This window comes from Papio anubis, chromosome 14, assembly GCF_008728515.1.
Source record: "Papio anubis isolate 15944 chromosome 14, Panubis1.0, whole genome shotgun sequence".
NCBI classification, from domain to species: domain Eukaryota; kingdom Metazoa; phylum Chordata; class Mammalia; order Primates; family Cercopithecidae; genus Papio; species Papio anubis.
In genome coordinates, this window is record NC_044989.1 from 10,545,998 (window position 1) to 10,688,118 (window position 142,121).

General features: G+C 48.3%; 2 protein-coding genes, 1 long non-coding RNA gene and 2 other non-coding genes across 9 annotated transcripts; 2 read left to right on the plus strand and 3 right to left on the minus strand.

Annotated features, from left to right (window-relative positions):
• Positions 1 to 2,111: 2,111 nt before the first annotated feature.
• ATP6V1C2 (ATPase H+ transporting V1 subunit C2) lies at positions 2,112 to 66,864 on the plus strand. Of its 4 annotated transcripts, none has more exons than XM_031654930.1 (14): positions 2,113 to 2,243; positions 3,358 to 3,516; positions 7,211 to 7,278; positions 35,150 to 35,235; positions 44,504 to 44,598; positions 49,260 to 49,351; positions 52,393 to 52,491; positions 53,129 to 53,197; positions 55,441 to 55,533; positions 55,631 to 55,724; positions 58,228 to 58,365; positions 59,213 to 59,310; positions 63,990 to 64,122; positions 64,945 to 66,864. In XM_031654930.1, the coding sequence occupies exons 2-14, from the start codon at positions 3,388 to 3,390 to the stop codon at positions 65,032 to 65,034; spliced, it is 1,284 nt and encodes a 427-aa protein (XP_031510790.1). In that variant the 5' UTR covers positions 2,113 to 2,243; positions 3,358 to 3,387; the 3' UTR covers positions 65,035 to 66,864. The 4 variants fall into 4 exon arrangements, 3 of the variants coding, with proteins under 3 accessions (XP_031510790.1, XP_031510791.1, XP_031510792.1); XM_031654931.1 differs by having other exon boundaries at positions 58,228 to 58,287; positions 64,945 to 65,689; XR_004178182.1 differs by having other exon boundaries at positions 2,112 to 2,243; positions 58,228 to 59,310; positions 64,945 to 65,689.
• On the plus strand, positions 24,946 to 25,010 carry LOC116270409. The gene has a single exon (XR_004178447.1). It is a non-coding gene; the product is annotated as a U7 small nuclear RNA (small nuclear RNA).
• Positions 65,144 to 93,447, minus strand: PDIA6 (protein disulfide isomerase family A member 6). Of its 2 annotated transcripts, XM_021924571.2 has the most exons (14): positions 93,286 to 93,447; positions 90,829 to 91,006; positions 85,026 to 85,167; positions 80,232 to 80,289; positions 79,608 to 79,734; positions 75,441 to 75,547; positions 74,077 to 74,207; positions 72,695 to 72,809; positions 71,718 to 71,858; positions 70,892 to 70,976; positions 70,693 to 70,765; positions 69,337 to 69,495; positions 66,688 to 66,784; positions 65,144 to 66,084 (listed from the first exon to the last, which is right to left on the minus strand). In XM_021924571.2, the coding sequence occupies exons 2-14, from the start codon at positions 90,836 to 90,838 to the stop codon at positions 66,016 to 66,018; spliced, it is 1,314 nt and encodes a 437-aa protein (XP_021780263.1). In that variant the 5' UTR covers positions 90,839 to 91,006; positions 93,286 to 93,447; the 3' UTR covers positions 65,144 to 66,015. The 2 variants fall into 2 exon arrangements, with proteins under 2 accessions (XP_021780263.1, XP_003908325.1); XM_003908276.4 differs by lacking the exon at positions 90,829 to 91,006 and having other exon boundaries at positions 93,286 to 93,446.
• Positions 93,448 to 96,196: 2,749 nt separating this feature from the next.
• Positions 96,197 to 96,257, minus strand: LOC116270410. Its single transcript, XR_004178448.1, has one exon. It is a non-coding gene; the product is annotated as a U7 small nuclear RNA (small nuclear RNA).
• Positions 96,258 to 107,661: 11,404 nt separating this feature from the next.
• LOC108581558 lies at positions 107,662 to 115,995 on the minus strand. The gene is made up of 2 exons (XR_001893868.3): positions 115,368 to 115,995; positions 107,662 to 109,987 (listed from the first exon to the last, which is right to left on the minus strand). It is a non-coding gene; the product is annotated as an uncharacterized LOC108581558 (long non-coding RNA).
• Between the last annotated feature and the right edge of the window lie 26,126 nt (positions 115,996 to 142,121).

The window sequence follows — 142,121 nt, forward strand, 5'->3', positions numbered from 1 at the left end:
CTCGATCTCCTGACCTTGTGATCCGCCTGCCTCGGCCTCCCAAAGTACTGGGATTACAGGCGTGAGCCACCGCGCCCGGCCAGTTTTTGTATTTTTAGTAGAGATGGGGTTTCACCATGTTGGCCAGGCTGGTCTCGAACTCCTGACCTCAAGTGATCCACCTGCCTGAGCCTCCCAAAGTGCTGGGATTACAGGCATGAGCCACCGTGCCTGGCCTATCCAGGAGTTATTTGTGTCTGACTCTTTTATTTCACAGAACAAAGCTTTTTTTGTTTGTTTTTATTTTGTTTTGTTTTTGTTTTTGTTTTCTTTTTTGAGATGGAGTTTCACTCTTGTTGCCCAGGCTGGAGTGCAATGGTGCGATATCGGCTCAACGCAACCTCTGCCTCTGGGTTCAAGCGATTCTCCTGCCACAGCCTCCTGAGGAGCTGGGATTACAGGCATGCAACACCACGCCCAGCTAATTTTTTATTTTTAATAGAGACAAAGTATTTACAGGTAACCAGTATTTACAGGTAACCAGATTTATAGAAAGAGTAGTGCCATGAGCAAAATCACAGACACTTCTAAATGTGTTGCCCAGTCTCTGAGAAGCCAGGTCCATGGCTTTGAACCTTGCAGATAGGAAAATGTGGACTAAAATAGAAAGCATGTGTTCTTCCTCACCCTGATTATCTAGTCCTGCAGGCTTGCTGGGAGCAGTAGAAAGGACATAGTCACAGGCCCAAGTTCCAACTGTAGCTCTGACATAACCAGCTGTGTGACACTGGACAATTCATGCAACTTCTGTGGGCATCTCCACCCTTGTTTGCAGATGAGATCTGCTGCAGCTCTAGGATGTTTTCCCTGGCTAGATAAAATGGCGTGCCTGGATAAAGTCCAAGATTGGAGACCACCCTACTCTAATGTCTAACTGAGCCACTCCTTCTCTGGAATAGCCACTTAATGTCCTCAAACATACCAGGGTTTCCTCATCCCTTGGTTTCAGGTATCCTCCCTTAGGAAGATGTTGCAAGGACTGACTAATGCACTTTAGTGTCCCAATAACAATGATGCCTGCTGCAGGTGCTGGGACTTCCAAGTCTACCCTAGGTTCGCAGTACGACCCCACTGTGATCTCAAAGTCAGCTTTCTGTCCTGTCTCTGGGGCTTCCCATCCCATCTTAAGTCTCAGATGATGTCAAATCCTTCTCCCAAAGACCCCGATGCATTCACAAGAATGGGTTGATAGATATGGCTAGTTTACATAGGAGGGGGAGTCCACGTTTAAGGAAGCAAGAATACCTTCTCCAATGCCCCCTCAAGGACACTCCTGAGATCTTTATCCTTCCCAGAAACTACTGAAAACATCGCCTACATGGAAGGATGCTTTAAAGTTTTCTCCTTCAAAGAGTCCAGAGAAAATGAATTCTCCGAGTTTTCCTTTGGTTTTGTCTTGTTTTTAACTTTCACACATTAATTTCTAGGGTTTCCCCCTCCTGGTTCCAGATAGCACCAATCACGAACTCACCTCTGATCGTCGCACCCCCCTCCCCCACCATCCACAGAGCAATTCGGAAGGTGGAGAGGGTGAGGTGGGAGTTTCCTGGGTAACCGGGCGCTCACCCGCGCCCACACGGACAGGAAAAGCTTCGCTGTCTACCCAGGTGTGTCCTGAGCACCTGCGCACCTGTTGCGTGGTTCCCCACAGATCGGCCCTGTCTCGTGCACTGGCCTGGAGACACCTGGGAGTAGGTGATTCCCCTGAGATCCGCGCCTGTCGCTGTGAGGCGAGAGCCGGTGACCAGGCGGGGCTGCGGCGGCCGCAGCGGGAGGGCGGGGTGGTTCCGAGCTCGGAGCCCTTTCCCGACTCCCGCTCGGCTCAGCCGTCCACGCGTCCGGGACGGGGCAGCGCAGTCTTACGGCTGGAGACCCTGTGGGACGCGCCGCAGAAGCCCCCAGGGACCCAGCCCGCGCGCTTGGGGGACCGGAGACCCCGCGCGGCCCCTCCGCGCCTTCCCGCCGGGCGCCTGCACCTGCTCCCCGGGTCTCCGGCCCCCGGCTGGAGCGAGGCGAGAGGCGGGCGGCCCGTATGCAAATATCCGGCGGGGCCGGGGCCGCCCCCGCGCCTGGGATAAAAGGCGGGGCGGGGCGCGGGGCAGCGAAGCCGCTGCCTCCCGGGAGCCGGCAGTGCGCTGCGGCCTCGCACCTGCCGCCGGTCGCCTGCAGCCCCTACCGCGCGGTCCGCGCCCCTCCTGCTCCCGGTAAGGACGCACCGCAGAGCTGCGACCCGAGGCGGGGGCGGGGTGGGGACACAGGCACGGGGTCCGGCTGCGCCACGGCCTGCGCTTTCCCATTGGGAACGTGGGCAGCGGGCACCTCCCCGCGCTCCCCCGCGGCCGGATAGGTGGCATCTTCGCAGGTGCTGCGGGGGACCAGTTCGTCCCCAGGCCATGGGCAGTCAAGGCGGAAAGGAGCTGGGTTGGGTCTGCGCGGGGTTGGGAGAGAACAAAACGCCCTCGGATTGGAGCGGGACCGGGAGTCCGAAAGGAAGAGGTTCCACCAGGTGTCTCTGGCTCCTCAGAGCTTATCCTGCTTTCCCCCAGCCGTCCGGAGACGCGGCGGAGAGGCAGCGGAAAGGGGGAACCCGGCCGAGGGGGAAAGGTGCGGGTGTGGACACCTGTGAAGGAGCAGCACGAATCGAATCAACCGTAGAGGCCGCAGACGCGGCCGCAAAACCACCCGCCAGGCCGGACAAGGGATCCAGCTCTGCTGAGCGGGCACCTCGCCTAGTGGAAAAAAGACTTCAGTAGTTCCCCTCACCCACTACTACTTTTTTTTCTTGTATATATGTATATATTTTTAAAAAATCCTTCTGAAGTCTATTTTTAAAGCTAATAGCAATCACAAGGTTGGCCAGTTTGACCTGCGGTTTGACCTGGTAGCCTGTTGTGAAAATCCCTCCCTCATCCCACGCCTTCCTCCACCCCATCCTGCATCCCAGAAGATGCGGTATGGAAGGAAGACAAATATTCCCCCAGAAGGTGTCCGCCTCCAGCTTACTGTCCTCCCGTTTTATGATGCCTGATAGGGGTTGCTCACCCAGGTGGAGAGAAAGAAAGGAACCTCTCCCTCCTCCTCTGCTCCTGAAAACCAGCCAGAACCACTGCAGGGACCAAGGAGCTTTGGAGTTTCTTGAACACCTGAGGGCTGCCTAGGTGGAGATAAGCGCTTTGCTTTTGCAAATAGATGTTCTTGGAGCTCACAGATCCTAGAAAGGATGAATTGGAGGGTAGGGAGTGGTGAGGCAGGGATACATCTCTCCTCTGACACATCTCTCCTCCTGTTTCTGTTTGTGTATGTTTGTGCTGGTTCTAGGCAGTCACTGGGTAAGAGAAGACTGGAAGCATGTCGGAGTTTTGGTTAATTTCCGCCCCTGGAGATAAGGAAAATGTGCAAGCTCTGGAGAGGATGAATACTGTAACCTCCAAGTCCAACCTGTCTTATAATACCAAATTCGCTATTCCTGACTTCAAGGTAAAATTCCTGGGGAGGAGTGAAAAGAGGATGGATTGGTCAGGGGGAGAGGGGAGAGGAAGACAGAGGTTGCTACTTCAGGAACCCAAGGAGAAAGTATCAAGGCAAATGCGGGGGCTGAGGACAAGCTGAGGTTTGAGGATGGACAGGGAAGTGATGGGCTAGGTGGGATATCGTGCCATAGTCCCAAATTAATTGTGTTACCTATGTAGGTGCAGCCACAGGAAGGAATGAACAGGGGGACAAGGTTGTGGGTAGCAGTGTCTAATGCTTCAAAAAGTGGGAAGTGTGTTAAATGCACACTCAAGTCCTCTCCGGTGTTCCTCTGGCTCCTCCTGGTTTGTCTGCAACATCTCAGAAGACAACCATATAGTTTAGATGAGCAGGCTTGAGGGGGCTTCAGCCTTGATTGTACTCGACCTGGGGGCAGGGGAGGAAATCTAGGATCCCTTTGGTCCTGCGGGGCGGGGGAAGGGAGGGGATTTGGTGGCAGAAGGGAGTTTGGGTCGTGCCCAGGCATCTAATGGCTCTTGGAGTGGAGGGCAAGGTTCAAAACTAACATTAAAGAAGAATGAGACATGTGCAATTTTTTTTTTTTTTTTTTTTTTTTTGGAGATAGAGTTCACTCTTATCACCCAGGGTGGAATGCAGTGGCATGATCTCGGCTCACTGCAACCTCCGCCTCCCGAGTTCAAGTGATTCTCCTGCCTCAGCCTCCTGAGTAGCTAGGATTATAGGTGCATGCCACCATGCCCAGCTAATTTTTGTATTATTAGTAGAGATGAGGTTTTGCCGTGTTGGGCAGGCTAGTCTTGAACTCCTGACCTCGGGTGAGGCCACCCACCTTGGCCTCCCAAAGTGCTGGGATTATAGGTGTGAGCCACTGTGCCCAGCCGAAATGCACAATTCTTTTTTTTTTTTTTTTTTTCTTTTTTTTTATTTGAGACAGAGTTTTGCTCTTATTGCATAGGCTGGAGTGCAATGGCACAATCTTGGCTCACTGCAACCTCTGCCTTCCAGGTTCAAGCAATTCTCCTGCCTCAGCCTCCCAAGTAGCTGGGATTACAGACACCTGCCACCATGCCCAGCTAACTTTTGTGTTTTTAGTAGAGATGGTGGTTTCACCATGTTGGTCAGGCTGGTCTTGAACTCCTGACCTCATGATCTGCCTGCCCCAGCCTCCCAAAGTGCTGTAGGTTTCCACAGGGAAGACACTACAACTTTCTCCCAGACCACATGGCACATGATGAGATGGTGCTGATGACACAGGTGCTGGTGAGATGGCACTGACTGCCCAGCATCTGCTTTTGTAGAAAACTGCCACATAGTCCCCTTTCAAACCTCACTTTGCCCCTCTGCCAAAACAGCTGCACCATCAGCTCCCAGGGTTGTGATGCCACCCCGTTTGTTAACATTTGCTGAGCAAGGTGCTGATGGCTAGGTACTTTAAATGCATCACCGGGAAGCTTTTCCTCCTCCCTCTTTACAAGTCAGCTTGTCCCCGCTGACTCTCGGGACAGGCTGGGAGAGGCTAAGTGATTACGAGGATTGTCAGGATGGTAAGTGGCAGCAGTGGGTTCTGAACCCACATCTTGCTACCTTTTTAAGCCTTCCCCTGCTTGTCCAGCAACGGACACTGTACGGGTTAGTAAATTCTGCATCCACTCATCGATACTGTGTGTGAGGCACTGTGCTGGACTCTGGAAGGTAAAAAGATTAAAAAAAAAAAAGAAGAAGACACAGCCCCTGCAGAAGTTGCTTAAAATTAAGTTGCTTGAAAAGAAGCGACTTGACTTGGTAGAGATACTCAGGTTTCATCATTTCCTAATTACCTTTTTTTTGAATGGAGTCTTGCTCTGTCACCCAGGCTGGAATGCAGTGGTGCAATCTAGGCTCACTGCAACCTCCGCCTCCTGGGTTCAAGTGATTCTCCTGCCTCAGCCTCCCCAGTAGCTGTGATTATAGGCACATGACCATGCCTGGCTAGTTTTTGTATTTTTAGTAGAGACAGTGTGTCACCAGGTTGACCAGTCTGGTCTCAAACTCTCAGCCTCCCAAAGTGTTGAGATTACAGGTGTGAGCCACTGTGCCCGGCCTCCTAATTACTTTTTTTAATTTTTTTTTTCTTGAAATTCTGCCAAGTCTCAGAACCTAATTACTTTTTAACATCTAGTTGGTGGTGGTACCACATGATAGCAACCCTTTTCTTTCTAATTCTGTGAAAATACCTTTAAATACAATTTTGGACATTGTAGTAATTTCTACACTAAGAAATAGATCATGGTCAGGCACTGTGGCTTACTCCTTGGCCAAAATCCCAGCATTTTGGGAGGTCGAGGCAGGAGGATCACTTGAGGTCAGGAGTTCGAGACCAGCCTGGACAACATGACCAAACCCCATCTCTACTAAAAATACAAAAAACATTAGCCACGCATGGGGCACATGCCTGTAATACCAGCTATCCGGGAGGCTGAGGCAGAAGAATCACTTGAACCTGGGAGGCAGAGGTTGCAGTGAGCCGAGATCTCAAACAACAACAACAACAACAACAACAAAAACCAGATCATAAGTACTCTGAAAAGGACCTAGGTGAATGATGAAGTGGGAGGAAAAGCTGCCTCCTTCCCCAGCAAGATTTTTTTTTTTTTTTTTTGAGATGCAGTCTCACTCTGTTGCCCAGGCTGGAGTGCAGTGGTGCAATCTCAGCTGACTGCAACCTCCACCTCCCGGGTTCAAGTGATTTTCCTGCCTCAGACTCTCAAGTAGCTGGGATTACGGGTGCATGCCACCATGCCCAGCTAATTTTTGTATTTTTAGTAGAGGCAGGGTTTTGCCATATTGGCCAGGCTGGTCTCAAACTCCTGACCTCAGGTGATCTGCCCACCTCGGCCTCAAGATCATGGTTAATAACAGCAAAGAACAGAGAAAAAGACTGGTGGGGCTGGGCGCAGTGGCTCATGCCTGCAATTCCAGCACTTTGGGAGGCCAAGGCAGGTGGATCACCTGAAGTCGGGAGTTCAAGACCAGCCTGACCAACATGGAGAAACCCCATCTCTACTAAAAATAAAAAATTAGCCAGGCATGGTGGTGCATGCCTGTAATCCCAGCTACCCAGGAAGGCTGAGGCAGGAGAATCGCTTGAATCCAGGAGGCAGAGGTTGAGGTGAGCTGAGATCGTGCCATTTCACTACAGCCTGGGCAACAAGAGCGAAACTCTGTCTCAAAAAATAAATGAATGAATGAATGAATGAATGAATGAATGAATGAATAAATAAATAAATAAATAAATAAATAAATACTGGTGGGACTGCCTCAGAGCAGAAAAGCTTTTAAGAATGGAAACTTCTTTAACTTGCTTTCTGGTGTATCTCTTCCTTAGCTATGGGGATTAACAACATGACTGACTAGCAAGCTGCCATTCTAAGAGGAAAATGAGCTAAGGTCAGATGGTGACATCATAGTCACTCCTTCCTATGGCAGGCACGACAGTTTATCCTGTTGGTCAAAAATAAGTAAATGAAGACACCCCCAAATCCACTGGTTTCTATTAAGAGTTCTTTCTACTTTCCACTTTGGCCATTAACCAGAGGTGACAAATTCAAGATGAAGTGACAGAGTCCCTGCCCTGTTGTTGAGATGGCATCATGCTTGGCCAGAAACCTGTGAGCCTCTGACGTTTTTATGATCTGTCTAGGTGGGGACCTTGGATTCCCTGGTTGGCCTCTCTGATGAGTTGGGGAAACTCGACACCTTTGCTGAAAGGTAAAATATTCCTTATTTACTACATACAAGTGAGAATTTGACATTGTTATCAGAGGACACAGTGTTCTTGCTCTGGCTGAACCGGAGTATGGATTTGTCTAGACCTGGTTCCAGAAGTCAGCAGAGAAAACCGATCAGTTCCCCTGCGGGTGCTGGGTCTGCAGGAGCCTGCCTGGCCCCTCCCGGTGTTGTGTCTGCTGGAGGCAGCACTTGTTAAGGGGTTGCCTCCGACCTGAAGATCATGCATAGCTGCCGAGACACTTAGAAAACTCACTGGTGTAGTTTCCCAACAAACCTTTTTAAGTTTGTTTATTTTTTAGTAATAAATGATCATAGTACAAAATTTCAAGTACAAAAAAAGTCCTGGTGCAGTGGCTCATGCCTGTAATCCTAGCTACTCCAGAGGTTAAGTCAGGAGACTCACTTGAGCCCAGGAGTTCAACACCAGCCTGGACAATATAGAGAGCCTGCCTTCCTTCCTTCCTTCCTTCCTTCCTTCCTTCCTTCCTTCCTTCCTTCCCTCCTCCCTCCCTTCCTTCCCTCTTCCTTCCTCCCTTCCTTCTTTCCTTCCCTCCCCTTCTCCTTCCTTCCTTCCTTCCTTCCTTCCTTCCTTCCTTCCCTTCCCTTCTTCCTTCCTTCCTTCCTTCCTTCCTTCCTCCCTCCCTCCCTCCCTCTCTCTCTCTCTCTCTCTTTCTTTCTTTTGACAGTCTCACTCTGTCACCCAGGCTGGAATACAATGGTCCAATCATGGCTCACTGCAACCTCCACCTCCCAGGTTCAAGTGATTCTCCTGCCTCAGCATCCTGAGTAGCTGGGACTACAGGCACCTGCCACCACGCCCAGCTAATTTTTGTATTTTTAGTAGAGACAGGGTTTCACCATGTGGTCCAGGCTAGTCTTGAACTCCTGACCTCAGGTAATCCACCCGCCTCGACCTCCCAAAGTGTTACGATTACCGACATGAGCCACTGTGCCCGGCTGAGAGACCTCTTCCTTCCTTCCTTCCTTCCTTCCTTCCTTCCTTCCTTCCTTCCTTCCTTCCTTCCTTCCTTCCTTCCTTTCTTCTCTCTTTCTCTCTCTCTCTCTCTCTTTCTCTCTCTCTCTCTCTCTTTCTTTCTGAGATGGAATCTCGCTCTGTTGCCCAGGCTGGAGTGCAGTGGCGCCATCTCAGCTCACTGCAAGCTCTGCCTCCCAGGTTCACGCCATTCTCTCACCTTAGCCTCCCGAGTAGCTGGGACTACAGTGCCCCATGCCTGGCTAATTTTTTGTATTTTTAGTAGAGACGGGGTTTCACCATATTGGCCAGGCTGGTCTTGAACTCCTGAGCTTGTGATCCACTCGCCTCAGCCTCCCAAAGTGCTGGGATTACAGGCGTGAGCCACCGCACCTGACCGAGAGACGCTGTTTCCAAGAAAGAAAAACAAAAAGCTAGATGTGGTGATGGTGCCTGTAGTCCTAGCTACTGGGGAGGCTGTGGTGAGAAGAATGCTTGAACCCAGGAGCTTGAGGCTGCAGTGAGCTCTGGTTGTGCTACTGCACTCCAGTCTGGACAACAGAGTGAGACCCCATCTCAAGCAAACAAATAAACAAAAACCCAAAGTACTAAAAGGATATATATAGTGAAAGTTAAGGTTTCCGGCCAAGAGTGGTGGCTCACGCCTATAATCCCAGCATTTTGGGAGGCTGGGGTGGGTGGATCACCTTATGTCAGGAGTTCGAGACCAGCCTGGCCAACATGACAAAACCCCGTCTCTACTAAAAATACAAAAATCAGCTGGGTGTGATGGCGGGTGCCCATAATCCTAGCTACTTGGGAGGCTGAGGTGGGAGAATCGCTTGGGTGGGGGAGGCAGGGTGGAGGTTGCAGTGAGCCAAGATCGTGCCACTTCACTCCACCCTGGGTGACAGAGCGAGACTTCTGTCTCAAAAAGAAAAAGAAAATTAAGTTTTCCTCTCATCTGTTTTTCTCTTTCCTTTCCCCTAGTCCTCCATTGCCCCTCTTTCAAGGCAATTTTACTATAACTTTCTAGGTGAGCCTTCCAGAGATAGCCAATACATGCACAAATAAATATGTCTTAAAATTAATATTATTCATTCATGTATTTGTTTGCTTATTTGTGTTTTTTGCAGACAGGGTCTGGCTCTGTTGCCTAGGCTGGAGTGCAGTGGAAAAAATCATAGCTCAGTGCAGCCTTGAACTCCTGGGCTCAAGCGATCTTCCTACCTTAGCCTCCCAATTATCTGAGACTATAGTCACATGCCACCATGCCCAGCTAATTTTTGTATTTTTTGGTAAAGACAGGGTCTCACTATGTTGCCCAGGCTGGTCTTGAACTCCTGGCCTCAAGTGATCCTCTTGCCTCGGCCTCCCAAAGTGTTGGGATTACAGATGTGAGTCACCACATTCAGTCTTAAAATTAATTTTGTACAAATGATAGCATATATTCTGCATCTTGCAGTTTAGTTAAATAACATGTCTCAGAGATAGTTTCATATCGGTCCATAACTGCATGTTCGTTCTTTTAATGGCTGTGTTACTGTGAATAGATGTACCCTCATTTATTTGAATAGACTGGTGGATTGCTTGACTCCAGGAGTTCAAGACCAGCCTAGACAACATAGCAAAACCCCATCTCTATTGAAAATACAAAACATTAGCCGAGCATGGTGGTATGTGCCTGTAGTGCCAACTATGCAGGAGGCTGAGATGGAAGAATCACCTGAGCCTGGGAGTTTGAGGTTACAGTGAGCCGAGATCATGCCACGGCACTCCAGCCTGGGCAAAAGAGTGACACTCTGTCTAAAAAAAAAAAAAAAAAAAAAAAATTATATGAGGATGTTGTGGAGTCTTAAAATTATATATCTTTGTTTAAATTATTACAAATCTGGGCCAGGTGTGGTAGCTCACACCTGTAATCTCAGTACTTTGGGAGGCCGAGGCGGGCGGATCACGAGGTCAAGAGAGCGAGACCATCCTGGCCAACATGAAAATACAAAAAAAAAAAAAAAAAAAAAGTTGGTGGTGGCTGGCGCCTGTAATCCCAGCTACTCGGGAGGGTGAGGCACAAGAATTGCTTGAACCCGGCAGGCAGAGGTTGTAGTGAGCTGAGATCGCGCCACTGCACTCCAGCCCTTGGGACAGAATTTTGTCTTTAAAAAAAAAAAAATTATTACAAATCTGGTATATAATCATTGGAAAACTTTTTTTTTTTTTTTTTGAGATAGATTCTCCTCTGTCACCCAGGCTGGAGTGCAGTAGCACGATCTGGGCTCACTACAGCCTCTGCCTCCCAAGTTCAAGCAATCTCCTGCCTCAACCTCGCAAGTAGCTGGGATTACAGGTACATGTCAACAAGCCCAGCTAATTTTTGTGTTTTTAGTAGAGATGGTGTTTCACCATGTTGGCCAGGCTGGTCTCAAACTCCTGACCTCAAGTGATTCATTGGAAAGCATTTATAGATCATAGAATGGCATGAAAAAGAAAATATAAATCACCCATTATTATGCCATCCAAATATAACTATTATTATATTGTGCTTACAGTGTGTACATCTAATTTTCTTAACACATAAATATAATTTCTGGATAATGTAGTAATAGCAGTAAGATCAGGCCAAGCACAATGGCTCACGCTTGTAATCCCAGCACTTTGGGAGGCCAAGGCAGGAGGAACACTTGAGCCCAAGAGTTTGAGAAGAACTTGGGCAACCTAGTGAGACCCTGTCTCTACAAAAAGTAAAAAATACTAGCTGGGTGTGGTGGTGCACCTGTAGTCCCAGCTACTTGGGAGGCTGAGGTGGGAGGATTGCTTGAGCCCAGGAGGTCGAGGCTGAACTGAGCTGTGATCGTGCCACCCCCCTCCAGCCTGGGTGACAGATCGAGACCCTGGCTGTCGGGTAGATGAAGGCGGCATTCCCCAAGGGCTGGGTGGTGGCCTTCTGGGCTGCAGTGCTGGGACACAGCGCTCTGACTGCTTCCTTAAAGGGTTTCAGGGATTTCTTTTCTTTTTCTTCTAACCCTTAACATTTGTGAAACTTTCAGGTTTTTAGGGCCCATGGACTTGATCTTTTCTTCTTAGTGGAATGGTGAGATGGCTGCTACTGCCTTGTTTGATGAACTGTATGGAATTAGGAATTCTAGTGAACATACTTTGAGGATTTCTTTTTTCTTAAGATAGAGTCTTGCTCTGTCGCCCCAGCTGGAGTACAGTGGCACAATCTTAGCTCACTGCAACCTCTGATTCCTGGGCTCAAGCGATTCTCCTGCCTCAGCCTTCCAAGTAGCTGAGATTACAGGCGCGTGCCACCAGGCCTGGCTAATTTTTATATTTTTAGTAGAGGTGGAGTTTCACCATGTTGGGCAGGCTGGTCTCTTAACTCGTGACTTCAAGTGATCCTCCAGCCTCAGCCTCCCAAAGTTTTGGGATTACAGGCATGAACCACTGTGCCCAGCCACTTTGAGGATTTCTAGTCTGCAGATTAGTGCCATGGGCCAAAAATTGGGTTCTCTGTGTCCTGTTGCTCTTTGCCTTCTAATTGCCTAAGAATAATAGGATGCCTTTGTTAGTGACATTTTGCTTTGTATGGGATGTTGGACTAACTTACACACAGGTCACCAAGCAGTTTGCTGTTCACAGTGTTTTTTGTTCTTTTTTTTTTTGAAACAAGATAATACATAGGTGTAAACCTTCTTTTTTTCTTTTTTTGAGATGGAGTTTCGCTCATGTTGCCCAGGCTGGAGTGCAATGGCACGATCTTGGCTTATTGCAAACTCCACCTCTTGACTTAAAGTGATTCTCCTGCCTCAGCCTCCCGAGTAGCTGGGATTACAGGCATGCACCACCATGCCCGGCTAATGTTGTATTTTTTAGTAGAGACGGGATCTCTCCACATTGGTCAGGCTGGTCTCGAACTCCCGACCTCAGGTGGCCCGCCCACCTTGGCCTCCCAAAGTGCTGGGATTACAGGCGTGAGCCATTGCGCCCTGCTAACAATTTTTTTTTTTTCCATGAGACAGGATGTTGCTCTGTCACCCAGCCTGGAGTGTAGTAGCACCATCAAGGTTCACTGCAGCCTCCACCTCTCAGGCTTAAGCGATCCTCCCGCCTCAGCCTCTCAAGTAGCTGTGACCACAGGTGCACAACACCATGCCCAGCTAATTTTTAAATTTTTTGTAGAGACAAGGTCTCACTATATCTCCCAGGCTGGTCTCGAACTCCTGGGCTCCAGCAATCCTCCCACCTTGGCCTCCCAAAGTGCTGGAATTACAAGCATGAGTCACCACACCTAGCCACCATTCACAGTCTTTGAGAAAGAAAACTAACCTTTGGCTGTCTCATTCATAGAATCTGTCTGCTCTCAGACGAATGAAGGGAAGTAAAATCATACTAAATCAAGTATTATCAAATCCCAGGGCCTGTCCGATAAAAGTTAATATTCCAGAAAAAGTGACTTGATCTGGAAATGTTGACTGCCTTCTTAGGCTTCTCGGTACTACAGGGAGGTATGACCGGCCTTGTACAACTTATGGCCTAGCTGAGAAGACACATATTAATAAAATAATCACATCACATAATCAAATAATGCTAAACCTAAGAAAGGCCTGTAACAGATGCCATCGAGAGCAGCCCGCTGCCCTAGGCTGGTGAATGTCTTAGGTTTTCTTGGGCAGCAGGGACAAACTACAGCAGGAGACTGGTCACATGCAGGAAGGTTGGCTTAAGAAGTGTGAATTGGGCCAGCCGCGGTAGCTCATGCCCGTAATCCCAGCACTTTGGGAGGCTGAGATGGGTGGATCACTTGAGCCCAGGAGTTCAAGACCAGCCTGGGCAACATGGTGAAACTCCATCTCTACAAAAAATACAGAATTTAGCCAGGCGTGGTGATGCGTGCCTATAGCCCCTGCACTTGGGACGTTGAGGTGGGAGAATCGCTTGAGCCCAGGAGGTCGAGGCTGCAGTGAGCAGGGACCACACCACTGCGCTCCAGCCTGGGCAACAGAGTGAGAACCTGTCTCCAGAAGAAAAGAAAAAAAAAAGTGTGACTAGTTCCCTGCCTGCTGCAGCAGTTCTAGAGCTGTCTTTGCTACCAATTTTCTGCCCTAGTGCGAGTCTTTTAACCTCTTATTCACTAAAACCCCTTTAGCTCTGAAATTCTGTGAGCCTGGATTGTTATTGTTTCCCTTTTAGTTTCTTGCTTTTTTGCTTTTTTTGCTTTCTTTCGCTTTCCCTCCCTCCCTCCTTCTCTCCCTCCCTTCCCCCTCCCTCTCTCCCTCTCTCTCTTTGTCTCTTTCTCTCTCTTTCTTTCTTTTTGACAGAGTCTCGCTCTATTGCCCAGGCTGGAGTGCAGTGGCGTGATCTTGGCTCACTGCAACCTCCGCCTCCTGGGTTCAAATGATTCTCCTGCCTCAGCCTCCCAAATAGCTGGGATTATAGGCACCCGCTACCAAGCCCAGATAATTTTTGTATTTTGTTAGTAGAGACAGGGTTTCGCCATGTTGGCCAGGCTGGTCTCTAACTCCTGACCTCAGGTGATCCGCCCGCCTTGGCCTCCCAAAGTGCTGGGATTACAGGCGTGAGCCACCATGCCCAGCCCCACTTTAGTTTCTTTTTTGTCTGTTTGCTCTGTTTTCCCAGTAAGTATATTAGTGTTTTGTTCTGTACATACTTGTTGCACAAATTGCTTTTAATGGTAGTGTAGCATATGTTTAAGAAAAAGAAACGAAGGCTGGGCATGGTGGCTCATGCCTGTAATCCCAGCACTTTGGGAGGCCGAGGCTGGCGGATCACCTGAGGTCAAGAGTTCAAGACCATCCTGGTCAACATGGTGAAACCCCATCTCTACTAAAAATACAAAAATTAGCTGGGCCTGGTGGTGGGCGCCTGTAGTCCCAGCTACTGGGGAGGCTGAGGCAGGAGAATCACTTGAACCCAGGAGGTGGAGGTTGCAGTGAGCCGAGATCGAGCCACTTCATTCCAGTCTGGGCGACAGAGCAAGACTGTCTCCAAAAAAAAAAAAAGAAAAGAAAAGACAAAAAGAAATGAAAATACGTAAACAGGCAAGACTATGGCTATAATCGTGAAACAGATAGAACCTGTGCAAATTTAAGTGTTTTCCGAACAATAAGGACTAGGTGTGGCAAAAATGAAAACTCACTGTGCATTGTTTTCGTTTTCCTTGTGGGTATTCTTAAGAGCCTTCCTCTCAGGGGGAAGGAAAATGGTGTGGTCTGAGCACGTCAAAATTTGAATCTTAGCTTTTTTCTAGTCCAGGGGTCAGGGTGTCCTTGTTGGGAGTTGGTACTAGAGCTTGGGGTAAAAAAAAAATGGGATATATATACTAATAAATCTAGAGAAATGGCGTCAGTTCTTTGAAATGTCCTCTCTGGTTCTTTGAAAAGTGTTATTGGGTAAATACATGCTAGCTGGGTCTGTAACCTCGGTAGCACAAACCTGTCAGCGCTGCTTCTGCCCAGGAGAACAGAGAAGGCACAAGCGTTTTCAGGGTGTATTGTTTCCATATCCTTTTATTATTTATTTACTTAGGGCACTGGAGTGTTTTTCCATGTAGCTGGAAGGCAGCTTTTGCTTACGAGAGCTTTCTCTTTTTTTTTTTTATTCCTTCATACTGCCTTTGTTAATGTATTCTCTATTTGCCCTATCATTCATGAATATTTGAAAAACCAAATGCTATTATCTTTAAAAAAAAAAAAAACAAAACCTGTCTTCCTGTTTTAAAAAAATGTTTGAGTGCTTCACAGTATCTGAGCCTGTTTTGCGGTGTTGATTGACAGTGCATTTCCCAGGCGCTGCGGTGGTCAGCGGGACCTCCTGGGTGCTGTGGTGCTTGGTGACCATCGCTTGCCCCCGAGTGCTTCCCCTGTCTATGGAATAGCTGCTGGCTTTTTCTTTACCCACGTGGTTCCATGGAGCTGACCGAGGGTTGGCTGATCAAAGATTGCATAGCTGAGTGTGGATGTCTGCTTAGTGATACGTGTGAGTCAGTTCTTGTAAGGGCATTCTAAAGAGAAGTAAACTAGAATTGTAAAAAGCATCTAGTCTTCTTCTCTGCTGATGGAAGAATGTCAGATTGAAATGACCTATGTGGCATTTCGCGGGATTCAGTGAATAGACCGTGGTTGCATGTCTCTGTATGCTGCGTGCATGGTGGGTTGCTCTAAGCTGCTGGGCAGCCCTACTGTGTGTGTCTGCTGGACTCCCACTTTCCATGGCGGCTGTTCCAAGCCTTTTCCACCCCCCCCCCCCCCATCTGCCCCTGCTGAGCCCTCTTCCTCCTCCCCAACTCCCAGAGACTCTCTTCTCCACCTCTTCCCACACCCTCTGTCATCATGCCCACAGAATTACCCTGTCCTAACACACCTGGTGCTCCCCTCCTTCATGGCACTTGCCACAGTGGATTTTGACGTCCTCTTGTGGGATTATTTGGTCATATTTTTCTTCCCTGTCTTTTGCTTACGATTAGATCCCTAGCACTTGTAACACGGAGGCCCTGGGGACTGACAGTGTGAATAGAGGGAAGCATCCTGGGTTGTAAGAGCTGGGCAGCCCGTTAGAGATCTTATCTAACCTGTAGAGTTCCAAATGAGAAAACAGGCCCAGAGAGAAGCTCCTAGAAATACAAAGGTGGGCGGGGGTGGCAGAGGAGGGAATACACTCCAGATCCATCAACTTGCCATTATTGGTCTGCCTGTCTGGGCCTGTCTGCCCTGGGGGACTCTGTGCCCTGAGCTTTCCACAGTGCTTCCAGATGCTTCCAACTCGAGTCATCGGCAGAACTAACCAGAAAATGGCCTTTTTCTCTTCCATTCCACCCTCCTCCCAGATTGTACTATTAATCATTGCTACTTACGAAAACACTTAATAGTATTTATAAATCTAGACATTTAAAGATGGCTTACTGAGCCTGGGTAAAATAGCAAGACCTCGTCTCTACAAATAATAAAAAAAATTAGCCAGGTGTGGTGGGGTGCGACTGTACTCCCCACTACTCAGGAGGCTGTGGTGGGAGGATACCCTGAGCCCAAGTGGTTAAGGCTGCAGTGAGCCGTGATCGAGCCATTGCACTCCAGCCTGGGCAACAGAGTGAGACCCTGTTTAAAAAAAAGAAAAAATATGTATTTTGACTTAAATAAAATCTCTTATTAAAGTTAATTTAACCTGTTTTTACTTTTGTAAATGTGGTGAGTAGACCTTTTTTTTTTCTTTTTTTGAGACGGAGTCTCGGTCTGTCACTCAGGCTGGAGTGCAGTGGCATGATCTCGGCTGACTGCTACCTTCACCTCCTGGGTTCAAACGAATCTCCTGCCTCAGCCTCCCAAGTAGCTGGGATGACAGGTGTGCGCCACCAGGCCCAGCTAATTTTTGTATTTTTAGTAGAGATGAGGTTTCACCATGTTGGCCAGGCTGGTCTTGAACCCCTGTCCTCATGTGATCTGCCCCCCTCGGCCTCCCAAAGTGCTGGGATTACAGGTGTGAACTGCTGCGCCCAGCCCTAGACATTTTTTAATTACCCATGTGGCTTGAATTATATTCCTATTGCACAGCTTTGGGCTAGAGCTCTAGAGAAGGATCATCAAATTTGGACAGATCTCCTGGTCTTTTTTGGTTTGGTTTTGGGTTTTTTTCTCTTTTTTTTTTGAGAAAGGATCTTGCTCTGTCACCCATGCTGGAGTCAGTGGCATGATCACAGCTCACTGCAGCCTTGAACTCCTGGGCTCAAGCCATCCTCCTGCCTCAGCCTCCCAAGTAGCTGAGACTACAGGAGTGTGCCACTATGCCTGTTTCTGGAAGGTTTAAAATATGTCGTTATCACATGTTTGGACCAGGTACGTTTTTAGGAGTAGTTCTTTAATAATATTCACAAAATTTTTTAGTACTATTGCTCTGTTGGTTTTCTCTTTGGAGGAGGAGTAAATTGGCAAATTGCATTTTGCTAGAAAATCATTAGTTTCATGAACTCTTTCAAGTTATTTGAATAGAGTCTACCTATATATATTGTATTTATGCATCCCCCATTTTTTAGTGTTTGCATTTTCTTTGATTAGGCTACCCAGTAGTTTACCTATTTTGCTTTTAAGAGAAACACCTTTTTAATACATTGATCAATTTTATAATTTTTCCGATTTCTGATAGTTTAACTTCTATATCTTATTTTCCCTCCTCTTACTTTATTTGGGTTTATTTTCTTGCCCTTTTCTGTAAAACATGCTTAGTTACATGCTTAGTTCATTTATTTTTTTTTTGTTTAGTTCTGTAATGCTAACAGCAATGACGTTTTCTCTGAGTGTTTTATAATTTAAATTTTGATATGTCATGTTTTCATTTTTTTTTCCTAGATTTTGTGCTTTTTTAATTTTTATTTTTTATTATCATTTTTTCTTTTGACAAGCTCGAACTCCTGGGCTCAAGCCATCCTCCTGCCTCAACCTCCTGAGTAGCTGGGATTACAGGTGAACACCACCATGTACAACTAATATTTTATATTTTTTGTAGAGATGAGGGTTTCAGTATGTTGCCCAGACTAGTCTTGAACTACTGGGCTCAAGGAATCCTCCCACCTTGGCCTCCCAAAGTGCTGGGTTTACAGGCATGAACCACCATCCTCAGTCAATTCTGCAATTTTTAAATTCTTTTATTTGCTTTTGTTTTTCATTTCTAATTCTGTTGCCTTGTTAGAAAATGAATTAGGTTGGCCAGCCGTGGTGGCTCATGCCTGTAATCCCAGCACTTTGGGAGTCCGAGGTGGGAGGATCACTTGAGGCCAGGAGTTCAAGACCAGCCTGGCCAACAGGGCAAAACCCCGTCTCTACTAAAATTACCAACAAAACAAAACAAAACAAAAAAATTAACCAGGTGTGGTGGTGGGTGCCTGTAATCCCAGCTACTAGGGAGGCTGAGGCTGGAGCATCACTTGAACCTGGGAGGTGTAGTGAGCAGAGATTGTGCCACTGTACTCCAGCCTGGACAAGTGAGACTCTGTCTCAAAAAAAAAAAAAAGAAAAAGAAAAAAAAAAGAAAGAAAATGAATTAGGTGCTATTTTGACCTTTGGGAATTTGCAATTTTCTTTGTGACCTAATCTATTGCCTATTTTTCTAAGTGTTTCATGGGTATCTGAAATGGGTGTGTTCTCTTGTTTTCATTGCACAGCATTGATAAATGTCTATTGGAGCAACACTATCAGTGAATGTCATATTTGCTATTTCATGTTTTTATACTTTAGGCGCTTTGCTGCCCTTACGGGATGCAGAAAGATCTACGACAGTTTCTTTGTTTGTTTTTGGAGACACAGTCTCACTCTGTCGCCCAGGCTGGAGTGAAGTGGCGCAATCTCTCTCGGCTCACTGCAACCTTTGCCTTCCGGGTTCAAGCGATTCTCCTGCCTCAGCCTCCTGAGTAGCTGGGACTACAGGCACCCGCCACCAGGCCCAGCTATTTTTTGTATTTTTAGTAGAGGTAGGGTTTTGCCACATTGGCCAGGCTGGTCTCGAACTTCTGACCTCAAGTGATCCTGCCTTGGCCTCCCAAAATGCCGAGATTACAGGCGTGGGCCCCCACGCCTTGCCATCTATGACAGTTACAACTCCTCGAAGGCTGCCCCTTTGTTCCTCTCTAGCACGTCTGTGTGCAGTATATTGTCTTGAATTCCATGCTGCCTGATGGTTTGTCACGTCTCTATTTTGGTAACTGCCATTGATTGATAAATGAGAATATTGTTGTTTGAAGAGTTAAGTCATTTGTGTTAGATCATGTAGCTGCCTAGTGTTGGGCCTTCGCCTGGTCATCCTGACTCCCTAGTCTGCCCTTGCTCTGTCGTAGGCCCCTCACAGGTGGCAGGAGCTCTCCTTTGCCTCCCCCGCCTTGATTTTCAGTTTAGGCCCAGCTGGGATAGTCTCCAGTATCTACCAGGCTTCCCCCAGCTCCCAGCAGCTCTTATCAAACCAGAAGTCCAGCCAGCAGGGGAGGAAGGAATGTTGGCTGGCCACTTTAGGTACAACATGTGGGAGTAAGGGTCAGCTCGAGGCAATGTTGTGAAATTCCGAAATCGTTCTTTGGAGGTTAAATTTAATGTAAGGCATTTCCATCTTGGACCCTGCCCCAGTCCTTCAGGGACCCATGGCTCCATTGTTCCCCAGATCTCAGCAAGGCTTTTTTCACTTAACACCGTGTTGGTGCTCATCACAGCCCCGGTAAATGGCAGCCATTTGGACGTTCCTTATTTTCACGAGCTTCAGGGGCAACCTTCCATGGTCCTTTTTGGATGTTCTTTTTCCATTAGCTTCATGTCCAAAGTTGGTATAATTCTCAACAGATAGCTTCCATTTGTGCAGCCTTCTGCCTAGGGTTCATTCCCATCTCAGTCAAAGGCTCCAGAAACTTAAGCTCCTGGTGCTCAAGCAGACAGTCTGGGCACCACCTCCCTGTCCAACCCTCCACAGGAGACGCCAGTAAGGACCGAGTCCTGTGGGCTCCACCTCCAAAATCTGTCCGGTATGCACCCACTTCTCAGCATGTCCATCGAAGCCACCTTCATTGCGTTCCTCTGCTTTTGCAACAGACTCAGTTGTCTCCCGGTTTCCCTTTCATTCATTCACCCCACAGCAACCAGAGTGATCTTTTTAAAAGTACCGTATCACAGATCACCTGAGGTTGGAAGTTGGAGACCAGCCTGACCAACATGGAGAAACCCCATCTCTACTAAAAACAGAAAAAATTAGCCGGGTGTGATGGCACTTACCTGTAATCGCAGCTACTCGGGAGGCTGAGGCAGGAGAATCGCTTGAACCTGGGAGACAGAGTTGCAGTGAGCTGAGATCGCGCCATGGCACTCTAGCCTGGGCAATAAGAGCAAAGCTCCGTCTCAAAAATAAATAAATAACTAAAGGCACTGTATCACATGGCTCTCCTGCATGAAACCCTCCGTGACTTTTCTGTGCCCTCAATGTAAAATTCTTACTTGCGACCCTTGCTTCCAGACCCCTAGCAGGTCAGGCGCCAGGGTACTCCTCTCCAGCCACTCTGGCTCCATCCTGCCTTGGTCCTATGCCTGAAAGACCCCCCACCCACCACCCCAGCTTAGCAGGGCAGGCTTCTTCTTATTGACCCAATCCCAGAAGACTGCTCACCCAGAAGACTTCTCCAGACTGCCAGCCAGCCCAGTCCCTCTAGGTGACCCCGTTTTAATTCTCTGCATTCCACAGCCCACTATTAAAGCCCACTGTATAAGTTATCTTTGCCTTTTTGGGGTATTAATTTTGTAATTAATATCCTTGCATAACTCTTTGTGTAAATTTTTGATTATTTTAAAGTTGCATGAAGATGTTTAAATAAAACCTTACCAATGGCCGGGCACAGTGGCTCATACCTGTAATCCCAGCAGTTTAGGAGGCCGAGGCGGGCGGATCACTTGAGGTTAGGAGTTCAAGACCATCCTGGCCAACATGGTGAAACCTCATCTGTGCTAAAAATACAAAACATTAGCCGGGCGTGGTGGTAGGCACCTGTAATCGAAGCTACTTGGGAGGCTGAGGCAGGAGAATCACTTAAATCCAGGAGGCAGAGGCTGCAGTGAGCCGAGATCACACCTCTGCACTCTAGCCTGAGCGACAGAGCGAGACTCCATCTCAAAAAAAAAAAAAAAAGTTGCATGCCCAAATGTGGAATTACTGGTATAATGGACATAGGCATATTGAAAGCTGTTTGTACATACTACTAACTTGTTTTCCAATAAAGTTACAAGAAGTGCCCTTTTATCATACCCCATCTATTAAGTGCCCGGCAGGATGATGTGTGATTGTTTTAATGTGCATTTCTTGGATTTCCAGTGAGAGTAAACATATTTTCAAGAGCTCTAGACATTGTACTCCTATTTGTGTGACTGGGCTGTTCCTGGCCTTGGCTCCTGCATCCTCTGGGCTGGGCTGCAGCTTGCACAACTCCAGGGGAAGCCCTTCACATTGTGTGTGCTGGAACTATGCTCCACCAGCACGGGACCTGCAATTGTTCTCAGTGACTGAGCAGCTTGGTGGATTGACTTTTTGGCATAGTCTCCAGAACTTCAATGTGTGATGTTTCTTTCTATCCCACATGCTTGGGGGATTGCCCAGTGATTCCTAAAAGACTGTAGGCCCCAGGGGATTTCAGCGACACTTCTCTGGGAGCTGAGTTTGGGTCCTCCTTGCCTGTTCCTTCCAATGGGAAAACTTTCTTTTTCATTTTTTGAGACCAAATCTCACTCTGTCGCCCAGGCTGGAGTGCAGTGGCGCTATGTCGGCTCACTGCAAACTCTGCCTCCCGGGTTCAAGTGATTCTACTGCCTCAGCCTCCCAAGTAGCTGGGATTATGGTATTGCGCCACCAGGCCCGGCTAATTTTTGTATTTTTAGTAGAGATGGGGTTTCACCATGTTGGCCAGGATGGTCTCGAACTCCCAACCTCAGGTGATCCGCCCGCCTCGGCCTCCCAAAGTGCTGGGATTACAGGCGTGAGCCACCGCACCCAGCTGAAATTGGCTTTTTGAAGAGGGTAGAGCATTACTATCTGGGCCGCATGTGGGTAAATCACTCTGTGATGCCAGCTTGACCAACGAGAATTCTGTTCTTAGTGACAAGAGTAACGTTGCTGGGTGGCTCTACAAACTGTATGCGGAGGGGAGTCCTTCTGAAGAGCTAAAGATGGGCTCCTGATTTAAACCTCCAGTTTCTGTGAAGCCAGGTTGGAATTTAAAGCATGGTGTGTCTGTGGCCAGAGTCCCCAAGGGGAGCCTCCTAGTGAGCCTCACTGGACCTTTGTTTTTGTGAAAAGAAAATCACTTAATTGCTGTGGAGTCACATTTTCCTGGTGACTTTGCTGCAGGGCATGTCGATTTCATTGTCCCTTGGTGGAGGAGGAAGTAGAGAGACAAAGGATGGGGTGAGGTGCCCAGGGGCTCCTGAGTCACCAGGGTAGGCAGGGAACAGGCTCCCCCTGGAAGCTTCTGGGCCTCCCCTCTCAGGTGTGTGGGGCACCCCCTGTGTGGCTGCAGGGGAGAGGCCAGGGCAGGTGGCCCGTCTCATCAAGGTACCCTGACAATGGCTGGGCACTGGCAGGCCTGGGGTTTTGGGTTATCCGGAGCGGGCATGCTAGTACCTGCTTTCACGGATAGAGACTGGCTTTAGGGGAAGGCTGGGGGTCAGGACCAGCTGACATTGTGGCCACCAGTGAAGTGATCTGGGGCAAGCTTCTGGGTCTCTGTGCACTCCATTTCCTCAGCTCTAGGGGCTTTGGCTTTGTGTGTGGAGCATTCAGATATAAATCCTTAGTGCTTTTCTGAGGGCAAAGAGAAGCTCCCAGATGCCCTCCCTCCGACCCTGCCCTGTAACCTGGTTGCACTCTTCCCGGGCATCTGTGTTCCTCCCTCCCTCCTTCCCTCCTTCCTTCCCTCTCTCCTTCCTTCCTTCCTTCCTTCCGTGGAGTCTCGCCCTGTGGCTTAGGCTGGAGTGAAGTGGCGCGTTCTCGGCTCACTGCAACCTCCGCCTCCCGGGCTCAAGCGGTTCTCCTGCCTCAGCCTCCCGAGTAGCTGGGATTACAGGCACACACCACCACACCCAGCTAATTTTTGTATTTTTAGTAGAGACAGGGTTTGGCCATGTTGGCCAGTCTAGTCTCCAACTCCTGACCTCAGGTGATCAGCCCACCTCGGCCTCCCAAAGTGCTGGGATTACAGGCGTGAGCCACCACGCCAGCCTTTCTGGGTAATTTCTGACAACCAAACAACTCTATCCTGCGTTTGCCAGAATTATTCCAGAAAATCCAGGGAGGCAGAAAGCTTTCTCTTTGGTGTTGCATAGACTTGCCCTCAGGATCCTCAGAACCTGTATCCACTGCTCCTCAGCGGGAGAGCTGGAGGTGGGAGACCCAACCCTTCTTTCTACAAAGAAGGGAGCGGCCTGTGCAGTTTGCAGGGCAGAACCCCTGGAGACACTGTGTCTTAAGGCCACTTAAGAATCTCCTCTGCTGGGCCCTGTGATCTGTGGCCTCAAGTATTCACCCTGATTCCAGCCCTCCTGCTGGGGTGCAAGGCTTCTGGGCACCCGCCGGCTGCTCCTCTCCCCATACCCCCGGACTGGAAGAGTCCCGGGGGCCCTGCATGGCAGGAATGTCCTGGCTGTGGGTGCAGAAGAAGAGGAGACAGATCTCAGGAGCCCCGCTCACCGTTGGGATCGAAGCCCTTCAGCCATCCTCTACCCCAGGGCCATTCTACCGCCCCTGAACGCCTTGGGGCCCAGGGTTTAGAAATCAGCAGGGCTAAGAGGTGCCCCTGTAGTCTTTGTGGAAAGGAAGGAAAGGGCATGTTCAGTACAGACCTGCCACAGGCAGATTTGTGAAACTCCCGGGCGGCCTCTTCTCACCTGATTCCCCACCACAGCTTGCCTGTATCTAGAGACTGCCTGCCCAGCACCCAAAGGCCTGCAGTCCCTACCTGCCCTGCCTCACACCTGGGCAATGCCCCCCACTCCTCCCACCCCCAGCTTACCCAATTTCTTCCCTTGGGGATTCCCCAGATGACTATCAAGGTAAGGGGCTGGGCCTGAGTAGCATGCCCTTGTCTTCCTCCTTTATTTACTCATTGCTTTTCTATTTGAATTACCATGATTGACTTTTTGTTTTTTGAAACAGGGTCTTGCTCTGTTGCCCAGACTGGAGTGCAGTGATTCAATCACTCCTCACTGCAACCTGCCTCACCCTCCTGAGTTGCTGGGACTACAGGCACACCCCACTACCCATGGCTAATATTTATTTATTTATTTATTGTAGATACAGGGTCTCACTATGTTGCTCAAGCTGATCTTGAACTCCTGGGCTCAAGTGATCCTCCTGTCTTGGCCTCCCAAAGTGCTGAGATTACAGGCGTGAGCCACCACACCTGATCGCATTCTTTTTTAGAGACTTCTTGGTGGTTCATTATATCAGATGGGTCCCTTATTGATAAATATTGAAATGGCTTCCTGTCTTTTGTAATTACAAACTATTCTGCCACAAAATATGGTGTTTGTAGCACATGAGCCAGTATGGCAGAAGAATAAATTTCTAGAAGTTCAATGGCTCACACCTGTAATCCCAGCACTAGGGAGGCCGAGGCAGAAGGATGGCTTGAGTCCAGTAGTTGGAAACTAGCTTAGGCACCATAGGGATGCCCTGTCTGTACAAATAATAATAAATTAGGCCGGGCATGGTGGCTCATGCCTTAATCCCAGCAGTTTGGGAGGCCGAGGCGGGTGGATCACTGGAGGTCAGGAGTTCAAGACCAGCCTGGCTAACATGGTGAAACCCCATCTCTACTAAAAATACAAAAATTAGCCAGGCATGATGGCAGGCACCTATCTCGGGAGGCTGAGGCAGGAGAATACCTGGAACCCAGGAGGTGGAGGTTGCAGTGAGCCAAGATTGCACCACTGCACCCTAGCCTGGGCAACAGAGCAAGATTCTGTCTCTAAATAAATAAATAAATAAATAAATAAAATTTAGCCAGGCATGGTGGTGTGTGCCTGTAGTCCCAGCTACCTGGGAGGCTAAGGTAGGAGGATCCCTCGAGCACAGGAATTTGAGGCTGCAGTGGGCCGTGTAACACCATTGCACTGCAGCCTGGGTGACAGTGCAACCCTGTCTTGAAGAAAAGAATACGGCTTTTTTAGAATTTGTCTAGGAGGTTTTCTGGTTTTCACCAGAACCAACCCTTGCCTCTAATGTTTGACAGATACTCTAAAATTACTCTCTAGTAGGGCGGTACCAATCAATACCTCATCTCAACAGTGCATTGATGCTCCTGTTTCCCCAAGGACTGCCAATGCTGTATTAGGAGTTTTCTTAATACACTGAACTAATTGGTGTAAATGATATTCCTGTGCAGTGAGGTTGAGCTTTCTTCCTCACGCTTGTGGGCTATTTGTTGATGTTCTTCTATGAACCTATAGGCAAGCATTTGGCCAGGCCTCCTCACCTTTAATGCTTCAGATGTTTAACTTGGGGAAATTCTAGTATCTGACACTTGAACTACATAAACGGGTCTCCCTGTTACAATAATTGTCACCATGCTTGATGGTTTTTTTTTTAGACGGAGTCTCTCTCTGTCGCCAGGCTGGAGTGCAGTGACATGATCTCATCTCACTGCAACCTCCGCCTCCTGGGTTCAAGCGATTCTCCTGCCTCAGCCTCCAGAGTAGCTGGGACTACAGGTGTGCGCCACCATGCCCAGCTAGTTTTTTTGTATTTTTAGTAGAGAGAGGGTTTCACCATGTTGGCCAGGATGGTCTCGATCTCTTGACCTCGTGATCTGCCCGCCTCAGCCTCCCAAAGTGCTGGGATTACAAGCATGAGCCATCGCACCTGGCCAATTTTTAAGAATATGGGTTTATTACTTTAAAATGTATTTTTATCATTTATTACCATTTGTTTATTTCTTTCTATTTTTTTTTTTCTGAGACAGAATTTCATTCTTGTTGCCCAGGCTAGAGTGCAATGGCACAATCTCAGTTCATTGCAACCTCGCCTCCCGGGTTCAAGCGATTCTCCTGCCTCAGCCTCCTGAGTATCTGGGTGCCTGCCACCACACCCAGCTAATTTTTTTTGTATTTTTAGGAGAGATGGGGTTTCACCATGTTGGCCTGGCTGGTCTCGAACTCCTGACCTCAGGTGATCCACCCACCTCAACTTCCCAAAGTGCAGGGATTATAGGCATGAGCCACTGTGCCCAGCCTATTTGTTAGCTTTTTAATCTTTTTTTTTTCAGAGTCTCACTCTGTCACCCAGGCTGGAGTGCAGTGACACGATCTCAGCTCACTGCAACCTCCACCTCCCTGATTCAAGCGATTCTCCTGCCTCAGCCTCCCAAGTAGCTGGGGCTACAGGCTTGCACCACAACACCCTGGTAATTTTTGTATTTTAAGTAGAGATGGAGTTTCACCATGTTGGCCAGGCTGGTCTCGAACTCCTGACCTCAAGTGATCCACCTACCTCTGCCTCCCAAAGTGCTGGGATTACAGGCATGAGCCACCACACCCGGCCAACCATTTTTAAGTGTACAGTTCAGTGGCGTTAAGTACGTTCACACTGCTGTTACAACCGTCACCACCCTCCACTCGCAGGACTTTTTCCATCTTGAAGAACTGAAACTGTATTCATTAAACAGTGACTCCTCATTTCCTCCTCCACTAGGCCCTGGCATACTTTCCCTCTGTATGAATTAGACTATTTTAGGTACCGCCTATGAATGAAATCATATAATGTTTGCCTTTTTCTGGCTGGCTTATTTTACTCAGCATAATGTCTTCAATGTCGTACAACATGTGTCAGAATTCCCTTCCTTTTAAGGCTGGCCAGTGCCGCATTGTGTGGACACACCACATTTTCTGTATCCACTCAGCCATTGATGGATGCTTAGGTCGCTCCCACCTTTTAGCTATTATTTTTTTGTTTGTTTTTGAGATGGAGTTTGCGACCTCCCCGAGTAGCTGGAACGACAGGTGTGTGCCACCACACCTGGCTAATTTTTGTATTTTTAGTAGAGATGAGGTTTCACCATCTGGACCAGGCTGGTCTCAAACTCCTGACCTCAAGTGATCTGCTCACCTTGGCCTCCCAAAGTGCTGGGATTACAGGTGTGAGTCACTGAGCCCGGCCTTGACTATTGTTAATAATGCTGCTATGTTTATTTTTATTATTTATTGTTTATTTTGTTATCATTTACTACTTTATTTTCAGCTTCTCTTATTTCCTTTTTTTTTTCTTTGTTTTTGAGACAGTCTCCCTCTGTCACCCATCCTGGAGTGCAGTGGTCCAATCTTAGTCCACTGTAACTTCCGCCTCCTGGGTTCAAGTGATTCTCGTGCCTCAGCCTCCCAAATACCTGGGATTACAGGTGCCCACTGGCATGCCAGGCTAGTTTTTGTATCTTTAATGGAGATGGGGTTTCACCATGTTGGCCAGGCTGGATTGGAACTCCTTGGACCTCAAGCGATCGCCCACCGTGGCTTTCCAAAGTGCTGGGGTTACAGATATGAGTGACTGCACCCAACCGTAGTTTCTTTTATTTTCTATTTGCAAAAGTAATATGTTTTTAACAAATTAAAACATAGCATTACATAAATTCATGGAAATTGCAGGTCTCCATTCTTGTATCCATGAAGATAATAGGCAGTGTTAACAGTTCGGTTTCTTTTCTTTTAGGATTCTTATTTAGGTATATGCTGACATAAATTTTTATTTTTATTTTTATTTTTATTTTTTGAGACGGAGTCTCGCTGTATCGCCCAGGCTGGGGTGCAGTGGTGTGATCTCAGCTCACTGCAAGCTCCACCTCCTGGGTTCACGCCATTCTCCCGCCTCAGCCTCCGAGTAGCTGGGACTACAGGCACCTGCCACCACGCCCGGCTAGTTTTTTGTATTTTTAGTAGAGATGGGGTTTCACCATGTTAGCCAGGGATGGTCTCGATCTCCTGACCTCGTGATCCACCCGCCTCGGCCTCCCAAAGTGCTGGGATTACAGGCTTGAGCCACCGCGCCCGGCCCTGACATAATTTTTTAAGTGGGGTTATATGCTTTACATGCTTAAATGCTTTATTTTGACCCAATTTCAAATTTCCAGAAAGTATGAAAGACAATAAAAAGAATTGTCAGCCAGGTGCGGTGGCTCACGCCTGTAATCCCAGCGCTTTGGGAGGCCAGGGCAGGCGGATCACCTGAGGTTGTGAGTTCCAGACCAGCCTGACCAACATGGAGAAACTCCATCTCTACTAAAAATACAAAATTAGCCGGGCATGGTGGTGCATGCCTGTAGTCCCAGCTACTCGGGAGGCTGAGGCAGGAGAATTGCTTGAACCCAGGAGGTGGAGGTTGTGATGAGCCGAGATCGCGCCATTGCACTCCAGCCTGGGCAACAAAAGTGAAATTCAGTCTCAAAAAAAAGAGAGAAAAGAAAATAATTTTCATATACTTTTACCACATCTGCTTTCTCTCTGTTTCTATCTCTGCTTCTGTCTTTTCTGTCTCTCTTTCTGAACTCTGAACTCTTCAACAGTAAGTTGCAGACATGATGTTCATTTACCTCTAAGAACTTCAGGGTGTATTTCCTAAAAACAAGGACATCCTCTTATGTACCTTAGTATGATGATCAAAATCAGGAATGCAATACTGGTACTCGGTCTACAGATTTCACTTGGATATCACCGTTTGTCTCAATAGTGTGCTTTCGAAGCTGGGGACAGTGGCACATTTCTGTAGTCTCAGCTACTCAGAAGGCTGAGGTGGGAGGATCACTTGAGGCCAGGAGTTTGAGACCAGTCTGGACCACACAGCAAGACACCATCTTTTTAAAAAAGAAAAAAGCACACTTTCTACCAAAATAAAATGGCATATTTTCTCAGATAATAGTACAAACTGAGATGACTTCCTGTCTTCTGTAATAAATTGTCATGTCTCTTTGGCCTTATTTAAACGGGAACACTTACACAGACTTTTTGACTTTCTTTCTTTCTTTTTTTTCTTTTTTTTTTTGAGACAGGGTCTCGCTGTGTTACCCAGGCTGGAGTGCAGTGGCACAATCTCGGCTCACTGCAACCTCTGCCTCCCAGGCTCAAGCAATTGTCCTGCCTCAGCCTCAAACCTTTCCGGCCTAAACCTGGAAGGGTTTAGGGTTACAGTAGCTGGGATTACAGGCATGCACCACCACACCCGGCTAATTTTTGTGTCTTTAGTAGAGACGGGGTTTAGCCATGTTGGCCTGGGTGGTCTCGAACTCCTGACCTTGTGATCCACCTGCCTTGGCCTCCCGAAGTACTGGGATTACAGGCGTGAGCCACTGCGCCCGGCCTTTTTGACTTTGATGGCTTTGAGTTTTTTAAGTGTTTAGGTCAGATATTTTGTAAAATGCTCCTTAATTTGAACTCGTGCTGCTTCCTCATGGCTAGACTGAGGTTATGCAGTTTTGGCAAAACGCTGCAGAGGTGATGTTTTCCTCAGTGCATCGCAGGAGGCACAGAGCATTGGTCTTTTCCATGTGTATGATGTTAACTTTGGTCACTTGACTAAGGCAGTATCTGCTTAAATTTTTTCTTTTTTTTTTAACGAGGTAAAAGATATGTACAGTGAAATGTACACATCTTAAGTGAACAGGCTGGAGAGTTTTGACAAATAAGTCCTATCCATCAGTGTAACCAACATCCCAATCGAGGTCTTTATATATTGTTTACAGTGGCTTTTTTAATTAAAAATATGGTTTGTCCATCTTTTATGGGTAAATATAAATTTCTTTTCCTGGCATTTCACATAAAGCTGCCAGAGTTTACTTTAGACTAACATGGAAGAGCTAATTTCCATGGGCCTTGGAATAGTGTAGATTTATGATCAATTTATGCTTCGACACTAGCTTACCGTGTAGGGTGACCTTTAGCTCTCTAAGTCTTAATTTTTTTCATCTCTAAAATGGGGATGTCACTTAGCTCAAAACATTGTCTCAAGAATGGAATCTTCTGGCCGGATATGGTGGCTCACGCCTGTAATCCCAGTACTTTTGGAGGCCTAGGTGGGTGGATCGCCTGAGGTCAGGAGTTCGACACCATCCTGGCCAACATGGTGAAACCCCATCTCTACTAAAAATACAAAAAATTAGCTGAGCGTGTTGGCAGCTACCAGGGAGGCTGAGGCAGGAGAATCGCTTGAACGTGGGAGACGGAGGTTGCAGTGAGCCAAGATCGCGCCATTGTACTCCAGCCTGGACAACAAGAGTGAAACTCCGTCTCAAAAAAAAAAAAATGGCCGGGCGCGGTGGCTCAAGCCTGTAATCCCAGCACTTTGGGAGGCCGAGACGGGCGGATCACGAGGTCAGGAGATCGAGACCATCCTGGCTAACACGGTGAAACCCCGTCTCTACTAAAAATACAAAAAACTAGCCGGGCGAGGTGGCGGGCGCCTGTAGTCCCAGCTACTCGGGAGGCTGAGGCAGGAGAATGGCACAAACCCGGGAGGCGGAGCTTGCAGTGAGCTGAGATCTGGCCACTGCACTCCAGCCCGGGCTACAGAGCAAAGACTCCGTCTCAAAAAAAAAAAAAAAAAAAAAGAATGGACTCTTCAAAACACCTAAAAAAATCATATATATCAATAAATAAAAAAATTTTTTTAAAGAGGCTGGGTATGGTGGCTCAATGCCTGTAATCTCAGCACTTTGGGAAGCTGAGGTGGGAGAATCACTTGAGGCCAGGAGTTCAAGACCAGCCTGGGCAACATAGCAAGACCCTGGCCCTACCAAAAAAAACCTTTTTTTAAATGAACAAGCCAGGAAAAAACCAGCAAAATATATGAATATGCTATTCACAGAAGAAGAAAATAGGCTTTTATAGACCCAAACATGAGAAAAGATGTTCTAGCCTCACTGATGATCAAAGAAATGCAAATAAAAGCAACAATGAGATATAATTTTTCAGATATCAGATTGGCAGAGATTACAAAGATTCATAATACCTATGTTGGCAAGGGTTTAGGGAAGCAGGCAGTCTCATACGCTGGGGTGTGAGTGTACACTAGCTTTGTACATGTGTAGGGTAGTTTAGTCTTGCTTGTTAAAACTCTAAATGTTCATACTCTTAATTCCAGAAGTTCCTTTCTTAGCAACTTGTTTTTTCTTTTTAAATGCATTTTTTTTAATGCATTTTTCTTTTTAAAAATACATTTATTTATTTTTTAACAAAGTTCAGCTTTCTGATCCGGACAACTTATTTTTTATATATACCTGCACAAGTGAGCAAAATGTATGTATTATTGTGATACCATATCAAAGTGGCAACAACTCCAATGTCCAATCGTAGAGAATTTGTTATGATACAGCTGTGAAGTGAAATACAGTACAGTAAATGAAAGGAATGAGGAATGAGTCTTCTCCTGTGAAAAAGTGTTCACAACGAACTGTAGACTGAAAAAAAGTACATTTAACACAGAATCTAGACTCTTAGTTCCCTTTCAATGAGAAAAATTTTCCGAGTCAGTAATACTGCAATTCACTGATGACCATCGTTAATGATCATAGCTAGGTCAGGACTGTTTGTGGTATGTGGAACAAGGGTTTTTTCTAGCAGTAGAGCTTCATCAGACCATGTTATTTGGAGACGTTTCTGGTGTCATGTATATGGCTACGGGCCACACTTCTATGTAGTTAAAGACTTCACAGAAGGGCAGGTGTAGTAGCTCATGCCTGTAATCTCAGCACTTTGGGAGGCCGAGGCAGGTGGATTGCTTGAACTCAGGGGTTTGAGACCAGGCTGGGCAACATGGTGAAATCCCATCTCTACCAAAAATACAAAAATTAGCGGGGCTTGGTGACAGATGCCTGTAGTCCAGCTACTCAGGAGGCTGAGGCAGAAGGATCGCTTGAACCTGGAAGGTGGAGGTTGCAGGGAGCCGAGATAGCACCACTGCACTCCAGCCTGGGCGACAGGGTGAGACCCTGTCTCAAAAATGAAAAGCAAACAAAACAAAACAAACAAAAACTTCATAGAGGCGAGGACAAGGAGCACTAAAGAGTCATTAGCAAAATGATGAGTGAGTTCTCAGGTCTGTTAGGACAGAAAAAAGTAGGGGTGCCAGAATTCATTGATTCATTCATCAAACGTTGCTGAGCAGCTGCTGTGAGTCAGGCACTGTGGTAGGTGCTGGATGTATGTAAACGAATAACTACTCAAAATATTATAGGGGATGTGGTGATAGGAGACAGCAACTCCCACAGGCCGCCGTAAGGATAAAGGAGGAACCATTGGCAGCACTAAAATAGGAGCTCCAAAAGAGCGGGGACTTTGTTTTGTCCGTGACATTTTAGAACAGTGCTTGGCACATAGTAGTTGTTTGATGCATGAAATTTGCTAAACAAATGAACGAATGAATTTATGGAGTCAGGGTCCCAACAGATAACAGAAGATCCACTTGCAAATTATGCCCGGGATAATTTGAGGAGGAGCTCCTTATAGGGAGACAGAGTTATGTGTGGGCTACAGGAGAATCACAGGAACCATGCAGGAACCCAGGCTGGTGGAGAGACATTGTCACAACCTCTAGGCTGGCAGGGACGAGAGGATTGAGGTCACTGGAACTGGGAGGGAACCAGACTCTCCCTCCCTCTGATCTCCTGCCAAATCTACCCAGGAATCATGGGGCAGAGAACCCAAAACAGTCCACCCAGGTTGCCTAGAGCGTATCTTAGGGTGTCTCTCACAGACTCTGATACCTTACAATGGTATCGGGCACCAAACTCCATGAAGAATCCTGTGAGATAAGGAGTGTCATCCCCATTTTACAGCTGAAAACTGTAAAAATGTGAAAACATTTTGCAGACGAAACTGAGATTAGTTAGGTAACCTACCCGAGGTTATAATCAGTAAGACGCTATTAGCTACTGTTCTAAGAAATGCCATCATACTGGTGGAGATTTAATCCCAGGATGGGACACAGTGATGGTAAAGATAGCAGTGTGGCCTGATGGCTGAGAGCCTCATTTTTGGAGTCCACATAATGACTGGATGGTTGGAAGGGATGGGGCAAACTACTTCTCTGGGTCTCAGTTTCTCCATCAGTAAAATGAGATGATACCCAACTTTTGGGAATTTTTGTGAGGATTAAATGAGGCAATGATTATAGAATGTCTGATACTTGGTCGACTCTACTAAATAATAGGTGATATCAGAAGATGACCTTAACTCTGGCTGGCTGGGCTCAGTGATTCATGCCTGTAATCTCAGCAATTTGGGAGGCTGAGGCCTGAGGATCACTTTAGTCCAGGAGTTTGAGACCAGCTTGGGCAATATAGTAAGACCTCGTCTATACAAAAAAATTTAAAAATTAGGTGGAGGATCACTTGAGTTTGGGAGGTCAAGGCTGCAATGAGTCGTGATCACACCACTGTATTCCCATCCTACCTGGGTGACAGAGCGACATCCTGCCTCAAAAAAAAAAAAAAAAAGACCTTAACTTACGTAAACCATGCAAGTGTTAAGCCTTTGGAAATATGCCAGAATGTGAAATATGTTCCCTCTTGGGTGGGGCAGTATGGTTGTTCAATTTTTGTTAACTACTTTATACTTGTATTTTTCCATTTTTGACCATGAACACGTGACTTTGAGAGTCAGGAAAGCAAGGTGCTACCTCGCCTTCTTCCTTTCCTTTTATCAGGGCATCCCATGTCCCTGCCTCTGTTTTCTGTGTTGGGCCCTAGGCTTCTGGGCTCCGGTCCGAGTGGCCAGGGTGGCCAGCGTCTGCAGCAGTGGAAGATCTTGTACTCCATGTAGGATTCAGTGACTTGAGTCCGCTCTTCCTGCAAACACCACCTCCCCTCTTAGGGTGGGGAGAATGTGGAGAGAGCCTGAGGCAACAATTTGGATCCTCATAACTTTCAGACTTTGCTCCTAGTTTGACTTGTTTTCCAACTGGAGTTCTAATGGCTCAGGCTCCTGGAGCAGACTCTCCTTGCTATGAGATGATTGGTTATGTCAATATTCATGATGATCCTGTAAAATGAGTATCATCCACATTTTATAGGTAAGAGAACCGAGGCTCAAAGTAATTACATCAGTTTGGCTAAAATTGGCAGGGCACGATGACTCACACCTGTAATCCCAGCACTTCGGGAGGCTGAGGCAGGTGGATCACTTGAGGTCAGGAGTTCGAGACCAACCTGGCCAACATAGCAAAACCCCGTCTCTGCTAAAAACACAAAAATTAGCTGGGTGTGGTGGTGAGCCCCTGTAATCCCAGCTACATGGGAGGCTGAGGAAGGAGAATCACTTGAACCCGGGAGGCAGAGCTTGCAGTGTGTCGAGATTGTGCCACTGCACTCCAGCCTGGGCGACAGAGCAAGACTCTGTCTCCAAAAAAAAAAAAAAAAAAATTGGCTAAAATCCTACATTTGGTAATTGACAGAGCTGTGGTGAATTTGAGTCCTTTTGCCTTCAAATGCTGTAATTTCTGAAGCCTTCAGTATGTTTTTCAGAGACAAAAAGTTTTAATGTTCTAATTATAAAAGCAATACCTGATTATAATTGGACAATATGTAAAGTAGGAAAATCACTTTCATGTCATCGTAGCCAGTGTCCCTACTGCCTGCAGGAGTTTGTATCTTGGTATTTTTCCAACATTATAATGCAAGCTTTGTTCCACAGTATCAGGAATTCTTTGAAGCTTTATATTCAATGGCTCCCTAATAATCCCTCAACTGGATGCGCCATCATTTACTTAAACAATTCCCTATTGTAGGACCTTCCAGTTGTCTCCAGTTCTTTACTGTCAGCAGCGTGCTGCAAAGAACATCGTTTTATTCAGAAAGCTTTTTCTGTTTGTCCCGTTTCCTTAAGATAGCTTCCCAGAAGTGGAATTACTGGTTCAAAGGTTATTAGCTTTTTTTTTTTTTTTTTTTTTTTGAGATGAAGTCTAGCTCTGTCACCCAGGCTGGAGTGCAATGGTGCGATCTCTGCTCACTGCAAGCTCCGCCTCCCGGGTTCAAGCGATTCTCCTGCCTCAGCCTCCCGAGTAGCTGGGACTACAGGTGCCTGCCACCACACCCGGCTAGTTTTTGTATTTTTAGTAGAGACGGGGTTTCACCATGTTGGCCAAGATGGTCTCTATCTCTTGATCTAGTGATTTGCCTGCCTCAGCCTCCCAAAGTGCTGGGATTACAGGTGTGAGCCATGGTGCCTGGCCGCTATTGGCATTTTAACCCTCTTCATACATCTTGCCAAATTATTCCCCCAAAGGGTGTCACCGGCTACTTTTCCTGCCAGCAGCATGTGACAGTATTTTGAGGACAGCTTCCTACTCTGACCAGCTCTTTTTCTTCTCTCTCCAAAGCCTCATAAGAAGAATGGCTCAGAGCGTGGTGGAAGTCATGGAGGACTCAAAGGGGAAGGCCCAGGAGCACCTCCTGGCAAACGGAGGTAGGTGGGGCAGCCCTCTGACGTGGAGCGCAATCTCCCAGCTCCGTCTAGACCAGAGTCGCCCTCGCTGTGGCCACACAGCAATCACCAAGACGGCCCAGGCCTCAGTGGACGCTCTGGATTGACAGGCTGGGCAGAGGCTCTGCACTCACTTTTATTTATTTATATCATTATTATTTTGAGACAGTCTCCCTCTGTTGCCCAGGCTAGAGTGTGGTGCAATCTTGGCTCACTGCAACCTCCGCGCCCCGGGTTCGAGTGATTCTCCTGTCTCAGCCTCTTGAGTAGCTGGGACTACAGGCACCCGCTGCCACGCCCGGCTAATTTTTGTATTTGTAGTAGAGACAGAGTTTCACCATGTTGGCCAGGCTGGTCTCAAATTCCCAACCTCAAGTGATCTGCCCACCTTGGCCTCCCAAAGTACTGTGATTACAGGCATGAACTACCATGCCCGGCCAATTTTTATTATGATTATTTTCTGAGACTTGGTCTTGCCCAGGCTGGAGTGCAGTGGTGTGATCATAGCTCAATGCAGCCTCAACCTCTGAGGCTCAAGGGGTCCTCCCACCTCAGCCTCTTGCTCACCACCACGCCTGGCTAATATATATATATATATATATTTTTTTTTTTTTGAGATGGAGTTTCGCTCTTGTTGCCCAGGCTGGAGTGCAATGGCATGATCTTGGCTCACAGCAACCTCCACCTCCCGGGTTCAAGCGATTCTCCCACATTCAAGCGATTCTCCTGCCTCAGCCTCCTGAGTAGGTGGGATTACAGGCATACGCCACCATGTCTGGCTAGTTTTGTATTTTTAGTAGAGACAGGTTTTCTCCATGTTGGTCAGGCTGGTCTCGAACTCCCGACCTGAGGTGATCCGCCTGCTCCAGTCTCCCAAAGTGCTGGGATGACAGGAGTGAGCCACCGTGCCCAGCCACGCCTGGCTAATATTTTTTATTTTTTGTAGAGATGGGGTCTCGCAATGTTGCCCACGCCAGTCTTAAACTCCTGGGCTCAAGCGATCCTCCTGCCTTGGCCTCCCAAAGTGCTGGGATTCCAGGTGTGAGCCACTGTTCCTGGCTGGTGCACTGCTTTTAGCTCATCAGCACTGCTAGGTTTGGAAGTTATGCCCCTTCCTAAGTTCACGGCTCTGCAGTTCCGCCTCTACGCTCACCGGCTGGTGAACTCCTCAGAGTGTTGCAAATGAACACAGGGTCAGGGGGCTCAGCCCGGCGCCTACTGTTTGCCCCTCCACCCTCTCCAGAGCCACCACTCTCCCCACCTGGGCAATTCTGCCCCCTCACCTCACCCTCACCGATTTATCCCTTTGCCCAAACCAGGTATGAAAAATGCCTTCCTGTGCTGAGGAAGGCCTCCAGCCAGTCTTCAATTGCCATCCAGTAAATAAGAACAGAGGCTGCGCCCTGAAGGCTCCCTGCAGTGTAGTCACGTTGGGAATGTCTGCCTCCCCCGTGCTGATAGGAGGAACCTTTAGATTCCAATGATATTTTGGTTCATTAACTATGTGCATGCTATTTCAGTGCATTTAAAGTGTGCAAGGCAAAACCTTTGAGACTTTGGAAACTTTAGAATTAAATATTTAAATATCTGTAGAAATGATTAAACTTACGTGATTCTATGCATGTATATTGAAGATGAGAGCAGAGAGAATACTGGGCCAGTGTGGTGGCTTACGCCTGTAATCCCAGCATTTCGGGAGACCGAGGCGGGTGGATCACCTGAGGTCAGGAGTTCAAAACCAGCCCAGCCAACATGGTGAAAACCCTATCTCTACTGAAATACAGAAAAAATTAGCTGGGCGTAGTGGTGCACACCTGTAATCCCAGCTACTTGGGAGGCTGGGAGAGGATAACTGCTTGAAGCAGGGAGGCAGAGATTGCTGTGAGCCAAGATCGCACCATTGCATTCCAGCCTGGGTAACAGAGTGAGACTCTGTCTCAAAACAAACAAACAAAAAATAACAGCAATAGATAATACTGTATGTTTACTGTACCTTTTCCATGTTTAGAAATATTTAGGTATACATATGCCATGTGTTACAGTTGCCTGCAGTGTTCAGTACAGTCACATGCTCTACAGGTGTGTAGCCCAGGTGCAGTAGGTTCTGCGAGATAGCCTAGGTGTGTCACAGGCGATACCACCTAGGTTTTCGTAAGTGCCCTCTGTGATGTTCACACAATGACAAAAATCTCCTAATGACACATTTCTCAGAATGTATCCCTGTCATGAAGCAATGCATGACTGTATATACTATATGTTTATAATAAAATTTATATCCTTTGTTATAAATATAACATATATTCATACTTTTCCCTTCTGAAAACATGAGGAGACTTTTTTTTGAGACAGAGTCTCACACTGTCACCCAGGCTGGAGTGCAGTGGTACGATCTCGGCTCACTGCAACCTCTGCCTCCTGGGTTCAAGCGATTCTCCTGCCTCAGCCTCCCGAGTAGCTGGGACTACAGGCGCCAGCCACCACGCATGGCTAATTTTTGTATTTTTAGTACAGACCGGGTTTCTCCATGTTGGCCAGGCTGGTCTTGAACTCTTGACCTCAGGTGATCTGCCAGTCTCGGCCTCCCAAATCCCAAAGGATTATGGGCGTGAGCCACCGCGCCTGGCCAGAGGAGACTTTATTTGGCTGTTTAAGTTGACAAATTGAAATGTTCCTACCCCACCTGTGATCTTGGCTTTGTGTGTCTATGTGGCTTAATAACTCCACCTTATTATATTGCAGGCTTGAAAGAAAAAATGAAATGTTTAAAGAGTAGGTTATGCATTGTTTGCTGTGTCTGTGCTCGGCGTGATGCCCGCATGTCCCAGGAAGGTGGAATCTCGGTCTGGTTGTAGGGGTGCAGTGATCAAGTTACCACGATTTCTCAAGTAACAACCTTGTAACTTGGCCACAATATCCATATGACACAGATAACCACCGTCTCGTCCCCTCCTCTTTGTCCTATCACCCCTGCCTCTCCTGAGCAGCACTGCATGCCACTGGAAGCTGGGAACGCTTTGACCTTGTGGAGTTCAAGATGAACTGTCTCTTTCTGCATGTGGTCTGCTTCTTGCTTTGATGCCGCGCGGTGTCCCAACTGCCTGCTCTTTGAGCCTGTCTGTTTTATGGCCACTGGAAGCTTAAACTCCAGGCTTCACTTTGGGTGGCCTTGATGGGGTTCAGACATACAAGGAGCCTCCGGGCAGTCCCGGTGCCCAAACAGGTCTTTCCTTGTGTGAATGTTAGAGGGAGTCATTTGCTTTGGATTTTCTCCAACCCGCTCAAACTGGTGGAATCAAAAATAGCAAATCATTTTAGGTTGAATACAAATCTTTAGAGATTGGCAGTTATCAAATGCCTTCCCAAATGTAGTCTGTTTGTTACACTGAAATTTTTTGCTGATGCTAAGAAAAAAATCACCTTGTCAAGTTAACCAAATGGGTCTGATTTCCCAGAAGGTCACTCCTCGGGTCCAGGACTGCAAGGCTGACTTCAGGTAGAGAGCTACTTTTCTACATAAACAACGGAGGAACTTTAGCTTATATTAAAATAGCGATCAAAATGCTTATATTTTATGCAAAATTAATATAACCTTAAGTTAGATGTTATTATTATGCAGTATCCATCCCCAGTCCTGATGGTACCAGCAGTGGCCTGGAGAAAATTCAGCTTCGTTTGTTGAATGGGCTTTATGACCTCTGTGCCTCCTGTGAGTCGGGTCTCAACTTCCTAAGACTAGAATTAGTGAAGCACATTCTGAAGCCTGGAGGCTGTAGGGAGGCTGAGGTGGGAGGATTGCCTGGGGCTGGGAATTCAAAGCTGTAGTGCACTGTGATTGTGCCTGTGAATAGCCACCACACTCCAGCCTGGACAACATAGCAAGACCTTCTCTCTTAAAAACAAACAAACCAACAAGCAAACAAGCAAACAAAAAATACAGCATGTGCCACAGCCTCCTGAGTAGCTGGGACGACAGGCGTGCACCACCATGCCCGGCTAATTTTTGTATTGTTAGTAGAGACAGGGTTTCACCATGTTGGCCAGGATGGTCTTGATTTCTTGACCTTGTGATTCACCTGCCTCAGCCTCCCAAAGTGCTGGGATTATAGGCGTGAGCCATTGTGCGAACCGAGGGGCCTTTTTAAACTTAGTTTGACTTGGGCTTTCCCAGTGTTACCTGAATGAGGAAATCTTTCTCTTCTGCAGGGCACCCATGAACTAGTGATTGACAGGATGAACCAGAGGCGTGCATTGTTGCATTTTAATCCTATTTCCTCCGGGGACAATTAGGGCACCACTGCTCGCAGCCGGTCAGACCTGGTCCAAAAGTCACTTCTGGATTTTCCTTTTCTCACCTGTAAATGGACTGAATAGCTTCACAGGCTCTTGGCTTCACCGGGACCTGTTGTTTCTGCTTGTTCCTTGCCTCTAGTTGAGCTGGGAGCAGGGAAGGACACAGCTTTGATTGCAGCGAGGGCTGGCAAACACCTTGCCCAGCCTGGGCCCCAGAATGTCCACAGAAGACAGAAACCCTCGAGGCTTGTCTGGCTTGCTGGGCGATGGGCCACAGCCTGGTTGGTCACCATCCCTCATGCTGCTGCCTGCCAGGCAGGCCTTGGTTTGGTTCTCGGACAAGACCGTCATGGCTCAAGAGTTGCCAGCCTGTGCAAAGCGTGTTTTGATGAGGGGTAAGCCTGCCTGGGTCGTGGTCTGACCTCATGGGCCCTCAGCCCAGGTCCGCGTTACCCCCTCTGAGGCCCAGGCTTTAGTGACTACAGCTCAGGCAGGGGAGGCAAGGCCTGTGTGTTCCAAGCTGCCGAGGGCAAGCTGTGGTACTGTGAGTAGAGAAGGCCAGAGGGGCTGGGCACGGTGGCTCACACCTGTAATCCCAGCACTAAATGGGTGTCTCAGCCTCATTCTGACAACGAGAAGTCTAAATCTGTCAACCAGAGACATTTAATCAAAGGAGACTCCTCTATTATCTCACAATAATTCTGGGTCACTTTGCTCAGAGAGGTCAAGGAGCTTATATCAGGTCACACAGCCAGTAAAAGTCAGAACTGGCATTTAAATGTGGGCCTTACTGGTTCGAAAGCCCTAGTTCCTACCACTGTTTTACTGGCTCCCAAATATCTCTCAGCAATTTTTCATTGGCTTGTGGTGAAATCAGAAAAATAAAGACATGCAGTATTTTTTTTTCTTTTTGAAAAAAATACATAAATCTTATTTTAAAAAGCAAGATCTGGCTGGTCACGGCGGCTCATGCCTGTAATCCAGCAATTTGGGAGGCCAAGGCGGGCAGTTCACCTGAGGTCAGGAGTTTGAGACCAGCCTGGCCAACGTGGTGAAACCCTGCCTCTACTAAAAATACAAAAATTGGCCGGGTGTGATGGTGTGTGCCTGTAATCCCAGCTATTTGGGAGGCCAAGGCAGGGGAACTGCTTGAACCCTGGAGGCAGAGGTTGCAGTGAGTCGAGATGGTGCCACTGCATTCCAGCCTGGGCGACAGAATGAGATCCATTAAAAAAAAAAAAACATAAAGACCAGCGGGATGGCAAAGGGCCATCCTCAGACAACATTCTTTCCAAAGGCAAGGTGCATGGACAGGGAAGGGCTTGGATGCCTGACCCAGGGCAAGGCTCAGTGTACACGGCTGGAGCTGGTGTTCAAGACATGTGAGAGATGAGGAGGAAGTCACAGTCACACACCCAGAAGCTTCTGGAGGCCCCTGCAGGGAGACATCATCTCAGACTTCCCTGGCATCTGTCAGTACCAAGCACATGCTGGGCACGCAGTGGTGATGCACGGCCTTTACCTTCTGGAGGCCACAGCCTTGCCGGAGACAGACTCTTAGTGCCACATGCGCTGTGATGGAAACAAAGACCAAGCTGCAAGAAGCGGGTTCAGTCTTGGAGGAGTTATAGGGCAGGGATGCTTCAGATGGAAAGGGAGACCTCAGCCCTTTGGTCTGAATGCCATGAAGGCCTTGGACTTGGTGCAAATGGCCAGAGATACAAGCTTGATCTGAAATGTATCTCTTCCAAGCCACATAGATAGTGCAAGCTGATATCACAGTCATGGTTGCCAGGAGGAGTCTGTTAGTATTTTGAGCATGTTTATGGAGCACTTGCTCTGTGCAGGGCACTGTGACAGGCTCTGGGAACACAGAGACCAGTGAGTCACAGTCACTGTCCTTGAGGAACCTGAGACAGCACAAGGAGTGGAGTTCAGGCCAGCAGGAGCAGGGACAGTTGGGCCACCCCTGGAAGGAGCTGGTCTTTCCCTGTCCTACATGTTGAAGGACAGAGGCAGCCGTGAGAGGAGAGTGGGGAGTTGTGGGGACTTGCCTGGGGTGTCAGAGGGGATGAGGTAGGAGGTGGAGGGAAGAGATGGATGGGATGGCACACACCGCCTTGCCATCTCCCATCCTGTGCTGCCGCTTGGTGCCTTGAGACTGGTTCCTGGCTTGTGGGATGGCTCTGGGCCCATGGTGGGAGATGAACTTGCCTGTGTTTGTGCAGTGGGGTCCTGGAGGTGAGTTTTGCTGCTGTTCCTGCCGCAGGAGGAGTCCTCCCAATCCTCCTGGTTACCCTCTGACCGCTCCCTGCTCTCACTTCCTCCCCAGCCTGCACCCTTGCTACAAGGTCATTCCCACTGTGTGTGGCAATACCAAAACCTGTATTAATACCCAAACTAATACCAATGTCTGAGTCAGCCTGGACTGCTGTCACAAAATACCACTGACTTGGCAGCTTAAACCATAGACTAAGATCAGACAACCTGGTTTCTCCTGAGGGCTCTCTGCCTGGCTTGTAGATGGCCACCTTCTTGCTGTGTCATCCCATGGCCTTTCCTTGGTGCCTGCATGAGGAGAGAGAGAGAGCACGGATCCAACTCTTTGCTGTCCCTTCTCATATGGCCTCGAATTCCATTGGATCAGGGCCCCACCCTTAGTGCCTCAGAGGTACTCTTGTCAACAGGCCAGGACTCGCCATGTTAACTCCAACACCAGCGTCCTAAAGTCTGTAAAACAAATTCTCCCAAGGACCTTCTTCGAGTCTCGGTGGTCTAGAAGCTGTCTGAGTGTGGTTCCTGGGCAGGTTCCACCTGCTGCATGGCTGTGTCCACTTAGTGGATGTGGCAGGGAAGGGAGTCGTGGCCCTGCCATGGGCCAAGCAGGGCGTTAGGTGCTTCACGCATTGTCTCCCTTTATCCTGGAGTTTCCATAGCTTGCTCTGTGCCAGTTTCCTCATCTGTAAAATCAAGATCATCATAGGGTTTTAATAGGGTTGAAGAATAAATTAAATGGAATAATTCATGTGTCTTGGCCCAAGGTCAGCAGCAGTAAGTGCCAGCTGCTTTAATGGTCATTGTCACCATCGTCGTCCTGTTATCTTCAGACCTTTCCTATATCTCACATGCTGGCATTTCTTCCCCAGCCCGGTTTCCTCCTCCGTGTCCCATTTCATTCCCATCTGCTTCTTGGGGACCTATCCACCCACATGTCAAACTCAAGCTTGTCCCAGGCGGAACTTGCCTCCTCTCCTCCGTCCCCATCCCTCCCACCTCCATGGCTGCCCAGCTTAGTGTACTTCTCTCCCTCCACCCAGCCACCCAATGGGAAAGCTGGTGTCACCAGGCCTGCGTCATTGCCTTGCACCCTGTCCAGTCGGTCCTCCCCTGTCCTCCTCTCCCCTCCCAGGGCCCCTCCCACTCCTCTTGGCACCACCCTCTCCCTCCCACGTTCCTGCTGGCTTCTCGCCTGGAGCCTCCTCCACGCCAGCCTCAGAGGACTCCCCCAGAGTGTGTGAGTGTCCCCAGCCTGCTCCCCTTGGTCGGCTGGAGTCTTATTTGGTGACCCCACTGGCCGCCACTGTCGGAGTTGGAGGAATCTCAGTCCAATTCCTGTGCTAGGGGCTGAGTGGGTGGGATCTAGTGTTGTTTTTGGCACTCGGTGAAGTGCAGACATGACCCTTGGTGACCGATCCTACCCCTTTCTGTTCAGTGCCCATCCACACTCCCTCTTCTCTGACTCACAGTGCCCTGAGCACATAACGCTGCCAGCCCTCCTTGCCTGACACCCAACGCCCTCCATCACCGGCCACATGGCCGCCTCCTCTTCCCCTTGGCCTCCTCGTGAATAACATGTCTGTGTCCCAGTGGAGGGTCTCCATCCTCCCTAGCGGGAGCCGGCGCCAGCTCTTCGTCCTCCCTCAGCACTCCAGGAGGTTATCGCTGGGCCCCCAGCTCTCTGTGGAGTGTCTGCCTAGGGGTCTCCCTGTGGACCTTGGGCAGGGCGTGGTGTCTAGTGTGTGTCCCCAGCAGGGTGATGGGTGTGGAGTGAGCGTGACAGTCCCCTTTCATGCACCAGGATAGACCGGGAAGTGCCGGTGCACAGGGAGCCTGGTCTGGGACATCCGCCATAGGAAGGGCCCTCTGCCAGGGGCTCAGGAATTCCAGGGGCCACTGTGGCACTGCAGCTTCCGGGGAATTTCCCGCTTTCCCATAGACCGGCGTATTAAAAGAGGTCAGGTCCTGGGGCGGCTGGCCCAGGTAGCTCTGTTTAAGCGTGTGGCGAACTAATCTGAAGAGAGCAGGCAAGGTGCCACTCCGCTGTGTCTCAGGGAGGGAAATGGATTCTCTCCTAGCCTAAGGGTTGAGTCAGCTGAGGTTTATTTAGTGTTGCTTCTTTCTGACTTCAATTCCGGGGCTCTCTCCACCCCACACCTGGTTAGAATGAGCCAGAGACATTCTGAAGGCAGTGGGTTTGGTGGAAAGAAAAGAAAAAAAGGAAATGTGTGAAAACACTGGTGTGGTCTGTTCACCAGAGACTTTTCTCTAAATAGCATATACTGAAAAATGCACCTCCCTGCCGTTTAATATAAACCACAGTCACAAAGTCCAGCATTTCGCTAATGTGGAAAATACCTTCTTTGAAATGGACAGTGAGGGTTGAAACTGCCTAGTGCTTGGGCTGACAGCTCCCACGGGCTCACATTCCCACAGGGAACAGCTCCCATGGGCTGACAGCTCCCACAGGGAACAGCTCCCACGGGCTCACAGCTCCCACGGGCTGACAGCTCCCTGCTCCCACAGGGAACGTTTGCTTTGCCAGAGCCCTGTGCCTGCCCACCGGCGTTGCCCGTGATGGCTGCCTTCATGTCCACGGTGATGCTTGACTTGGGATTCCGAAGTCTCGCTCGTGGACGCGGAGCGCAGGCTCATGTGTTGAAATGTGTTTGTATTCTTCCAGTTGACTTAACATCCTTTGTGACCCACTTTGAATGGGACATGGCCAAATACCCTGCCAAGCAGCCGCTCGTGAGCGTGGTGGACACAATAGCCAAGGTGAGAAAAGGGACTGCTCTGGGGGACAGCTGACTGGTGGGTCAGGCGGGCAAGAGCCTGGGGTCTGAGCCTGGGTAGGGCCCCCTGTCAACAGCCTCAGCCTGCCCTGACTGGGCCTCTGGGTTTCTGAGGTGTGGCCTCCTTCCATGCACCGGGCAGGTTTGGGGTTTTAGGGCAGCCCTGGACAGAGAAAGAGTCAGTCCCCTGGCCTCCCCTCGAGGGCCCAGCACCCATTCACTTGCTGCTCCACTTCTTTTTTCAAAAGTTACTGATGGTGGCCAGGCACGGTGGCTCACGCCTGTAATCCCAGCACTTTGGGAAGCCAAGGTGGGTGGATCACAAGGTCGGGAGTTCGAGACCAGTCTGTCCAATATGGTGAAACCCTGTCTCTACTAAAAAATACAAAAATTAGCCGGGCGTGGTGGCACGCACCTGTAGTCCCAGCTAGTCGGGAGGCTGAGGCAGGAGAATCGCTTGAATCCGGGAGGTGGAGGTTACACTGCTCTCCAGCTTGGGCAACAGAATGAGATTCCATCCCCCCACCAAAAAAAAAAAAAGTTACTAATGGTGAAGGCAGCTCCCCCATCATCTACTCCTACGAACCTGACACCTCTAGCCCCCAGGGGATTGTTCACCTGCAAAACTATTTGCTTTAAGTGGAGAGTTTGGCTTGGGAGCCCTAACCTCTTGAGATACTGCACCAGCTCTTCGCTCTCCACTTGTGACAATGGAGAGGCAGTAAGTGTCCCAACAGTCCTCTGTCCTGTTCAGCAATAGCCTCCACTCCACTTGATAAAATGAACACCCTGTGACTCGAGTCCCAGGGGATGCTGTGGGCACCTGGAGCTGGGTGACTTCTCTGTATCATCACTGAGGGCGAGAGTGATGAGGACTGTGAGACTGAGGCTGATGGTTTCTGAGGCCTGGCTCTCCCTTCTGCCACAAAACACTGAGCCCCTAATGTGTCCCGTCTCCTGCTGGCCCCCATGGCTGTGGGAGAGTCTCAGCCTGGGCCAGGAACAAAGGCGCCCAGTTCTCTACTGTGACTGTGGCCAAGGGTCAGGGTGGAGCTGGGCCTCTGACCTGTCCTCTGGCAACTCCTGCAGGTCTCCTGGAAAGTAGGGTGGGGCCAGAAAGCTCGGGAATCTGGGTGGGGCACCTCAGGGGCTGCTAACATCAAAGGGGCCCAGGCCCCTGCTGGAACCATCAGGCAGTGATTCTGGAAGGCCCTTCAAGGAGGGGCTGCCCAGAGCACCTGTGCCAGGCGTTCCCTTCAGAGGGCGCCGTGCATGTCCACCAAGGAACTGGAAGCACACGGTGGCTGGTGGGGCTGGCCCTTCTCTGCCTCACCATGGGCCAGTTTGGGATTCTCTGAGTCCCAGGGATGCCAGACTCAGTGTGGAGGGCCCCTGGAGCACATGGAGGGGGCAGAGGGGCTGTAGGGAGACCTGGCTTCTCCCGTCCAGAGCACCCTAAGAGTGCCTTTGGCAGGAAGGAAGGAGGGCACTGGTTTTGGTGGCATTCCAGATGTGCCCGAGACTGTGCTGGGCTCTCTTACTATCCACCTCATGCCATGGGGTGGACATCGCTTTCCTCTGAGTGCAGAAGAGGAAGCTGAGGAGTTGAGTGCGCGATCCAGGGCCTGCCACAGTTGGAGTGTTATGCCGGGATGGGGATACAGGTCTTGGGGACCAGAGCCTGCGGGTTGACTGTGTGCATGGTACCACTTCCCAAGGAAGCCCTGGACTGGCCCCAGCGCAGGGAAGCAGCTCCTGGCGGGAGCAGGGGCAGAGGCTCCGGGGTGTTGGCTCCCTCGGTCCTTCCTACACCAGGAACACAGTGTGACACCCCCTGCCTCAGCCTCGTTCTGCCAACGAGAGGTCTCAATCTGTCAACTAGAGACATTTAGTCAAAGGAGATTCCTCTATTATCTCACAGTAATTCTGGGTCACTTTGCTCAGAGAGGTCAAGGAGCTTATATCAGGTCACACAGCCAGTAAAAGTCAGAACTGGCATTTAAATGTGGGCCTTACTGGTTCCAAAACTCTAGTTCCCACCATTGTTTTACTTGCTCCCAAATACCTCTCAGCAATTTTTCATTGGCTTGTGATGAAATCAGAAAAATAAAGACAAGCAGTATTTTATTTTTTGCTTTTTTTCCCCAAAAAATATACAAATCTTATTTTAAAAAGCAAGATCTGTGGATTGTACCCATGTCAGTTTCCTGGTTATGATACAGAACTAGGATGGTGTGGTGCAGAATAGTATAGTATAGTATAGTTGTATAGGACAGTACAGTATAGTAATAGAGCTGTATAGTGCAGAATAGTAATCATATAGTTATATAGTTGCATAATGCTGTATACTATACAGTTGCACAGTATACTTCTATAGTGCAGAAGAGTTTAATATAGTTGTATAGTCGTACAATATAGTTGCACAGTACAGTATAGTATGCAGTTGTATAGTGCCGAATAGTATAGTTGTATGGTGAGGTGTGGGAAATCACTGTGGAAACTGCGAGTACTTAGGATCTCTATGTACTATTTTTGCAACATCCTGTGAATCTATAATCGTTTCAAACTTGAAAGTTTTAAAAAATTATTATAAAAAGATGAATTTTATAAAAAAACAAACATGGCAAAATGTAAAGAGAAAAACATTTAGTTTTTCTCTACTAAAAATACAAAAATTGGCTGGGCATGGTGGTGGACGCCTGTAATCCCAGCTAAAATCATCACTTTAAATCTTTTTCTTTAATTATCATTTTTATCATTTTATTATTATTATTTTTTTGAGACAGAGTCTCACTGTGTTGCCCAGGCTGGAGTGCAGTGGTGAGATCTCGGCTCACTGCAGCCTCCACCTCCCAGGTTCAAGCAATTCTCCTGCCTCAGCCTCCTGAGTAGGTAGGATTATAGGCACACATCGCCATGCCCAGCTAACTTTTTTGTATTTTGAGTAGAGACAGGGTTTCACCATGTTGCCCAGGCTGGTCTCAAACTCCTGAGCTCAGGCAATCTGCCCACCTCGGCTTCCCAAAGTGCTAGGATTTCAGGCATGAGCCACCGTGCCTGGCCCATTTTATTATATATATTTTTTGAGACAAAGTCTCACTCTGTCACCCAAGCTGGAGTACAGTGGCGTGATCTCAGTTCACTGCAACTTCCGCCTCACGGATTCAAGCAATTCTCCTGCCTGAGCCTCCTGAGTAGCTGGGATTACAGGCGTCCACCACCATGCCCAGCCAATTTTTGTATTTTTAGTAGAGACAGGGTTTTACCATGTTGGCCAGGCAGGTCTCAAACTCCTGACCTCAGGTGATCCTCTCACCTTGGCCTCTCAAATTGCTGGGATTATAGGCATGAGCTACCTTGCCCAGCCTACCATTTGAATATAATCATTTAATTTAATCATTTTTATCATTTTAATTATATTTAATTATTTTATCTTTAAAATTATTTTATGATTTTATCTTTAAAATAATAAAATCATTCGAGCTGTGATCATCACCCCCATTCCCTTTATTCTCCCAAAAGGTAACCAATGTTTAAAAGTTTACAATGGGCCGGGCGCAGTGGCTCAAGCCTGTAATCCCAGCACTTTGGGAGGCCGAGACGGGCGGATCACGAGGTCAAGAGATTGAGACCATCCTGGCTAACACGGTGAAACCCCGTCTCTACTAAAAAATACAAAAAAAAAACTAGCCGGGCGAGGTGGCGGGCGCCTGTAGTCCCAGCTGCTCGGGAGGCTGAGGCAGGAGAATGGCATAAACCCGGGAGGCGGAGCTTGCAGTGAGCTGAGATCCGGCCACTGCACTCTAGCCTGGGCGACAGAGCGAGACTCCGTCTCAAAAAAAAAAAAAAAAAAAGTTTACAATAGATTCATCCATGTATAAAAATGTATATATTTAGACTAAAGCTGTTGGCATTCTGTGGAGCACCCATTTTCTTCATCTATTAACTCTTGAGATTCTCCCGTCAGCAGCCGTGTGCTGGCCTGTAGCATTTGTTGATGGCCGTGGTGTAAATGCTCCTGCCATGGCCGGTTACCTAAGCTGGTGGGGTGTTACTGCATGGGGCTGCGAGGAGGGAATGGGAAGGAGCCTGGCACAGTCGGCTCTTAGCACTGGCATTATCCGCCCTCTGGAACAAATGGGGAACCTGAGCCAGTCGGCCAGAAAGCAGGAGGGCGTGGATTGAGCCTGGGCCTGTCTTGTTTCTGTCCACTGCACTTCCTTGCCCCTGCCAACACATGCGAGGGATATTGGCACAGCCGAGCCAGGAGACGGGGCATTTGTGAGGGCCAGGCAATGTCGGGTCCTCCTGGAAGCAACGATTGGGGGTCAGCCTGAGCTGCCCTCCAGCAGAGCCCGAGAGGGTAGGTGTGGGTGTGGATGTCCCGACTGTTCAGGATGGGCTTGAAATCAGGAAAGGTTGGGCTCATTGAGTCATCCTAGAAAAGCCATCATGGCTTGGCGCCTGGGTGCCACACAGGGGCTCCTTGGAAGGGCCAAATGCTGGTAAACGGAAGCCATCCTGGCAAATGGCCAGGGCAGTTCTTTTTCTTGAACGCACCATGAGCTTTTGTGGCCATTTCCAAAAGTTCAGCCAAGTCCTTCAGTGCCCAAGGTCACCAGGAGCTTTTGCTTTCCCAAACAGCAACTGGCGCAGATCGAGATGGACCTGAAGTCCCGAACGGCCGCTTACAACACTCTGAAGACAAACCTGGAGAACCTGGAAAAGAAATCCATGTGTGTATTCACCAGCCTCCACATCTGGCGAGGGCGAGTCCTGGCGGGGGCGTAGCGTTTGCCTGTCCTGCCACTGGGCCACCTGGGAGTCTGTGCCCGTGCATGACAGTGAGACAAACAGACAGGTGGAGGCACTCTCACCTCTCCAAGAGCCGCGTGCTGGGAGAGGAGGAAAGGGCCAGGCGAGGGTGATCACGCCCCGTGCATATGCCCAGGGAAGAGGATGCGGCCGTGCTGCTTCTCACCACACGCTTCCGTCTCCCAGCTTCTCCAGGGCGCCTGGGTGCTGCACCCAGTCCTCCCCTGTGGAGGCTGCACAGAGGGCCCCCGGGGCTGACAGGAGGCCAGGATATCAGAGCACGGCCCGTTGCAGAGCGCAGCAGGGTAGTGGGCTCTGTGGACAAGAGCAGAGCAGCCTCAGGGACTCAGGTGCCTTCTCCACCCACCTGAAGAACCACTGTGTGGGAGAGGGAGCAGGCTCCGCTGGCAGAACAGTCGCCACGATGGTAGAGACGCCAGAGAAAAGTGTTAACTCAGCAACGCAGTGGCAGGGACTGTCTTGTGAGGTAGTGAGTGTCCTGTTGTTGGAGGTGTGTAAGAGAAGCCATGTAGCCAGACATGGTGGCTCACGCCTGTAATCCCAACACTTCAGGAGGCTGAGGCGGGTGGATCACGTGAGGCTAAGAGTTTGACCTGGCCAACATGGTGAAACCCCGTCTCTACTAAAAATACAAAAATTAGCTGGGCATGGTGGTGTGCACCTGTAATTCCAGCTACTTGGGAGGCTGAGGCACGAGGATCACTTGACCCTGGGAGACAGAGGTTGCAGTGAGCTGAGATCACCACTGCACTCCAGCCTGGGCATAGAGTGAGACTCTGTCTCCAAAAAAAAAAAAAAAAGAGAGAGAGAGAAGCCAGGTGAGCTCCTGCTGGGGAGGCTGCTCCTGAACAGGGTGAGGTGGGGTTGGCTGGCATGGAGGAGCAGCCCAGTCCCCCCAGACTCTGGATCTGATGCTGTTGGTTGTTCTCCGAGAACCCTGGTCAGTTGTAGAGTTTTCAATATGATACCTACACTTGGCCCCTAACTCCAGAGAAGGGAAGTGACGCAGGGAGCCCCGAACCAACTGCCCTCCCCCTGATTGGCCCACTGCTGTAAGCAAACAGAATGTTACCTGGGAGGTACCCCCACTTCTGCAGTCCACTTCGGAGGGTCACTGGGCCAGCTGTCTTCTTGTGAAAACAGCAAATGGTACATTAGTGGAAAGAAAATTAAAATCCATAGATGGTTTTTAGGCCAGGCACAGTGGCTCATGCCTGTAGTCCCAGCATTTTGGGAGGCTGAGGCAGGTAGATCACCTGAGGCCAGGAGTTTGAGACCAGCCTGACCAACATGGAGGAACCTCGTCTCTACTAAAAATACAAAATTAGCTGGGCGTAGTGGTGCGCACCTGTAATCCCAGCTACTCAGGAGGCTGAGGCAGGAGAATTGCTTGAACCTGGGAGGAGGAGGTTGCAGTGAGCCGAGATCACGCCACTGCACTCCAGCCTGGGCAACAAGAGTGAAACTCTGTCTTAAAAAAAAAAAAAAAAAGCCCACTTCAACTGGAGACCCTTGCTGTTGGATGCCTGGCTTTGTGTCAAAAGTAAGTGGGCATGAGCTCTGGAGTATGGGACAGAGGCCAGGCGCCAGCACAGAGAGCCCTAAGTGGGGATGGGTCATCCGTCCATTCTAGCTTGGAGCCCGCATACCATGGGGCCATCCACTCACACAGCATCACCCTGTGATGGATTTCCTCAGGACTGGTTGGGACTTGAGCAAACACCTGGTCCAGCCTCTTCACTCAACTGGTGAGGTTCCATCATTCATTGATCATTCATTGATTTGCAGTGACTTTAATTGATTTACTGAGCACATACAGCAAGTATAAGAGGGCGGCGTACGAAGAGGGATGAACGTTTCTAACTCCCTCCTCTGCGCTCTCTTTTCTTCTTTTGTTGTACATGTACCAAGTATGCACTGTGCCCTCAGGCCTGACGCTAAACCCTAAAGATATAAAGCAGAATACAATACAATTTTTGCACTTGCAGAGCTCGTAGTTATTCATTCGACAAACGTGTGGAAAGCTGGCTTCGTGTTGGGGGTTCAGAGGTGAGCCAGGGAGAGAGGTGGGACAGTATAAGGGTAATGTGTTCAGTTCTAGGACAGGGAGGCTCATGCATGTGGTGCCCAGGGAGGAGGAACCTAAGGGCTTTATCCATGGCCATGCAGCTGGTCAGTGATGTTCAGGCAGGAGACAGCAAAGAAGCCACACAGGCTCCCTGAGGAGGGTGTTTCCCATTGCCTTTAAAGCTTTGGCCATGGCTGAGTGCTGGAGAGCGATTTCCCAGGAAGCACTCTGTGCCGACGTCACCGCCCCCGTGCTGGTCCCGCATACAGCGTGGGTAGTTTGATCTTGGCGCATTTGCTGATCTGACAGCCTTGATCCATGTGCCAATAATACCATACCCTCCACTCAGACCAGGTCCACTGGGCATGTAGAAAGCTATTTCAGGTGAGTGTCCCCTGGCTGCTGGGCTGGGAGGCCTGTAAAGTGACACGGAACTCTATCGAGGATGGCTCACGCAGCTCCAAGAGCTGGCCGTGGTGTTGACACTTGAGTAACGTTAGCTGCCTGCCACCCGAGGCCCCCCTCCTGTAGCAGCTGTGGCTGGCACCGCGCACCGGGGCAGTGCAGGTCACTGAGGTGTTGGATTTGGCAGCCCCTTGGGTGATGGGTGATAGTACCTGAGGCCCTGCCAGCCTCCCTGTCCCTAGAGGGGAGGAGGCAGCAGCTGTGACCCCAGCACAGAGCCTGGCCCTGCGGTTGGCGGGGAGCAATCATTGCTGAGAATTGCTGTGTTCTTCTAGGCTCCAGCATCCCTGGTGCCCACCCTGCCTTGAGAACTGCCCCTCAGCCCCAGTGCCTGGGCATGGGTTTGTGGGGTCACTGTGTCCCTTTCTGCTCACACCGTTCACACCCTTTGTTCCACCTGCCTTTTAGGGGGAACCTCTTCACCCGGACACTGAGTGATATTGTGAGCAAGGAGGACTTCGTGCTGGATTCTGAGTATCTCATCACACTTCTGGTCATCGTCCCCAAGTGAGTGCCGGGCGAGTGGGTGTCTCACTTAGCCTGTGCTGAGCGATCACGAAGGCAACTGGCCCTGCCCAGTAGAGAGGAAGGTGGGCCCGTTGGTGACTTGGGCAGAGTGGACGAAGATGCTCCCTGCCCAGCCCCAGTTCCCGGGAAACAGTCATTCCTTCACGGGGCCCTGCCCGCGGCTGTGCCAGCAGGGACAGTTGTTGGGTGATAGAGGTTGTGGCCATGACAGAAGCAGCCATTTATTGAGCGCTTTCTATATACCCAACGCGTGGTCGACATTATTTTACTTCATCCTCACCAAAGGCCTGGGAAGTCTGGTGATTCCCATTGTCCTGAGGCTGGAGAGGCTGGTTAGCTTGCCCAAGATCACAAGGGGCCCAGATTAGATGGTTGTTAGTGAGCCCCAAGTGCATCCATAGCTCTTCACAAAGGGACTTCTGTGGGTACCCTGGGGAGGTGGGCAGGGGATTCCCCATGGGCACAGCCGGGCCTCAGGGGAGGTTAGGGCTCCCTCTGACCCCATCCCTGCTCACCTTAAGGCCCTCAGGAAAAGGGGTGTGCAGCTTCCTAAGCACTCAGGATACCCAAGAGCCTTTTCTGCAAAAAATTACGGAATGATTCTGTATTCTTGCAGACCAAACTATTCACAATGGCAAAAAACCTACGAATCTCTCTCAGATATGGTGGTCCCTCGATCAACCAAGTAAGTGAGACCCCAGCTTGCTCCCAGGGCCCCTGGGTGCTTCAGGGCACCCAACCACCAAACATGCCCTGAGGGTGTAAGGCCCCCCAGCCCTCCACACCTGGGCCCTCTCCTGTCCCTTGGCCTGGAATTCTGTCAGCGTCGCACACCTTGTCACATGCCAGAGTGCCTTCCTCTTTCAAAACTTCACTTCCCTGCCCCTGCCCTGGGAAGGCTGCCCTGGCCCCACCTGGCTGAGCAGCCTCTCCATGCCATTGCCTCTGCTGCATTCTGGCTCTGCATTCTCGGCTCAGCATCAATTCTTCCCTGCCAGAGGGGGAAACCAGCCCTGGCCTGAGCAGCTGCCCAGTGAACGGCCACAGCGGGAGCCGGGAGGGAAAGCAGCCTCGGCGTGTGGCCTGCGGGGGCCAGAGCAGGAGTGGCCAGTGGACCCTGGCAGAGTGACAGGCGGAGGGCAGGTTACAAACTGTGTCCATCATGGGACACTGTGTGGCGGGGGAACCAAGGATGCCGGCCCCGTGTGTCAGGAGGGAAGAAGGGGAAAGGCTGCTGCAGAGGAGCAGAGGGTGTGAAATGGATGTGAAATGGATGTGAAATGGGTGTGAAATGGATGTGAAATGGATGTGAAATGGGTCTGAAATGGGTGTGAAATGGATGTGAAATGGGTGTGACTCGGGCACACACAGGTGCACAGGGAATTGTGGGGATGGGTCACGGGGAGGAAGGCCACGCTCAGGATGGTGGTGGCCCAGGATGGAGTGAGTGGCACATATGGGGTAGGAGCACGTGGGCTTTCACCGGCTGGAGCTTTGGTTTTGGGTGGCTGATCCAAAGCTGCGCATTTTCCTTTTTTTTCTGAGACGGAGGCTCACTCTGTTGCCCAGGCTGGAGTGTAGTGGCACGAGCTCAGCTCACTGCAACCTCCGGCCTCCCGGGTTTAAGCAACTCTCCTACCTCAGCCTCTCAAGTAACTGGGATTATAGACGTGCACCAACACAGCCAGCTAATTTTTATATTTTTGGTAGAGGTGGGGTTTCACCATGTTGGTCAGGCTGGTCTCGAACTCCTGACCTCAGGTGATCCGCCTGCCTCAGCCTCCCAAAGTGCTGGGATTACAGGTGTGAGCCACCATGCCCAGCATGGTACTCATTTTCCTCTATACCTTTTTGTATGGCTGAGATGGTTTGTAATTTGAAGAGGTTTTTAGAATGCTCATCAGGCAGCCAGCCTATTCATCTGACTCCTCACATACAGAGCTCCTGGTGCGAGGCCTTTGCCCTGGGGCCCCTGCTGGGGGAAGGGGCTCTCCCAGGGCCAGGAGATGGCAATCATCGGGATCTAAATTGAAAGGTGCAAGGAACAGGACAATCACAGCCCGAGGTTACAGGGGAGGCAGGGAAGAGGAGTAAGGCTCCAGAGCAGAGGAGCTGGCCCTGGAAGCTGGTGTGCTGGCAGGAGCATTCACTGCTCTTAAATACCAAGCACCGGGGATCCGTGCCAGGACCGGCTGCCTTGGTAGGTGGCCTGGCCTCCCAGACCAGAGCCTCAGGCCCTTCATTGTCACCAGCCACCTGAAAGCCTGCACAGATGACTCTAGAAATACCTGGAGCCTGGGGGCAGCCCCTATGGGCAGGGGCTGTGAGAAACAGAAAGGGTGACCCTGCTAGCATGCTGTAAGATCGTGTCTGGCCCTGAGGGCTCCCACTTCCGGTCTTCTGGCCAATAGGACTCAGAGATGCTTAGACTGCCGGCCCCAAGAATTCCTGAGTTGCTGGAGACAGTGGCCCCAGTGGTCCTGGGTTGAGACGTGCTTGGGAGGCTGTGTTCCGTTAGGACTTTGTGACATTGCAAGTGAAATGGACCTTGTGAGATAGTTTCCACCACTCCGCTTCACTATCAGGCGGCACATCAGAGCCAGGGACACCCCGTGCCAGCTGAGGTGACGGCGGCCCAGGGGGACTTGGTCTCTCAGGCATTTGATAAGCGGGCGCTGAAGCCCAGGCCCCTGCACTGCCTGCACCCCGAGCCCCGCTGAGGCCTTAGCCTGGAGGAGTGTGGAAGGGGCAGGAGGGAAGGGCAGGCAGCCAGGGGTTAGGAAATCTCAGGGAGTGTCCTTGGTTCCCCAGCCCTCGACTGCTGCCAGGGACCCCAAGTGCAGGCCACTAGGCCCCGGGGGCCTCTGAGCCCCAGTCCCACACAGGGCCTGGCAGTGAGTCCAGCCAACAGATGCTTCTCTCCAACAGACTCATTACTGAGGACAAGGAGGGGGGCCTTTTCACTGTGACTCTGTTTCGAAAAGTGATCGAAGACTTCAAAACCAAGGCCAAAGAAAACAAGTAAGTGTCCTCCAGGTTTCGTTCATCTCCTGCTGCGGGGCGTCTCTGCCCCTCTGGAAAGCTGCTGAGTGAAAGCCCATGGTTTGCTTGTTTTAAGGTTCACTGTTCGTGAATTTTACTATGATGAGAAAGAAATTAAAAGGGAAAGGGAGGAGATGGCCAGATTACTGTCCGATAAGAAGCAACAGTATGTGAGTATGTGATTGAGCAGCTCCTCCTGCCCCTACCCAGTGGCCTGGGGATAGAAGAGTCCTCCCAAGTCTCCAGCTCTCCCTCTCATTGTCCCCACCAGGCTCCTGGGCTCACACCACGGGGACCATCTGTTCTCAGGGGACGTCTGAGCAGGGTCTGGGAGGGGGGACGGTGAGCACAAAGGAGCCCAGGCAGGGGAGCTGGGGGCGGGGGAGCCGGGGGCGGGAGCCGGGGGTCCCCCCAGCCAGCGCTTTCCACACACGCTCTCACGGTCCCCAGCACCGCCCTGCCAGGAAGGGGTTGCTAACTCCACAGTACGGATGAGAAACTGAGGCTCTGAGAGGAAAGCTGGCCGGATGACCCGCCAGGGCTTCCTGGAACTGAGCGAGGCACGTGGGCTCCAGGCGGGAGCATCTGTGTGCAGGGTGGGCAGTGCTGGGCCTTGGAGATCGCAGCCGTGAGGTTTCCAGGGCACCACTAGCCCCTGTATTGACCTCCCCTGTGTCCTTAGCACGGAGGGGTGCTTATCTGGAGACCTCCAACCACAGCCACTCAGAAACCCTTCATGTGGGAGGACAGCTTAGCTCCCCAGGGAGCACAACTAGATGCTCGCATTTGAAATGTGAGCAGGAGAGCTGTGGGAAGGTCACCCCGCCGCTCCGTGAAGTGGGCATCTTCCATACTCAGTCCTCCCGCCGCGGTGCTGGGCTAGGCCGGGCCACTTGGAAGGAGCCTGTCTGGATGGTGTTTTTGGGCCCCTTCTTCCCCGTGCCCACCAGGGAGGGTTCTGTGGAGCACCTTCCAGTCCAGCCTCTAGTGACGGGGCGGGAGGAATGAGTAGAATGTTCTTGAGGCCTTTGGGGGGAAGTCGCTTTGTGAACACGGCGCTGTGAGGACCTCCGTGGGGAGGAGTGCCATGGCCGCGGGCAGGCAGGGAGTGCTCCCGGTGTCCGTCCCTTCAAGTGTGTACTCCGGGCTCCTGGGGGCTTGGCCTCTCTGTCAGCGACCTAGCGACCTTTTCGCAGGGACTGGAGATGAGCAGCACCCCCTCACGAGCAAACCGAGTCACGGAGCCCCCATAGTGGGGTTCTCGGAGCCCTTCTGGTCTGGTCTGTTTCCCTTTAGGAAGGAAACAAGAGCTGATAATATAAACGTTTATATAGGGATTTTTCACCCTCCTTCCCCAAAACAGAAGCACAGGGCGCTCACACGTGTGTGTGTGCGTGTGTGTGTGTGTGGACATGTGTATGCACAGCAAGTGAGACACGCCTCAGAGCCAGAGGCTGCTGGGCTCCAGCTGAGCCTGTGGGGTGGGTGTCCCCTCCTGAGGACAAGGACCCGAGCTGGTGCTGGGGACCCCTGGCCCTTTGGGTGCTCCAGTCCTCAGAGCAGGGCCCACAGACCCAGATACCAGGCAGGAGAGATTTCCCCCAGTGAAAGCTGAGCTCCAAAGCATTTCCTTCCTTAGCCTCAGCTCACCTGAAACCCTCGTTACCTGGGCATGCCCCGGCTGTTCTCTTTAGCCAGGCTTTTTCCCAGCTCGATTCAGTCTTGGTCCCGCCCCCCTGCACAGTATCTCTGGATGGGGCTAGACCATGGCAGCCTCCACGTTGGGAGGCCCTGCTGGGGACAGGTGGCGAAGCAGGGCCTTTGGCACCCACCTGGGCACTGACCCAGGCCTGCCAGATCCGCAGGGAACAGGGTGACACACAGGAGCCTGCCACCTGCCACATGTGGCTCAGGTTCCCAGCTGGCATAGTTTACGCGGCATAGCCTTTGCCCACACTGCCCTGGGGGCCCTGCCAGGGTCTCTGTGGGCGGGAGGTGGAGGCACTCTCAGCTCGGGTCAGCCCCGCTGGCCTCCTGAGAATCTGGTCCCTCTGGCCTATCTAGAAGTGCATGACCAAACGTCTTGCATCCTTTTTGTCACTCGTCAACCAGAGGGACAGGCCAGGCCCTGGGTTTGAGTGTACTTTGAGAGCAAAGTGGGATTTCCCTGTTTCCCACCTGTTTGCAGAGACAGAATGGGAAAGGGTGAGTGTCCTAAATGCATGCCCAACTCATCTCCTGCACTGTGCACGCCGAGGTGCCCCCCGAATGCCAGGAAGGCATCTGTGGCTGGGCATGGTGGAGCCACCTTGACAGAGCGCAGACAGCCGTTTCCACTAATGCCTCCCGGTGCTGTCCTGGTCGGCCTGCGATGGGGTTCCTGGCCAAGCCCAAGCAAGGGGAGGGGGCTCAGGACTGACCCCTCTGCCAGAGATTGGCTCTGTGCTTGGAATATGGAACCCAAAGGCCTTAACGCTGCCCCTCCCTCTGCCTTCACCACTCTGGGAGCCTGGCGGGCGCCTACCACATCTCTAGTCTAGCCAGCACGCGAGTCTCGAGGGTGGGCCTGAATTCCTGAGCTTGTTCTCACGTGCCTTTCAGGCGATGAGAATGATTTATTTGTTTGTGATGCATGTTTGCTGAAAGATTAATAAATCATTTCTGTGCCTTTAGCAAACTTCCTGTGTTGCTCTTAAAAAGGGATCATCCACCTTCCCGGACCACAAGGTTAAGGTAACCCCGCTAGGTAACCCTGATAGGCCTGCTGCGGGGCAGACCGACAGAGAGAGAGAGAGTGAGGGCGAGGGTGAGGTAAGCAACGCCCCGGGAACCCCGGGGTCCCTGGCTCGCATCTCCTCGCCAGCTCAGGCGCCTTCTGGGAAAATGAATCCTTGCATTTTTCTGTTCTCTAACATGGCTTTTGAGGTCTTAAATTTGAGGAGCCAGAATCATGCCTTCCTCCTAATCTGCAGGGCCTCTTTGGAGCTGCCCCCGCCAGGAGTGAAGGGTGCTTGTCGGCCAGGGCGCCTCTCCCTGGGCCCCTGGCTAGAGGTGGCTGGAGCTGGGACAAGCAGGGCCCTGGCTGGGGTGGTGGTCAGCAGCTCAGCTCTCCTCCCTTGGCTGCCCTTGCTGAACCCACCCCTGACCTTTGTGGGCAGTTGCAGTGTCGGGCCGGAGCTCGGAGCTCTTGCTTCAAGACTCTGAGCTCCCAGGAGGACCTGCCACACCAGTATCAGTGGCTGCTGCTGTGGCCACGTGAGGTGGGGCTGTGAGGGGAGGCGCTGCTGTGGTTGATGCCAGGACCCTGGGGGCAGAGCCTCTGAGAAGGTGGACTCCCTGGCTGTGCAGTGTCAGGCAGAAGCCCCTGGCTGCCTGCTGAAAGCCCCGAGGTCAGGGGCTGCCCAGCTCCCCGTGCTGCGGTCTGCGGTGGCCCCGTGCATGCACCGGGTGGCTGGCCTGCTGAGCTTCCCCGGCACCAGGCGCCCTGGACCTCGAGGTCCTGAGCCTGACCCAGGGCTGGTCCGACCAACTCTCTGCTTCTGGCTCCTGGGCACTTCTTCTCAGCTCAGGGCGTGCTCTGTCAAAACCCAAGTCCTTTCTTGGCTCTGTGTTGGGCGGGGTGGCCAGGAGGGGTCACCGGGCTCTTCTGTCCTTTCAGGGCCCCCTGCTGCGCTGGCTCAAGGTGAACTTCAGCGAAGCCTTCATCGCCTGGATCCACGTGAAGGCCCTCAGAGTGTTTGTGGAGTCCGTGCTGAGGTGCGTGGCAGTGATGCCCTGGCTGGGGCTGAACTGAGGATGGACAGGGTGTGCGGGAGCTATGGGGGCGCCCCAGCTCCTGCCTTCTCTCCACCCTCCACCCGTCTCCTTTCTGTGACTGTGGCAGTTGGCAACATGCTCAGTTCCGAGTCAAATACACCCTCCCTCAGCCCTGCGTCCCCTGCTGTCTGCTCCCGCCGCTCCTGCCACGCTTGGGGCAAGTGTCATCTGGGTTCTCCCCAGCGCCCTACCCGCATGCCCCTTGTGGACCCTCTGGCTGGCTCTTGTCCCCACCCTCATGAAGCCTGCAGGGCCCCAGTGGCTCCCGGAAAGCGTTCCTGGGCTGCCTCCATCCTCGGCCTGGAAGCCCCACCCCTCAGGGCAGTCCAGAGAGAAAACCAAAACCACACCACCAGCAACAGAGCTTATTTTGCCTTTTTTGTTTTTTTGAGATGGAGTTTCACTCTTGTTGCCCAGGCTAGAGTGCAATGGCGCATTCCTGGCTCACTGCAACCTCCGCCTCTCGGATTCAAGAGATTCTCCTGTCTCAGCCTCCCTAGTAGCTGGGATTACAGGAGCCCGCCATCATGCCCAGCTACTTTTTTGTATTTTTAGTAGAGGCAGGGTTTTGCCATGTTGGCCAGGTTAGTCTCGAGCTCCTCCTAACCTCAGGTGATCTGCCCGCCTCAGCCTCCCAAAGTGCTGGGATTACAGGCGTGAGCCACCACGCCTGGCCTTTGCCTAATTAAAAAAAAAAAAAAAAAAAAAAAAAAGATAGGCCCTTGTCATGGACCGTGAGACCAGCCCGGCCAACATGGCGAAACCCCACCTCTACTAAAAATAAGAAATTAGCCAGGAGTGGTGGCGTGGGCCTGTAGTACTGGCTACTTGGGAGGCTGAGGTGGGAGGATCACTTGAGCCCGGGAGGTGGAGATGACAGTGAGCCCAGACCGCACCGCTGCACTCCAGCCTGGGCAACAAGAGAAACTCCAGCAAAAAAACCCAAAAATTGCTTCACTGTGGGAAATCTGGCAACTCTAGGTAAGCAGAGTGAATAAAAATCTCCTGTAATTTTAACACCAGGAGAGAACACTGCCAGCATCCCAGTGGGTGCCCCTTTAGGCGTAGGGTTTGTTGGTTTTTTATGAATAGATACATGGTTCTTACAGATTTTTATGAAAGTAGAATCAGAGAGGAAACGCCTTTGAAGGCCACTTTCCTGGCCCGTGTGGCTGCGTCCCGCATCACGGAGCGCTGTGCCCTGCCTGCTGCTCTGACTCACAGCCTCCTGGACTCCTCCAGCCCCTGGGACCCTCTGTGTGACCTGCGGACCCCTTCCCCGCCTGCACTGAAGAGCTCCTCATCCTTCCCTGCCGTCCCCCTGGCCGATGTCTCCTACTTTCCCTCGTTTTCCTGCCCATGTTCCCTGGTCTCTAAGTCCTGCCATCCGCCTGCCGTAGGCTTTATCTGGGTATCTGTCTCATCTCCCCTCCCACACCCCTTCCTCTGCTTCCCTGTTTCTGCCAGTGGCCTCCTCATCCTTCCCCTCATCAGACCCCAAACTTCAGGGTCAGTTTGGACACCTGTGATAGGCCCGGTCCACTCTGCCTTTGTACTCTCGCTTCCACGGGTCTGGCCCCACTGGCCTGGCTGTTGCCATAAGCGTCCTCTTTGTTCTTGGCCTCCAATTCACCTTCCATGAGGCTGTCAGTGTGTGGTCTGCCCAGGTACAGATCTGACCCTGGTTCCTCGTTCTTCTGCCCTGCACATGCACCACACCCACACCTGCACCCATGCACACCTGTGCACGCCCATCTCAAAAGCCTATACCGACACAGATGGCAGCATTGGCTTGGAGGGTGTACCCAGCTCCTGGGAGTATTCTAGCCATCTCTAGTATACACAGCCTCACATCAACCCTGCCCATCTCAGAAGTTAGTTGCTCTCAGTCCTAACACAGTGAAGCCTGTCCATGCCTTTCAGGATGCACATTTGCCCAAGAGAGAGGTCGAGACCGACCTCCTTAATACTTAGTACTTAGTACTTAGGCTCAATAAAGCGAAGTATTATCCCTAAAAACAGATGCAAAACGAATTCTCAAGAAGTCAAGTTCAGAAGCAGGTACTGTGAGAAGTTCCTGAGTCTCACTGTCCAGAGATCATTGCGGCAAATGGCTTTGGGACACTTGCGACTCCCACAAAAGGGGATTCAATGTTCTGCACCTTGCTTATTCCATTTGCTTTGTGGGATCCTCGGAGATCAGTATGAGTAGAGCTACTTGATCCTTTTTAATGGCTTCATCATATTCCGTTGTATGGGGGTACCATAATCTAAGAAAACAGATATTGAGCTAACCAGTTCTTCAGAGTAAGCGCAGAGGCAAGGAGGGACGAGGCAAAGTGCACACGCCCCTGCTGCTTTGGGCTCCTGTCGGTCTGCACCCCGTTTGGCGCTTGCTGCTATCTTCCTGTCTCAGGAGCCGCTTTCCTTCTGTCCCTGTGCTGGGCACTGAGTCTGGCTTCTCTCTGTACCTCTGCCACCCAGCACAGAGTTGGACAAAGAGTAGACATGAAATGTTTGTTGACTGAATAAAGCCAGTGTGATGCAGGCACAGTCCTTGGTTGAGGAGGTGGGGTTCATCCTCATGGATGACGAATCCCAGCTGCTTAAGTGACCCAAGACGAAAACAGGTGGGGGGTGGGGCAGCGGCGAGGCTGGATCCTTGGGTCTGGTCGGGGGAGATGTTAGGCAATTACCAGTAGCAGGTAAGTGGACGGATCACCCAGGGAGCGTGGCAGCGGGAAACAGTACCACAGGGACACCCAGCATTTAAGGAGCAAGAGGAGGTGCGAGAAGGAAAAGTGAAGGCTGTAGCTGTCCCTGGGATTTGGCTGGTAGGAGGGCATCGGTGTGAGACGCTGGTGGGCAGTGGTTAAAGGAGTGAGTGACAGGCATCAGACTTTCAGATCTGGCTCTCGGGAAGCCCGGCGGCATGAGAGCTGCGTGCAGTGGGCGTTTTTATGTTAGCCGGGCAGGGCGCTGATCAAGGGAAGCGACAGTAGGAGGGCCGAGCCCTACAGCGGAGGGTCGAGGGTGTCTTACCTACAGTCCCTCAGCATGAACGGCTCCCCACCAAGTGACTGCAGGGAACAGCAGGGGCAGGGCCTTGACCAGAGGAGGGCACAGCATGGGGCGGGGCCTTGGGGAGAATGAGGGGGATGGGCCAGTCGCTCCTGGGGTCCTTTTTTTTTGAAATGGACTCTTGCTGTCGCCCAGGCTGGAGTGCAGTGGCACAGTCTTGTCTCACTGCAACCTCCGCCTCCTGGGTTCAAGCAATTCTCCTGCCTCAGCCTTCCAAGTAGCTGGGATTATAGGCATGTAATTTTTGTAATTTTAGTAGCGATGGGGTTTCACCATGTTGGCCAGGCTGGTCTTGAACTCCTGACCTCAGGTGATCCAGCCTGCCTTGGTTCCCCAAAGTGCTGGGATTACAGGTGCGCGCCACTGCGCCTGGCATGGGGTCTTGTTCTGGGCAGAATGGAGAAGGCATTATTCGCAGGAAGAGCGCAGAGGCTGAGGAAAGGTTAAGGGCTGGAGTGCATGTCCATTAAGGACCTAGGGCGCCTACCACCCACCACAGCAAGCACAACAGACAGGCTTCTCCCTCAAGCCACACTGCTGGGGGAGCAGTGCTTTCAGCTTTAAGGATGGGTCCTAGATGGATAAACAACCTCCAGGACAACTTGGTAATGACTATGGTGGAATTAGCCTGGTGTGGTGGTGGCGGGTGCCTGTAATCCCAGCTACTTGGGAGGCTGAGGCAGGAGAACAGGTTGAACCTGGGAAGCAGAGGTTGCAGTGAACCAAGATCGTGCCATTGCACTCCAGCCCGGGTGACAGAGCGAGACCCCGTCTCAAAAAAAAAAAAAAAGTAAAACCTTAGTAATATTAATAGGTCCTGCTCCCAGGACTGATGTATATGGCAGACCCCACTCTAGATAAATCAGAGCAATAGGTGGGTGAAAGGGCCTGTAAAGATGGAGTTCACATCAAGGCCTAGGGATCCCAAGGGAACACAGGTGCTAACTACTGAACATCCAGTCCTTTGCTCCCTGAGAGTATAAAAATACTTCAACAATCACAAACTGTTTGCCATTTACAGCACTTGCTGTATTTTGTGTGGGCTAAAACCACAGGAACAGCTCACCCCAACAACTGGTTTTCATGGGCTCAGGTATCCAACTAGGTACATTAAAAATGTTTTCTATCTACCCAAGAACTCAGCGAAAATAATAACCACCTTGAGAAACCAGATTTTTGCCTCTCCTTTAGTGGAGAAAAATGGCCGAGCTGGGTTTTAGACAAACGCCTTGAGTCCGAATGTTCAGTCCAACTACCTGCATTCAGCTTGAGCACGCGCCATGAACTGTCACTCATGGCCCGAGGGATACCCTCTTTGGCTCTACAGTTGAAAACTAGGTATCAGAAGGGGGTTAGCAAATTCTAGAGCTTTTTCTATCGAGATCACCGCTACCCTAAGCATTTTGCTCGAGTTTGACTTTACGAAGCTGTGTTGGTTGAAGCTTTTCATCTTTGGAATGTACTCGTGTCTTGTCAGATTCCTTCTATCCGTCTTCGCATTTCTAGTAGTAACTGACATATTTTGTCTATCTGAAAAGGTATGGACTACCAGTGAACTTCCAGGCAGTGCTCCTGCAGCCGCTTAAGAAGTCATCCACCAAGCGTTTAAGAGAGGTTCTAAACTCTGTCTTCCGACATCTGGATGAAGTAGCCGCTACAAGCATACTGGATGTAGGTATCCAGAAACAGCAGTATTTCCACAGTAAGGTCAGCATCTTACCGTAGAATGGGAGATACTTTCAAAAAACTGGTATCTACCCGTAATCCCAACACTTTGGGAGGCAGGCGGATCACTTGAGGTCAAGGGTTATGGTAAGACCCTGTCTCTACTAAAAAAAAATTGGGCCGGGCACAGTGGCTCACGCCTGTAATCCCAGCACTTTGGGAGGTCGAGGCGGGTGGATCATGAAGTCAAGAGATCAAGACCAACCTGGCCAACATTGTGAAACCCTGTTTCTACTAAAAATACAAAAATTAGCTGGGTGTGGTGGTGTGTGCCTATAGTCCCAGCTACTTGGGAGGTTGAGGCAGGAGAATCGCTTGAACCTGGGAGGCGGAGGTTGCAGTGAGCTGAGATCACGCCACTGTACTCCAGCTTAGCAACAGAGAAAGACTCTGTCTCAAAAAAACCAGCAGCAGCAAAAAATTAGCCAGGAGTGGTGGTGCATGCCTGTAATCCCAGCTACTTGGGAGTCTGAGGCAGGAAAATTGCTTGAACCCAGGAGGCAGAGGTTGTAGTGAGCTGAGATCATGCCACTGCGCTGCAGCCTGGGTGACAGAGACTGTCTCAAAAACAAAACAATTTGTTAGCCTGTTATGAAAATCTACATGTCATACACATTAAAGCACAGCAAGGAGAGGGCTAGAGCGGGTGGGCCACAGCTACGCAGAGCAGAATGTACGCTTGGTGCCTGGAAAGCTTCCTCAAAAATGAAAGTATAAGACAGGAAACTAGTTTATGCACTTAGAACATGACCATGTCTTCTTTTGTAGGCATCTGTGGAGATCCCGGGACTGCAACTCAATAACCAAGACTATTTTCCCTATGTCTACTTCCATATTGACCTTAGTCTTCTCGACTAGAAAGGCCAGCTGGCACCTGTGTCTCATGTTCGTGCAGACTATTTAGCCAGAGAATGGTTCAAATGTCTTACAGAACTAAGATTTTTTTCAGAGAAATTGCTCACAAAAGTTAGTGACAGTTGTATTTATTTTTTTTAAGTTACAATAAAATGCTCTCAAGTCCTTTGAAGGTTCTAACAAATTCAAAACTTCATTTTTCTGAATGTTTTACATAAATGCGAACTACGTGTTCGCATTGGTAACCTGCTGCTGTATTTCATGTCTTAATGGCTATTCTGAGGTTCATAACAACATAGAAAGCCTTGCACTGTATAACCAGCTAGATTCCTTAATAATTAGTCACTAGAGACAGCCCAAAGACAAATATTGGGCGGGAAATCAGTGCTCACTGAGCCCGATTTCCATGTAAAATCTCTGTTGTGGGGGGCATTGATGGCGCCATCTGAAGCAAAGAGATCTTGTTTTTTGTTTAAAAAAGTTTATGGGGGAGGAAAGATATCTGTGTATCACTTCAAAATATTAATTTACTGCTAAACATCACTCTGAATTTATGATGCAGATACTAATTTCATACATTTATCGGCATTATCCAAAATATTTTATTCTTTAATGGAAAAAGCCATTAATATTCAAATGAAGGAATCACATTAAAAAACCCATACATAAGAAACAGCCTCCAAGAACATCCAAGCAGCAGTCAGAGAGAGGGAAAAACGTTTCGACAGCCGAGTGTTCTTCAAAATATTAATGTGACAGAATACGATACAATTCACCGGCTACAACAATTCATAGAATTTTTCAATGTTTTCTTGAGATGCAAAAGTTCACTGTTGCAGTGTTGTCAAATGACCAATCAAGTACTACTTCTTGGTTAAAAGGCCACTGGGAGAGTCATCTGATTGTAGACAATGTCCCTTCACTGCTGGAAAAATCCGCTGGCTCCCAAGAAAAGAAAATGGTCTGAAGCCTCTGTTGTGGCTCTCACAACTCATCTTTCCCCAAGTCATCAAGTTCCACATCACTGAGGTCAATGTCATCCTCCACGGGAAGCTGGGGGACAGAAAGCCACTGTTAGATCTGCAGAGGGGACGCCCTGGAAGGCCAACATCTCATTTCACAGAAGCGCAACTCTCCAGAGCTACCCCTGCTGACAACCCAGGTTCTCCTCAGTCTGACCCCTACCCGGACCTTCGCACCTACAATTATATGGAAGGAAAAGCTAAGAACTCCGGTGAAACATTTCGACATCACATCACTCACCACTTTAACACTGGAAGCCACCGAACATGTCCTTTTGAGGAGGGTGGGACACAACAGTGCAGAAATAAGTGCTAATTTCAAAGCTATCATTTTCTGTTTTTCTAAGATAAAGTAAATGAATTCCAGGTTAAATGTTCACTTTAAGCTAATAATCAGGAAAGCAACCTGACTACTGGAAAGTGTCTTGGCTGTCAAGAATATCAAATGACATGCAGCACTTAAACTTGTGATAAGGAAGATGAAGGGTCTTCAGAGAAGAACCTTTTAAAAGGCCCACGGGTGCCCCAGGGCTGAGGTCTGATGGAGAGGACCTGACTCCAGGTGCAGAGATGCACAGCCTCAAGACAGTAAACCAGGACTGCTGCCCGCACAGCCTCCCTCCCGGACACTCACCTCGCCATCCCTGCCGTCCCAAGGCTCTCTCTCAATGATAGTAGGGAAAGCCCCGCCTCCTACAGGTGCCGTGGAGCCACGCCCAAAAGAGAGCTCCCTTGGGGAAAAATGACCAAAACACACACACACATTTATTATGGACTGCTGGTGCAGAAGAATAAACAACTTTGAAAATAACAGTCTGCCTACTTTGTTTATGCTGAGACATTTCTTCTTTCTTGCTGCAGTACATTCCTGAGAAACACCTCGAGAACATTATCTTTTTAATCACGGACAACATTACAACCAGATTCAACATTCCCAACTAAGCCCCCTGCATCAGATACAGTCAGTTGCTATCAGTAAGTTTTTAAAAATAGCAGAGCATTTGCTGAAATACAAATTAAGTACATAAATAATTATCAAAGTTGATCCAGAACATGGGCTGCCTGTGAGTTTTGTAAGACTGCTGTGAACCTGTACAGAGGAAGCATGTCAGCAGTGGGCTGACATGTACAGTGGGATGGCAGAGAGCGGGGTGCATATGTGTAGAAATATCAGTACTTGAAACATACCAGACCTGGTGTAATCGGGCTGTTGGGAAAGCAGAGCTAGAAATACTGTGGGCACAAATATTTAGAGTTCAGCAAACAACTCCTAGAATAATGGAGCTAGACTAACAATCTATGGCACCAATGGGCTAGAATAAACCTATTATTAGAAAAAAAAATTACATGATATATTTATATTCACATTCTGACTTCATGATTTAATAAATACTACTCTATGACAATCACAAACTTACGCAGTCCACAAACTTCTTTTTCTTTGAGACCAAGTTACGCTCTGTGGCCCGTGCTGGAGTGCAGTGGCACGATCTCAGCTCACTGCAACCTCCACCTCCTGGGTTCAAGTGATTCTTGTGCCTCAGCCTCCCGAGTAGCTGGGATTGCAGGCCCATGCCACCACACTCAGCTTATTTTTTGTAGTTTTAGTAGGGACGAGGTTTCACCATGGTGGCCAGGCTGGTTTCGAACTCCTGGCCTCAAGTGATCTGCTTGCCTCAGACTCCCAAAGTGCTGGAATTACAGGCGTGAACCACCACGCCCGGCCCCATAAACTTCTTAATGAAAACGCCCCCTTGGCCAGGCGTGGTGGCTCACACCTGTAATCCCAGCACTTTGGGAGGCTGACAGGTGGATCACCTGAGGTCAGGAGTTCGAGACCCGCCTGGCCAACCTGGTGAAACCCCATCTCTACTTTACAAAAATTAGGTAGGTGTGGTGGCAGGCACTTGTAATCTCAGCTACTCGGGAGTCTGAGGCAACAGAATCACTTGAACCTGGGAGGTGGAGGGTGCAGTGAGCCAAGATTGTGCCACTGCTCTCCAGCCCGGGCAACAGAGCGAGACTCTGTCTCAGGAAAAAAAAATAATAAAATAAAATAAAATAAAATACCCATTAAGCATACTAACCAACTACGAGTGAGAGCTGGGAGGGAAGGAGCCACGGTCTACCCCTAGGCAGAGGCTGAAGCAGCTGATCTCACAGGGTTCCTCCATGCCTCCCACTTCGCTACTCAAGGCAGAGCTGGGACTGAGGTGCCTGACTTTGGAGCTCCTACTCTCCACACAGCACACACACACACTTCTGCGTCAAGTAGGAACACTGGCAGCAAGAGCACTGCAGGCTTTCACACGCTATTCTTCCTAGTCATTATTCATCACAAGCCTCTCAACTACCTTTTGTGTGCTGAACATCTCTTACACAGCAGCTAAGAAATGAACACGGAAGAAAGCAAGAATGGAAAGCAAAACCTCTTTAGGTCAATGCCTTGTATTGCCTAAAAGATGATTAGGTGAGTTGAACAGCAGAGCAGGGTAGAGAACTCTGTATATTTGTTTTAGAGTTTTGAGAACCTATCATGTTGTTTGCACATTGTTGGAGTCACTTAAGAACACCCATTTTCAAATAAATAACTACATTCCAAAGCCAAGTGCCCAGAAATGGAAACCACATTTACCCAAGGTCAAGATTACAATGAATATGAGGGTGAGGATGGACAGACAGGGCTGCCTCTAGCCCATGAGGCTTTTTTTTGAGACGGAATTTCACTCTTGTTGCCCAGGCTGGAGTGCAATGGTGTGATCTCAGCTCACTGCAACCTCCGCCTCCCGGGTTCAAGTGATTCTCCTGCCTCAGCCTCCCAAGTAGCTGGGATTACAGGCATGTGCCACCATGCCCGGCTAATTTTGTGTTTTTAGTAGAGACAGGGTTTCTCCACGTTGGTCAGGCTGGTCTCGAACTCCTGACCTCAGGTGATCCGCCCGCCTCAGCCTCCCAAAGTGCTGGGATTACAGGCATGAGCCACCGTACCCGGCCCCATGAGGCTTTTATGAGAATTAGGAAGAGCCCAGGGCCAGATGCACAGAATGGCACACAGGGCGGCCTGAGGGCAGCAATGCGGTCTCCTCATCCAGCAAGCAGAGTATTCCAAGGAAAAAGGAACGAATAGGGAGATAATTTAAAAACTCTAAATTCTCTGGAATTAGTTTGCATTTTGAAATCCCATTTATTACCTGGCTTATATATACACCTAGTTTCAAATAAAAAACTACGACAGAACCAAACAAAGAGAAAAAACAATAAACAACCTAAGAAAACAAATTACCTGAGAAATTCGTTAATGCCTTGCTCACTGAAGGAGCCTTTCAGCAGAGCAAATTTCATCTTGCGTGCATTGATGGCGGCCATGGCGGGGTACCCAAACCCGCCAATCCCCAACGCGGTCTCAAGTTCAGACTGGGCTCCGGCTTCTGTCCACAGCCACCTAGAAAACCAGACTGGTTTATAGGGCAAATATGCCTTTTAAATTACTTACGATCTAACTAGATCTTAGAGAACAAAAGATCACGCTTCAGATATTTTGTGGAATGAGTGAGAAATAAATAAAAAACAGAAGATGAGTTTCTATATGGATTTTCCCTTTTACCTGAAATCCCACCAATATCATTTGGGTTATTAAGCTCGTTCTTGCATTCTGTAGGCATCTAATAAACATTTGCTGGACTAATGGAGGAGGAGCAAGGTCATCGAGAGAGGGACAGCAGGGGGCGCTAGGTACCCAGGGAAAGCTATGGATACCGAGGACGAAAAGCAAAAAGATATATAGGAAGGAGGCAGGGCACGGTGGCTCACCTGAGGTCAGGAGTTCGAGACCAGCTTGACCAATATGGTGAAACCCTGTCTCTACTAAAATTACAAAAATTAGCTGGGCATGATGGTGTGCGCCTGTATTCCCAGCTACTCAGGAGGCTGAGGCAGGAGGATCGCTTGAACCCGGGAGACGGAGGTTGCAGTGAGCTGAGATTGCACCACTGCACTCCACCCTGGGAGAGAGAGTGAGACTCCATCTCAAAAATAGAAAAAAAGAGAAAATAGGAAGGAGATACACTGTTTTGAAAATGTGCCTAGATAAGAGGATAAGGAAACATAATTCTAGTTCCCCTTTCTCATCCAGCCTTCAAGTTCATACTAGAATTCAGGTGCACTACTCATTCTGTGTCTGCTTGCTAACCCGGCACCCCAGTCACCATTTAAAACATGATTCCTATGAGAAAAATGCATGCTGTGCTGACAGCCCTTCATTCCTTCTTTTCCTCCCAGTGATAAAATGTTCACATCCTGAATAAAAACATATAGCAGAGCAGGTCGGGTATGGTGGCTCACACCTGTAATCCCAGGAGTCTGGGAGGCAGAGGCGGGTGGATCACTTGAGGTCAGGAGTTTGAGACCAGCCTAGCCAACACGGTGAAACCCCAACTCTACTAAAAATACAAAAATTAGCTGGGTGTGGTGGTGCGCGCCTATAATCCGCGCTACTTGGGAGGCTAGGCAGGAGAAAAAAAAAAAATTTTAGCAGAGCAAACACAGGAACACAGCTTACAAAAACACGGGGGACCCACTCTCAAGAAACCCTATAATCTCCTGTTCAGATGACACTGAGACAATAAGCTCAGTAACTTACCCCCACATTTTCTTTTTGTATTTGTCTGCCATCTTCAGAAGAACTTCCAGATAAGAATTTCGGCCTGCAGCTCCTGATTTAAACAGACAAACGTTTTTTAAAGGTAAAGGTAAAGAAGTCCATAAAATTAATCCATTTAGGAAGTACTCTCAGAGCATCTAGCATAGAACAGCCAAGGGAAATCATTTGTCTGTCTTACCAGTATCAAGGATATGGGGTAGCACAGCCACAACACAGAGCTGGTGCTCCTCACACGTCCTCTTGGCAATGTCCTCGTTGATAATCTGTGGGACTCAGAAGACAAGGGATGATCAGGAGGCTGCATGATACAACACCCAAAGGTAAGCTGGCAAACAAGAACTTCCATTGAAAAGATTTCTCCCAGGACTACTTCCTTGTATGGAAACACCCAGAGGCATGTTCTCTAAGAGGAGATTTTTCTGCTACTGATTCTTAAGCCTGTGGAAGCTGTGGTGGTTGGGGGGGATTAGCACACATACACACATCTCTGAAATCACAATGCCTGGACACAGCCTGGCTCTGCCACTTACTTGTTTAAATATACTATACTTACATGTATTGTATGTTTATACAAACTTGAGGCTCTGTGCCTCAATTTCCCCATATATAAAATGGAGATAAAAAGTTATCTACCTCTCAGTGTTCATGTGAGAATTAAATGAAACAAACAAAAAAACTACATAAAGACACCAGAACAGTGCCTGTTACATGATTAGCTACTCAATAAATGTGCTATTACTTTGAAAATGATAAGCAAGAGTGATTAAATACACTCTATCTTTAAGAAGCTCGTATTTCTGTTCACAATGTAATTATTCTAATGCTAAAAGTTATGAAAAGCAACTTATCAGACATTCTTTTCCATTTCAAAGTATAAAAACCACTTTAAAGAGAATATTTTTAACAAGAAGGGCATAACATGAACAGTGTGTCACGACTGCTTTAACGTTCCTCGCTATCAGCTAAAAAAGCTTTCTGGACTATGAGCAGTTTAAGTGGTCTACCTCAAGCAGCTCAGGAGGTGGGGCGTTATCAGAAAACAAATCAAGGGCCCGGGACACTATGTCGGATCTTGTCCGCCCACCGTCGTAATCCACAGGAGACTCGCCTTTCTGAAATATCTTGATTGTAGGAAATCCTCTAATCTATTAAAAAAAAGATCAGAGAATAAAATCCAATTAACACAACACAAAATAACACAATCTTTACGGTTTCTAAAACCACCTTATAGGTACTTTTTGTTTCTTTTTTAATTGAAGCAGTCTCACTGTTGCCCAGGCTGGAGAGCACAGGTGCAATCTCAGCTTACTGCAACCTCTGCTTCCTGGGTTCAAGAGATTCTCCTACCTCAGCCGCCCGAGTAGCTGGGACTACAGGTGCACACCACCACACCCGGCTAATATTTGTATTTTTAGTAGAGATGGGGTTTCACCATGTTGGTCAGGCTGGTTTTGAACTCCTGGCCTCAAGCGATCTGCCCGCCTAGGCCTTCCAAAGTGCTGGGATTACAGGCGTGACCCACCACTCTGGCCTTATAAGTAATTTAATGTAACAAAACTATTCCCCAGACTGCGTGGATTTCAAAGGAATGACTCAAAGAGGTCAATGATCAATCAGGGAGTTTTAACAGTCTGTGAAGTTTAGCGCAATCATATTCAAGCCCTGGTATGTAATTAACACAAAGTATCTGCTCTAGAACAAATGGACCAACTTACAATAGCCACATGAGCAACGTGAGTAAGTCTGGGCAAGCTGACACCTCACATTAAGTATACCACAGAAGCAGTGTGACATTAGGAGAAAAAAGGTGACAGTCCTAAGTGTCAGACTTGTTAGTTATGACGTAAAGTGACTTTATCTCTTCACTTACAAAATGGTTTAAACATCTCCTTTACTACCTCATAGGGAGGCCTGGAGTATTGGAAGAAGTAACGAAACACCATGTATTTCACAATGAAATGAGCCTTATAAAGATACTCACCCCGTAGCGGGAGGCTAGAACCTGATTGACGGTAGCATCCACAGCTGCCAGTTTCACTTTTCCTTTCGTCTGCTCTTTTACTTCTGAAGCTGCAGCAGCCCACTCTGGCTCTAGGCTATAGAAAAATATTCGTTTTGTGTTGTTTCTTTGAGACACGGTCTCTCTCTGTTGCCCAGGCTGGAGCGCAGTGGTGCGATCATGGCTCCCTGCAGCCTCAACCTCCTGGGCTCAGGCGATCTTCTCATCTCAGCCTCCAACACAGCTGGGACTACAGGTGCGCGCCACCACCCACCGTTCATTTCTGTATTTTTAGTAGAGATGGGGTTTCCCCATGCTGCCCAGGCTGGTCTCGAACTCCTGGCCTCAAGTGATCCACCTCACCAGGCCAAATACTTGGATTTTAACTTGCAGTCCCAACTTTTTTTTTTTTTTTTTTTTTTAGGACAGAGTCTCCTCCTATCATCCAGGATGGAGTGCAGTGGTACGATCTTAGCTCAGTGCAGCCTCTGCCTCCCACAATCAACAGATTCTTGCGCCTCAACCTCCCAAGTAGCTGGGAGTACAGGCGCATGCCACCACATCCAGCCAATTTTTTTGTATTTTTAGTAGAAATGGGGCTTTGCTATGTTGCCCAGACTGGTCTCAAACTCCTGGCCTCAAGTGATCTGCCTGCCTCGGCTTCCCAAAGTGCTAGGATTACAGGTGTGAGCCACCACGCCCGGCCTATACTTTTCAACTGATCTGTGCATTTCTGCCCACTCCCCAGTTATGTCACACCTAGAAAACATTTTGTGTGTGGCTTTACTAAAAGATACCATGCTACCCTTCACATGAGTTTCCCATTCCACTACTGCCCCTAAATCCGGACATGAGCCAGTCCCTTGTTAATCTTCAGCAATATGAGAGCGGAAGCTCTTGGCACTAATGTCAATGTTTTTTTTTTTTTTTTGAGACGGAGTCTCGCTCTGTCGCCCAGGCTGGAGTGCAGTGGCCAGATCTCAGCTCACTCCAAGCTCCGCCTCCCAGGTTTACGACATTCTCCTGCCTCAGCCTCCCAAGTAGCTGGGACTACAGGTGCCCGCCACCTCGCCCGGCTAGTTTTTTTGTATTTTTTAGTAGAGACGGGGTTTCACCGTGTTAGCGAGGATGGTCTCGATCTCCTGACCTCATGATCCGCCCGTCTTGGCCTCCCAAAGTGCTGGGATTACAGGCTTGAGCCACCGCGCCCGGCCCTGTCAATGTTTAATATTCACTTAGAGTCAGAGTTTTTCTGGAAGAGATCTTAGTGGTGATCTACTATCTAGTTCAGCCCTTTCAAAATAAGCTAATGAATGTACTGAAAACACTGTGGCTGAACAGACTACTTAGTAGAAGGCACTTACTTTTTGCAGTGTCCACACCAAGGAGCATAGAACTCAACCATCCAAACATCTTCACTGTCCAGAACATTCTCATCAAAGCTGTCGTCTGTCAGCTCAATCACATCCTTCTTACTTGAACTATCACTTCTGCCCTGTCATTTATGACATTAAACATCAAACAATTTGGCCAAGAAGAATACTTTTCCTATTTTAAATAACACTGCTTCTACATCTTAACAAAGTTTTAGGGTTTTTCTTTAGTGAATAAAATAGTGAAAATGGTTGTATTCAAATTGGGTACATTCTTCAGCATTATCATTTTTGCTTGGTAAATAGTCTTTTACTTTCAAATAATTATCAATACATTGAGTACAACATATAACCTGTACCTGAATTCCGTCACCAGTTCTTTTTAGTAAGAAACCTCAACATGGCTCAAAGAACCACCTTAAAAACACTGTTCTAATTCAGACTCAAGCACAGCTACTGCTTCATCCCAGGATGTTCTGCTACATCTTTCATAGACAAAGCCCCTACCAGTCAACAAAGCTAAAAATAACACTTAATCCTTTTCTTTTTTCAAAGAATGTTCTTCAGTACTAAATCTAAGAAGCAGTCAGCATTGCTTTCTGTTGCCAGGCAGGGTGCAGGGGGCCAGGCAACTATGCTCATTAAATGTCTAAGTTTAAAATAAAAGGCAAGAGCATGGAATCTTTGGATAAGCTCTGAGCCTGTATAAAGAAGCGAGTTTAACTGGTCTCCTAAAAGTAAAGGCCCATTTAATATTTATGTATCTTCAAGTTTGTCTTTTCACAAGAACATCAGTGTTAAGCTTCACATTTCATACAAGGGCATCTAAAACACCAATCTGCTCCTCTCTCTCTCTCTCTTCTCCCCTATCCATTTGTGTAGAATTTTCCATGGATTTGGGGCTGAATGCCACAGATACAGGCCAAGAGGTAATCCAGTCTCATCACAGTTTGCCAAAGCCTACCCAGAGGAGAACCCGTCCATCCCATCCCCGCTCTTGACCTACAAGTGCCATGGGATGCCAGCACCTGGCTCCTGGGCCTGGAGCTGAAGTTCACATTCTTCTGTTTTAGCCCAGGGCCCAGGAAGCCTATCTAGGGCCTGGTACTTGGACTGCAGGTGTGGAAAGAGGCCCTGGGACTGACTGGCCATGGCAACAGCAATCCTGAGGAGCCCAAATGAGCAGGCTGGATGGCTGGTTCCCTCTGGGTTCAGTGGATCCAATCCTCCATTATTCTTTAATTGAAAGTTTACCACTTTCACATACTTTTAAAAAAACAACTATCTTTTACAAGGAATCCACACTCTGGCTTCAAAATCACGACACATTAAAAACTGACATTTTATGGTCTTACTTGTTTTCCAGAACTGTATCCTCCGCTCCGTCCCCCGAGGCGATCCTTCACAAGTTGGCGCAGAGCACTGAGCGCAGCATCTACGATGGCTTCACCAGTTCTGCCACCTACAGGAGATGGAAGGTAGGCGGTCCTCAGCCCGGCCTTCAGCAAGTGCCTCATCTGGCCCAGCCCAAGACTGTCTTTACCTCACTGTCAGCTTCACCGGGTGACACAGTTCTGACATGTGTATCTCTGACAGAACAAACTTTCTCCCCAGTATGCATTTTGCACTAGACCTAACACTTGGAAAACCAATTTCTCTTCCTTTCTCATTATTATTATTTTTCTGAGATGGAGTCTCACCCTGTTGCCCAGGCTAGAGTACAGTGGCACAATCTCGGGTCATTGCAACCTCCGCCTCCCAGGTTCAAGTGATTTCCAGCTAATTTTTGTATTTTTAGTAGAGACGGGGTTTCACCATGTCGGCCAGGCTGGTCACAAACTCCTGACCTCAAGTGATCCGCCCACCTCGGCCTCCCAAAGTGCTGGGATCACAAGTGCAAGCCACCGTGTCCAGCCTGACTCCTCTTAAGTTTTATGTAGTTAGTGTGAACGAAAACTCCCTGCTCAAATACCATCTCCTAATGAGAATAACTCACAAATGTTTACCGAACATGGACATGGGTGAATAAGAAGCTTAAGATCTAGCTGGGAAAGCAGGGGAATTTCCCAAATACAAAAGGAACTATTTCTGTGAAATACCGGATAGAAAAGATGGAAAAACTAGGTATGAGGTGTTCTGAAGCCAAATAACTGAAAACCATTCCAGGCTTCTTTTTTTCTATCTTGCTTGAAACACTGTTAAGCTGAACTTAACAAATCTGCATTAAAACTCACAGAGGCAAGATGACAATAGTCTTTGGAAGTTCACCAAATAAGTTTATTTGCTCAAGAGAGTCAGGGGCTATTAACTAACACAGAAGTACTGGAATAACCTATGCCATCTGCTATCTTCAGTTTAAAGGCAAAATTAGTTCTAATAGAATCTCTTTAGAAAGTTCCTTTTCTGGAGGGCCGTAGTGGCTCACGCCTGGGATCCCAGCACTTTGGGAGGCGGAGGCATGTGGAACACCTGAAGGCAGGAGTTCGAGACCATCCTGGCCAACATGGTGAAACCCTGTCTCTACTAAAAAGACAAAAATTAGCTGGGTGTGGTGATGGGCACCTATAATCCCAGTTACTCAGGAGGCTGAGGCAGGAGAATCACCTGAACCCAGGAGACAGAGGCTGCAGTGAGCTCAGATCATGCCACTGCACTCCAGCCTGGGTGACAGAATGAGACTCTATGTCAGGAAAAAAAAAAAATTTTTTTTTTTTTAGAGTTTTCTCAAACTCCTGTACTCAAGTGATCCTCCCAAAGTGGATCGGCCTCCCAAAGTGCTGGGATTAGAGATCTAAGGTGTGGCGGCCGGCCTTTTGGGAGGCCGAGGCAGGCAGATCATGAGGTCGAGAGTTCAAGAACAGCCTGATCAACATGGTGAAACCCCATCTCTACTAAAAATACAAAAATTAGCCAGGTGTGGTGGCGCACGCCTATAATCCCAGCTACTCAGGAGGCTGAGGCAGGAGAACTGCTTGAACTCGGGAGGCGGAGGTTGCACTGAGCCAAGATAGCGCCACTGTACTCCAGCCTGGGCAACAGAGCGAGACTCCATCTCAAACAACAAAACAAAACAAAAATACCCACAAAATATACTACAGCAGCTCTCAGCATCTATTCAGATAATCGTGCACTGTATTGCTGGCTGAGCCTACCAAGTATGTCACTTGATAACACAGAAGGGCAAGGCCTCAACATGAAACAGCCTCTGCTCCTTATCTATGTCAGGCATCTCCATCATCTGAACCAGTGCCCCTTCCCCAAGTCTTTATCTGGACATATGCCAAATCGTGAAGTATACTAGGAAAAAAACTTTTCAGCATTTTAGGCCACACTGTCTATTGCAACTACTCAATTCTGCTGATCCAGTGCAAAAGCAGCCAGAGACACTATGTTGACACACAGGTAGGGCTGTGTTCCAATAAACTAAATTTATAAAAACAGCAGCAGACTGACTGCACTAAAAACATGCACATTTTCGTAAGTGAGGAAAACTAAAACAAACTATTATTCAAAGGCAGAAAAGCAAGTGTTTACTCAGGGGAAAAAAAAGGTCTTTCCCTAGAACTTTGGAGCTGGGGAGGCAAGTAGAGACGTGTTCAAGGCCACATCTTTGTCTTCAGACGAGACCTCCAGCCTCGAGATCTGCCCATGACATGTATTTACCAAGTATTTGTCTCATATGCTTTATGTGTACTATTTCAATTAAGCTTCTGGTACCTTAAAATGGGGTTTGCACATCCCCATTTTACAGAGAAGCAAGACACTAAGTTTAGTTACGACGTTGGAGTGTGGAGAAGCCAGCAGCCAGGCAGACAGGATGGGCTGCCTTCCCAGCTCGCACACGACAGATTCTGTACCGCTCACCCCCGCCTTCCCTGCCTTCTATTAGCTGGACCCAGGCAAGTCACCAATGACAGACAACTCTTTGTTTTACTATGATGTTGATGCTGCCACCCAACCTGTGAGCTGGTACTGCTCACATAAAGCAAAACCTAAGATGACAAAGTTCTGTCACTCATATGTTCCATATAACATCTTCAACAAAAACCTTTACCAAATTAGCCATAATTTCAGCTTCAAACAAATTATGCTCAACACTTTTACTAGCACCATGGATCTGGCCCAACGCAGCAACTCTGATTATCTCAAATATAATAATCTGTTTGTGATATCTTTTTTTTTCTTTCTTTTTTTTTGAGATGGAGTCTTGCTCTGTTGCCCAGGCTGGAGTGCAGTGGCGCGATCTTGGCTCACTGCAAGCTCCGCATTCTGGGTTCAGGCCATTCTCCTGCCTCAGCCTCCCGAGTAGCTGGGATACAGGTGCCCACCACTGTGCCCGGCTAATTTTTTTGTAATTTTAGTAGAGACGGGGTTTCACCATGGTCTCAATCTCCTGACCTCATGATCCGCCCACCTCAGCCTCCCAAAGTGCTGGGATTACAGGTGTGAGCTACCATGCCCGGCCCATTTGTGATATCTTAATTAAATAACAGGACAAGGCCGGGCGCGGTGGGTCAAGCCTGTAATCCCAGCACTTTGGGAGGCCGAGATGGGCGAATCATGAGGTCAGGAGATCAAGACCATCCTGGCTAACACGGTGAAACCCTGTCTCTACTAAAAAATACAAAAAACTAGCCGGGCGAGGTGGCGGGCACCTGTAGTCCCAGCTACTTGGGAGGCTGAGGCAGGAGAATGGCGTAAACCCGAGAGGCGGAGCTTGCAGTAAGCTGAGATCCGGCCACTGCACTCCAGCCTGGGCGACAGAGCAAGACTCCGTCTCAAAAAAAAATAAAATAAAAAATAAAAAAAAAAATAAATAAGTAACAGGACAATTCTCTAAGAGTATAGTGCCTATAATCCCAGCTACTTGGGAGGCTGAAGTAGGAGGATTGCCTGAGCCTAGGAATTTGAGTCCAGGCTGGGCAACATAGCAAGACTCTGTCTCTTAAAAAAAAAAAAAAGAAAGAAAAGAATAGTGTTGCTGAAATAACATTTAGTATTGGGAGGGGGGAACCTGAATTCTATCTTTAGTTGCCTCAGGGGCCCACAGCAGACACTCACAATTTACTTATCTACAAAACAGAATTTGTGTATCCATTTATTACTGACAGTTCAGGAGACTAAGACTCTCAAATTACAGACTCTCCTTTTCCATAGTAGTATGTTAGACCCTTCTCCTACAGTAAAGGGAAGAGAGATTAGAGCAAGAAAATACATGTAGATCTTCATTAAATACAAGTGACTGTAATGAGAAAGACAAGAGAGTAGCACAGAACACTATTTTCTATCATTGCTAATGTAGCGTAGACCTAAGCAAGCGTGAAGTGATAACACAAAGCTGTGTGACACACATTTCACCTTCAGATTGACTCGGAGGGGGTAGGAATCACTGTGTACCATTTATAGATAATTCAGGTACAATGAAGTTGAGAACCTTGCAGGTAGAGCAGGTTCTCAAGCTCGTTAAAGAACAGTAGGTTCTTGTCTACCAGGGGAATGAAGTAGCTAGGAAAAGTCCTTACCTTGGTAATCTTCTGGTCTGTTTTTGTTGGATCCAAAAATCTTAATGGTAGGAAATCCCTGAACACCATACTGACCTCCTAGGGACTGATGCTTATCTGCATCAACTGCACCAACTTTGACAACATCCTGTGGGAATGTAAAAGAAGTAACAATTTTTCCTTCCGCTACAGCAGATTCCACAAGAACTCATTATCTGCTTCATATAGACTCAGAAAAAGGTAATAAAGCACTGGGTGCAGTTTGCAAAATAAGTCAGTAAGGGCCTTAGCCTTCAACACCAGAAGAGAATCTAAATGCAATGATGCGGGAAATCAAAGTCAGCCCATGGAGGGAACTCTGCAGCTCACAGAAATGGCAGGGCTGAGAGTAACTGTCATTTAGCCGGGAAACAGAATAAACAAAAACAGGCAATGTAAGCATTTAAATGTGTATTATCCCCTTGTTCTCAGTACAATTTTAACAACGAACCAGTATTTTCAACTGTGATATGCCAACTAGCTTCCCATTGAACATTAAACCATCTGCATACTTATTATTTAAACATACACAGGTGAATATGGACATCTTAGAAACTTACTATAAAAAAAACTTTTGTAAGCCTTTTGCATTCCTAAGAAACTTACTTTTAATGCAGTTGCTGCTTTCTTCCATTCTGGTGTTAATCTTTGACAGTGACCACACCTTTTGGGGGTAAGACAACACAAAGCAACAGTTAAAGCCTTTGATTCTCAATTCAAAAAATTCAAAACTTCAGTTAAAAAACCCCATCAATGGTCTACTGAGTGAGACGCCTGCAAAGAGGACAAGCACAAATAAAACAGGAGCAGGCCAGGCACGGCTGCTCAGGCCTGTAATCTCCAGTAGTTTGGGAGGCCAAGGAGGGAGGATCACTTGAGGTCAGGAGTTTGAGACCAGCCTGGCTAACATGGTGAAATCCCATCTCTAACAAAAATACAAAAATTAGCCAGGCATGGTGGCGCACGCTTGTAATCCTAGCTACTGGGGAGGCTGAGGCACGAGAATCATGTGAACCTGGGAGGCAGAGGTTGCATGAGCTGAGATCATGCTGCTACACTCCAGCCTGGGCAACAGAGTAAGACTCTGTCTCAAAAACATAAAATAAAAATAAAATAAGTAAGTAAAATGGGATCAGCAACCTGGATGAGCTCACCACTTTATTACTTACAACAATCACTTTTCTATTCATCCTAATAAAAAAGCTTCCAGCCGGGTGCAGTGGCTCACGCCTATAATCCCAGCCCTTTGGGAGGCCGAGGCAGGCGGATCACTTGAATTCAGGAGTCAAAACCAGCCTGGTCAACATGGTGACAGCTCGTCTCAACTAAAAATACAAAAATTAGCTGGGCATGGTAGCACACGCCTGCAATCTTAGCTATTGGGGAGGCTGAGAAAGAACTGCTTGAACTTGAGAAACGGAGGTTGCAGTCAGCCGAGATCGTGCCACTGCACTCTAGCCTGAGCAACACAGCAAGACTCTGTACCAAAAAAAAAAAAAAAAAAAAAAAAAGGTTTTGAATTACTGCTCAATTAAATCATATTCAAACTCTATAATTTATAACTCTACACCTGAACAAGCCCTTTAGAATCTATCGGGTTCAATGTGCTTCCCTGTGTGGAGCTGAAAGCCTAGGCAAAACGCAGATTCTTGGGGTCCACAAACTCAAACTTCCTGGTGGAGGAATTGCATTTTATTAAGTTCTACTAGTGATTCTTAAACCTACTGAAGTTTGACAGTTTCTAATCTAGTCCAACTTTTTAATTTCATAGATGAGGTATCTGACCTAGATCGACTATGCCTGTATCTCAATACTCTGTGGGTTCCACAAATTGCTTCTGGACTTAGAAACACATACATAAACCCATGTTTGTGAACCTAACAAGCCGAAATGCATGACATGACACCACAAGATGGTGACGTGAGTGACTGACTGAGGTGGGGGAGGCAGGGAAAGCGGAGGAGAGTGGGGAGAGGAGGAGAGAAGAGAACACAAGGAAAAATGACCTTAACCTTATAGATACTATTACTGTGAAATACAACACAGAAAAGTGCTTCTAAGAAATTACATCCTCGTGAACCTGTTAGCCCTTACCACTCACTGAGGTTGTAGGTAGCTAACTGTTCGTTTTTATTGCTGTGTAACATTCACTATATGCAGATACCATAGTTTATTTCTCCAGTGGTGATCTGATGCATTTTTAAAAACAAAGTAAATTCTCTTCTAATTAGGTCTCTAAGGACCAAATGCACAAATGCTAGGTGCCAGCACCATGATGAAAACACTTTATAGATGATTTCATTTAATCTGCATGAAGTTGAAGGCAGGTCCTTTTGTTATTTCATTTTACAGATGATGGAACTGATGTTGAGAAGAAATTTACCCAATATCACAGCCATCCGGTGTCAGAGCTGCCTGACAAGTTTTTGATTCCAAATACTACAATCATACAGGTAAAAGTTTTAATCATTACGTAATTGAGTATTGGGGCCTAAACTCAATCCCAATATTTGAAGCTAGGATCTTTCAGGGGAATATCCTGAAATGCTACTTCTATGTATTTATATACAGTATGTTTTCTTGTTTAGGTGAGATACCCAAAAATTCAGAAGTCAGATTTTTACAGGGTTTTGTGCCTCTTTAATTTCAGTTTATCTAAGAAAAGAGGACTAAATTCAGAGACTGTCAGAGTTCATCCTCTCTTCTATTTGATCTGCACATACATCACAATGCCACATACATATAAATATGGCATACAGCCTACCCAGGGGTTCTGCACCTGGGGTCCAGACTCCCAAAGGGCTGGTGGATAAAAATTTAGGGAATCCCTTTTAGGAAAAGAAAAAAAAAAAAAAAGAATAAATCTGAAGCCAAGGTGGCCTTTTAGGAAAAATTTAGGGGAAGGAGTCTATGAATTTGGATGAAAAAAAGTTTTTATTTTCACTCATCTGTAATCGAAATTTAGAATTTCCTTACAAATGTAAACAACACTCCATAGTCAATTATTGTGACTTTATCACAAATAAATATCACAGCTATTTTCATTACCACCACTATAGTTGTCGCAGGTATCTTCAAACATCATGCCCATCACTATTCAGAATTATTGCAGCAGTCAAGTCTGCTGGTGGATCTTGGAATCGGTTTAGCATCCCTATTCTAAAAACCTACAACCTGAAATGTTCCAAAATCCAAAACTTTCTAAGCGCCAACATGACACTCACAGGAAACGGTCGCTGGAGCAGTTCAGATTTTGTATTCTCAGATTAGGGATGCTCTACAGCTAAGTATTATGCAAATCTTCCAAAATCTGAAAAAATCCAAAATCAGAAACACTTCTGGTCCCAAGCATTTCGGATAAGAGCTGTTCAACCTGTACTTACTGTCCTTGTAAAGTACATTAGTATTGAAATTTTAATATTTCAATAATCATATTTCCATAGGTTTTCTTTGTGATCTTATAAGCTTTATTTAAACATGTAAAGGTTTGATTTTTTTTTTTCTTTTTTGAGACAGGCTCTCACTGTTGCCTAAGCTGGAGTGCAGTGGCACAATCACAGCTCACTGCAGCCTCTACCTCCCAGGCTCAGGTGATCCTCCCACCTCAGCCTCCTGAGTAGCTGGGATCACAAGTGCACAGCACCAGGCCTGGGTAATTTCTTTGTTTCTTTTCTTTTTCTTTTTGTAGCAGTGGGGTCTTTGCCACATTGCCCAGTCTGGTCTCGAGCTCTGGTGCTCAAGCAATCCACCCACCTTGTTCTCCCAAAGTGCTGAAATTATAAGCGTGAGCCATCATGCCTGACCATAAAGGTTTTATTATAAGAATCCAAGGCCTTCACCAAGGTGCCACAGGAATCCAAGCACAAAAGGAAGTTAAAAAGCACCTGCCTGACCCGGTGCAGTGGCTCACAGCTGTAATCCCAGCACTTTGGGAGGCTGAGACAGGCAAATTGCTTGAGCCCTGGAGTTAGAGACCATCTTGGATAACATGGTGAAATTCCATCTCTATTAAAAAAATATAAAAAGTAGCCGGGTGTGGTGGTACATGCCTGTAGTACCAGTGCTGGGGAGGCTAAGGTGGGAGGATTACCTGAGCCTGAGAAATCAAGGCTGTAGTGAGCCGTGATCATGCCGCTGCACTCCAGCCTGGGAGAACTGAGACCCTGTCTCTCAAAAAAAGTGCTTGCTCTAATCAGACATTCTTTCACCCAGACACCACAAAGTAAAACTCTGCCAGTATAATAATTATTAACTAGTGGATCCAGATCCTGCCTTCTCAATTATGCGGTCTTGTAGTCTTACAATGAGGTATTTTCTCTTGCATGGTCACTCTCAGAAACAAGGTAAATTACCTATGCCATATATGGTAAGCTTGTAAAAACCACATACGGAGACATTTGACAACACAACAGTTTGTACAATTACTATTTATATATTTGCTAGTATAATTGAGCTAATCCATACAGAATTAGCATTTGCATTGAGCACATAAATACCAGAGCCTTTAAAAATAGTAAAGGCATTAGGTGGACAGGACACACAATGTGGCAGCATCCACTTTGAAAACAGAGCGTTTTTACCTCCATTTGCTACACTGAGCGTGAATAAAATGGTCCATGAGGAATGGTGGTTAGTTTCTAAAACTCAGTTTCAAAGAAAAAAGTTAAAGTGAGAAAGGAAAAACTTTCATCAGGCATACCCTAAAATGCAACCATCAGGTTTCAGTATCGCTCACTCAAGCTTACAAAGCCTTGTTCACATGTCAAAGAACTCCTTGGGATTTCAGATTGCCACACAGTTCTTCACGGATACACAGTGGGCTAGGGTTTGGTTCTCCTCTCCGGATACTCGTGGGCTGCTGGTTTACAGCAGAGACAGCCTCATATACATCCGGCACAGTTTCCACTCTTCTATTTGGTTTTTGTTTTTTTTCATTAAATGCTTTAATCACACAAACCATTAGCACAATGTTGTACTTTTAACTGTATATAATTTTGCGCCTTAGTTTCAATGGTGATTACATTTTTACCCCACAGGGGTTTTTCCAGTATTGAATGTAAGGCAAGAATTTTTAAATTAAACCAGATTTTCTAACTACATTATTTCAGGAAATAATTCTCTTCAAGAAACAGAATGAAGTTAATCATTGGCCCCTCTATTTTCTTTGCTCAAGATTCCTTCCTCATAAAATTAGTTTTCCTTCCACACACATCACCTCATCAGTAGATCTTCCTTAACAATAGACGAGATACTTTGCATTTCCCATTTCCCTCTTCTCTACTTCTTTTAAACAAACAGTAAGCTAAACTAGATGACTTAATAAAATCAGATTTTTATACAGCATTTTCTCCAATTTCAGAAAGTACCATAAATAATCTACAACTATTTTATAATACTTACCATGGAGCATAGAATTCTACAAGCCACAAACTATCACTCTGAATAACTTCTCGGTTGAAATTTGATGGAGTTAATTCGATCACATCGTCACTAGAGGAATACAGACCATTCACTGCCAGAAAGAAGGCACAGCTTACCAGACCTGAAGTAACAACAAAAGTACACCATTAACAGCACTGTTCATGCTTTGACTGGAAACCCTGGGGAACCAGAGTCCTCTTCAACTGACCAGGGCCCTTCACACAGGAGGGCGGCCTAGCTCTGGCCCCTATGCCCTCCCTGCTGCAGTCGGAGCCCCTGGAATTTCACTCCCATTGCTGCAACACTGAGCCAAAAAGGAATGGACAGTCCCCACTCCCATTCCTTGGGCTGCACTGGAAAAAGGCTGAAGCATTATTCTTAGTGGCCTTCATGTATCAATGTCTTTGTTCCTTACAGCCACTCCATGAGGCAGCACTATCGTTTTATGGGCGTGGACACTGAAAAATTAGGAGGTCACTTCTGCCTGTGTAACCTTGGGCAATCACATGGTAATCATTCCTCACGTTATTCCATTGCAAATTACTAGCACATTATCTTTATTCAACTATCTTTTTGAAGGGAAAAATAATTGTTGTCTCTTCCACTAGACTGTGACTCTTTCAAGAGCAATGGTAATTTGTTTGTTTTTTTGAGACAGAGTTTTGCTCTTGTTGCCCAGGCTGGGGTGCAATGGCACGATCTCAGCTCACGGCAACCTCTGCCTCCCAGGTTAAAGCGATTCTCCTGCCTCAGCCTCCCAAGTAGTTGGGATTACAGGCATGTGCCACCATGCCTGGCTAATTTTGTATTTTTAGTAGAGACAGGGTTTCTCCATGTTGGTCAGGCTGGTCTCGAACTCCCGACCTCAGATGATCCGTCTGCCTCGGCCTCCCAAAGTGCTGGGATTACAGGCGTGAGCCACAGCGCCCGGCCAATGTTTATTTTTATGGAGTTTTATTTCTCTTAATACTATCCATAACACATTATCAGAAAAATTTTTCATGAGAACAACCTTATAAAGAAAGGATGCAATGTCGACTGTATTGCTGACCACACAGTTCTGCCACACTGGATCGAGAGCATTTTCATTAGCAACTCTGGAAACTTAAATGCAATTTACAACAATAATAGAGGAACACAAATTCTGAACTGACTTACTAGTATCTTAAGAACCCAGAAGTTCTCTGAAATGGCATTACTATCAGAATTTCACCTTTCAAATTTACATATACAGTCACATCCACAGGGTCAAGGAGAGGACACACAAATGAGGGTGGTCTGTGGACTACAATGGAGCTGAAAAAATCCTATCACCTGGAGCTGAAAAAAAGCCTGGGCAGCATAGGGAGACCTTGTCTCTCTAAAAAATTTAAAAGTTAGCCAGGGATGCACCTGTAGTCCCAGCTACCGGGGGGCTGGGGGGGCTGAGGTGGGAGGATCACTTGAGTCCAGGTGGTCAGGGCCGCTGCAGGGAGCTGTGTTTGCACCATTGCACTCCAGTCTGGGTGACAGAGTCTTGATAACTCTGACCCTGTGTAGACCTAGGTTCATGTGTGTGTTTGTGTCCTCGTTTTTGACAAAAAAGCTAAAAAAGCAAAACAAACAAATTTTAAAAACAGAAAAAACCTTACAGAATACAATATAAAATAAAATACTGGCCAGGCGCTATGTGTCATGCTTGTAATCCCGGCACTTTAGGAGGCCAAGGCAGGCAGATTGCTTGAGCTCAGGAATTCAAGACCAGCCTGGGCAACATAGTGAGACTCCCTCTCTAAAAAAAGTACAAAAATTAGCCAGGCACGGTGGTGCATGCCCGTAGTCCCAGCTACTCGACAGGCTGAGGTGGGAGGATCACTGAGCCCAGGGAGGTCAAGGCTACAGGTGCAGTGGGCTGTGATGCGCCACTGCACTCCAGCCTGATAGAGCGAGATCCTGTCTCAAGAAAAAAAAAAAAAAAAAAAAAGAGAGAGAAAATATTTTTGTACTGCTGTACAATGTGTTTTAAGGTAAGTGTTTTTACAAGAGCCAAAAAGTTAAAAAAAAAAAAAATTAAGTTTAGAAAGTAAAATGTTGTCCAGATACCATGGCTCATGCCTATAATCTCAACACTTTGGGAGGCGAAGGTGGGAGAACTGCTTGAAGCCGGCAGTTCAAAACCAGGCTGGCCAACATAGAATAGTAAAACCACATCTCCGAAAAAAAAAAAAAAAGAAAAATGTTACAGTAAATTAAGGTTATTCTATCATTCAAGAAATAAAATGTTAAGAGCAACCCCCAGTCATGCGAGCTGTATTCATGGTAAATGTCCTATACAGCTGTACCATTTTTTATCTTTTGTATCATATTTTTACTGCACCTTTTCTATGTTTAGATAGACAAATGCTTACCACTGTGTTACAACTGCATACAATATTCAGTACAGTAACATGCCGAATGGATTTGTAACCTAAGAGAAATAAGCTATACCACAGAGCCTAGGTTTTTAGTAAGTTATGCCATCTAGGTTTGTATTAAGTACACACTGATGTTTTTCACAATGAAGAAATCGTCTGATATGACAACAGAAATTAAAGAAATTTCTATTCCTGTCTTTTTAGCATCTCTGAAGTTGATCACAGATCATCTCTCTAAAGTTAAGCAACACATGACCATATACAAAAATGTGCTAATTACCTCTAGAACAAGGTAAATAATGGAGTATCCTCAGACTATTCTTGACTTCAACAGGAATGTTTTCCTATTTGCATCATGCTGGCTTTTGGGTTGAAATAAATACACTGTTTTATTTTTTTTGAGAGAGGGTCTTGCTCTGTCACCCAGACTGGAGTGCAATGGTGCAAACACAGCTCCCTGCAGCAGCCCTGACCACCTGGACTCAAGTGATCCTCCCACCTCAGCACCCCCAGCCCCCCGGTAGCTGGGACTACAGGTGCATCCCTGGCTAACTTTTAAATTTTTTATAGAGACAAGGTCTCCCTATGCTGCCCAGGCTGGTCTCAAGAGATCCTCCTGCCTCTGTCTCCCAAAGTGCTGGGATTACAGGTATGAGTGATCACGCCAGGCCAAAATCTACTTACAATGTTAAACAAATTTCTGTCTATTCCTGTCTTTGCAGCATCTCTGAAGCTGATCATATCATTTCTTCCTTTTAATTTGTTGATACAGCAAATTGTAAGTGAGACTGGCCTGTGTTCTCAAGTAGTGTGTGTACATGCCATCTTAGTTACATTTTCATATGCTTACTTCAGAATTAGAATTTGGAAGATTTCAAATGGACCTTTTTGGAATAATTAAATGGTACATTTCTTCTGGAAGGAGTATACACCATTGTTCATTGTTTTACTGCTAAATCCTCCATCATACAACACGTTCAATTTTTCAAATCACTTTCAAATATGTCAGATCACTTAATTTTTGACAGCATTACTAACTAGAAAGTAGGAATTATCCCCATTTTGTAAATAAAGGTCTAGACCAGTGGCCCATCTATGGTCATACATGTAAGAGGTAGGCGAGCTCTCTATTTCCAAGCTTTTCCTATTACACCATGCTGTCTTTTTAGTGCTCAAGATAAAGTGGTTCTGTACGCTACAGGCATGGATGAACAACTGTGGTATTCAAGATTTACACTGCATTTGAATCACAGATACGGCCAATATTGTAAGGACTTATGAAACTGTGAACTTTACTAATAGTGAAGCCACTAAAGGGTTATCATGCAGAGGAAAGAATAGATTTGTGCTTTCTAGAAGGAGTATTCCAGTTGCCATGTGGAAGGTGGACTGGAAGAATTAATGAGTGGTGTCACATAAACCAAGATACATGTGGAGGGGGCCACACTAACAAATACTACTGGGAGAGAAAGGAACAAAGACAGAAAACCAACTATTGATTGGATTTAGTGACAATTCACCGGGAGCCCTGGCAGTTGTGGTGGAGTGAAAATAAGAGGCATGTAGTCTACAGAAAGTTGGAGAGAATACAGGTAACCCTTTAGGCAGGTTTCATTACAGAGACCAGAGGCAGGCAAATGTAGAAAACAAGGAAGGTTTCTCTGTAAAGATGGGCGTGATCTGGGAGAGGAAGACATGCAGTGGGAAAGGCCAAAGATAAAATACAGGGAATATCTGAATAAAATGCCCGGAGTCAGAGGAGGGACAGGAACCCAGTCGGCGATGGAGTAGCCTTTGACAGGATGATCTTCTTTTCCATTTCAAGAGGTGGGAAAGGATGCCTGTGAACGGAGGCCAGGCTAACCAAAGCGGGGCTGCTCCCTCAGCAACAGTGTTGTCCAGCATGACAGCCACTGGCTACCCCAAACTAAGATGTGCTGGTAAAAAGCACACTGAATTTTGAAGACCTAATGGAGGGAAAAACGTAATCTCATTATTATTTTTCTTTTTTTGAGATGGCATCTCGCTCAGCTGCCCAGGCTGGTGTGCAGTGGTGCGATCTCCGCTCACTGCAACCACTGTCTCCTGGGTCCAAGCGATTCTCCTGTCTCAGGATTACAGGTACCAGCCACCACGCCCAGCTAATTTTTGTATTTTAGCAGAGATGGGGTTTCACCACGTTGGCCAGGCTGCTCTTGAACTCCTGACCTCAGGTGATCCGCCCACCTCGGCCTCCCGAAGTATGAGGATTACAGGCATGAGCCACTGTGCGTGGCCTCATTATTATTTTTCATTTTGGAAACACATGTTGAAATGATCTTAGATATACTGAGTAAATACATTAATTTCACCTGTTTCTTTTGGCTATTTTAAATGTAGCTACTAGAAAATTTAAAATTACATACATGTTTGCATTATATTTCTATTGGATGGCGCTGCTCATTAATCTTTTCATTGCTGCAGAAAAGGTGAAGTAGAGTTTGACACATTTAACAAAACAAGTAAATCAAGAACATAAGCACTGACAGTCCTAACTCCCAATAAGCTTGAAAGTAAGACTAAGGCTGGGTGTGGTGGCTCAGGCCTGTAATCCCAGCACTTTGGGAAGATGAGGCAGGTGGATAACCTGAGTCCAGGAGTTTGAGACCAGCCTGGGCAACATGGCAAAACTCCAACTCTTGTAGAGAAAAAATATAAAATACAAAAATGCAAAAATTAGCTGGGTGTGGTAGGGTGCATCTGTAGTCGCGGCTACTCCAGAGGCTGATGTGGGAGGATCGCTCGAGCCTGGGAGGCACAGCGAGATCCTGTCTCAAACAAACAAACAAACAAAACCAAAAACAGGATAATCCTCTACAGAGATGCACTACTTTTAAAGAATTTTATATTTTTTGTAAAATCTATATGAATTTGGTACTTGCTCAATACACCGAGCCTATTGTGAAATTTTCAAAAACCGAAAAGCAAAAGAGTAAGTTACAGATATTTTCTACTTCAGAATTTTTAAATTACTCCAATGTAACCATTTAGTCAATCCACTACTGACTGAATTTTGATTGTTGTTTCCAATTCTGCACTAACAGCCCAGCCCTGAAAATTCTTGTATTTTCCTCCTCCCATCAAATTAGTATGACTGTTTCCTCCAGATAAATTCTTACAAGAGAGATCTGGGAGTATGGTTAACATTCTGAGATACCTGTCACACTATGCTTCAGAAACTGCGGTCTTTATTTCTGGCAAGACAAAACAGTAACACTTGCGTGACTCTGTACCAGGCATTGTTCTAAACATTTTGCATATGTTAAGTCATTTAAGAACCCTATGCGGTAAGTGTCATGATGCCCTTATTTCATAGACCAGGAAACTTAAACACAGAGAGGATAACTTACCTAAGAGCATATATTTAGATAGACCCAAATTTCTAACCGAAGGGCCGGAGAATGCAGTGGTATAATCCACAGAACATCATTAGGTAGACTGTGGCAGAATTAGGTACTTTCACTTCTCTTTGCCAGTCAAGGACAGCAATAGAGTCAGTCCTCTCCTCTTCATGCTGTTACAAGCAGGCTGCAGTCACCAGAAGAGACCAGGGGTTTTCACCTTAGAAATGTGCTTCCCTTTCCATACAAAGACGCTCTTTACTGACAGTATTAACACAGACTTGGGTTATTCTTTTTTCTAGTAATGGTGACGGACCTTTGCTTGCTTTAAATTTTGCCTAGTTCTCACAAGAGCCTCCTCTGCTTGTACATGGCTACCCAATGAAAATGCTGTGTTGATTAAGGTTTGAGACTAAAATTCCTAAAAAGGCAATGTGACCTAGCAGGGCTACAAGGAAACCGAACATACTACTGAGAAAGAACAGACAAAAGATGTGGACATTCTGAATGCATAAAAGTAGCCAACAACTATCCCCAAGCCCCAAGAACACAAAAAACCCTGGGCTTACTTAAGATGACAAAGTAGGTCAATGCTGACCAATGATATTCTGTTTCTAAAATTCACATCACCATTCCACTCAGTGATAATGAACACCAATGGGAAATCGGACCATCCGAGTGAGTGTCTAGAATCTCTGTGAGCAGATGGCTCTGCCATCTGTGGTTTTCCATTCCTCCACGGCAGTTAAGGATGTTATAAATTCACAGCAGTAACATCTCTGTCCCACATCTGCTAGGAGTCATCTACGGTCCCAGAGCAGTCATCTAGAAACCAAGAGGTTTCCCAAAAAGGCTGCCATTTATTAAAATGAGTTAATTAATAGACTCACAGACTCGTTCAGGGTCTAGTCTGAATTCACTCACAGGAAACTAAACAGACTAAAATCTTTTCCCCTCATCTACTCTCTCCACAGTAATATGGCAAATATTTACATCTCTTTAAACATGTACTAACTGGGCGAGGTGACTGACACTGGTAATCCCAAGATTTTGGGAGGCTGAGGAGTGAGGATCACTTGAGGCCAGGAGTTTGAGACCAGCCTGGGCAATACAAAGAGACCCTGACTCTACCAAAAATTTAAAAATTAGCCAGGTGTGGTGGCATGTGTCTGGATCCCTTGAGACCAGGAGTTCCAGGCTGCAGTGAACTATGATCAAAACCCTGCACTCCAGCCTAGGAGACAGAGCAAGACCCTGTCTCGAAAAACAAAAAGACATGTACTAACTCATTAATCCTGAGGACAACCCTAAGGGAGTACTATTATCAGCCCCTAAAATGGTGAGCACTGCTGAAAAGGCACTGGCACAGAGTGGTTAAGTAACTTGCTCCGAGTCACAGAGCCAGTAAATAGGGGGCAGGTGGTCTGAGGCCAGAGACAAGGTTAAGGACTCTCAGAGCCAAGGCTGTGACCAAGGCGAGCCCGGCGAGGACAGGACCCTTGGCCTCGCCTACTGTAGCCTCCGAAGCAGACATTTACAGAATTCCTAAGACGCTGGGTTCCATTTCGTTTTTAAGGAGTCCGATGACATGTGAAGCACCCCTGCGTCCTAAGCCCACGTTTTGGAAGGCATGTCCCTTTCTAAGACAACTATGGGTATTTATTTCAGGACTCAGATTTAACATTTCAGTTTTTTGTTTTTGAGACGAAGTTTCACTCTTGTTGCCGGGGCTGGAGTGCAGTGGCGAGGTATCCGCTCACTGCAACCTCCGCCTCCCGGGTTCAGGAGATTCTCCAGCCTCAGCCTCCTGAGTAGCTGGGATCACAGGCGCGCGCCACCACGCCCGGCTAATCTTGTATTTTTAGTTGAGACGGGGTTTCGCCATGTTGGTCAGGCTGGTCTGGAACTCCTGACATCAGATGATCCACCCGCTTCGGCCTTCCAAAGTGCTAGGATTACAGGTGTGAGCCACCGCGCCCGGCCTAACATTTCAGTTTTTAAAAGTAGGAGCTGCATAAAACAGGTGGCAGAAACAAGCTGCAGTGCAGGGCGCCCGCCATCCTCCGTTCCCACGCACGAGTTCGAGAAGGCGCCCAGAGCAAGCTCCCCCGCGATTCGCCGGGAATACTGACCCCCTCGCCAGGATCCGGCCGGGGCTGGGCTCCGCGGTTCTCCAGCCCGGCCCCAGACCCCGCGCCCGGCTCCAGCACACTAGGCTCCCGCCCCCCGCGCACCGCCCTGCGAGGCTGCAAAAGTCCCTCCCCACCGGCGCCCTAGTCTCCGGCGCACCCGCACCACCGCCGGGCAATCTCGCAGTTCCTCCGGCCGCCGAGGCCCGCGCCTCCCGCCCGCCAGGCCCGCTTCCGGCCGCCTACAGGCCGCGGCCAGCCGGGGAACGGCCTAGAGATTGGAAACCTTTCAGGCCGACCCCAGCTCGTTCCCCTCCCGCCGCAGGCCTGCACCTACCAAGCCCCAGGAGAGCCATGCCGAGCGCTGGGCTACGTGCAGTCCCCACCGCCGCCGCCGCTTCAGCCCTGCCGCGTGCCGCACGCCGCGCCCCCGCGCCCACGTCCCGCCCCAGGCCGGTCCAGTGGTCCGCCGGGCGGCCGCGCGGGGGCGGGCCGGAAGGCGCTCGCCGCGCCGTGGCTGCGGCTCATTGGCCCTGGTGGACATCGCTCACTCACATAGCCAATGGGAAGCGGCCGGGTAGAGGTTGCCGGTTTGGTTTTTTTCACGGGGGCGGTGGCGAGCAGCGGAAGGCGGGGCCTGCTGGGGGCGGGGCTGGCAGCCTGGGCTCGCAGCCCGTCTGCTACCCCGGCCGTCTCGCGGTGCCGCTCCGAGGGGAGTCCAGTGCTGGGCGTTTTTACCTCAGTTCCTTATTCTGCACCCCCCCCACCCGCCTCCTTCTTGCCTCTGTGCGCCCCCCACCCTTTTTATCCCGGGGGAGCGTGATGCGGCCTCAGGGCACCCATGGTCCGGGTAGCTGACAGAGAATTCCCCTTGTGCCCGACGAATATTCCGTGGACACACATTTGCTCCGCCCGCGCTGTCTGCAATGTAATTCGACAAGTTTCAATTTTGTTGAATTACTTTGAAAGTTCTTCTGTCTAGGGCGCATGGCTCTGCAGAGCCATCTCCTCCTTCTGTGGAGAACCCCAGGGACTTAAGCGGCAGTCTCCTCGCTGACAGGGTCTCCACTTTGTCCTGGGGAGCGAGGGGGCTGGCAATGCGCTCACGTGGGTGTGTGCTTTGTAAAATATGCAAAAGTAAAAAAAAAATATGTTTGTTGGGCAGGTTGGCGAGCAGTGGCATGATATAGCTCACTGCAGCCTTGAACTCCTGGGCTGCAGTGAGCCTCCCGCCTAGGCCTCCCAAAGTGCTGGGATCACATGCATGGGCCACCACGCCCGGCTAAAGTAAAATTTTTTTGTTTTTTTGAGATGGAGTTTTGCCCTTGTTGCCCACGCTGGAGTGCAAAGGCGGTGTCTTGGCTCACTGCAGCCTCTGCCTCCCGGGTTCAAGTGATTCTCCTGCCTCAGCCTCAGCCTACCGAGTAGCTGGGATGACAGGTCCATGTCACCACGCCCAGCTAATTTTTGCATTTTTAGTAGAAACAGGGTTTCTCCATATTGGCCAGGCTGGTCTCGAACTCCTGACCTCAGGGTGATCCGCCTGCTTCGGCCTCCCAAAATGCTGGGATTACAGTTGTGAGCCACCGCGCCCAACCTAAAAGTAAAATCTTTCAAGCACAAGTTAAGACCACTGTATCTTTCTGCCCTGATTCTCCCTCCTATGTTTGGAGTGGACGTGGACATTTTGTTTTTGTATTATTAATTTCTCCACATTGTACTGTTTAAGGCATAAGTATTCTTAGACTGGGGTCCAGGAGTGGTGGGGGCCGGCTGGTGGGCTTCCTGGAGGAAGTGGCACTAGAGCTGCGTTTGGAAGATTTTTCAGGCAAACTGGACTCAGAGGCACAGCAGCCCTCTGAAGTCACGGGGGCCTCTCCTGGAAGCCACATGCCAGCACTGATTTTCCCCAGGGAGGCTGCTTGTCCTGGGACAGAAATCCTCAGCTCGGTACCCCGGGCAGCTCCTCCTGAATGTGAAGGCCCCTGGGAATCCCAACTAGTGATCACAGGGCAGTTTGGGATTCATAGCAGAGGGCAGTGCGAGCCTGTTCCTCCAGGCCTGTCTGCTCTCCCTGAAGGGCGCCTGAGGGGCAATGAACGCTGAGTTTATTTTTCTGACCCCTTTCCCGCACTTGGCACATCTTCCCCCCTTAAATTTGCTGCTGTTGCTGACTGGATTACAGCGAAGTCCTTTTCCTCTCAGCCCGGAAAGTCATTCTTTTCTTCCCTGGAGGAATTTAATTCTCTTACCCGAAGAGGGCCCCTTCATTTATCTTCGGGTTAAGACAGTGACTTAACTTTGTCCCCATGGGCCACAGACGTCACAGCTTCCACAATGCACTCACGATCGAGTGTTTTCTCAGGGTTGTGAGCTGATCGCAGCCTCTCCAGGCCTGCTGTGTTCAGGCAGCAATCCCGCTTGGTGGCCCACACTGCCAGTGCCCTCGTGTGCTGTGTGGTCTCTGTCCCAGTTGGCCTCAGGGCTGATCCTCGTGGAGAAAACAGAGGCCAGATCATAACTCCCTGCTAAATATCCCAGGTCACTGGCTGCTCTGGAACATGGGCTGATACGCAGCTGCACGAGGCACACGCCCCTGTGAAGCCCACTGTACATGCACAGGCTTCTGGAAATGCACAGGCTTCCGGAAATGCACAGGCTTCTGGAAATGCACAGGCTTCCGGAAATGCACAGGCTTCTGGAAATGCACAGGCTTCCGGAAATGCACATTGGCTTCCGGATTATATGCACAGGCTGTGTCCGGCACAATGCACAGGCTTCTGGAAATGCACATGGCCAACAGAGAGGCACATTACGCAAGGAGAAGCCCCTGGTACAGTGGAGTGGCGCCCAGAGGAATAACTTCTTTTTCTTTCTTTTTTTTATTTTTGAGACTGAGTCTCACTCTGTCACCCAAGCTGGAGTGCAGTGGCGCCATCTCAGCTCACTGCAACCTCCGCCTCCCGGGTTCAAGCGATTCTCCTGTCTTGCCCTCCCAAGTAGCTGGGACTACAGGTGCGTGCCACCACACCCAGCCGATTTTTTTTCTTTTTAGTAGAGACAGGGTTTCACCATGTTAGCCAGGATGGTCTCTGTCTACTGACCTCGTGATCTGCCCGCCTCGGCCTCCCAAAGTGCTGGGATTACAGGCATGAGCCACCGCGCCCGGCTGAATAACTTCTTTTTTCGTTTCTTCACTGTGATAAAATATACATGCAATTTGCCATTTCACCTATTTTGTGGGGTGAGGGGGCTTCCAGTAAAAGCTGGAAAATCTGCTAGACAAATTCTAAACAAGCTGTAACACCCTTTTTTTGTTTGTTTGTTTTTGAGACAGTCTTGCTCTGTTGCCCAGGCTGGAGTGCAGTGGTGCAATCTCGGCTTACTGCAACCTCCACCTCCTGGGCTCAAGCAATTCTCCTGCCTCAGCCTCCCAAGTAGCTGGGAGTACCGGTGCACATCACCAATGCCCAGCTAATTTTGTATTTTTAGTAGAGACGGGGTTTCACCATATTGGCCAGGCTGGTTTTGAACTCCTGACCTCATGTGATCTGCCTGCGTCGGCCTCTCAATGTGCTGAGATTACAGGCATGAGCTACTGCGCCTGGTCAGCATCCATTTTTAAATGTACAATTGAGTGGCATTAAATACATTCACAATGTTGTAGAACCATCACCACTAATCATCTCTAGACCTTTTTTGTCATGTTAAACGGAAACTCTGTACCCATTAAGCAGTAACTGCCCCTTCCCTGCTGTCCCCTGCCCTTGGTCACCTCTATTCAACTTTCTTTATGAATTTGGCTAATTTAAGTACTTCATATAAGAGAAATTGTATTTGTCTTTTTTCGTTGTTGTTTTTTTGAGACGGAGTTTCACTCTTGTTGCCCAGGCTGGAGTGCAGTGATGCAATCTGGGCTCACTGCAACCTTTGCCTCCCGGGTTCCAGCGATTCTGCTGCCTCGACCTCTTAAGTAGCTGGGATTACAGGCACCCACCACCGTGCCTGGCTAATTTAAAAAATTATTTTAGTAGAGAGTGGTTTCATCATGTTGGGCAGGCTGGTCTCGAACTCCCAGCCTCAGGTGATCCACCTGCCTCGACCTCCCAAAGTGCTGGGATTACAGGCGTGAGCCATGTGCCTGGCCTGTGTCCTTTTTTTTTTTTTTTTTTTCAAAACACCATTTTCCTCTCTTTTTCACAGGCTCCAGCCTAGAGTCAGGTGTTGGGTTAAATTATCTTGTCTCTTCAACCTCTGTTCATTTGGAACATTTTCATGCCCTTTTTGTGCTTTTTTTTGTTTGTTTTTTGGCATCGACACTTTAGAAGCACACAATCCCACCTCCCCACTTTTAAAAATACTACATTTTTCCTTTGGGTTTATCTGAAATTCTCTTGTGATTGGACTGAAGTCATGCCCTTTTGCCAGGAAGACCACATATGTGACTGGGATTTTTTTCTTGGTACAGCCTTCCTTTTATCCACAGTTATTTTGCTTCCCAAGATCAGAGGGTGAGCTTCTACTTCATAGAATCAGGTTGTAGCAGAGCTGAAGAAAGTCTCAGAGGACATGAATTCAGCCTTCTGTTTTGTTGGGGGCAGAGGGTGGAGGCGACAGGCAAGGGAGAGATGTCATGTGACCTGTCCAAGACCCACACTGGGCATGTGCTTGGCACAGTATAGGCTTTCAAGGAATGTCCTCATTCAACTTAGTTAATGACATGTCAAAAGCCAGAACCCAAGTTCGTTGATGCCTACATTCAAGCTCTCTCCCCTAAAACCTGCTGCCTCCTGTGAGACTTCTTTGACTATTGCAATCCTTCACCCTTGCCATTCTTTGCCGATGCACACACACGCACCGTTGGCTGCTCCAGCCCGCTAGGATCACTCTCCCTTTTTCTTCCGCTCAGGAAGCTTGTGTGGTTTTTCATGAGTGAAAGTGATGTTATTAAAAGGCTAACTTTGATTACTCTCTAATTTAGCTAAAAGAGTCAGTGGTTTGCAGACGTGAGAACTTTATGTTATCAGCAGCAAGTCACTTGCCCCACCTCGGCAGCTGATGGCGACACTGTTAGGACACGGCCAGTAGAACTATGCCTGGAACCCCCTCTGTCTAACTCTAAGGGACTCCCAGGTGCCTATTCTGAGTTCTAGTCATTCAGGTCATCTTTCTGGGTTGGAACAAAGAACTGTCCCCAAGCACCAGAGTTGAAAGTGACTCTTGTTTTAGGGCTTGTGGAAGAGACTGCAAGCAATCAAAATCAAAGTTGCGATTCTGGGAATTCCTCCACGGTTACAGAACTGCAGCCAGGTACACACTGCCTGCTACACTACACCGCACGGCTCCCCTGGTGGGCGCCCAAGGGCCTTGCCAATGGAATGGAAGTTGAGGTGATAATCCCAACTACTTAGCCAGGTCCTGTTTCCTCTTCCACCAGGCAGAATTGCTAGACTTGGGGCACCCCAGCTTCTACCATGCAGACCCCCATAGTGCCCTTGGGGACACTGGAGCAGTGACAGGGAAGGAACCCACATCTAGAATGACTGGGAAGATCAGTGCCACCCTCCAACCTGGATGGCTTACCACGCAGCTGTTACTTTAGAGAGAAGATTCTATAGTTTTAAGCCATTGTATTTTGGAATAACTTGTCACAGCAGTTTAGCTTGACTTTGACTAATACAGGCCCTAATGTTCTGAGGGTGAAGAATCTGGACTAACGTACCCACAGAAGGAACTGGGCAGACCTGACAGGGGACATGTACCTCTTCCTAGAGGTGCTCAGGAGACACACCGTGCTCCTCTTTGGACTTTCTCGTTCATTCTGAGGTTTGGATCACAGGTAGAGTAGTCTTATTTTCAGTGGGGATAGGCAGATGAAGCCTTTAAAAAATACTGATAAAATACACATAACATAAAATAAAATTTACCACTTTAACTTATTTTATTTTATTTTTTTTTTGAGACAGGTCTCACTCTGTCACCCAGGCTGGAGTGCAGTGGTGTGATCATGGTTCACTGCAGCCTCGACCGCCTGGTGTCAAGCAATCTTCCCACTTCAGCCTCTCAAGCAGCTGGACTACAGATGCAAGCCACAACACACCTCACTAGTTTTTGTATTTTTTTTGTAGAGATGGGGTTTCGCTATGTTGCCCAGGCTGGTCTCAAACTCCTGGCCTCAAGTGATCCGCCCGCCTCAGCCTCTCAAAGTGTTGGGATTACAGGAGTAAGCCACTGTGCCCGGCTCCTTTAACCATTTATTTTATTTTATTTTATTTTATTTTATTTTATTTTATTTTAATTTATTTATTTATTTATTTATTTATTTATTTATTGAGACGGAGTTTTGCTCTTGTCACCCAGGCTGGAGTGCAATTGCACTATCGCGACTCACTGCAACCTCTGCCTCCTGGGTTCAAGCGATTCTCCTTCCTCAGCCTCTCGAGTAGCTGGGATTACAGTCTCATGCCACCATGCCTAGCTAATTTTGTATTTTTTTTTAGTAGAGATGGGGGTTTGCCATGTTGGTCAGGCTGGTCTTGAACTCCTGACTTCAAGTGATCCACCTGCCTCAGCCTCCCAAAGTGCTGGGATTACAGGCGTGAGCCACCATAGCCGGCCTTTAACCGTTTTGAAGTGTACAGTTCAGTGGCATTAAATGCACTCACATCATTGTGCAATCTTCAATTCAGAGCTTTTTATCACCCCAAACTGAAACTCTATCCCCATTAAATGCCAACTCCTCATTCCCCCTTCCCCTGCCCCCTGGCAACTGTCATCCTACTTTCTGTCTATATAAATTTGACTACTCTAGACGTCTCATGTAATTAGAATCCTACAGTACTGTCCTTTTGTGAGTGATTGATTTTACTTAGTGTAACATCTTCAAGGTCCATTCACGCTGTGGCATGTGTCAATTTCCTTCCTTCTTAAAGCTGAGTCACATTCCATTGTATGGATAGACCTCATTTTGTTTATCCTTCCATCTGTTAGTGGACACTTGGATTGTTTCCACCTTTTGGCTATTGTGAACAGAAGGAGGCTTCTACTGTGGGAGTTTCCTCTGCTTACTGGGTGCGTTAACCATGGTGGTTGATGGATACCTTATGGGACTTTTCTTTGATAGGGAGTGGGCAGGAGAAGACTCTGGGGCTGAAAGTGAGAGAGAAGAGGAGATGAGTGAGATGGGGATGGGGGAAACTATTACCGAATGTTCACCATATGCCAGGCTCCACATATTTACATCTGTGAACCTGTTAAAACTGCTTTTGTTAATCAACAAAAAGTTATAGTGCTGAAAAGTCTTATTCCTGAAAAAGCACAGACTGTTATAAACTGTGCTATTTGCGATAAATAGAGTGAGAATGGCACATCCTTCTTTTGTCTGAAGGACCTGAGTCATCTTAACACTGAGAAGCTGCCTTGATTTCCAAGCCAGGGCTTTCTGGACACAACATTGCACATTTGTCTTAACTTCATCATTTCCAGGGAGAGAGGAACCTCCATCCACTTCGTAGCCCAGGTCTGATCGTAATTCCTTTATACACAGTTGTGTTTTGCTTTGAGCCTATTAAAACACTGCTTTATTTAAATCTTACCTACATCCTTCCCTTCTCCAGCCCCCTGTGGTATAATCCTGTTGGCTGGCTTGGTTAGAGTTGCCCCATGGGTCCTCTGAGGCGCCCTCTCTTGTTGCAGTGATCTGAGAAGCCGGCCTTTGCTGGTCTGCCTCTATTAGATGGGGCCACCACGTGTTGTGTTTCGTTTAATCCTCATAGCAGCCCTGCAGTTAGACATGACTAGTCTCACTTTACCTAGGGAGACACTGAAGTCCAGAGGCGTTCTTGGCATGATGAAGTGGCCTCGTTGTCTGGGGTAATACCCGTGGTTCGTTGTCTCGTGGTCATGGAGATTAAAGACATGGACCCACAAAGAATGAGGTTAAGAGCGGAAGTTTAATAGGTGAAAGAGAGAGAATAGCTGTCTGTTATAGAGAAGGGTCCCGGAAAAATGGGCTGTTGAACTGTGGTTAAATGTGGGGTGTTTTATAGATGAGTTGGGGGGGAGGCGGTGTCTGATCTACAGAGGGCATGAAAAATTGATTAGGACCAGGTGTGCCATTTGTATAGGGCGTACATTTCTGGCAACCCCCACCCCAGTATTTTATTCTGTAGGTGGGTTTTCAGTCTGAGTTGTGTCATGTTGCCCATTTATTTTTTACTGTACACGTGTTAACAAAGAGGGGGAAGATGGAACTTCCATGGTGGACACGTCCGGCCCCCAGGTAGTGTCTTTTCTATCGATGTCATTGGCATTTCCCTGTGTAAGTTTCTAGTTTTTCTAGTTTTCTTTGTTAATCTATGTCTGTGGTTTGATTTTTCAGGCTATTCTTGGTTAGGAAAAAAATAATTTCTTGAGCTGTTTTTTGTTAGAAGGGAAGTTCTGTCGAGGACTCTTTTGCCCTCACTATCTGTCTAAATAATTTCTTTCTACCTCCTGTATCAGTGGCACCAGCTGGGGTAGCACGAAGCCAGGGAGCTGGGCCGGCTCACTCACATGGCTGGAAGTCAGAGCTGATGTTGGCTGGGACCTCCACTGGGGCCGGTGGTCGGCACACCCACACAAGCTTCTCCTGGAGGTCTCTTCTCATGGATACTGGGGGTGTCTTCTCTCCTCTGTAAGCTGTGCTCTGAGAGTGAGCATCCTAAGAGTCAGGAAGAGGAAGCTGCCACTTCAAGACCTGGGTTTGGAAACTGACCCTGGTTAAGCAGGTCGCTGGGCCCAGGATGAAGGGGATGGGGAGTGGATTCTACCTCCCAGTGAGAAGATAGCGACAGAATTTTCAGGTCGTATTTTAAAACAGCCTTCAGAGCTTTGGAATGCCCTCGTCTCACTTTTCTGTTGTTGAAATATTGCCCATCCTTTATGACCCAGCTGAAATCTACATCCCTCCTTCCTCCTCTCTTACCTCTCAGTTGAAATTAATCATGGCCTCATCAGCTCTTCCAAAGCTCACCCTCGTCTGTTGCTTTCAGTCTCTACTGTTGCATGGTAAGCCGGTGGAGGGCAAGATTCAGTTAATCAGTTTTACCTGTTTGTAGGGACTGACAGCGTGCCCCTGACACAGGCAACAGGCACCCAGCATATGAGTGTTAAAAAATGAATAATCACTGTGAAGCCAAGGGGTAGAGGCAGGAGAAAGAGGGGTTAGGGGACAGCAGTCCCCCATTTCCCCAGGAGGCCTCTGGCTGTGTGGTTGGGTGTTACCTTCTATTCAGCAGTATCTGAATTGATGCTGAGCAAACATCTAGAAAGAGGAAGCATTGTTGGAGAACTTGCAATTCAGCACTTCTCCCTCTACAGGGTTCTAAGTGTTTCTGTGAATTTAAAGATTCTATCCAAGGGCAATAATAAATAATTTTTTTTTTTTTGAGACAGGGTCTCATTCTGTCATCCAGACTGGAGTGCAGTGACACAGTTATGGCTTGCTGCAGCTGTGACTTCCTAGGCTCATGTGATCCCCCTGCCTCAGTCTTGCAAGAAACTGTGACCACAGGCACATGCCTCTATGGCCGGGTAATGTTTTATTTTTTTATAGAGACAGGACCTCACTATGTTTCCCAGGCTGGTCTTGAACTCCTGGGCTCGAGCGATCCTCCCACCTCAGCCTCTCAAAGTTCTGGGATTACAGGCTTAAGCCACCACACCCAGCCTTAAATCAACGATTTAAAAAAATTTTTTATTTACATTTTTTTGAGACAGAGTTTGTTGCCCAGGCTGGAGTGCAGTGGCATGATCACAGCTTACTATAGCCTCAACCTCCTGGACTCAAGTGATCCTCACACCTCAGCCTCCCGAGTAGCTGGGACTACAAGCATGTACCTCCATGCCCAACTAATTTTTGTATTTTTTGTAGAGATGGGGTTTCACCATGTTGCCCAGGCTTGTCTTGAACTCTTGGTCTCAAGTGATCAGCCTACCTCGGCCTCCTAGAGTGTTGAGATTACAGGCGCCAGCCACTGTACCCGGCCATAAATGATTTTTAATGTAGCACAGCAAATGGGGATAAGTGGGCACATGCTCCTTTCTGGGACTCATTGATATGGAGGCACTTAGTAGAGTGATAATATCTCCACCCTCTGTGCCATCTAACAAGTCAAATAGGTAGCTTGGGATCGATGCAGTAGCATTTGGATATATGCTCTGGCCTGGCTTTACTAAACAATTTGCAAGGCTTCTAGGCAAAGCTAAAACCAAAACATATGGTGGCCACTCCAAAAGTGAGGTCTGAGCCTTTGTTATGGATGTGGCCTCTCTAGCAAGTCTGGGGAGACAAGCTGTGAGCACAGCTTCCTGCGGACAAGACAAGGCCTCCCCTTTGTGGACCTCCCACGATGCCTGGTCTCTAGCTGCATCTTTGATATAGGCCATGGACAGTTTTTCTGTACTGTATCCCCATGGCTTGTCTGGGGCCAATCTTAGAGTACCCCAGGGTCTTGGGGTGGTTTGTATTAATCCACTTTGGGACTAGATAGTGGTGGATCATTTGCTATGACTCCTTTCTTCAGATGTAGAGGTGGCCTGCACAAATCACCTTGCTCATTTTTTCTTGTGTTTCAGAGGTTAGAGCTTGGCTGCCAAAAAATCCAAGGGACAAATCTCAAGGGTGCAGTCTCATTGTCAGCAGCCAAGTTCTCCTGCCACAGAATGATTCTCTCTCTTCCCCATCCACACTGACATTTGCTGCTTGGGATACAGCAGCTGCTTCCCAATTCTTTGTTAGGCCTCTAGCCTCTCACTGCTGCTAATTCATGGACTTCCAGGAGGTTACTTCTAAAATTTCTTCCAATCCTTGCTTTGGCTCATACGAACTTCAGAATAAAGTGGGAGAGGGTTAGGAAGAAGGAAATAAATCTGTTCAGTGCCTAGGTGCCCAAGAAAAATGAAAACACATGTCCACACAAAACACATACAGGAATGTTTTAGCAACATTATTCATCATAATCAAAAGGCTGAAATAACTCAAATGTTCATCACCTGACAAATGGATAAACGAAATGATGTGTCATGTCTATACAACGGAAATATTATTCAGCCATTAAAAGGAAGGAAGCACAGTGGCATGCCATGATATGGATTGACCTTGATGACATTATGCTAAGTGGAAGAAGCCGGACACAAAATAACCACGATTACTTTCATATTCAAGTTCGGAACTAGGAAGTCTATAGAGACAGAAAGTAGGTTTGTGGCTGTCTAGGGCTGGGAGTTGGGAGGGGACAGTTGCATATATCTATGAATTTACTAAAAACCATTGAATAATGGATTTTTTTTTTTTTTTTTTGATGGAGTCTTGCTCTTGTTGCCTAGGCTGGAATACAGTGGCGCAGTCTTGACTCACTGTAACCTCCGCCTCCTGGGTTCGAGTGATTCTCCTGCCTCAGCCTCCCGAGTAGCTGGAATTACAGGCACCCGCCACCACGCCCAGCTAATTTTTGTATTTTTGGTAGAGACAGCGTTTTGCCATGTTGGCCAGGATGGTCTCAAACCTCTGACCTCAGGTGATCTGCTTGCCTCAGCCTCCCAAAGTGCTGGGATTACAGGCGTGAGCCACCGTGCCAGGTCGAATTATATGCTTTAATTGGGTGAATCACGTGGTGTGTGGATTATATCTCAATAAAACTGTTAAACAAACAGAAACCTTCCCAGTGGCTTCTTATAAGACATAGAAGAAAAATCTGCCCTCCCGAGCAGACCTTTAAGATCCTGCCTCTGACGTCACCTCAAACCCCTCTTCCTCCCTCTTTGCCTCCGTTCATGGCAGTATTCTTTCAGTTCCTCAGACACAACAGGTTGGTTTGTTCCCATCTTGGGGCGTTGGCACGACCTGCTGCCCCGGTCACTGCAGCCTCAGCTTATGTACCACCTCTTCAGGCTCTTCTCACACCAGGTGATCTGAAGCGAGAGTGCCCCCCAGTGAGCAGTTCGTCAAACTCGATGTTTAGTTTCTCCACAGAACTGACCAGAATTCGAAAGTGTCTGATTGATTGATTGATTGATTGAGATGAAGTCTCGGTCTGTTGCCCAGGCTGGAGTGCAATGGCACAATCTCAGCTCACTCCAACCTCCGTCTCCCGGGTTTAAGCGATTTCCTGCCCGAGCCTCCCGAGTAGCTGGGACTACAGTTATGCGTCACCACGCTTGGCTAACTTGTATTTTCAGTAGAGAAGGGGTTTCACTATGTTGGCCAGGCTGGTCTCAAACTCCTGACCTCAGATGATCCGCCCTCCTTGGCCTCCCAAAGTGCTGGGATTACAGGCATTGAGCCACCACGCCCAGCCTTATTTACATGTTTATTTGTTTATCATCTGTCTTCACTAGGATGAAGACTCCATGAGGGAACAGAGGAGAACCTTCCTAGGTGCTGGCGACATCTGTCTACAACAGGGTCTGCCACATACTAATAAAGTTTAGTGATTGAAAATTTAATGAAAGTGTAACCTACCTGTGTGCTCGTAAAATCTGTCTACAACAGTGTCTGGCACATACTAATAAAGTTTAGTGATTGAACATTTAATGAAAGTGTAGGTTTTCAGAAGAAATATAAGAGCCAGGCACGGTGGCTCACGCCTGTAATCCCAGCACTTTGGGAGGCTGAGGTGAGCAGATCACTTGAGGCCAGGAGTTCAAGACCAGCCTGGCCAACGTGGTGAAACCTCGTCTCTACTAAAAATGCAAAACTTAGCAGGGTATGGAGGCATACGCTTGTAATCCCAGCCTCTCAGGTGGCTGAGGCAGGAGAATTGCTTGAATCTGGGAGGTGCCAGGTTGTAGTGAGCCAAGATCGCGCCACTGCACTGCCTGGGTGACAGAGTAAGGCTCCGTCTCAAAAAAAAAAAAATCATTTTTTTCTTGCAATTCTTTAGAACTAAACAATGTTTGTAAAAGTTTAATCTTTTTATTTTTATTTTTAATTTTTAATGCAATGTAATAAAATTAATAGACTTCATTGTTTAGAGCAGTTTTAGGTTTACAGCAAAGTTGAGGGGGACAGTGAGTTCCCCATAAAACACCTTCCCCTGCCACACACACAGCCTTCCCCACTGTCAACATCCCACACCACAGCAGCCAGCATGTTTGTTACAATGAACCTACATTGACACCTCATCATCCCCCAGAGCCCACAGTTTACATTAGGGTTCACACTTGGTGTTGTGCGTTCTATGGGTCTGGACAGAAGGACAATGACACACATCTACCCTTATAGTATCAGGCACAGTAGTTTCACTGTCCTAAAAATCCTCTGTGCTCCAACTATTCATTCCAGCCTACTCCCAATTTGCTTTATTGGTATATCAATTTTTCAGTTAAAATGTATCAGAAATTCACTGGGCAGAAAGGGGTTTCAGAGGGTGAGGAAGAGAAAGAACAGGCTGCACTTTGTCATTTCCCCTTTAAGAAGTGCAGAGTGTTGAGGCCACGGGCACAGCCTGGAGCACCCAGTTCCAGCAGGGTGGGTGCCCCCTCCACCCAGGCCCACGACCCTGAGACCAGAGGAGTGCGAGGGTCTGTCTCCTGCCCTCCTTGCACCACCAGGGCCCAGAGCGCTCTTCCACCCATGCCGATGGCCACTGGGAAGAAGGGGCAGCACGATGCCAGTCTCCTGCTAGCCTGTGCCAGGCAGGCAACACTGGGCATGGTGCAGCCTTGTGGTCTCAGTGTCCCCTACCAGCCCCCCCTTTGGATCCTGTCTGATTCTTTTGAGGACAGGGGCTGGGAATAAAACACCTCTGAGAATTTGGGGCACAAATGTGCCACACTAGGAAACCCCTGCTTTGGAGGGGCAGAGAGCAAAATGACCCCTGGCTCTGGCCCCTGGGCCACAAGTGCATGGATGTGTGCAGAAATTCCTAGGGGCACTCCGGGAGCCTGGGATGCATGTTCAGCAAGGCAGGGCTTCCCCCTTGCCTGCTAAGGTGCCTGCTTCATTCACTCCCGGACGCTGGTGTGGTCTGGGGACAGCTGATGGTCATCACGTTAACAGTGTCGTACCCCAGCCCCGTCTGTAGTGACCCAGGTCACACTCTCTCCTGGGGTGCTCTCCAGGCACTTTCCAGGATTGCACTGGCTTCAGCAGGTCTTCGTGCTTTTCTCATTCCCCAAGACAGAATCTGCTTACCTAGTGTTGTGAAAACGGGGATATCTGGCCCGAGGTTTTGGAGAGGCTCTGGGCTGGGAGAAGGGATTGTGTCGTGCCAACCCCCTCAGCTGCTTGTTCCCCTGATGTCCTCTCTCCCGGGGTGTCTTTTGGGCCACTCATACCCAGAACCCTGGCTCATGGAGATCTCCCGCCCCCAGGCAGCTCCCAGCACCATTGGCTCCTTCAGCCTCTGGAGCACCCGTGCCTCACAGCCCTGCCCCTCTCTTAGTGGAGCAGGTGGGCTCTGCCCTGCTTCTCCAGGATCTCATTTTCCTCCTTCCATTGCCTGCTATTGCCTGTAATTTGGCCAAAAGCCTTCATAACCAAGGATGTTGACATTTTGCTCTCCCATCAGAAGATCGTGTCCTTATCAGGAACTGTCCCTGTTAGAAGGCACAGTGTTGGGGGTGTGGAGATGAGAAATGATTTTTCTGCCTTTCACTGACTCAATCACCAAATCCTGCCAAATTTGAAACCTAAGTGGCATTTTCTCCTCTCCATCCACACAAATCCCAGTTCAGGTCCCAGAATCTCTCCTGGGCTATTGCAACAGCTTCTTTATTTTTTTAAATTATTTTTAATTTTTTGTGGGTACACAGTAGGTGTACATATTGACATGGTACATGATTAAATTTCAAATCTCATTTGGAGGTGAGCTCTGAAGTCCATCCCTGGAGTCCTCTGAGGATGAGAAGTCAGGTCAAACAGTCCCTCCGACCAGCTAAAAACGGCACAAATCAGACCTCAGCGGCTCCGTGGTAGCACTGTGAAGTCCACACGCCCTCGAGAGGTGGCAGGGCTGGTCCTCTGTGCTCCCGCCATGCCCAGGTGCTTCAAGCATCTTGCACGGAAGCCTTTGCTCTCTGGCTGCCTTTGCCTAGGATGCTTCTCCGCCCACCTTATCTTGGCTGACACTCATCCCTTAAGCCATGGCAGCCCTTTTAGGAAGCTTCCTCACCCCAGGCCCGGGGAGGTGGAGGGGCTGCTCCTGCTCCACACTGCCTCCTTCCCCCCGCATGTAGAAGGGGTGTCTGTGTCTGCCCCTCCAGTGTGGGTGCGCAGCTTGAAGACAGGGGCCAGGACTGGGTTGTGTCCCAGCTGCTAGCACGGCCTGGGAAAAGGAATGAATGAATGTTGGAACGAATGAACGCATCCGTGAACACAATGCTGCGGACCTCGGTGCCTACCAGTTCTCCATTTGTTTTGGCTGGATACTTGAGTTTGAACTGGTGGAACTCGGTGAGTTTGCAAGCCCGTCCGGTTCTGGCCAGAGGGTCAAGGTTCTCTCGGGCACCTTTTCCTGTGGGCGTGGCTGTGGGGCCAGAGCCTTTGTGGGAAGTGGCAGGGCCTTTCCTCCCCGGCGGCCCAGGGAGCGCTGCCAAGGTACCAAAGAGGATTCGAAGTTGTTTTCTGGAGCTCACTCTCTAAAAATATAAAATCTAAAACCAGTCCATGGGGCAAAGCAATTTTTTAGGAGATACCTAAGTCTTCAGTTCAAGTGAGAAATTAGTTCAAGGAAAGAGGCAGAATGTGGCCTCAGACTTAGAGCTGAACTGAGTTGCCCCTCCAGGCCCTTGGGTCACCCCCTGTATGGGCGTGGCTGTGCCTCTGGACACATGGGGACTCCACCCACGCAGAGTGGGCTGGAGCTGAGGTCTGCCCAGTGCCACCCCCACCGACTGGTGGCTCAGGAGGCACACGGGGCACTTCTGTGGTCTCCTCGGGCGCTTGGCCACGTCAATTCTTCAGAACATTCAGTTCCTCCCCACTTAGCCTCTCGGTCTCCCTCCTACAGAGAAATGAGCTCCTTCCTGCACCGGCCCAGCCCCTCACTGTCCCTGAGCCACAGGGGCTGGTGGGGAGGTCCCTTGTGGGAGTGCAGCGAACCCTGCTCTGCCTCCAGCTGCCGGTGAGACCCCCTTTCTCTCTTTCCGGGATTCCCTGACTGCAGTGGGTTTGGGTTGGCCTCACCCTTGGCACTTGGAGTCCAGATGAGTCTACTGTGATAGGGCGGGCATTGATGAGCGCTGTGGCCACTCGCCCCCACCTACTTCACCTTCCCCTTGACCCAGTGGCCAGGGCTGTGGCGCTGCCCTCCTCCCGGGTCCGTGCACATTACAATGTCTACGGCACTCTCTTGACTTGGGGAAACGCGGGCTGGCTCATTTCTGAGGGTGGTCCCACCTGGCAAAACGGCTCGGCTCACTAAGAATCAGCAGCACTGGTCGCATCCCTTCTCCGCCTCCTTCTCCCTGTGAGCCTCTTCCAGCATGGTGGCTGGAGCCCTCCCTTGCAGCTGCAAAGACTGCATTTCGCCTGGCACTCCCACATCCTGGGGCAGGGGCAGGTCATCGGTCAGACCTCTGGGTGGCCTGAATGGGAGGCGTCGTCGACTGCTGATTCGAGTGCAATAAGTAGCTTTCGGATCCAGCTACAATGTGCCTCTCGCCTCCACACCCTGCCTGGCAGACATAGGTAATCTGCTCACTGTCCAGGGTTGGCCTTCACCGAACACGAGTTAATTGATACCAACATCTCCTTCATCGCATGATTGTGTGTCTGACAGATGCTAGGGCCTGGCAGGATGCATTTTCCAAGCGGAACCCAGCTCCTGGCCATAGTCCTCCTCCTTCTCCCAGTCACCTTCCTGGACCCCGGCTGTCCTGCCCTGGGTAGCCAGTCATGGGGTGTGAATGTCCTCTCCTTACTCTCCCCTCAAAAACCTCACTCTCCTCATGTGCCAGGCTCTCTGCTGGGTGCTGGGGGCAGAGGGGGACAAGCCAGGGTCCCCTGGAGCTATGATGGTGCCACTGCACTCCAGCCTGGGTAACAGAGCAAGACCCTGTCTCAAAAAACAAAACAAAACAAAAACAAAAAACAAAAAAACCCCAAAACAAGCAAACAAACAAATGAAAAACAGAGAGAGAGATTGAGAGAATTCATTTCAACAGATATTTACTGAGCCCCTACGATATTCCAGGCACAATTCGAGGTGGTGGGGATATGGCGGGGAGTGAAATAGACAACAATCCTGCCATCAATGTTGAAATGGAACACACCCACCCAGCATCCCAACCCCAGGCACATACTCAGCCCACAGGCGTGTGAATTCACCAAAAGGCAGGCATAAGAATGCTCATAGCAGCAGCAGGACTGGCCAGACCCCAAACTGCAAACCGCCCAAATGCCCATCAGCAGTGGAAGGATAAATTGTGTTCTGCTCACACAGTAGAATGCAGTGCAGCCATGAGAATGAGCAAACTGCAGCTGCAGATATCCTCACCATCTACCCCTCACAAACACCACCTGGTGGGAATCTATTAATTCCTGGATGAAGCACCAGGCTGGGAGACCTAACCTTGCAGCGGGCACCCTCGGTTGAGTAGTGACAGGCTGTGACCGCAAGGGGGCGCTCTGCCCTTGCTCTGCGCAGGCTGCTCGGGTGATACGTGTGGGATTTGAGCTGTGCGCTCAGGACTCGTGCGCTTTTCTCTATATGTGCTGTACTTACATACAATATCTACACTAAAAAATCGGAGCTGTGGTGGACCGAGGGGGCCCAGGCTCAGGTCCCGGGCTGGCTGAATCCTGCAGTCAGCCTCTCCCGCCTCGGCCTTCCTTCCAGGAAGTCGGGTCCAGGGCAGAAGAGGGCGACCCCAGAAGAACGGGGCGGGGGGGGAGGGGAGTGGGGAAGCTGGCTTGGAGGCCAGGCTGTGGCTTGTCACGGGAACAGGGAAAGGAGGCAGTGAGGATCACCTGGGCTCCCAGGGACATTGGGCGGACGCAGGAAAGGCAAAGTTGAGTCCAGCACTGTTCTCACCCCCTCGCCCCCCAGCCACTGAGACCCACAGAAGCTCTGGAGGCTCCCAGAACTCCAGCCCTCTGGGGTCACTCTCCTTAAAAGAAAAAGTGAGGGGTAGGAGGGAGCTTGCAGACGATACTGGGGCATGGAGAAAGGCCAGGAGTCCTTATTCCCCAGAAGTAGAGCAGTCAGAAAGCATCCCCTCACCGGCCTGGACAGGTCCATGCAGGGCCCAGGCTGTGTGGCAGGGACAGCGAGGCTGCCGCCCCTGCCCCGCCCCCTTGACAGGCCAGCTCTGCAGAAGGGGCCCGTGTCTGTATGGCCTCTAGGCTCACTTTGGTCAGGCCCAGGATCTAGGGTCTTTTTCCCTGTCCTGTTCCTCTCCTCTCCCCTCTTCCCGCTCCCGCAGTTGTTAATCACGCTTTCCTGTTTGGAATTTCCTGATCAGCAGGCCTGGGAGGCAGCTTTCTCAGGCCCCCACTTTGCTGCTGTGTCTCTGAGCTTGGTGTGCCCCCATCCCCACTGGGGGTTTTCAGTCCATCACCACAGTGGGGTAATAAGCCTCACAGCCAAGGGGAGAGGCCCCCAGAACCTTAAAAACCCACAGTGGGCTCATTCCCTGACTTCTGCCAGGTAGAGGGGGCTGGGCCCTCTTCTCAGTACATGTTTGAGCCCCTTCTCAGAAGTTTCCAGAATGCTAGCATGGCTAGCGCCAGCCTTATAAGCCCCTATGAATAGAGACATGTGCCTCTTACACCCGTACACAGATTGGAACTCCCGGAGGCAGGACCTGGATTCCAGAGCATGCCCTTGGTGTACAGTGGGCTCTGCAGGGAGATTTACGAAGTGAAGTGGATGTGGACATCAAGGCCAGAAAGGTTAAATGACATCCCCAGGGCTGGAAGCCACCAAATGTCTGGAAGTGGAACTTGGAGCTCGGGGTGCCAGGATCCTGAAGTGGCAGCCGGTATCTGGTTCTTGGAAGCCCCAGGCGTTGGTTTAGAGAAATCTTTGCCTCCTCCCGGGTCCCACCAGTGCCCTCTGTGTTTCTCTTGTCTTTGGATGTTGCCACAGGGAAGCGGAATTCTAAAATAATTTCCTCTCCCTTACCCTACTCCCAAACTTCTAAAGAAGATTTAAACTGGGCATTAGGTGTTTTCTCAATAGTGTTGCAAACAGCTTCTACAGTGAGAGCAACGCAGATCTGGGGAAAGATCCCAGTGAATTTTTATCTTTCTTTGGGGCCTCAGCAGCAGCTGTGTGATTTCAAAAGGAGGCAGTGCCTCACTCTCCTTTCAGGCTGCGCTTCTGAGCAGAGACAAAAAAGGGAACATCTCAGGCTGGATCAAAGGCGAGCCTCTTTCTATGTGGGCCACGGATGCTGCCTGCAGCAGCGTGCTTTGGAGAGAAAGACCCTCTCTGTGGAGAGGGAATATTCTGGACACGTGTGCCCTTCTCCTGTGAGGCTTCCCTCCCTCCCTGGGGCTGGCCACCCTCCCTCCCTCCTTCCGCTGAGGCCTGGCTTCTCTGTGGCACTGCCCCTCACCCCTCTGGGCTGCAGTGACTCCCAGAGGTGGGATCTCATTAGTCCCTGAGCTCCTGGCGGGACCGACGGGGTGCTTAGTAAACACTTGTGTCCTGGGTGCAGGCCGAGGCTCCTGTGGCCTGGAAGGGTCCAGGTCCTTCTTTGTTATGAAAACTAAGAGGCAGATCTCCTCCTTTCCCTGCCTCAGACACACAGGGGACACTCGATGTGTTTGTGGAGTGAACTAATTTCCCCTTCCTTCCTTCCTTCCTTCCTTCCTTCCTTCCTTCCTTCCTTCCTTCCTTCCTTTTGACAGAGTCTGCTCTGTTGCCCAGGATGGAGTGCAGTGGTGTGATCTTAGCTCACTGCAACCTCCGCCTCCCAAATTCAAGAGATTCTCTTGCTTCAGCCTCCTGAGTAGCTGGGGTTATAGGCACGCACCACCACGCCCGTCTAATTTTTTGTATTTTTAGTAGAGACAGGGCTTCACTATGTTGGCCAGGCTGGTCTCAAACTCCTGACCTCAAGCGATCCACCTGCCTCGGCCTCCCAAAGTGCTGGGATTACAGGCATAAGCCACTGTGCCTGGCCTAGAGTGAACTAATTTCATAGTGGGTTGACGAGCATGAACACGTGGGGCGGGTCCACAGCGAGGAGCAGCACCAGCACCTGTGTGCATACTGTGGCACTGGGCGGTGCACTTTACCTGAACCGTCCTTCCAGGCCTCCCAAGCCATCTGCAGGAAGTGCTGTTTCCATCCCAGGCCTGAGATGGTAGAAAGGCTGGGGACTCCAGGGACACAGGGCTGGCAGGTGGGTGAGGTGGGCGGATACCCCCGGCAGTCGGGCTCCGGAGCCGGCGTTCTTGACCAGGCCGCTGGCAGTGAGCCAGCCGGGTTCCGTTTCCATCAACCGGCCGTATCCGGGGCGTATTCCTTCCAGGTGCGGCCTCCCGGGAAGGGAGTCCCCAGCCTGGAGGTGACGAGGCCGGCGCGCCCACCAGGGGTCGCTGCAGGCAAGAGCTGGAGGCCTGAAGGCAGGTGGGTACCAGGCAGTCGGCCCGGCGCACTCAGATACACAGCTTTAGGTGTGCGAGATCGGGACGATGTTTTCATAAAAGTAAAGAAGACATCTCCGACCCACGAGGAAACTAGTGTGGGTCCAGCCTGGGTTTAGGCTCCACCTCTGAGCTCCACCTTCACTCAGCTGCCAAATAGGGTCAGTGACTGTGGCCCTGTCTCCCTCATGGGGCTGCCAGGGGATCCTATGAAGTGACAATGCTTAGAGACCGGGCCCGGCGCGGTGGCTCACGCCTGTAATCCCAGCACTTTAGGAGACCGAGGCGGGCGGATCATTTGAGGTCGGGAGTTCAAGACCTGCCTGGGCAACATGGTGAAAACCTGTCTCCAGAAAAAAAAAAAAAAAAAGGTTTCAGACCATGGAGTAAGTTGGTGCCTGAGATGATCCCATTGGCCAGACTACGTGCCCGTGAGGGTGCCACCATCAGTGATGAAGGGGCAGGGGGATCAACCCCTACTTTTCCGAGGGGCTTTCCCATGTAGGAAATACAAGCTGAATCGTCCTGAAATTCAGCCACAGATCCCACACTCCCTTAAGGTACACTCAGGTCCTATGACGGCCCACTGCAGACACTGGCAATGTCAGGCCTGGAGCATACTCGTCTAGGATGAGTCTGGGGTCGGGCTCTGTGGTGTTATTTTATTATTTATTTATGTATGTATCTATTTTTAGAGTCAGGGTCTCACAATGTTGCCCAGGCTGGTCTTGAATTCCTGAGCTCAAGCAGTCAGCCCACTATGGCCTCCCAAAGTGCTGGGATTAAAGCCATGAGCCACTGCGCCTGGCCTTCTGTGGTTGTAAATGAAACTTTTATAGGCTTTTTTTTTTTTTAATTAAGAGATCATTCACATGCCATAAAATTCACTCTTTTAAATTGTCCAATTTGGTTGTTTTTAGTACATTCACAAATTTGTGTAACCCCACCAGCAGTTCCAGAACACTTCATCAATTACCTCAAAAAGAAACCTGTACCAATTTTCCCCTTCCCTTAGCCCCTGCCAACCAGTGATCTACTTAACGTTTTCTTTATATTTTTCTTTTCTTTATATTGTGTCTTTTCATTGCCACTTGTGTTCTATGGGGATTAAAAAAAAATAGATGGCTTACTTCATGTGAGCAGGAAGGGACCTGTGTCTCAGTATAGCAGACAGGGTTATAGGGACTCCTTGGGGTTAGAACGTGGGGTCCCACGCCTCAACCCTCTCTGATGAGCTGTGTGAGCACAGAGGAATGAGAACATCTTTCTGGCTTTTTGTCTTCTCATTCTGTTTCATTCTCATTCATGATGGTTAATAGTGATGATACTTGTCCCACTTACAGCAAGGAAATCCCACCTCTCTTAGACAACAGAACCCCAAATCTGCCTGTGCTTGATGCTGGGAGGAGAAGCTTCCAGGGGCAGCAGGATCAAGGAGCTGGCTCTGTCCTGCCTCTGTTCTCACTGTCACCCCTCTCTGTTTCCCATGAGTGTGGCCCCCAGCAAGCTGGGCCTGTGTGCTGCTCCCATGGTGGGCATAGCCCCCTTACCCAGGACACCCCCAGCCCAGCGGGGAGGGGCTGACATCCTCACAAAGACTTACTACATATTCCAGGAGGTGACGGGGAAAAGAGAGCACGAAACACAGCATTTAGTTCCCTGAAGTATTAGAAGCAGTTTGCAGAGATGCACTCAATATGACAAGATTAAAAAACATACATGAGGAAATCAGAGAGGAATAAAAATGAGGGGGAGAAAAAAAATAAGATGAAGCCAGGGAGAGATTGGTATGGAAACTCCAGATGGTGATTTAAGGAGCACTTATGCAGCACACTTACCACGATCCGAGCGCCGTACGAGTATCATGAACTCATTTGATCCTCGGGACACTTTGGAGGCAGGGGCTGTGATTATCCTCATTTTGCAGTCAGGAAAGCCCAGGCGCAGAATTGCTGCTTGTTCAGGGGCTCCGGGCTTCTGGGTGGCAGAGCTGGGTCTCAAGCCTGGGCAGCCTGGTGTGCAAGTTCATGCCACCCCTGCTGCTTTTCCATGATATCACATAAATGCACTGGGGGTGGGCAGGGGAGCCCGGGCATGAGCAGAATAAGCAGGGAATATCTTTGACATCTCGGATCTTGTCTCAGAAATCATAGGTATTTTGCATTTTTCCCCATGATGTTTCTATATTTGTGCAAGTGTGTTGAAAATTAGATGTGTGTGTGTGTGTGTGTGTGTGTACGTGCGCACGCGCACTCTGTCTGAGCTTCAGCTGAGGCCCTAAGGGGTTCTGAAGAAAGCACAAGGTGTCAGATAGCCCATCTCTGCAGGGGCGGCTGCGAGCTGCTCTGCCAGCATGGGCCCTCAGCCACTCCAGGGAGAATCAGGCAGGGTGAGAGTTTGGGGAACTTGAGGAGGCTGGTGCAGGGAGTGCTCCGGAGAGGCTGCCTGTGTACTAGTCTCTCCCAAGTCTGGGGGAGGCATTTGAGGGAACCGTCTGGATAGCTGAGTGTGTCTTTGGAATTGGAGGGACCCAGGGACTGGTGTCTGAGCCCCTAGAAAATTCTCGTGATGAGAGAATGTTGGCTAAAAGGCTGGTGTTGGGCGCATCCTTCATTCATTCATATGACCCTCAACAAACATTTACTGAATGTTTGAATGTGTGTTCTAGGTGCCAGGCACGCACCTGTGGACAACACAGATCACCCTGTGACCTACATTCTAGCAATGAGGGTAACAGCTTCAGAGGGACCCTGCCCACGAGCTGGGGGCAAGGGGCCTGCAGGCTAGGGCTGGGCTGCAGAGGGCTCTGATTGGGCAGCTGGAAGAGGCCCCTGGTCTGCATGCCCCAAGATGGTGGACATTTGACACCATTTATTGGTTACCTACTGTGTACATATAGTATCGTAATCTGCATTGTCCCTGACGGTAGTGATTATAGCTCCACTTTGCAGAGGAAAGCAGTGGCTCAGAAAGTGCCGGGGGTGGGCGCTGAGTTCCACACAGGGGTTCTTTTCCTCAGAGCTGGCCACTGTCTTGCCACTCTGATGAGCTTCTCTTGGTTTTCAAAAATGGAGCAGGCAGGAATGGAACCCCTCTGAGCTCCATCTTTGCTGCGATCTGACACATGTCATGAGTTATGTCAGTTTTCCAGAGGCTCCAGGCAAGAACAGTTTCTCATGGGGACTTCTTGGGCTTATCAAGGAGTCAGATCTGGGTGGCAGCAAGGGAGCAGCTCTAAGCATGTTCTGGAATCATTTACAGACTTTTATGTTCTGAGCTGTTCCCTAGAGTGTAACCAAATGCTAACACCATTGAGATTGTTTTCTTAATGATTACTTTGGCTTGTATTAGGAAACAGCTTAATTAGCATTAATTAGAGTGGTCTCTCTACAGGACACATCTTCCTCAAAGCAAGGTCTCCTTACTTTACTCATTTGCAGGGGGAGACCTGTCACTGACTGAGGTTAAGGGTGTGGCCCAAGGACACAGGAGGTAACAAATTGGGGAACAAAGCTGTCAGTCTGTTGAGGCTGCTGTAAAAAAATACCATAGATCGGGTGGCTTAAAAACAGCAAAATTTTTTCCTCATCGTCTGGAGGCTGGGAAATCCAAAGATGAGAGTGCCTGCAGATCTGGTGTCTGGTGAGGACCCATTTCTCGGTTCGCTGATGGTCTTCTCAATGCATTCTCACACAGTGGAAGCCGCAAGGCAGCTCTCCAGGGCCTCTTGTGTAAGGGCATGGATCCCGTCAACCACTTCTCAAAGGCCCCACCTCCTAATACCATCACACTGGGCATTAGGATCTAATGCATGGATTTTGGGGAGACACAAACAAACACTCAGTCTATGGCAAAAGCTGTAATCACAACCCCTAGTCCTGTCTTTTCTACATTTGACTGTGCTGCAGAGAGCAGGACTTACTATCAGAGAAACTTCCTGTTTCTTGCTCTGCTGCCGGAGCGGCCTGTGTTGACTTTCCCCTTGCCCAGGCCAGCCTTGCCCATTGGAGGAGTCGCACAGGGCCACCCCAGGGTTCAGCAGGAAGTGACTTCATTCAGTGGCAGCCCTGACCATACAGCATTTTCCAGAGCATTAATGAGAAAGGACAAAGGAGCTGAAGTTTAAGAAGAAAAACCCACAAAATCCAGGGTTTCTTTCAGGTGGCTGTTGTTTCTAAAAATCTGAATTTTTATAATGCTGGGTATGTAATTACAGTATTCTATAGATTTGTACTTGAATAAAGGCTGCAATGTCAACAGTCAGTCAACAAATATTCCCTGAGCCCCTCCTGTGTGCCGGGCACTGTCCTTGGTGCTGGAGATGCTAGGCAATGCCCGGTCCTGGTCTCAGGGTTTAACGCCGCCGAGGGTGGAGTGGCGAGCAGACACAGAACGGACAGCCATGACAATTCTAGGTACAGGTGCATTCGGGGAGGATCACAAAAGGAGGCCACGTGACAGCGGGTGACCAGGAGGGGACCTTAGCCAATAGTTGGTCAGGAAACACCTCCCCTACGGGAGAGGCAGAGCAGCGGCTCACATGACGAGGTGGTGGCAGCAGATGCCCTGGGGGATTCAAGCCATGTCCAAAGAGTGGCCCTGGGCAGGGATGCTGTTGGGCTCCGAGCCTAGTGAGCAAGGGGAGACGCAGGTCCAAGGTGAGTGTGGGAAGGGGCGGGGCAGAGCACCATGGGGCAGAGCGTGGATTTCGCCCTGGCTGAGAAGTCTCTGACGGGTTTTAAGCAGGGTGCTGTGGGAGGAGACTGTAGATGGATAGGTGTGGAGGCAGTGAGATGGCTTAGGGGTTGCTGTGTTGCAGAAAAATCAGGAGGGCAAGAGACACCTTGGGGTAAAGCAGGAGAATCACAGGCAGCTTTTCCCCCCCCCCTTTTAATTTCTGTTTCTCTTTTCTTTCTTTAATATCCCACCTCAGCTTGACTGGGACAGATGAGTGTTATGGTGAATTAAATTAGGGCCATGTGTTAATCAGGGACTAGGCAGGAGATAGAAACCACACTGATACTTTGAACAGGGAAAATGTAGTAAAAAGACTCATCAACAAGCGCAAAGCGTCTGGCGTGATGGGTTGAACTGTGTCGCTGAGAAAGATGTGTTGAAGTCCTAACCCCTGGTACCTGTGAATGTGACCTTATTTGAAAACAGGATCTTTGCAGATGTAATCCAAGGCAGGCCTTGTCCAACATGACCAGTGTCCTTGTAGGAAGAGGGATATTTGGATGCAGACACACAGGGAGAAGATGGCCATGGAACAGCAGACGGAGAGAGTGGAGTGAAGCCACTGCAAGCCACCAGCGGAAGAGGCCAGGAGGGTCCCCGGAGTCTTAGAGGGAGCAGGGCACTGCTGACACCTTGACTTCGAACTTCTGTCCTCCAGAACTGTGACGAACACATTCCTGCTATTTTTAAACCACTGTTTTTCAGCACTTTTGTTACAGCGGCCCCAGGACACTACTAATGGGTGAAATCTGATGACTGAGTACTACAAAGGGTAGAAGAGGACTCCAGGGGTCCCAGGAACAGCAGCTGAAGGAAGCTGCTGCTACCCTTAGGGTTGAGAGGGAGTCAACAATGAAGGAACTAAGATTTCCACCCGCTTGAACTGAGCCCCAGACCTGTAGGAGAGGACGCAGCTGCTGCAGGAACACCAAAACCTGCTGCTGGTGGGGAGATTTGCCAGCGTAGGAGCCAGAGCAGTCTAGATGACCAGCCCAGATGGGGGCCTGAAAACGAGAGAGAGAGAGAGAGAGAGCAGGCCAGAGCCACTCCACAAAAGTGGCTCGTAGGGTGTAGGGTGTAGGGTGTGAAGTTTGCTGGAGAACGAGTGCCATCGCTGCTCCTGCACACCTATCCCACTGGCAGCTGTGCCACAGGAGGAAATGCCATGTTCTGGCAGCAGGAAGAGAAGCCCCTTCCTCTGCTGTCCTTGTGGCATCCCTCCAGAGCCCCCTGTGACAAAGCCTAACATTGCCCCAGCTGACAAAGGGGAGATGTTTACAGGGCCCAGCTCCGGTATTTCAAAGCAGAGCAAAGAAGGATGACTTTAGAACCGGGACATAATAACCAGATGACTGGCACAGGTGGTAGCAAGAAAGGGGTGGGGGAACTCGTGTGAGCAAACAAAGGCTTAGGCCTCCCCTGCAGTTGTTCTGTGACATTACAAAACTTCATTTAAAAAATTGTGATAGGGAAGACTCCTTGCCCTGATTAATCACATAAACTGGGTTTCCCTATTGTCACCTGTCTTCTTAATCCACATAGTGATCATCTTCCCGGCTGCACAGGTGAGTCAATAAAAGCATGGAGATGTTGAATAATAAGTTTAAAGTCATGCCATTAATCAGTGGTGTCCATCTGCCTCCCAGGCCTGTGTCTTTTCTATTCATCTTGCTGTCTCTCTCATGGGGAACTGGAATGCCTGGAGGATTCTGCTCCTGAGAGCTCAGTGCTGGCTCTCACTTTGTCCTTCTTTGATGACTTGGCCCCTGTGCTGGCTGTGTGGGTCCTGGCCACAGGAGACACTCACCTCTACACCCCCAGGCCCAGGGTATACACTGGCTTGAGCACAGGCCCCTGGACCATGAATGCCCTGCCCAGCTCAGGTATAGGAACAGCACACTGGAGCCCGGGGAACACAAGGCAGGCAAAAGCTCAAAAGCAGATCTCACCTCTGGGAGGGTGCAGTCAGGTTTTCAATGGATTCTGTTGATTACCACTTACAAGGATTTCTACCCCTTAAACATGGAAGGATTTCTCCTTTGATGGGAAGTGAGCTGGAGGCATTCCTGAGCACCCCTTCCTGCAGAACCCCTCCTCCTTTGGCTTCCTGATAGCAGGCTAAGGAAGTATCTGGCAGATGCATAGTCAAGCTTGCCCAATGTGGACAGGATTCAGCCAAGTGCCAGCTTGGATCAAGTGTCCCGTGCCCTGGGCAGGAATAAATAGGATCTTCTCAGAGGAACCAGAACTCTCTGGCAAAAGCCCATGAGTGTTGTAGGTCAGCTCCAGTATTTGAGGTTACAATCATGCATCCTCTGGGGAACTTACTTCTCTTGTCAGCACTAGGGCGAAAGGGGGTTGGGTTTCTCTGGGGGAGCTTTAAGGATCCTTTCAGATTCTGTACTCATCAGTTCCTGTGTTTATCAATATCTACTGAACCTAATGAATGCTGGGTATTGTAGTAAGGTCTTTCATGAGTTATTTCAGTTATTTATTTATTTATTTATTTTTCAAGACAACGTCTCACTTTGCTGCCCAGGCTGGAGTGCAGTGGTGTGATCTTGGCTCACTGCAACCTCCACCTTGTGGGTTCAAGTATTCTCCTGCCTCAACCTCCTGAGTAGCTGGGATTACAGGTGCCCACCACCACGTCTGGCTAATTGTTGTATTTTTAGTAGAGACAGGGTTTCATTATGTTGGCCGGGCTGGTCTCAAACTCCTGACCTCAGGTGATCTGCCCGCCTCGGCCTCCCAAAGTGCTGCGATTACAGGCGTGAGCTGCCGTGCCCAGCTTTTCATGAGTTATTTAATCTTCACAACAATTCTGTGAAGTCACCACTCTTGTCCCCATTTTACAGATAAAGAAACTGAGGCTGTGGGAGGTTAAATAACTGTGAGGCACTAGCATGGGGAGACTTGGTTCTAGCAGTTTCTGGCAGTTGGCCTTTGATGCCCATTTCCTACAGGAAAGGCCCTTCTCTTACAGGCGCCCTGCCCTTGGAGGTTTGGCCTGTTCATTAGGGTGCCTGCATGCGTAGGTATCCTCCTGGCCTTATTCCCAAAAGGGCTTGAGATAGTGTGCCCAAACACAAATGGGAGGAAGACTGCATACATTGACAGATCAGGGCCAAGAAAAATACAGGTAAAGTGAAAAACAAGGTCTGCAGGAATGTTAATATGTGCATATTCCGTTACAGTCAGGGCAGAGATTCCTTATCAGTTACAATCAGGGCAGAGATTCCTCAGAGCGAAAGTAGAAAAACTGATTAGTTAATGTGTTTTCTACTTTACTGGTACACATCAGGTAAAATAAACCAACTAGTCTTATATGTACCCGCGTTCATAGATCTCAAACAAAACAAAACAAAACAAAAAAGGAGGTTGAGTGGAAAGGTGGCTGAAAGGAAAGCCCAGAGAGGTGAAGTAACAGCTTGAGGTTGTAGCCATCCCTGCATTCCTTCAGGCTGCAGAGCTCCAGCGGCAGACCCAGGATTCAAATCCAAGTGTTTCTGGCTCTGGAGCTGGGCTCGAATTTAGGGCATTACTTTTTTCTTCCATTTCAAACTGGACACAGATCTGGCCCTCAAGTATAGGAGATAAAGCAGGTGCATAAATGGCTCATTGTGTTCTGTCTTTCTAAGGGCACAGGAGGTTGAGACAGGCTGCAGGCAGGGCTTCAGAGCTGTGCAGGCAGGGGGCATGGGTGGGCGTGGCTGCGTCTTGTAGGCTGAGCCACTGGCTGTGTCCCTGAGCTGAGCTGAGTGAGTACTCTAGGCATTCCCGGCAGAGGGTAACAGCATGAGCAAAGGCCTGGAGGCTAAAAATAGCTTGTGGGCAGGGGAGCTACCAGCAGTTCAGTGCTTCCGGAGTTTAAAGAGCCTGGCGAGAATCATGTCAGATGAGGCCAGTCCATGATGAGGAGGGTGGATTTTATCTTTAGAGACCCCATAGAGTGAGGATATAATTACTCTGTAACAAGCATAAACTGTGACGGTCTGGGACGCCCTTGTCATAGGCAGCCCCTGGAGAGTCCCTTGTCATAGCCAGACCCTGGAGAGTCGTAAGTAAGATGTGACATAACCAGATTTGTGCTTTAGGAAGGTTGCTGGCTGCAGAGCTGGTTGGATGCATTTTTATTTGAAAAGGTAAAACATACTCAACATAAAGAATTTGGACAGTAGGAGGAGTATGGGAAGAGTATACAGCGGCAAGCAAGGTCCCGCCTCATCCTTATCCCCAAATCCCCCTTCTCAGAAGCAGCAATCACTGTCACCATTTTCAGTGGTTTTTTTTGTTGTTGTTGTTGTTGTTTGTTTGTTTGTTTAGATAGAGTCTCGCTCTGTTGTCTAGGCTGGAGTACATTGGCATGATCTCAGCTCACTGCAACCTCCACCTCCTGGGTTCAAGTGAGTCTCCTGCCTCAGCCTCCCAGGTAGCTGGGATTACAGGCATGCACCACCATGTCCAGCTAATTTTAGCATTTTCAGTAGAGACAGAATTTTGCCATGTTGGCCAGGCTGGTCTTGAACTCCTGATTTCAGGTGATCCACCTGCCTCGGCCTCCCAAAATGCTGGGATTACAGGCATGAGCCACTGCGCCCGGCCAACCCAGTGTTTTATTCTAGAGATAATCTGAATGTGTGTGTGTGTATGTATATATACACATTCCCTTTAATGCAGGTGCCATGCATTAGGTACACTATTCTATACCTAGCTTTTTATTTATAGGCCTTGTAAGTCATTCCACATTGATGCATAGAGCTGCCACAGTCTTTTCATTGCCTGTCAAATGTTCCATGGATCTAGAAGACTGTATTCAACTTCTTTCCCATAGATGGACATTGCGGTTGTTTGTAGTTTCTTGCATTACAATCAATGGTGCAATTCATATGCTCATATCTAGGGATGAGTACGTGGAGTGAGTTCCCTGAAGTGGGGTTGCTGAGTCAAAGTGTATATATACATTTGTAATTTTGATAAATACTGTCAAGCCGTCTTCCTTAGGAGGGGAGTTCATTCTATGCTCCCATTCTTGTGCTGAGGATATTAGTTGTGGCAGAAATGCTTTGAGTCCTGGATGATGGGGCCAGGTGGATTATTGGATTGGAGGTAGGGAGAGTGAACAGTGATTACTACAAGAGTCTGGAAGAGAGATGGTGAAGGTCTTGCCTAAGGCAGTCATGGTGGTAGGTAGCCAGGAGGCAAGGATTTGGAGAGCTATATCAGAAAGGAAGGTTGCATTGAGGTATGGGATGGGGCTGGTGGGGAGCTAGGTAGAGTTGTGCGAGTAGGGAGTGGCAGGGGCCGTTGGAGGAGAGCTAGGTGGAGACACCAGCAGTTGGGTGCATGGTCTGAAGCTAAGGAGAAGCTCTAGGCTGGAGAAGCTTGAGTGGAGGTAGGAGGTGTGGCCTTGAGCTCCAAGGGGCAGCCTGGTAGAGCAGCACTGAGGGAGAGGGCTGGCTGGGACTGAGCTGGGGCAAGCCAGGTGCCCAGGATGCAAACTGTAAGCAGGCCCTGCCCTACACACCCTGCAAACCAGGGCCTCCTGATATTTTGCTGCCTGGTTGCCTCTCTTGCCTCACCCTTGTCCCAGCTCTGAAGGAGGCAGCCTTGGGATCAGCCATGGATTAAAGGAGCTGGCTGAGGGCAGAGGCTCAAAGGGAAGGAACAAAGAGGTAAAAGAATGTGTGGAGGAGAAGGTGTCCTGGAGGGCCAGGGTGTGCACTCCCATGTTCATGGGAGAGAGGCAGGGAAGGACTAGAAAGTGTCCTCCATTAGATGTACCTATTAGGTGTCACTGACACCCTTAGTGAAGCTGTTTTAATAAAGCAACAGAGGCTTGGATAGTCTCTGACTCTATGAAACAATAATAGAAAGTCAGGGTGTTTACTCATTGGTCGTATCCTAGCAACAGCGTGTTCTCAGCAAGGGTAAGTGTTCTAGAACGCGAGACCAAATTATATGAGAACATAACGTTCTAGAATGTCTGCATGCATTTGCCAGCCGATTTGTTACTCAGAGGTACTCATGCATGGTTGAAAATTACCCCCTTTTCCTCTAAATTTGAAGGTAGTTGATGACAAGTATTTATTATGTTAACAGAACTTAAATGCTTGGCCAGGGTCACTTCCCCGAATTCAAAGTTAGCATGAGGGGGAAGAGGATTAAAAGCAGCATCCCCGCAGGGAAATGAGCTGTGAGTTGTACTTTGCCATCTTTTAAATCAAACATCGCTGACTGTTCTTCAGAATCACTGTGGGATTATTTGTTCTCCAGAGAATATGTGAACAATGCATTCCTTTCCCCCATCTTTGGATCCTGCCCGTCAGTGGTGGCTGACTGGAGCAGCTTTTATTGATGCACAGAAAATTGGGGGACGTCTTATTAGGCTTCTTCCTCCAATGCTGCCGTTCCCATTTGGGATCCTTCTGGGAACCCTGCACACTCATGGGGAGCCCTTGGCACTCCATGCATGGCATTTGTTCTGTTCCACCATCCCCTCCAATAGCTGGGCGTGATCTGGTCTCTGAGTGAGGTTGGGCGGGTTCCCTCAGTGGTGCTGTCTTGAACCCCAGAGCCCTTTGGACCCATCCTTCTGTCCAAGTCCTAGCCAGCCCCCTTGGCCCAGCCAAAAGGCTCCCCTGAAGCAGCCCCCAAGCATGAGCTTGTCCGGACTGCCCTGAGGCCCCCCTGCCGCCAGCTTCCTCACAGGACACCTTGCTCAGTCTTTAGTCCCATTTCTGCCCAGCCCAAGGCCTGATACCCAGTGGCTTCCTGAGGACACGTGAGTGTCTGATCCCAGGCTGCTGGCCTGGGCCCCACGTGTCCTCACCACCGGTCAGCTGTGAAAGGGCAAGATTTGTTTTGGGGAGCGAGTAAACTGGATGGAGGAATAAAGAAGGGCAAGAGAGGGGCACTAGAGGGGCTCGCCTGCATTCAGGGGGCTCTCAGAGGAGCCCTGGCAGCCTGGGTGTGGGCTTAGGAAGTAACTCAAGGTTGGAGCGGCAGTGGCGGAGCCAGTGGAGTGCCCCTGCCAGGGCCTTGTTGTTCAGGTGCGGAAGAGAGCCTGTGGATGCCTCCAGTTCCGCAAGAGCCTTCCCTGGCTGGCACCTGGGCTGACCCAGCAGATCCTCCTGTGGGTGCTGGAGGGTCTTCGGTCCTGATGTGAAGCATCACAGGAGCTGCACTCCGGGACCTGAGACCAGGCCGGTTCGGTCTGATGACTCAGTCAACGTTCAGGGCCTATAACCACTGACCTCCCACCAAGACACACACAAGGAACTCGCGCTCTGACCCTGGGGTACAGCTCACCCTTCCACGTGTGCAGGCCGGGGCTTCCAGAGGCTTCCCAGTGTGGCTGCCTGAGGTCACATCTCCAGCAGGGGCAGCCCTGGGAAGGCAACACAGGCCTCTGACTCCAAGCGAGCTCCTTCATTCCAGGCGGCTTCAGGACAGCTCCTGGGGGTGCTTGGAGGCTTGTTCTGCTCTTCCGTCTACATGAATAAGATTCTGGAGAATCAAAGACAAGAGATCTGCAATTAAATTCTATTTTAAACAAGAAATGAAGACTCTGCTTAAAATAAGTTCTGTGGAGATATTTGAAATGTAAAGTTAATGAAGGTACTGGGTATTTACTGAGAGCCAGATATTGTCGTAAGCTTGTTACAAGGTCCCGTATCCTCAGTCCTTAAAACAACTCCACGACATTGGCTCTGGAGAGGAAGCCAGATGGCTGCTGGCTTTTTCCTTACAGAGAAACACCTCCAGACACCTGGTTTGTGGCTCAGGATGCCAGAAAATGGTGCTCCTTTTGCACATCGGTAACTATTTCCATGTGGAATACTTCTGGAAACTGGAGATCATCAACAGGTTCTGCAAACAAAGCCCAGAGAACATTTCTGACCCTGCGCAGCGTGTTTTCCTCCCACTGCATTAGCCTGAGAACAGTCTCCTGTGTTCCTGTTGGAAGCTCGAGAGAGAACTAAGTTAGATATAACCATGGTAACTAACATGCAATTAACTACAATCACTGCTAATCGCTGGGTTAGAATTTCCTCCTTAGAGTCTTAGAAGTGTACTGTGAGAAGCATATGCCCTACCATGCAGGGGCTGTTCCTGGGGCTTTGGGACTGTGGCAACAGTGGCAGGTAGTGTGGGGTGACCCCAGTCTCCATTCGAGAGCCCTGGGTTCAAGGCCCAGCCTCCCACCTGGCGTGTGTGATCTTGGGCAAGTCACTTCCCTCCTGATCCCTCGGAGTTCCCATATGAGAGGAGAATGATACTTCATGGCTGCCTTGACTTCTTATAAGAATACAAAGAGTTAAAGCTTATGAAACATATATTGTAAGCAATATGTCAATGTCAGGGTTCCCTGCCTTACTCTTAGGTCCCAGGAAGTGAATTGTGGGTGGTAGAAGCTGGATGATACATCTTTTGGGTTTTTTTTCAAGCTTTTTTATGATGGTGTATTAGTCTGTTCTCACATTGCTATAAAGGACTACCTGAGACTGGGTAAATTTATAAATAAAAGAGGTTTAATTGGCTAATGGTTCCATGGACTGTACAGGGAGCATTGCTGGGGAGGCCTCAGGAAATTTTAAATCATGGCAGGAGGCAAAGGGGAAGTAGGCACCTCCTATAAGGCTGCAGCAGGAGGAAGAGGGACAGGGAGAGGTGCTACACACTTTTAAACAGCCAGATCTCATGAGAACTCACTCACTATCATGACAACAGCAAAGGAAAGTCCATCCTCATGAACCAATTACTTCCCACCAGGCCCCTTCTCCAACATTGGGGATTACAATTTGACGGGAGATTTGGGCTGACACACAGACCCAAACAATATTCTGTTCCTGGCCACTCCCAAATCTCATGTCCTTTTCCGATTTCAAACACAATCATGTCTTCCCAACAGTCCCCCAAAGTCTTTTTTTTTTTTTGAAACTGAGTCTTGCTGTCTCACTCAGGCTCTCAGGCTGAAGTACAGTGGCCTGATCTTGGCTCACTGCAACCTCCACCTCCTGGGTTCAAGCAATTCTCCTGCCTCAGACTCCCAAGTAGCTGGGACTACAGGCACGTGCCACCACGTCAGGCTAATTTTTGCATTTTTAGTGGAGACATGGTTTCACCATGTTGGCCAGGCTGGTCTCAAACTCCTGACTTCAAGCGATCTACCCGACTCAGCCTCCCAAAATGCTGGGATTACAGACGTGAGCCAACATGCCTGGCCCCAAATTCTTAACTCATTCCAGCATTAACTCAGAAGTCCAAAGTCCAAACTCTCATCTGAGACAAAGCTAGTCCCTTCTGCCTATGAGCTTATAAAATAAAAAACAAGTTAGTTACTTCCAAAATACAATGAGGGTATAGGAATTGGGTAAATACTTGCTTTCCAAAGGGGAGAAATTGACCCAAATAAAGGGGCTACAGGCCCCATGCAAGTCTGAAGCCCAGCAGGGCAGTTGTTAAATATTAAAGCTCCAAAATAATCTCCTTTGATTCCATGTCTCACATGCAGGCCACATTGATGCAACGGGTGGGCTTCCAAGGCCTTGGGCAGCTCCACCTCTGTGGCTCTGCACAGCTCAAATTCCATGGCTGCTCTCAATGGCTGGCATTCAGTGCCAGCAGCTTTTCCAGGTGCATGGTGCAAGCTACCATTTTGGGGTCTGAAGGATGGTGGCCCTCTTCTCACAGCTCCACTAGGCAGTGCCCCATTGGGGACTCTGTGGGGGCTCCAACCCCACATTTTCCTTCCACACTGCCCTAGTAGAGGTTCTCCATGAGGGCTCCATCCCTACACCAGGCTTCTGCCTGGACACTCAGGCACTTCCATACATCCTCTGAAATCTAGGTGGAGGTTCCCAAGTCTCAACTCTTGCCTTCTGCATACCTGCAGGCTTAACATCACATGGAAGCTGCCAAGGCTTATGGCTAGCATCCTCTGGAGTGATGCCTGACACATATCTGGGCCCCTTTTAGCCATGGTTAGAGCTGGAGTGGCTGAGACACAGGGTGCCATGTCCCAAGGTTGTGCAGGACAGTGAGGCCTTGGTCCTGGCCCATGAAACCATTCTTTGCTCCTAGGCCTCCAGGCCTGTGATGGGATGGGCTGCCATGAGGGTCTTTGAAATGCCTTTGAGACATTTTCCCCATTGTGTTGGCCTTTAACATTCAGCTCTTCTTTACTTGTACAAATTTCTACAGCCAGCTTGAATTTCTCCCAGAAGATGACTTTCTTTTCTACCACATGGTCAGGCTGAAAAGTTTTCGAACTTTTATCCTCTGTTTTTCATCCAAATGTAGGTTCCAATTTCAGATCATCTTTTTGCTCACACGTATGAGCATATGCTGTTAGAAGCAGCCAGGCCACATCTTGAATGCTTTGCTGATTAGAAATTTCTTCTTCCAGATATCCTAAATCATCTCTCTCAAGTTCAAGGTTCCACAGATCTCTAGAGCAGGGGCCACAATGCCTCCCAACCTCTTTGTTAATGCATAACAAAAGTGACCTTTGCTCCAATTCCCAGTAAGTTCCTCATCTCTATCTGAGACCACCTCAGCCTGAACTTTATTGTCCATATCACTATCAGCATTTTGGTCACAACAATTTAACAAGTCTCTAGGAAGTTCCAAACTTTCCCTCATTTTCCTGTTTTATTCTGAGCCCTCCAAACTGTTACAACCTCTGCTTGTTACCCAGTTCCAAAGTTGCTTCCTTTTCAGGTATCTTTATAGCAATGCCCCACCTCCTGGTATCAATTTTCTATATTAGTCTGTTCTTGCATTGCTATAAAGAACTACCTGAGACTGGGTAATTTATAAAGAAAAGAGGTTTAATAGGCTCCCAGTTCCACAGGCTGTACAGACAACATGGCTGGTGAGGCCTCGGGAAACTTATAATCATGGCAGAAGGCAAACAGGAAGCAGGCACATCCCACCTGGCTGGAGCAGGAAGAAGAAGGATGCGGGGAGGTGCTACGCACTTTAAAACAAGCAGATCTCATAAGAACTCACTCACTATCATGAGAATAGCAAGGGGGAAATCCACCTCCATGATGCAATCACCTCCCACCAGGCTCCTCCTCCAACACAGGGATTACAAATTGACATGAAATTTGGGCAGGGATACAGACCCAAAACATATCAGATGGTAACTTTCAAACATAAATGAAAGTAGACAGAATAGAATAAGGGTATTCTATGTTCCCATCACCAATGACAACACTAACATCTGGCCAATCTTGTTTCATCCATTCCTTTTCAAAATTCACTTTCATTGAGAAATAATTTATCAGGGGTGTGAATAGCTGGGGTCAACAATGTGGGAGGTAAAGGAATTTATCAAGACAGTTGTAGGTAAAGGAAGGCAGATTTATTAAAGGGAAAGTACGTTGCAAGAAAGCAATGGGGAGCACAGCAGAGAAAGGGCCATCTGCAAAGAGGCAGGGACTGATGGGAAGTTTTATAGGGGTTGTACTGCTGGGGCTATATGCGGAGCAAGGTAGTTGTGCTAGTGGATTGTTTGTGTTTAGTCGTCTCTCAGAGCAATTGTTCTCCCCCACCTGGGACCTTCCCCAACCTGGGACCCCTTCTTCATTGTTGCTTACTTATGAGGACTCCACTTTATATACAAATAATACACCTAAATGTAACTTTTGATGAATTTAGGCAAATTTAGATGCTCTTAAAGAAAAATTATTCTGACACTTGTTAAAACAGTGAGGAAGACTTTATTCAAGACCAATGCAATAGGGATCAACTCTGTCAGCAGGTGAGAGATCGAGCTCATCTCCTAATACAACAAGGAAAGGGGAATTTTATAGCCAAGGAACAGGGTGTGGGCAAGAAGTGGATGGAAAATGACTAAGAGGAGACATCAGCATAAGGTGATTCTTGCTAAAGGTAGGTCAGGGGACTTGATGTCAAAGGTGGGGAATGAAGAACTTGATTGGACATCAAGAGTGGTCACATGTGAAGGGTGGGGGGGATTCTTGCTAAACTGACTAAGCAGGAATCCTGCTAAGACTGCACAGAGCTATGCAGGCCAAAAACACGAGGAGAGAAGAGGGCTCAGAAGAGGCTGAAAGTAATTTGGTCGAGAGGTGAGTCTGTCTACACTCATGTAATCACCACCACAATCAGATATTTACCATTTTCATCATTTCCAAATGGTCCATCATGCTCCTTCCTGCCAACTCTGTGGTTGCAGGACTGGCCAGACCAGACCAGGGAATGAACACATCTTCTCAGGGTGCTTGGGAGATGAGGCGTGCTCCTCTCTGGATTTCTCCTGCACTCTGAGGCTTTGATTACAGGCGGCGTGGGATCTGGTTCTCAGTGGGAACAAACAGAAGGAGGCTTTTTCCCTTTCTTTTCTTTTCTTTCTTTTTTCTTTCCTTTTCATTTTTTTTTTTTTTTTTTGAGATAGAGTCTTGCTCTGTTGCCCAGGCTGGAATGTAGTTGTGTGATCTTGGCTCACTGCAACCTCCACCTCCCAGGTTCAAGCGATTCTCCTCCCTCAGCCTCTCGAGTAGCTAGGATTACAGGCACCCACCACCACTCCTGGCTAATTTTTATATTTTTAGTAGAGACGGAGTTTCGCCATGTTGGCCAGGCTTGTCTCGAACTCCTGACCTCAGGTAATCTGCCTACCTCAGCCTCCCAAAGTGCTGGGATTACAAGTGTGAGCCATTGCCCCTGGCCACTCAATAACCTTTATTTCCCATGAGATTCCCCCCACATATTTACCTTATCACAATTTCCTGCCCCTAGAAACCCAAATGCCTTGTCCTTCTCTTGCCGCTTCTCTACAAATTATTACCTTTTGTATTGTGAAAGGAAAAAAATCTCAGGATCCCCAAATCACTAAGCCAAAAGATAAGTCAAGCTGGGAACTATGTCAGGCAAACCTGCCTCCCATTTTATTCCTAAATAAGATAGCTACAAAGATCAGAAACCTACATGCCTCCCTCACAGTTTACCCACAAGGGAATTCCTTGTAGGGCTCAAGATCTTTACCCTAAAACAGTCCTGTTGAATTTCACCCTGGCAATGTAAACTGTTAGCTGGTCTTCGCAGGTGTGGGACAGAAAGTTATCCCTCTGCTTACCTGAGACAAATGCCTATCTGTTGCTTCCTCTGCCCTATTGTTTAACTGCAGATTCCCTGAGCCAGAGTAAATTGTGTATTCAGTGAAAGGCTAATCAAGTACTCAAAATAATGCAACTGGCTGAGCGCGGTGGCTCACACCTGTAATCCTAGCACTTTGGGAGGCTGAGGTGGGTGGATCACTTGAGTCCAGAAGTTCGAGACCAGCCTGAGTGACATGGCAAAACCCTGTCTCTACTAAAAATACAAAAAATTAGCCTGGCATGGTGGCATGCGCCTGTAGTCTTGGCTACTTAGGAGGCTGAGGTGGGAGGATCCCTTGAGCCTGGGAGATCAAGGCTGCAGTGAGCCATGATCACACCACTGCACTCCAGCCTGGGTGACAGAGCGAGACTCTGTCTCAAAAACAAAACAAAACAACAACAAAAAACAATGCAACCTTTATCTCTTGTCTGCTTTGAGTTGTCCTGCCTTTCCGGGCCAAACCAATGTATATCTTACACATATTGATTGATGTCTCATGTCTCCCTAAAATGTATTAAAGCAAGCTGGGCTGGGCATGGTGGCTCATGCCTGTAACCCCAGCACTTTGGGAGGCCGAGGCTGGTGGATCTCTTGAGGTCAGGAGTTCAAGACCAGCCTGGCCAACATGGCGAAACCCCATCTCTACTAAAAATACAAAAAACTTAGCTGGGTGTGGTGGTGCACACCTGTAGTCCCAGCTACTCAAGAGGCTGAGGCATGAGAATTGCTTGAACCCGGGAGGCGGAGGTTGCAGTAAGCCGAGATTGTGCCACTGCACTCCAGCCTGGGTGATAGAGCGAGGCTCCGTCTCCAAAAAAAAAAAAAGCAAGCTGTGCCCCTACCGTCTTGGGCACCCTTCCTCTCCAGAACTCTTCATGTCTTGAAGACCTCCTGAGGCTGTGTCAGGGCTCATCCTTAACCTTGGCAAAATAAACTTTCTAAATTGATTGAGATCTGTCTTGGATCCTTTTGGGTGCACAGTCACAGTGGCATATAAGCCCTCAGGTCTACCTCTCTCTGGATCCTCATTTCTTTTCTATGAAGGCTTCCATGTGCAGGTAAAAATGAAAATAACATCGAGTAAAATCTATATGCCTTTCCCCCTGTTAATCTGTCTTTTTTCCGCTTAATTCACAGACCCTTGCTACAGAATGTAAGAGAGCAAAGGGTTTTTCCTTCCCTTAGAGCAGTAGGGATATTCACATTGTTGTGCAACTATCACCACCCTTCCTCTCCAGAACTCTTGCGTTATCCCAAACTGAAACTCTATGTCCATTAAACAATAACTCACCACTCCTCCTTCCCTCCAGCCCCTGGCAATTACCCTTCTATCATCTGTCCTTATGAATCTGACTGCCTTAGGTACCTCATACAAGTGGAATCATTCAGTACTTACTCTTTTGTGACTGGCTCTCTTCACTTGGCATGTTTTCAAGGTTCATTCATGTTGACGCATGCAGCAGGATTTCTTTCTTTTTAACACTGTGTGATTTTGTGATATTATATACATATATATTTGGTTTATGTCCATAGTTCCTGGCACTGAGCTCCTAAAACCCTTGCAATTTCCTGACTGATGGGGTGATAGAAGCATCTTTTGTTAGGATATTTGGTCTTAGTCCCTGGTTCCTGACATAAGAGCTTCTAAGGCCCTTGGATCACCAGATAAGTGTCTTTCTGTAGGGTAATGAGATAATTGGTGGATGGGTGCCCCTCCCTAGATACCCTTAGGAGGAGGGCTGGTCTCCAGAAAAACCAAGGTATGACTAGAGGGTTGGAACTTTCAGCTTCAATCCCCAATCTCCAGAGAGGAGAGAGGGACTGGAAATTAATCAATCACCTAGGACCAATGATTTAATCAATTATACCTTCATAATGGAACCTCCATGAAAATCCTAAACAATGGGGTTCTGAGTTGGTGAACACGTTGAGGTACTGGGAGGGGAGTCCACTCAGAGAGGGCATGGAAGCTTCCCCGTTCCCTGATACCGTGCTCTGTGCATCTCTTCCGTTTAGCTGCTTTTGAGTCGTATCTTTTATGAGAAGGTGATAATAGTAGATATGTGCCTTCCTGAGTTCTATGACCTCTTCTAGCAGATTGTTGAACCAGAGGAGGGTGTTGTGAGGACCCCTGATTTATAGCTCGTTGGTCATAAGTACAGGAGATCCATGCTTGGGACTGGTGTCTGAAGTGGGAGCAGTCTTGTGGGACTGAGCCCATAGCCTGTCTGATGCTAACTCCAGAAAATTGTGTCAGAATTGAATTTAGTCATTGAGTTAGAGTTAGAGAATTGGTGGTTGGTGTGGAAAAAACCCTATACATTTGGTATCATAGGTGTGGGGAAGAGAAACAGATAATGGCAATAGGCTGAATGATTTTTCATTGTGTGTATATATCACAACTTGCTTATCCATTCATTCACTGAAAACAGTACAATATTCCTTATTGTGAATAATGCTGCTATCACATGGGTGTACAAGTAGCTGTTCAAGTCCCTTCAGTTCTTTTGAGAATATATACCCAGAAGTGGACTTGCTGGGTAAAATGGTAATTTTATGTTTGATTTTTTGAGGAACTGTCATATTATTTTCCACATGGCTGTACCATTTTATATTTTCACCAGTTATGCACAAGGTATTCTAACGTCTCAACATCCTCACCAACACTTGCTATGTTCTGTTGTTGTTGTTGTTGTTTTCTATCATAGCCATCCTAGTGAGTGTGAAATTGTATTTCATTGTGGGTTTGATGTGTGTATCCCTAACGACTAAGGATGTTGAGCATTTTTTCATGTGCTTAGTGGCTACCTGTGTATTTTCCTTGGAGAAATGTCTATTCATGTCCTTTGTCCTTTCTCTTTTTTAAGAAAATATTTTCTCATTCTTGCAAGTAATTGTTGCTATTTCTTTCTTTATCTTATGTGTATTTACTACTATGCTCTTTAAAATTTTTGTCCTCCTCTTCCAATATTTCTGCTTCAGATGCGAAATGATGCTTACCTGACTGTCTTTGTTTCATGGTAGTTGTCCTCAGGAATCTGATTGCATTGGCCTATGAGCTCAGAACTCCATAAGTGGGGTTTTGGTTATTCCATCTGGAAATGCGTTCTTGGGAAGGGTCAAAGGCCACGTCCATATCCATCCCTGCGTTTGATGGAAGGAGAGAAATGGAACCTAGGATGAAGAGCCCCAGAGCTCACACTCACTGGAATTTTGTCTCCTCACCTGGCAACAGGACTCTTCTGAGTTGCACCACCAATCCCCCAGGGAAAAACGGTCTTGGGTGGAGCCAGTCTCCTCAGATCCCTGCGCTGTGGGTGTCTGTGGGTGAGTGGCTGGGTTTGAGTGCTCTGTCCTTACCTGTTTTTATCAAATCCTCTCCCCAGCAGGAATCATGGATTGCCCTGACATTATTTCAGACACTGGAAGCAGCCGCCTGTCCTGAAGGGCCAGGCAATGGCTCCACCAAGCCTTGAAGAACGGGGGCCAGAGTGGAACTTAGCAATGCCTTCTCGCATACCCTTTTTTTTTGTTGGTTTTTGAGACGGAGTTTCACTCTTGTTGCCCAGGCTGGAGTGCAATGGCGTGATCTCGGCTCACCACAACCTCGCCTCTTGTTCAAGTGGATGAGTAGCTGGGATAACAGGCATGCACCACCACGCCCGGCTAATTTTGTATTTTTAGTAGAGACGGGGTTTCTCCATGTTGGTCAGGCTGGTCTTGAACTCCCGACCTCAGGTGATCCACCCGCCTCGGCCTCCCAAAGTGCTGGGATTACAGGTGTGAGCCACTGCGCCCAGCCTCGCCTACCCTCTTATTGCCCCTCTGGCTGTCTTCCAGGCTGTAGCTCCCTATGCCACCACCTCGATGCCAGTCCCACTCGAACCAGTAAGAATCAAAGCATCTACCCCCACACTGGGCATGGACACTGAAAGCCAAACCACCCCTACTGTCTATATGCACATCACCTGATGTTACTCCTGTCTTCATCAGCACGACTTCATTTTCCCAGGAGTCTCCAGCCCAGGCAGATGGCTTGATAGTTCTTATAGGAACTTCTGGAAAGACTCATTTACTCTCTGATGGAAAACATCAACAAGTAGTCTTTGAATTCTTTGCCTCAAAATCCTCACCTTCCTCTGTCTACCATGTCCAGACTGACGGTTGTATCATGGCTGTTACCCAGTGCTGATTAGATTTCCTCATTTGAAAGACCCCCTTAAATCAAACTTCCACTTCTTAATAAATTGTGGTCGTGCCTTCTCCTTCCCCTGAGACACACCAAACTTCAGGAGGTGGCCTCCCTTTCCATAAGGGGACACACTCAGACACACACCTGCTCTATTTTCTCAACAGGTTGTGCTGGTGATCCTGGGGGCAGCTGTTGACACCAGCCATCACTTCTGATAACTGTAGGCTACATTTCAAAAATCTCATTGTTCTTGTCATTTGTTCCTCTGGTCTGTTTTTCTTGCTCTGTAATTTCTCCAGGTGGATTCTAGGGAAGGAGGCATTAGGGCAGCAACCGTTTCCATCTCAACTCGACCTGCCTTCCAGTGGAACTCACATTGTTACCTTGTAGATGGTCCAGGATAGCGTGCCAATTTCTGAGTTTGTTTAATCAACCCCCCACCTTCATTTTGTATTTTCCTGTGATTGACCCTGAAATCCGACTAATCTTGATGGGCATTTCAGTTTCAATCAGGAAGGAAATTTGTTAATCATGTGACTGAAACACAGTGGTGATCTAATAATGGAGTAATAATGTCAGCTTAATTATCCCTGCTCCTTGTGACTATTTTTAAACTATAAAGTCTGGAGGCAGTGAATAATTACATACCAGTAGATGTTTCAGTGGTTTGAAAATGTCTTATTTTCGAATTCCAGGTATCTGGTTAGTGCAATGGGCATTTTAATTCATATGCAATAAAAAGCCAAGTATTTACAAAAATTAAATATGGTATTGAAGTCCTGGCTGTTTCAGCTGCAATTACTGACTATGATAGTGCTGGCAATATCCCTCCCACTAGGCTCCTGTGTTAACTCAGTTGCCTCTGACATAGTTGGAAAGACAATGAAGGGATGAAGGGAAAGGAGCACACTCAGGATTTGAAGCCAGATAGACCCAGTTCAAGTCCTGGCTGTGCCACTTACTGAGTTGGATGTAGATCAGAGTTGGTGACTTTTCTGATCCTTGGTTCCCTTAGATATAAATAAAAATATTTTTATCTCATAGGATTCTCAGAATGGTGTTGCTGTTATTGTTTGTTTGATGGAAGCAGATACCATCTTAGGTTTTCAAAGTTACCATATCACACTCGACACCACCAAGGACTTGGATGCCTTTCCTCACCCAGCATATCCCGTAATCTACAAAGCTGAACAGATCCTTCAAAATCGGAGGAAGGGCATGTATTCATTAAAAAGTGACCATGATGCGGAAAGACTGGTGGAATCTGAATATGGATAAGCCCAGCTTCTGCAGAAATTCCCAAAAAGAGAGGAGAGGTCCCTTGCCTGGGCAACTAAGGATACAGGCTAACTGTGACCTGAACGTTAACACAGGAGAGAGCCAAGTGTGTCAGGCCACTGGAGAAGCTTGGCAGAAAAGTTTAGAACTGCAGGTGTGTGTACTGGGGAGGTGGGGTGGGGGCATTGCCCAGGGGCGGAACCCTGACTTAGGGGCTCCACCGGCAGGCCTGCCCTATGGTGGAGGTGGGGAGGGGGTTGGGCTGCTGTTTCCCCAACACTGCTTCTTCTCACTCTGCCCACCCCCATTGTCACTGTTTTGTGTGTGTCATGCTTTCTGGGCTTGCAGGGGTCTGGATACAGTCTCCGGAGTGGGAGTGTACAAGATGGTTCACTGGGGACCAATATTATAACTTCCAGTTGTCTCTATCTCTCGTCTTGTCCTAGCAGCCTATTTTTGGCTTATTTGTTAAGAGTATCATAATGGGTCGTATAATCATGTTCAATACTTCGAACGTTTATAAAAGATGAATGTGCACTTACTGAGGATGCACGCTTTATTTTGCCGATGGGCTGCACATAAAAACAGTCGGGAGATCACTCTCTAGACTGTCTGATCCTTGTGGTCATTCTATTTTGAGTTGCAAATTAATTGTCTGAAATCCTTTCTTATGCTCCCAATCAGCTTCTTGGGAGCTTGAGTGTTAGCAGTTGGACTCCCCGATCAGAGAAGTGGATCAGAAAGGTGATCAGAAAGGTGGAGCTTCTGGGTGTGGGAAGCTGAGAACCAGCCTCTTAACTTTCACACCTTCCCTCCAACAGATGCGTAGCTCTGCAGGCCAACCTGACTCCCTGAGTGATGTTTTTGACATCCGGCTCCTTTATTTCAGTTCTCTGCTGCTAGTTCTGACAGAACTTACACCTAACTTAGCCATTTCTCCATTGATCCTTTATTATAAAGAGAAAGAAATTTCATTCTTGAAAATGCATTCTCACCTCTCACTCCCTTGTAAGCCTTAACTTCTCTGAGCCTTGCCTTCTGAATCTTTCAAGTGATACAACAATAGATGTCTTGTTTGCCTCACAGGGTTGTTGTAAAGAATAGGCCAGGTGTGGTGGCTCATGCCTGTGATCCCAGCACTTTGGGAGGCCGAGGCGGGTGATCACCTGAGGTCAGGAGTTCGAGACCAGCCTGGCCAACATGGGGTAACCTTGGCACTACTAAAAATACAAAAAATTAGCTGGGTATGGTGGTGCACACCTGTAATCCCAGCTACTCAGGAGGCTGAGGCAGGAGAATCACTTGAACACAGGAGGCGGAGGTGGCAGTGATCCGAGGTAGTGCCATTGCACTCTAGCCTAGGTGATAAGAGCAAAACTCTGTTTCAAAAAGAAAAAAAAAATCATACTGAAACTACAAAACACCAAAGATAAGAAGACATTAAAAGTGGTGAGAGAAGACAGATTACTTTCTAAAGAATGACAATTTATATGAACAGATTTGTCCCCCTCCTCTTCCTTCATCTCTTCCTCCTCCTCATTCTCCTCCCCAACACCTCCTCCCTCTCTTTCTTCTTCCTTTTGTAGATGGCGGAAGAGCCTATTCTATTTAGAATTCACCAGTTCTCCTCTGTTCAAGTAGTCCCCAGTTTTGTTTTGTTTTGGTTTTGAGACAGAGTTTCACTCTGTCACCCAGGCTGGAGTGCAATGGCATGATCTCGGTTCGCTGCAACCTCTGCCTCCCGGGTTCAAGCGATTCTTGTGCCTCAGCCTCTGGAGTAGCTGGGACTACATGCATGTGCCACCATGCCTGGCTAATTTTTATATTTTTAGTAGAGACGGGGTTCATCATGTTAGCCAGGCTGACCTCGAACTCCTGACCTCAGGTGATCTGCCCGCCTCAGCCTCCCAAAGTGCTGGGATTACAGCTGGTATTACAGACTGTGAGCCACCATGCCCGGCTGCCTGGCTAGTTTATATATATATTTTTTTCAGTAGAGACAGGGTTTCACCATATTGGTCAGGCTGCTCTCGAACTCCTGGGCTCAAGCGTTCCTCCTGCCCCGGCCTCCCAAAGTGCTGGGACTACAGATGTGAGCTACTGCACCCAGCCACTCATGTTTCTTTAATGAACAAAAGTTGTTAATTTTAATGTTATCAAATGTATCCATCTTTCCCTTTATGATTTGTACTTCTTTGTATCTTCAGAACTTCTTAACCTGAAGTCATAAAGATAAAAACTACATTATCTTCTTAAAGTTTTACAGTTTTGCTTTTCCTAAACTGGTCTTTAACCTGTCTGGAATTAATTTTGGTAAATGGCATGAAGAAGAATCCCATTTTATTTTTTTTCTGTATGATTATTTTTATTTCAATATCATTCATAAAAAGTACATTTCCCCCACTAGTCCACACAAACTTTTTTGTCATAAATCAAGTTTCCGTGTATGTCTGTTTCTGGGCCTATATTTTGTTCCATTGGTTTATTGTTATATCCCTTCACAATGCCAAATTATCTTAATTACTGTAGCTTGTTACTGAGTACTGCTCCCTTGCAGGGCTAGTTCCCCGACCTGGTTCTTCTTCTGCAGTGTTTTGGCTATACGTGGCCAATTGCTCTTCCATGTCCATTTGCTTATCAGCTTGTCAGATTCACACACACATTGTTGGGGCTTTGAATAGTGTAGAATTGAATGTGTAGTTTGGTTTGGAAAGAATTAACATCTACGTAACTTAGAATATTTTGAATCAAGGAACATGATCTATCTTGCCACTTAGGTCTTGTTTCATGATTTTCAGTAAAAATTGAGTCATTTTATCTACCTTGGGGTTGCATACTTTTAAATATGTATCTATCACTGTGCATATATTTATGATGCTATAAATGATATTTTCAATATTTTTAAATTGACTGCTGCTGGAGTATTACAGCACATTTTACTTTAAAAACGAAAGAGATGGAGTGTCACTGTGTTGCCCAGGCTGGTCTCAAACTCCTAGGCTCAAGTAATCCTCCTGCCTCAGCCTCCCAAAGTACTGGGATTATAGGTGTGAGTGACTACACCTGGCCCAGAACGTTTTACTTTTGTTCTGTTTTTCCTCCAAACTGTATTCTCAGGGAGAATCACCTAAGCCCAGGAAACCGAGACTGTGGTGAGATGTGATCATGCCACTGCACTCCAGCCCAGGTGAAGGCATGAAACCCTGTTTCAAAAAAAAAAAAAAAAAAAAGAGACAAGAAGAGAATCTGTGAATCTATCCATTGCTGGTGGGAATATAAATGGGCGCAAATACTCTGGCATTACCTAGTAAAGCTTAAGATGCCTGTATCTTAGTACCTAGCAGTTCCACTCCTTGGTATGGAATCTAGAGAAAGTCTTATGAAGAATGCCCATAACAGCATTGTTCCTGGTGGCCTAAGATTGGAAACCACCTAAGTGTTCATTGACAGAGAAGGGATCAATAAGTTCCTGTACAGTTACATATTTACATAGTAAGTACTTATATTTACATAACGGAATGCTACAAAGCAGTGAAACCAAAGCCACTCCAAATATGTGCATGAAGAAGAATAAACCCAGAATATACAGTTGAGGAAAAAAAAAAAAAAAAAGGCAGTTGGAGAAGAATGAGTCTATATCATTTGTGTAAAGTTCAAAACCCTGCAAAACTAAATACATCTTCAGTGGTGCAAACATGATAAAACTATGAAGTACAGCAAGGAAATGTAATCACATGATTTATGAAATTCATGATCAAGGCATAGAAGTGGCTGCAAAGGTGCCTGCTGTGTCCTGGTTCTTAAGCAGGGCTGTGGGGCTGTGGGTATTTGTAGCACAAGTGGTCTTGACACACTACCCGCTGCTTATAAAGATCCCATATCTATCGACATCTACTAATTTCTTCTATATCTGCTCAATACAAACAATGGTTTAAGCACTTTGAGTTTATAAGGGAATATCGTTATTGCATCTTCCTGGGCAGACCTGCCTTGCTTGCAACTGCTTTTGTGCTTGTACAGTGGTCCCCACTTATCTGAGCTTTTGCTTTCTGCAGGTTCAGTTACCCATGGTCAACTACTGAGGCTTGAAATAGTCAATGCATAATTCCAGAAATCAATAGTTCATCAGTTTTGAATTGCACACCATCTGAGGAGTGTGGTGAAGTCTCGTGCCTTCCTGCTCCGGCTCCCTATGGTGTGATTCCTCCCCTTGTCCAGCGTCTCCACGCAGTAGGCGCTCCATGCCTGGGAGTCATTTAGTAGCCCTCTGGGTGATGGATGGGCTGTCGTGGGATTGCAGTGCTTGTGTTCAAATAACCCTTATTTCACTGAACAGTGTCAAGTGCAAGAGTAGTGATGTATGTGGCTATCATTTTTCTATTTTTTTTATTAGCTATTGTTGTTAGTTCTCTTGCTGTGCCTAATTTATGAATTAAATCTTATCATAGCCATGTATGTATACACGTATAAGAAAAAACATATAGGGGATTCAGTGCAGTTTGCAGTTTCAGGCATCCTGGGGGTCTTGGAAGGTATCCCCCAGGGATGAGAGGGGCCCACTGTAATTTCTAACTAGACTCTACTGAATACAATCCTGATTTCTGTTTGTGGTGTTTGTACCCTGGACAGCGGCAGTGAGGAGGCTGCCATGGCGCCAAGGGCCACCACAGGAGGAAGGCAAAGCAGGTTCCTGAGGAGACCATCCTGTACTTTCCCACGGTGACATCAGAAGCAAGGAGCTGCCTGTCCCTCGGAGCCTGTGCAGACTTTTTCGTCCAAGAGTAGTTTAGCCAGGCCAACACCAGGCCTTCCTGGGCCCTAGGAGACACCATGCCTGACAAATCACCAGATAGTGGGCCTTGAGAGCTGGAGATAAGAGTGGAATACAGAAAGCCGGGGCACCAGGATCCTGCCTTACCTATGGTTGCCAAGGTTACCAGTGCCTCATGTTTCTTAGTTACCACTTCTCCCAAAATAGCCTCCATTGGTGCCAGCCAGCAAACTGCATCCCATATCACGATCATTTTTTTTTTTTAACCATGTTTTGAGGGGAAGAAAAGGAAATCACTTTACACCTAATAAGGTTATACAAAGTACACACAACTTATTTCCTCATCTGATCTTTACCGTAGGAGGGTTAAAGGTTACAATCTCCATTTTATAGGTGAGAAAACAGACTCGGGCAAGGGACCGGCCAACCTCAGATGACTGGCAGGTATCGGAACTAGAAGGAGCAACCAGATTTTCCGAG

Coding starts and splice junctions, on each gene's coding strand:
- ATP6V1C2 (XM_031654930.1), top strand. CDS start 3,388: ATGTCGGAGTTTTGGTTAATTTCCGCCCCTGGAGATAAGGAAAATGTG. Junction 3,517..7,210: donor TCGCTATTCCTGACTTCAAG/GTAAAATTCCTG, acceptor TGATCTGTCTAG/GTGGGGACCTTGGATTCCCT. Junction 44,599..49,259: donor TGGTGGACACAATAGCCAAG/GTGAGAAAAGGG, acceptor TTTCCCAAACAG/CAACTGGCGCAGATCGAGAT.
- PDIA6 (XM_003908276.4), bottom strand. Junction 72,810..74,076: donor TGGTGTGGACACTGCAAAAA/GTAAGTGCCTTC, acceptor ATTTTTCTATAG/CCTAGAGCCAGAGTGGGCTG. Junction 71,859..72,694: donor TTCTAGCCTCCCGCTACGGG/GTGAGTATCTTT, acceptor TTTTTTTAATAG/ATTAGAGGATTTCCTACAAT.